A 137,359-nucleotide genomic window follows, 5' to 3' on the forward strand; every position below is an offset into this window, starting at 1 on the left:
AAACATATGCAAGATTGTAGCTGGTGTATTCATAATAATTCACATCAAAGGAAGCACCGCGTGAGTGCAGCTGAGCAGTGTGAGAGACAGCGCCCCACTGTGAGGTGACAGTAGTTTGGAGCCTTCTTTCTCAGGGTTAGCAGTGCTCCAGTTGGTATCGGAAGGGTTCCTCATTGTTACTGCTTGTTCCTGCCTCCAAGACAGCCCCTTCCACAGTCCCCCACTGTGGGGCCCTCCATCCTGCAATGAGTCATCTGCAGAGGAAAGGCTGGCCCCAGCTCCCTCTGGAAGTTGTTAGCTCTGTCCCACAGTTGGATCCCAGGGTCTCCAGGGACTTGACCTCTTCACAGGCTTTCTTCCCACGTCAGGAAGCTGATTGTAGCCTTTTCACTACACTGTCAGCTTCTACCGGTTCTCTAAATTACAGGACAAATCTCTAAAGCAGACACGGGCTTCCCATAGGAAAGGCGGGCTGCTACCCCAAGATTCCATCTTAACAAGCATGAGGACCTTGTGGTTTAATTTAAGGGGGAAAAAAATCCTACCTTGTTTCCTTTGTGTAGCTTTTAAAAATAATTTAAAATATAAAATACACAGAGAATGAATAATAGAATAAGACAAATAAATCTTTCAGTAAAGTAGCCTATGACCATGAGCTTGGGAGTTGGAAAGACTCATGTGTCCCATCATTGACTAGCTATGTGATCGCAGGCAAGTTACCTAACCTTGCTGCTCCTCAGCTTTTTCATCTGTAAAAGGTGTGTTTCTGTGTGTCTGTGTGATACTGACTCAAAACGAGGTTGACATAAGGGAAGCCATATTGTAGGAAAGAAAATGTATTGCAACTTTGAATGCTCTGTAGATTGTATGGCCCCTCCCAGCTGCCATAAGTCAATAGATTAATTCTTTTGAATTCCTTAGGAATGTGATTACCACAGGGCAGTGAGTCTATGTTGATAGCCATCACCAATGACAACTGAAAGATCAGGGTATAGGGCGTTGCTCCCGTCTCTGATGCATACCCAGTAAAACAAAAGACTATCAGGAATTAAGACCAGACCTCTGCCCCGACCTGGAGATCAGATGGAGGGCCCCTGGGATTAGGTCTATTTTTCAGGGACTGTTAAAATTTGGGTTATCTATACTTCCTATCCTTCTGGTTGGATACTTGATAATAAAATGTGCCTTTAGATGTTGTTCCAAAACTGTTGAGCAAGGTACAAAATTCTAATAATGAAAAATATCAACCTGAAGCCAGGAACAAGAGAATATTTCAAATGAGTGCTAAACAGTTTCATTCCTCTAACCCAGACCTATGCCCAATTCAGTAGGAAGTAGCCAGATCCGTCATCGCCCTGAATCCCTCAAGAATGAGGAATGACCAAAGAATAAGGTGATTGAAAGTGGCAAACAGTTAGCCATTGCTGATTAAGTAGCTAGAAACTAAAGGTTTTTTTCCTTTTTGCCACTACTGATTATAGCTTTCAACTGTTTACCCCACCCATCGTTAACTGTGCTGCTTAGGCAATATGCTATCTGACTCCCACTGGGCTCCTAAAGATAACATCTCCCTGGAGCCTGGGTCACCATGGTAATGGATGTTTGAGTTGTTTTTCAGGAATTAGAACCCTTTCTCCGCTTCAGGCTGGTTGAGACCACTGACTCATCAACTGGGCCCACACAGGTGTCCGATAGGTGACATTTTGACATCAAGAGGCTAAAACTCCATCCTCAGATGGTGCTAATGTTGCCATTTTGTGAACATGCGTCCTGTGAAGAGGCGTGGAGTCTGACTGTGCTTGAGCAGATCATCATTACCTCACCTCTCCTCACCTCCATTCATCCGTCTCCAGATTTCAGACCATCTTGCCCCCTGCCCCATAAATATCCCTGAGTACCCGTTTTTGGGGAAACAGATTTGAGACTCATTCTCTCACTTCCTCACCTGGCTGCCTTGTGATTAAACCCTGTCTCTCCTGCAATCTCATTGTCTCAGTATTTGGCTTTCTGGACAGCAGGCAAAAATGAACGTGGTGCAGTAACATGTGTGTATTAAAAGAGTCACAGAAGCCACTTAGCATACAGAACTGTTAACCATTAGTGTAAAGATGAAAGGCATCAGAGAACTATTGGTGCTCCTCTACCACACCATTCATAAAAAGAACTCATTTAATGTCCCTACTAGGCTGTAAGACCCTGTATTAAGTCCCAAGAAGCCAAGCCAAACAAAAACCCTTTCTTCATCTCAAAGAAATTCTTCCTACAGGAGTGGTGTGAGGCCAGGCAGTCCTAAGGCAGGTTTTAACAGCAATCTTTCTCATCACTGAACTCAGATCTGTAAAGTCGCATAAATGACCATCTGGTCCAACCCCTTACACTATGCTTAGATTCCCTCTCTTACTGTCCTTACCAAAAAAAAAACAAAAAGCACAACTCCTCCATAATAAGACAGCTCTATATGACAGTCCTTAGAGAAATTCCAAGCTTCAACAAAATAACAGCAGCTTAATGTCTTCCTGGTTACGAGGCCCTTTTCAAATGTATGTTATCAACATGGTTTGCAAGCAGCCTTTTTCAAGGTTACTCACTCAAGATCCACCTTCCCCCCACAGCTTAGTATCGTGAAGTCTCCTCTCCTGTCCCTGAGTGTCGTGACATCGCTCCTCCCCTGTGACCAGCAAACAATGGGGAAGGTGATCTTAAGTAGCACTTGTATAAAAGAAAACCTACAATTTTGATGTATCTGGGAACTAAGGTGTAATGGGCCCCACTCTCCTTGTTTCCTGAAATGCAATTCTTTTAAAAGACAAAGTTCAATTCTAAATTCTGAGCCCATGCTCTTTTATTTCCTACAGCACTAACAAGTGATCACATAACCTGCCTGAGCCTGTGAAAACCTCCATGAAGGCCCATTCCATCTTTAGATGAGGCAGCCCACGGGAAGCATTTTTCTTACACTGAGTTCAAGGTTGTTGGCGTACCTTTCTTGTCACATATCCTGCCCTCCCTGCTTTGACCTTGAGCTCCCACCGAGACAAACTACTTGATGCTCCTCACAGCACACTCCACTGTCCTCTGCCCTGAGTCTCTGCACTTGCTCTCCTCTCCCTGAGTTATTCCTCCTTTCTCCCTTTCCTTTCTTTATTTTAGGATTGAACTCAGGTGCACCATTCTCCAGAAAGCTAACTGTGACCACCCCAATCCCACACATACCCCTTCACCCACGTTTGTCCAACACTGTGCAAACTTCCTGTGTCTGTCGCTAGCGTGGTGTCCATTTCATTATCTTGTGATTATCTCTGTGCCTGATACCCTGGTTCTAAACCGTGAACCTCTTAAAAGCTTAGCTGCGTCTTATTCTACTTGATAATCCTAGTATCTGCTGCAAAGTAGTCTCTCAAAAATACTTGTTGAAAGAACAAACTGGGTTTTTTTCCTTCCTGCAACAGTCACTCATTTGTTCTACTTCGATCACGTAGAACTGAATACACGCCTAATTCCTCTTTGGCACAAGGGTCATTCGTCCATTTGAGGAGAGACATCATCTCATGTCGTATCATTCACATATCCATTAATTTGTTCATTTGGTCAGCAATTATTTAGTTAATAGTTTTCTACATGACAAGTATTATTGATGATACCATGGAAAAGAACAGATCAATGAAGTGTAAACCCTATCATTACGAAAAAGAGAATTTTGGATACTGTCCCTGGATTTTATCTTCTCCACTGTAAATTTCAACCACCCACCTCACCAGCCTCATTTTAAAAAATATTTTTTAATTTGGAAATACAGGCACATGGCCAAAATAAAATTAAATTTTAAAGGCTACATTGAGAAACTCAATTCCTACCTCATCCCTGGCTACTCCATTCCCACTCTGCCTGCTATGAGTGACTACATTTGGTAATTTCTATTTTGTTGTTTTATAATTTATTTATGAAAATGAAAACGAATATGACTATATATTATTTCCTCCGTTTCGTAGATAAAATGTAGCATACTATATATACTATGGTGCACCTTTACTTTTTGCTTAATAATATATCCTGAAAATCCTTCCCAGTTAGTACACAGAGAGCTTCCTTATTCTTTTTCATAACTACAGAGTATTCCATTGTGAGAGTCTATCATAGTTTATTTAATTATTGCCCCAATTATGGCTGTTCCTTTTGTCCCAATTTTAGACATCTCACATATCAAATTCTAGACTCTCCTGAGCGGGACCCTAGAGTCTCCCAATTTATTAAACCTAGGTTTGCATTAGCTTTAAAGCACTCGTGTTACTCTTCTGGCGTCATTAATATGTAAGCTTTTTAGCAAGTAAAATGTTCATCTTTTCCACATGAAATAGTATTAAATCATTTCTCCTCCATTTTGTACTTTAAATGATTTATTTTGGTATAAAGGGAAATTTTTGCATTTATCACCACTAAATTTCATTTGTTTGTTTCAATTCATCATTCCCACATTCCAATATGCCTTCCTGAATCTCAACTCTATTATCAATCATATTAGCTACTCCTCATAGATTGGTAGCATGCACAAATTTGATGTGTTTTCTATCTTTATCCAAATAATTGATCTTCTCAGTCCCCCACAATAAATCTCTTTCCCAGAGGATGGGATCTCCTTCCCCATTCCCACAACTTGCCCTTCTTCCTGGGCCCTTGGCTTCATCTCTTCCAAGAGCCTTGGTTCCATGTCCCTCAGTTACTCCCGCTCTCCACAGCACCTTCACTGCACCCTCTCCAGTCACATTATTTGTGTCCTATCCTTAGAATCCTTCCCTTCCCTCTTAGATCCACTTTAAAGAAAATCCACCGGACCTTGCTAACATCCTAATTTATGTGAAACTTCAGAGGTAAACAACTCAGATGCACTATCTGTACTCAGAGTCTCTACTTCTTCCCCTTTTGTTCTGGCCAGCAAGTGACTGAAACATGACCACCAATGGTACCAGTCACCCCCAAGTCACCAGACTCCCCTGCATAGTCCACAGACGTTGAAAGCAACACAGGGCTCAGGTGCCTCCCTGGCATCTGGCCATTGCTAAGTAGCAGCTAGCTGCCTGTTCTTGACAGAACCTTCTTAAACTCACCACACTTTCTGTTGTCTTATTTCCAACTCGAGTCGCTAAATGAGTGTGGGATCCCCGCTTTGAGGTAACAAGACTGAGTTCTAAACAAATACACCAAAACCACTCCACGTGACCCCTTCAGAGCAGAAGTCTTTACCTAATATGCATTTATTCCAGTGATATGGCCATTGCTTAAAATATTTAGCAACCTGTCTATAGTACATTCTTCTATGTAATCTTAGTGGCAACAAATCTTTTTTCTTGAAGGGTATGTGTAAATTCACCTTTCAGTCAAAAGTTATTTGAAAAGGTGAAATTTTAATTTGGCTAGCCAAATGTTTAGTCAAAAACAAAGAGCAACTAATTTGCATTGCAGAAAACTTTCCTGTGAAATCGTTTTACAAGGCGATTCTGAAAGAGTAATAAAAAATATTACTTGAATAATGGCAGTATTTTTATTACAATAAGCGTAGTTTTTTAAGGAAACTACCTTAAAGATCAACAACCTTCTCAATGTATATGGTTTGGTTTGTTTAAAAATGAAGTCTCTTTACTTACCCAACTGAAATTATGAAACTACCATCTCCAGCTTCCCTAATGCCACCACTAATGGGGACTGAGGAGAAAGAGGCCTCTGGTCTAAGAATTTACTAGTCCTAAGAAGCCTTGGTATGGTTTTTGTGTCGCTAAGGGAATATTCACTAACAAGTATATGGCCAGGTAACGGGGTAATTCTTGTTGCCTGAAAGCCCTAGAAGGATCTAGAAAGATCACTAAAGGGGAGAGAGGGATGAAGAAAAGGCAGTAATACTACTATACATATTAATTTGAAATCATATCTTCATTGTGAGATACAATGAACTTTGAAAATTATGTAGCAGCTAGGAAAATGTTTATCTGTTCTCTTATGAATTTAATATAAAGTATGAAATGATGGCACTGGCCTTCAGGTATGTCATGAAGGACCACATGCCATTGTTTTGTTTTATTTTTTTTTTGAAACAGAACCAATAGGAGATACATAGATATATAATTGGCTGCTCACACAATTATGGAGACAAGCCAGAGACCCAGGAGAGCCAATGGGGTAGTTCCAGTTCAAGTTTAGAGGCCCGAGAACCAGGAGAACTGATGAAGTAAGTTCCAGTCTGAAAGCCAGCAGGCTTAAGACCCAAGAAGAGCCAATTTTTAAGTTTGAATCCAAAGGTTTGAGAAGATGAATTTCCCAGCTCAACCAGTCAGGCAGGAAAAATTCCCTCTTACTCAGTATTTTTGTTCTCTTTTGGTCTTTAATTGATTGAATACGGCCCACCCACCTTAGGGAGGGCAATCTCCTGTACTCAGTCTACTGACTCAAATGTCTATTTCAGTCAAAAACACCCTCACCGATACACCCAGAATGATGTTTGATCAAATATCCGGGAACCCGTGGCTCAGTCGAATTGTCACATAACGCTAACCATCACAATACTCAAAATTCATTTGTTTTCTTCTTAAAAATACGGATTTCTGGCTCCTCTTGACATAATTCAAATTGTACGGCAACACTGGAGACTCGTGCCCATGTAGTAACAAAAATATGGAGAGAAGTAGAGGTTATCACAGTCCCCATCTCTCCCCATGACACTATGCTCCCCTTTTCACTTAATTTTCTTGGCTGGCCTCAGCACGCACTTGAGACCCACTAGCTGTATTGTCTATAAGAGAATATGATATTGGTCTGAGTGTGTGTGTGTGTGTGTGTGTATGTGCGTGTGTGGATGTAGCTATTATTTTAGACAATAGGAAAAACTAAGAGGCATATACACAACTTACATAAATGGGGAGACCTCAAAGAAGAACTGAAATTGGGATGCACAGGGCCACCCCAACACGTTCTAAAGGATTTGAAATATCAAGATCCCTTCTCCCATCCACTGACTAGCCTGAGGTGCAGAGAGTGGCAAAACCCACTACAGACTGTCTTACTGGAACTCCTGGGGCATTATTCCAGAGGGAATTATGCAGACTCAAGAAAATGTCATGTTGGGGACAAAAGACTAGATCTTGAGGCAGGACAATAAATCCTAGAGCTTTGCATTGATTGAAATAGAAGTGATTTTGAAAGTGAGTAAACACACTAGGAGATTGGTTACCAAGCACTTTTTTAAAACATTGATTTCTCAATCCTTAATTTCAGACAAATATTGGCTGTTTCTTAATGCCAAGAGGCATAAGCGAAGATGAAGCACTGAGCCAGAGAGCAGCTTTGGGCTAAAGGGAAAGAAAATCAAACTCCATTACAAAGTGCTGAATCCAAGTACTGAATCAATTAATGAGTGGTTGTTACCTACCTAGGTACCTGGGTCCCTCTGACATCTCCTTGCAGTCTCCACCAGGAACTCCTCAGGTGAATTTACATCAGCTACATGTACGTAGAGTCTGGAGGACTCTACGTTCCTTTAGGGAAAAAACACTCTATTCTATATTCTATATGAAAATTATTGTAGATAATAAAACACACACACACACACAAACAGTTAAAACACCTTAGCTTGTTGTTATTTAGTTAGCAAGGTGGATGTAGAAAGAGAGAGTCAATTCTCATATTTATAAATGTGTTCTCAGTCACATTTGCATAAGCCCTTTGTAATACATATTAATTGAATCTTCCAAATATTAATAGATTCCTATTTTGGCATGTTTCCCCTACCACTAACATGTACAGCTAGTTTATACTTGAAGACAATGGTAGACATGGAATTTCTGATCCCTCCATATGCAAAAATAGTAGAAAAATCAGAAAATCAGGTACAGAAGACTCATGTTGAAAAAACAGATTAAGGAAACAGAGCTAGATTGCAAAGCACTCTAATGATGTGCCCTTTTTGTTCAAATTGTGAGGACATCAGTGGCTTTTGAGAAGGGGACTAACATGATGTGTTGGTTTTCTAGGAAGAAATAATCTGGCAGGTTCTTCAGATACTCCCCTTCTGAGGTAGGGGGACAATCAGAGGATGCTGCGGTAATCCAGTGATCCAGGTGGGAGGAAATGGGTTTGCATCGGGGCATTGCTGATGAGAACAGAAAGATAGTGACATATATCAGACATGTTTTGAAGGGACAATTGACAAGGATCATGCCCGATAAAGAAAGCAAGAGAGAAGAAAAATAATCAAGTGCAATATCAAAGTTTCTTCCCTTTAGGATTGAGATAATGAGAATTCCATTGATATAAATAAGATTGATAGAATTAGAAATAACTAAATTGGTCCCGGATCTGCCAAGTCTGAGATGACAATAGGACATACCGCCTCTGTGCCACAGCTTCCTCCTCTACAAACTGAAGAAAGCAGCATCTGTTTTTAAGATTTTAATGAAGTTTAAATGAGATATTATAAAGCACTTAGAACAGTATCTGACACATGGCAAATGTGATCTAAGTCTTTGGTCAATATGTAAATATGTATCTATAAGCAGTTTCAGATGTAAAAGAGAATTTAAATATGAGGTCTTCTACTCAGATGTAGATTTAAATACCACCAACCTCTTTCCTGCCTCAGGTCCTTTATATTCGCTGATTTTTTTCTCCTGTCCTTCAGATGGCTAGCTTATTTCTAATCATTCATGTCTTATCTCACTTGTTACCCTCACAGGAACATATTTCCATGTCTAAATTAGCTCAGCCTCCAAGCCCCCACATCTGTCTGTCTTCTAGACCACCCTATTGCTATCATAAGTCTTAGTAACTGTTTTTGTTGGCTATGCCCACACACTAAGAAATAAGCTTCACAGAGACAAGAATGTCACCTGTTTTGTTCACCACTGAATCTCTAGCACTGAACAACATCCTTGGTTCCCAATGAGAAGTTGCGTCTGTAGGGATCAGAAGTTTGGGCAGGATTAAGGGACTCAAAAGAGATAGAGAGCCACACAAACTAGCAAGAAAAGGAAGCTGCCCTTAACTCCAGATCCAAATGGAGCAAGAGGAGGAAGTGGTGTTACCTGAGTCCAATGAGAGCTGCGGGGTAGAGAAGGGGCCAAGCAGAGCTGAAGCCAAAATTGTAGTTCAGCAGTGAAGAGGGAAAAGAAATAATTACCCCAACTCACTTTCCTCCCATCCTTCCACTGTCTAAATCCAACCATAGGCCAGGGCAAGGAGCCAGGATGATGCAATCTACGGAAATCCACCTCCCACAGCACAAGGCAGAGCAGAGAAAAACCTGAGGGCAAGCAGAGAGTCACCAGTCCAGCGATCAGTGACACAAACACTTGTAGTTGTTAAATCTACATAGAGATGACAGTTAAAGCCAAAGGAGTGGACCAGAACTCTAGCAGAAGTGTATTTAGAGATGCACAGAAAATCCAGGAACAGATCTTAAGGAATGCCCACATTTAGAGAATGAGAAAAGAAAGGGAAGTTTAAAAGAAGGAGCATGACTTTTGCTGAGGTCACTCCATTTTATTATTTGCCTTTTTTCATGTACTGATTCCACGATTTCACTAGTGAATGTTTTCAATAACCAATCTTCCTATCTCACATTTCAGTTGAGACAAGTTTCTCATCCATTTTGAGACTTATGATGTTCATTTGACTTTACTGGAACATAGAGTTCTACCTTTGAGTCCATTGGTAAGAAAAATAATGATAAATATAATAAAAAGAGGGAGAAATCAACTGATTGCAATCACTATATCTCTAAGCAAATTACTCTCTCTTTTTTTTTTTTTTTTGGTAAGGAAGACATCCCTGAGCTAACACCTGTGCCAGTCTTCCTCTATTTTGTATGCAGGATGCCATCACAGTATGGCTTGATGAGCAGTGCGTAGGTCTTCACCCAGGATCTGAACCCACAAACTGCAGGCCACCAAAGTGGAATGCACAAATGTAACCACTACACCACCAGGCTGGCCCCCAAATTACTCTATCTTTAAAGGAAAACTTGGAAAAGGCGAAGTAAGTAGGTATCAAATGTCCTGCTTTAACAGAGAACTCAGAAAAACCGAGGAGTGAAAAGTCATGAAAAACATAACAGACAAAAGAGGGAGGTCAATTTCAAACCTGAAGATTTAAGGAGATACTTCCTACTTGGAAATGGAGTAGACCATACACTAAGTCATTCTAGGGGATCACACCTATGGAGCACAATTGCTATCCAGACTACAGCACCTACACAGACTTCATTAGAACGTTCACAAAGTTTGGGAGATCCACAGTCCAAAATAGGATCAAAGTTTCTTGGCAACGAGGGTCTCCTAAGGCCCTTCTCTGCTTTGGTCTATTGATCAATGTTTAAAAGAGCACTGAGATTTCGTTGTTGTTGTTGTTACAGCAACAGAAACACTGCAGTCCACGAACCTCAGCTAGATCCTCACAGCAGAACTGAGTGAAATGCCTGTCCAGGCATCAACAGGATTTGTATTTTCAGTTTCTCTTTAAAAAGGCTATAATTGCTGCCAGTGTCCTTTTGTAGATCCCCAATGTGAACTACGATAACCTAAGCTTTAAAACATTAGATTTTTTTGCAAAAATATTTAAGCAAAGACTCTTAGATCATTTCATATTTAGTTCTATTTAAAATGTCTCTAGAAATTTTCAAAGACACAAAGAAAATTCTGGGGGCCGGTCCCATGGCCGAGTGGTTAAGTTCGCGCGCTCCGCTGCAGGCGGCCCAGTGTTTCGTCAGTTCGAATCCTGGGCGCGGACATGGCACTGCTCATCAGACCACGCTGAGGAAGCGTCCCACATGCCACAACTAGAAGAACCCACAACGAAGAATGCACAACTATGTACCGGGGGGCTTTGGGAAGAAAAAGGAAAAAAATAAAAAAAAAAATCTTTAATAAAAAAAAAAAAGGAAAAGAAAAGTCTAGTAATCTTTATTTAACCAAGAGGTAGGATTGTCAATTCTCTGTTTTTCAGGCATAGGGAAGTTGAGAATAATTTTAAATAATCATCAAGGTGTTGGAATTTGGTTTGAGAAGATGCTCAACTACATGGCAGTGCTGGTTGATTATTACAGTCTTTTAGAACTTGGGAGATTAACTACACAATTAGAAGCATTTTAGCTCCATCTCACCTTTCTATGCCTATAATACTGCCCTTCCAGTTAAGGAAACTGCAAGATTCAGGCAGGAATACTGGGTCAGAGTAAGGTTAAGGGTTAAATCACCCTTAGAAGATGGGGCAGAGACTGTGGACTATTTTGTTTGCCCAGTTATCTCCAGGGCCCAGAAAATACCTTGCACATCAGAGGCATTCAATAAATAATTCCTGATTGGAAATGAATGAATGAATGATCATTTCAACCTGATCTAAAACATCCATCTCCAAAATGGAGAAAAGCACTAATAGTGAATCATCCTGGGACTTAGCCTGAGTGTTGCTGAGTTAGATTGTAATGATAAATCTGTTTGACCTGGAAATTTCCTTTATGATTCTGGAAGCTGTTCTGGTAGAACCAGCCCATAGTGTGTCAACTTCTCAGTCTAAGATTTGACAGAGTGTTTCTTATCCTGACATTCAAGTCTCCTCATGTTATTGTCACAAGCCTGACAAACTGATATCAACTATAGCAGGCTTCATGGATACTTAATTTTTGTCTTAGCATGGATGAAAATGGAGACAACAAAAGTTCTTTTATCTAATTGATAAAAGTGAAATGATCCATCTTCACTAAATTCTGTCTCTATTGATCCCAACTAAGGTAACTTCTTTGATTTCACATTGGGAGAAGGGAATGGAGATAAAGAATCTTCATAATATTCAGCCCCGAAGGAAAATTAAACTTAATCCATTTGTTTTTATTTATCCTGGAAGCAGGTATTCTAATGAGTGAATCAGGAACCCTATCCTGTCGTTCCCTATGGAAAGCTTTCAGGAAAAGATTCAACACCACCTGATTTTTTGTAGAAAGAGTTGTAAGTAGACGACTAGTGGAGGATGTCTTTTGATTTGGCTTTCAGGCTACATTCTTCACATTTACTCTATGGTACCAACTGCAGGATGTCTTAATTAACTCGAGGCAGAAAGTTACATCACTTGGCCACCGGACACCAGCTGACCTGGATATATGCAAACCACACCATCTTCAGTATGCCCTTAGGGCAATGTTTAACTTGTTACCTGCTGAGAAGCTTGAAGCCGTGATTTTAGTTGTGGAGGTTTTGGCTGTCTCACACTTTCATTGATTCATGCAAATACCATGTATTGGTTGCCTACTATGCACCACACCGGCACTACAGTAAGAGTTGTCACTTGTGGTGTGAGGCCAGGTCTCTCTAGAACAAGGAATTCATTGTAATCTGCAAGGGCGTTCTGTTCATGAGCATGAACTACTTTCAAGGTAGATTGTTCAGGACCTTCTGTGCGCTGGTCACTTCCATATTCACTATTCCATGTGATACCCCTATTTTAGGAAGTTTTGAAAGTGAGACTTAGAGTGATTAATCAGTCAGCTCCAGGTCACAGAGTCAGGGAACAGGCCTCCTTATCCACACACTAAGTTCCCTCTACCAAACCTCATTCTGAGCTGCATCTACTACCCTGGAGCCAGCTCCCCTAAATCAGCACTTTCTCTTCCATAATATATGCCAGACATGAAGGAAAATGTGAGGCAAATAAACATATTGTATGAGGGTCAATAAATTCTAACATTCTCTAAAGAAAGAGATTAGTGTTTTTTAAATAGGGATAAAATGAAAAGAATAATTATAGTAACTTGAGAAATAAGGCTAATGAAGGTAAATAAAAATAGATTAAACACAAAACTAATTTTTTAAATGTTGATAAGATAAAAGGATCCCTAAGAATTAAACTGAATCTTTGATGAACTAAAAGGGTCAAAAGCTAAAGATGTAAAACTAAGTTCTTTCACGTCTTAAGAGAGGGGTCACAAGTTGAAAATCCTAATTAGAATTTCTTGGACAAAGATCTCCTGAGCTTAAAACTCAGGCTAGAAGCCTATACATTGTCTACCAATATTTTTTCAGACTAGAATATAGGCCCTTGGCTTAGCATGCAATTCCCTTCAAAACCTGGTGTTGGTATCCTCTTCCAACTTGGTCCAACCCTCCAGTCTGACCTCAGCGTATCTCCTGAGCCCTCATAATGGCCCATGCATGTCTGGGTAAGAGCACATACTACACTATGTTACAATGATTGGTTACTTATCCGTACTCCTCATTCATGACCATCTTGGAGGACAGAGACTGGATCTTCACAGCTAACATGGATTTAGTGCATAGCCATGCGCCAGATACTGTCCAAAGTGCTTTTATCATCTAATTCTCAAAGCAAGTCTGGTAATATCCCCATTTTACAGATAAGAAAACAGGTCAAAGAGGTTAAGTAACGTGCTCAAAGCTAACAACTAGTAACCTATATAGAGAATTCAAATCCAATAAGTCTAGCTCCAAAGCCTGACCACATAAGCACGCCGGGCTTCCTCTATTATTCGTATTTTCATTCTCAGACCCTAACCCAGTGCCTGGCACAGAGCAAATGCTCCATAACTGTTGATGGATGACCGAACGAAAGCCAAAAGCAGTTCCTCCTCCACCATTCCCCACCTCCTTCTAGCTCAACCTCCATAGCAGGAGATTTACTGCAGAGACTAAAATTAAATTAGATTGCTTTCCCTAACTACACACTGACTAACTTGTGAAGGGAGACAGCTCAGAAATATATTACGTGGCAAGAAGATATCAGCCCAGAACTAAGTTCTCCACATAACCCACTAAGTAGTATTTGAGAGTTGGCTGTATTTGATAACACACACTTGGATCCAAATAGCTCAAGATCTTCATGAAATATTCATGGCTCTATGTTTATGAAACCCTCATTGCAATTCATAAATATTAACAATAATATTTTACCAAGAGCAAAAAAAGAAGGCTGATAGAATTAAGTGATTTGATTTGGCAAAGATCTATCAGTAAATCTCTGGCCAAGACGGAAATAGATACTATAAATCTGACTATGTAGTCTCAAGAGCGAAGAACTAGTTTTCTCCCACTAGCTCAGCATCTTGCTGTTTAACTACATTTTTTGCTTCTTCTTAGTTCCCTTTTTTCTCCTTTACCTCTTATCTCATTCCCACCCTCTGCCAAACCTAGGGAGTATGAAGTAGGAAAAGTACATCAACCCTGTGTGGAATGTGTAAGGAAGAAATTTCCTAAATTCCTCGGAGAAAGATCCACTCTTTCATTTTCTGCTGCCCTTCTCTTTTCCTGAAACTGCTTACTAGTTATAACAGGATTACTGAAAGCTGGCTGTGTAGGTAAATCAAGTGTTCTCTTAAGTGGGCCCAAAGGCAAAATTTTCTCTTAGCACAGCAGTCTATCAGAACCATACTGAAATTCTAACATTCTGTATTTTCTCATCCATCTTACCCAAGAAACAGTAAGATCAACAAGATGTGAAGTCAACCCTCCACTGGCATTTTTCCAGCATGAACCAAGTAGTGTTTTCTTTCCTTAAAACCCTCTATGTAAGACACTGCCAGAATTTAACCAAATCATGTCAAAAATGAAAAAGAAAATATAATTGTATCACTTATGCAGGAAAAGTGCATGAATCTTTCTAAGTCTTCTTCACAATATTCGAAATCTGATTATCGTAGTAGAATGAACCTGAAGGACATAATTCTTCTTTAGTCAACAAATTATCTTAAAATCATAATATTGAGCAGATAATAAAGTACAGATAGATCAACTGGTTTTCAGATCCACCAAGAAGCATCCATGTGATTTAGGTAACATTAAAATGTTAACATAAAATCAATATTTGACATATTAATATATTTCAATTTTATGCTGAAAATGCATTAAATATTTAATGGAAGAAAATGAAAATATTCTGAAGTTCCAAATTAGGTAGAGTTAATACCACAAACAACATATCATTTTCACTGTTCCCTGAACTAAAAGTTCTAAAGCACAGTGGGGAAAAAATTGTGTAATTTTTCACTGGTATGGTAATAATTTAACTCTCCTGTGATTGAAAAAATGAATTATGGTTAGTAGTTAGTTTTGTGAGTTAGTATTGAAAATGTTTTACTTTTTGTATTAATAACAATCCAAACACCTGTAATTTTTAAAAATTAATTTCACAGAAGTCTGTTCATACTTCTTTGTTAAAAAAGTCAATAAGCAAAGAAAGCAAGCAGAGATATATAAAAGTATTTCAATGCTTTTGAAATATAATTGGGCATGTGGAAAGATATTCAGTGGCAACATAAAAATACATACAAAAATAAGAGCTGAAATATTAGAATCTACATTTCAAAACAGGAACATTCGTGAGGGCTTTATGCCATTAACTCTACTTTGGTGAGAAGCACTCAAAGTCACTTGGATAATTAAGGTTTGGTGAGAAGTGAACGATGTGATTTTGCATTTCTCTGAAACTGTAGGCACCGTGTTGTAATCTGTAATCAATGTCTTCACTGCGGGTCTGAGCATAGGTACTTACGACCAAGTGAGCTTCCTTTTAGTATTTTTTTTAACATGAACTGAATATTATATGAGAATTTCAGGTTATTTTTAAGGTTCTTTTCTTTTTTTCTTGTAATCATAAGCCCTTTGGCAGCAATCTGGGACCCATCTGCTGGTTAGCTTGAGAACTCATGAAATTAATTTACCCTGTTGCTTTGATTTTGCTGTTACCCAATGTTGGCACCCATTCTCATTTGCACAACATTGCACATCTTGCACGATTTAAAATATTTTTAATGTACAGAGACAAAATCACATCTTTGATTTTATCTTTGTTTTTCTCCAAACTGAGTGCCATAAGTTTCTCTAAAATACAGGGAAAAGACAATTAACTTGAGACAATCTTATTTATGCCAAGTCTTTTCTTGAAGATTTGCAAATAATTCTGCAAGGATTTAAAGAGTTTATGAAGCAGTTTCATTTGAAGGAAAATATCTCTCAAATAACTAAATATCCCTTGCTTTTTATTATTTTTGCTTCTGAGTTTTCATTGCAAAAGAAGGGGAAGAGCTCCTGAGAAATCAACTAGGAGAGGATCTCCAGGGTTCCTACCAGCTCTAAAATTCTGTGGTTCTGTGAAAATAGATTGATGAAGATAATGCCCAAGAAAGATTTTATTGTAAAATCACTTCTGTCTGACTCAGGTCCTAAAAATTTGAACTAAGGATACTTTAAAGCCAAATAAGAAAGTTTCTGCATTATTCATAAGCCGATTAACCAGATAAAGGAAGAAACATTTCTGCTAAGACTTTGATAATATGTTTTCTTAAAATAGCTTTGTCTTTGTTTTCACTTTTCTTTCTTTTTCCCTTTTATTCTTTTTTACTGCTATATTCTTTGGGGATGGTTCAGATGTCTTCCCCTGAAATATTAAAACTCAAGCTTCTTATCACCTCCTTGACACTTTTTTAACATGCTTTTAAATGGATTTCATAATTCATCTGCAATGAGCCATATTGTTTCATTTTGAACAATTAGACCTGACATCCATATTCAGGGAAAATGAACAGATATTTTACTTGGAATGCTTGAATTTTTTTCTTTCTTTTTTTTTTTTTTACTGTTTCTCTAGTCCAGGTTAAACTTATATTTCTAAAGAAAAGCTACCTATCAACTCACAGAATATTAGCAAACTAGATCAATCTTAGGGAAACAGGTAAGAAAATTCCACCATGAAGTTTTCACTAAAACAAGGTAAATGGTCCTGGAATAAGAGTGTATCAGTTCAAAATATGTTTTTACTGCATTCCAGGCTTTGGTTCCCCTAATAGACACAAATTCAATGAGCAAGATAGCAGTTATTCTTTCAAATTTGAGTCACAAAATGTTCCTACGCTACATATTCCGGCTGAAATAACTTGCAACAGCCATCCTAACAGCACTCAAACAAAATCTAGTCTCTCTGATTTTTAGAAACACACACACACCCCTCTGCGTGCCACATTCACTGTTACCTGTTGCCTGTCCTCTTACACTCACAACCACATGTGGGGAAAAGCTGCCAGGCCGTGGATGTTGTCCCCATTCACCTCTTGCTCGTGCCTCACACTACTACAGTCTCACTTTTCATCCCACTTTGGTGAAAATGCACTCTTAAGGACCACTATGTTGCTAAAAGTAATGGAAAACTTTCACTTTCCAAGGTCTTTGCCCTCTCATTAACAAGCAATACAATTGGAGGCTCCTTAATTCTTAGCTTCCATGATAACACTCTCCTGATTTCCCACCCACTTCCCTGGCTGCTTCTTCTCTGCCCCAATTTAAGCGCTCCATGTCCTCAGGGACTAATGCTGGGCCCTCTTTGTTTCTCATTCTCCACTCTCTTTCAGCAGTCCCCTTTCCTCATGTGGTTCCCTTATGCCAATTTCTCCTAAACTTTCAGTTGGTTTCATACTTCTCTTCCGAGCTCCAGGTACAGATATTCAACTGCTTAATTAACATCTCAAGTTGGATCTTTCATAACTGATTAGCTAAATGACACCTATGATCATCATTCCCCTTACCTGCTTCTTTTCCGTTGTTCCATATCTAGTTGCTCCTAGAGGACACATGAGGTCATCCTTGATACTTAATTATTCCTCATCCACATAACCAAACACTTATTGAGTGCTGCTGATTCTACCTCCAGATGTCTCACATGTGTTCATTGTTTTCTATATCTCCAGCCGGCCACTCATCTGACCCATCTCATCTCTCCCCCAGACAAGTGGTCCTCCTAAATTGTCTTCTCATATCCTTCTCCATACATTAGTAAAAATAATATTTTAAAAATTCAAATTAAATCATGCTACCAATTTTTAAACTTTCAATGTCTTCCCATAAGGATTAAGAATAAGATTACTAACCTAGACTACACAGCCCTCATGATTGGGACAGGACTTGGCTGGCCAACGCTAACTTGTGCCTTTCCCCCTTATTCCGCACACTCTAGGTGACACTCTAGATCGAGTGGATCTCTTTCAGGTCTTCATCTGTGCCATTCTCTTTGTCTTTGCAGACTCTTTATCTTTGTCGTGCCTCCTTCACCCTGGAGTTAGTGAACATCTTCTCATCCTTCAGACCACACTTAAACATCACTTTCTCCATTTCTCCCCAACTCCTGGACCTGGTTACGGGTACTTGTTATTCACTGCCACAGCACCACACATTTCTACTCCATAATACTCAGTGCAACCGTAGTTATGTAATTATTTGGTAATTTTTGTGGAATTTCCATGTGTGGTATGATACTATTTTAAGATGTTCATCGATGTTTTTCTCAGGTATTTTCTATTACACTTTGGTCCTTCCACATCAGGCTAGTAGTCAATGAGGCTTTTATTATCTAAAGGAAGGATTATTACAGTAGAAAATAGGAAAACAAGAGTCAAATTCTTGTTTTTTAAAATTCAAGGCTTTTGAAATGTAGTCATCAGTCTTCTGGTCTACCCTGTTCAACCCTACCATCCTAAAAGATGTAATATTCCAATGACAGGGGCAGAATGGAGCCAAAGGGATACATAAGAGGTCAATAGGGCCTTATTCTGAAATGTGAGGAGGAAGAATGTAAGGATTTCCAGATGGTTTGGAGAAACTGAGGGCAGTATTCCCAAGTAGAGTCTGAAAAGGAGGAACTCTTCAGGGTCCTTCCTGACACGTGGTCTGGTGCGGTGTACAGCAGCTCCTGGCCATGGAAGCATTTAGGCAGAGGGGTCAAATGCTTCTTTTGGACCCAAGAAGAATGAGGAAATAGATGATAAAGAGCTAAGACCCATAAGTCACTTCGGATGGAACAGAAGATATCTCAGTGATGGCCACAGGGACAGCTAATAAACTGATATCAGCACTAGACAATTCCAACTCCTACAAAACCTTAACATAAAGTAAGCACTGGGTACTTAGGAAAAACTCCTAGAAATAACTGAGTCTTATTTTCCAACACCTGGTGGAATGGAAGTTTCAAGTAGACAATGAGCCATTCAGAAATTGAGTGTTCTGAGCCAGCCCTGGTAGTCTAGGGGTTCAGATTTGGCTCTCTCACTGCCACGGCCCAGGTTCGTTTCCTGGTTGTGGAGCCACACCACCTGTCTGTCAGTTGTCATACTGTGACAGTGGCTCACAGAGAGAACTAAAACTAACAACTAGGATACACAATGCTGTACCGAAGCTTCAAAAAAAGAAAAAAGAAATTGCTCCAATCTCTATTGCTAGAGATCGGAAATAACAGTTGCTTAAATAGCACAATGTTTCTCTCCTGTAGCAGAATTTCTGAGGTCAGCAGTCCAAGGCAGGTGTGGCAGCTTTCCTGTCATCAAGGACCCAGACCCTCCTGAGAAGTGACTTCCATCTATAAGATTTCTTCACTATCTAAGATGGCCACTGAGTTCCAGAACTAAAACATAACAAAAGGGGAGAAGACAAGAAAAGGTCCATGCCAGTTCTCTGTCCACCTCTTATGGAACAGTCCTAGAAGTGCTGCCAAACAACTTTTTCTTACATCTCTTTGGTAACCCCTAGCTGCAAAAGAGGCTAAGAACTGTGATCTTTTAGCTGGGCTCCAATAAAATAGGTTCTATTATTAAGGAGCAAGAAGAAAATGGGTACTGGATAGCAGCTGGCACACAGTAAATTAATTCTTAGCAAGAAAACAAGAAGGTAAAATTGGACTCTTAGGTTTATGAGCTAAGATTCATATACTCCAAACTGCCTCCCCTGATAGACGGTAAACTTACAGAAAGCAGGGTCTGTTTCTCTCTTGTTCACAATTTTATCCAAGCATCTCGCCCAATGTCTGCTACTCATAGGCAATCAATTATATTTGCTTAATGAATGGATAAAATAACTAAGTAAAAGGAATGGATAAATAAGGATACAGGGCTTCCATCACTCAGCATCACTTAAAATTTACTTGACACTATAATGTGCTGTGATAGTGTTAGTGCTGCTTACTGGATATTTCTGGCGCCCTACCTCTGGGTGCATAGTTGGCCTGCACTTCCCACACTCCTTGTGTCTGGGTAAGGCTATGTGATTGTGGCCATAGAGTTGTAAGTTGAAGGGACACGTCTATCTTCTGGGCCGGAGGACTTAATTGCCAACATAGACCCACTGAGCTCTCATTCCCACTGCCAGAGTAACTGTCAACGTAAGAGCTGGTGGTTTCTCCATCAGCTTGGGTCTCTGAGAAAGGCGACAAGAAGCAGCCGACCTGCAGTGAGTATGTGGCACAGGCAAGATCATATTCCCTGGACTCACAGACTTACCTTCTCCAACATACAAATGCAACCTCTTTAATTTAGTCAACTGAGGAAACATTTTACTTGTTATGAAACACATTAAACTCATGATGTGGGTCTGCAAACAACTTGACCTCCAAAAGAGTGACGTCAACTTTTAAAAGTCAAGTTAAAAATAACCAGTTTGAAATAACTAGCATAATGAATAAATCCAGTGTGAATAAAGATAGAACACTTTGGGTAAAATATATTTTCAAGAAAAGGCTTTGCCTTAGTATTTTAAAGAACACAGAAAGAGAAACTTTTAAAAAAATTAAATAGTTGCATTTGAGCCAAGGTAAGTAATTACATTACAATAAGTGGTACAATTAAAAGAGGTTTTTTTGAAATCCTTTTAGCTACATATATAAATTAATCATGTGTAATATACATCCACATGCAATTGTGCAATATAAATATTATTAAAAGGTATAATATAGAAATATACATTTTTTAGAGACAAAAATCTCACCGTGGTACCTTTAAAGTATACTAATCTGGCTAATCAGCTTTGTTTCCCACTTTCTGAATCTACAATTAAATGTCTATTTTGAAAAATGATTAAAAGCTGTGATATCTTTTACCCTGAAATTATGTGGACCATAAAAATTAAACGGAATTTGGTTATTATCAAGCAACTTTATCTTTCACAAATAGTTCAACCAAAGCCTTTATTCTAAAATCTCCGGAAATTATTACTAGACAATGTTTAGCTTCTTCCAAATCAAGCAATTTTAATTGCTTTTAACCATTTTTCCCTAACATATGATTTCATGGTTGTTATGTTATATGCCTTGAACCCCCTGCACAGCAATAGACATAATGAGATACTTAGTCATGTTTCAGATTTGCTGCCCTTTTCTGGAGGGACTGATTATTTTCCATGAGGGTGAAAAAGATGTTACATTGAAGTCTGTTGCTTTAGATGACTAATGGATAAACTAACCACCCAGGCAAGAAGACTAAATGGAAATAATTAAGGGTCTCTTTCCTTATAACTTAATCTTCTCACTCCTATGTAGACAGTGTCATGTGAGTGCAGACGGAAGTTAAACTTGTTAAGGGTTCTGAATTCAGGGTCTGCATACAACTTTTATTCTCCAGTTTATTTCTAAATGTAATAAACAATTTAAGAGATTTACCATCACTTCCTTAACATAAAAAGAGAAAAATCCGAAGGAGTTTAATGGTGCAATGTAGGCTGTGAAAATTAAAATATTACTGGGGTCATGGATTTAAAAGATTTGTAAGTGTTCTCTACCAAAATTTCCAGCTTTTTTTTAAATCTTATGACACTGAATTTTTGGATCATGTTGAAGATTACAGACCAAAACTTCTCTATAATGATACAACAAAAGACAATACATTTCCAGATGAGCCCACTGGCAATTCAAATGCCCATCCATACAAACCTCATTTACTTATCTTTTAAAGCAGCCTTTCTCAAAGGGAGAACACAACGGCACAATTTGAATAAGTACACAAATTATTACCATTCTAGTTCACATAATGTGTCTTTGCAAAGAGTCCTGGAAAGTCACCACAGACACACTACTAGCCAGGGCATTTGGTCCAGAAACCACATACTCAACGACACCATGAAAGACGTTATTGCAGGTAGGGCATATTCTTGGCAAAGCCATGGATCACCAGCTGAGCCCACTTTCTCCAGGAAGCTCCAGCTGCATGACAGTCGGCATCCTTCCAAGGGCCATGGTTTCTTTTGGGCCATCAGAGAATCAAAAGAGTTTGGGCCCCTTATGGTTCAGTCAATCCGTGCAGTCACCATGCAGACACAAGCTGGAGTAGAATGAGTGAATGAAGGGGCCCAGTGTGCTATTTCCCCATGGCTCGTTCTTTGTCGTCCTTTAAGATTACCCACTCTCACAGTCCACTTTGCAGATGGCTGGTCACCTTGACTTTATCTTTGTTTTTGATGACACAATATTCAGGTTCCACAACTATCAGGAGCACATTCTCTTTCTCTTTTGACCATAGGTAATGTAGACCTATTTCCTTCCTAACCTTCTTAAAAGAGGCTTAATGGAATTTTGAATTTTTCCTACTGTAAAAATTCTTAGGCTTTTGTCAAAAGAGATTTGAAATACCACATGAAATGATCTACTCCCATCCCTCACCACCGCCTCCAAATAACTGAATTACATAAATAAAACATTACATAGAAAGTGCTTTGCTACAATTTATGGGAGGTAAATTTAACAAGAGCTGACTCATTGTAAGAAAATTCAACTTATCTTTTCCTGATCCTTTTATTCTATACAGGGAAAGAAATTTATGTCAGTTTAAAAAAAATCTATTACTGCTTCTCATAACTGAATCCATTATTTTTCTCCATGATTCATCAGGTAAAAACAAGAATAATAGATTGCTTTGACAGAATCTTGAACATAAATGTCTCCAAGAATCAAACATAGTAAGTTAAATGGGTTTCAGGTGATATTCAAACAAGAAAGGATAACCTTCCTTTTACATTTCAAAATCAAATCTTACTAAAAAATTTATTATTATTAGCTACCACAAAAAGACAATTATAGTAGTTGAATTTTCACAACAAAATAGCAATATTTCAATTCATTTCTATATACGTTCAAGCATGATTGAACTCCAAGCAGTGAACTTGTAGAAAATGAGCTATTTTCTTTGAATTTTTAATAACTGGTTATTTATAATTTGCTCCTTGATTGCATTAGACTCGATGACTTTAAATAAATAATTGAAGTTGTCCTATACATGGTCAACTAATTAAAAAGATTAGTGTTGACCTTATCTTACAAATATTTGCTGTTTATAAATGAATCAAGGGACTTTATAATCATTAGCTCCACATGACCCATTTTAGTTTCAGGACAGTTTGAGTGATGTATACACACCTACCTACTATATATATATATAATAGGGGATTTTCTCCTTAATAGACACCATCCAGCATCTAATCTTCTCTAATTTTATTCAGATAAGGCTACCTCCCAACTTGTCTCCAAGAAAGGTGAGCACATTCTCAGCTTCAGTGGCAAAATTTACTTTAAGCCAATCAGCACCTAACATTCACATTGTCTATAATTAGGACTGGGCATTTGACCCAATTTACCTGAACAGAAAAAGAATGATTTTTATGCAAGCTGAAAATGCAGAGAGAGAGGTTTCCCATTTTCTCCCATTAGATAAAGAGAAGAGGGTGTCCCAGTTGCTACTGATGGCCATCTGCAACCACGGGAATGAGGACAATGCTGATGGCAGAGGGGAGGGGAGGAAAGGACTGGGGTGTTGGTTAACATCATCCAACTGCTAATGGATTGTGCCTGGAGCCCGCTCTACCTCCTGTCTTCCAGTTAGAGAGTTTACAAATTTACTTAGTGCTTAATCCACGTTGAATTAGGGTTTTTATAACTGTTTAGATATGCTCTTCTTCCCCTTTAAAGAAAGATGACAGAATATACTCAAAATCTTGTTTTCTTCTGACTTGTTTCATTCATCTTGCTGAGCTTCAGAAGATCTTTGAACCACCTTTGAGAACTTTGTCTAATCATCTAATGAGACACAGAATTTGATACACCCTTTGCTTAAGAGGGCAGTCACATTCTTACAAAGTTTAATGCAAACTTAAGATGAGTAAAAATCCTCTTGTCCTACCAGACAAAAAATACAGTTTCATAACCAAAGTTAGACACTTTTCCTCCTCTCTAGATGGAAAGAGAGCTTGACCTGTTTTGTAATCAACTTAAAACTCTTGCTTTTATGCCAAAGGTACATTGTTTTAATTATTCAGAAATCCTAGGCCGTAACATCCTACTGCTCTCCTCTCATTTTCCGAAACTATTTTGATACCTATTTCTCAGATCCTGTGGGCTATTATATGTTTCTTGCATATTTCCATAGATAATAACTCATCAGCTTTACAATCTGATTCTTAACATTAAGAGATTAAAACGAATTTAGATGATTCTCAGATGACACATACTGAGGTACAGAAAAATTCCATCATTTCCTTCTACAAAATGAAAGAGATTTTAATTCTTTTTCTCAACAGCTGCTTCATTTGTTTCTGCATAGGAGAAAAAATATGTGCAATTACTCCAAGTACAATCAAGTCATTTAACATGGCTTTACCATCATTGTAGTTACAGGATATTTTAAAAGAGAAAAAAAATCTCAAAGCACAGGTCCTGCTGTGCAGCAAAGCAATCAAATTCCTTCATAATAACAGGCTGATGGGATTCAGCAATCCGAGGAATAATGAATAACCACTTTAATCAGTAAACAGGAAAATGCTACAACAGTCACTGAGTAAAAATTGACTATCATCTGTTGATCCTCTTGATCGGCATTTCAAACAATAAATAGAATTGTAAGTATCTTTTAAAAAGAAAAATAACTTTGTTTAGTGCCTTTCATCTTGTCAGGCAGTGAGGAGATGATGTATCATCTTAGATAGCCTGTCGTGTTGCCCAGTTAATAAAATGTACATATAATCTTTTTTATAATTCATGGCCAAATTACCCCATCACTTGAATATGTCAAGATAAACTCATTTTACAATTGGTTAACAGGGTCGTATTTCTGGACTGATTATTGAACTTTATTGCTACTTCATTATTTGATGTTCTTCTTCCGTGTTCATCTTACGAAGTTTTCCGTATCTGAATATGAAGACGAGTCTGTTTCAAAATAATCCTCAAGTTTCCAATGCAGTGTCTCAAATGTTGGCCGCTCCTTGGGCTCTGCATTCCAACACTCCAACATGATGTTGTAGAATTGCAGTGGGCAGTTAGATGGTTGAGGGAGTCTGTAGTTTTGACCCAACATCTGGATGACCTGAGCACCTGTCATACCTGAAAAATATCAGGTGAAACCAACAAGAAACAAGTTAGAGCTCAGAGTCTTGAATTCATAGACACTTATGCTCTAGATTACAAAGCAAACTGATCTCTTTGGCTGACCTATTAGGTCTACCACCCCCTTCCCAGGCTGCAGAGATTAAACTAAATCCAGAGGCAAGTCATGTCTATAAGACTGTGATTCAGGAGCAAAGGAGAAGGAGGCAATAAAACACCTAATTAATGCAAATTATCATCATCAAATTTTATCTATTATGCTCCCACAGGCACACGGTGTGGTCAGCCTCATAACTCTGCCCTCCAAGTCTGGGCAAAGCAGTTAAAGTCACACCTAAGTAAGTGACCTGCAGCAGAAAGGCCCACTCCAGAATTAATTACTCACCACTATAAGGCATTTTGCCATAAGTAATGATTTCATAAAGAAGGATTCCGAACGACCACACATCGGACTTAATGCTGAATTTATTAGAACGAATGGCTTCAGGCGCGGTCCACTTCACCGGCAGCTTTATTTCGTGTTTAGATTCATAGATGTCTTCATTATCAACCTGTTAATGCATTAAGGAATCAGGCCAAGCTAAAGAGATTTTTTTTTTTTTACCACCCTCGTTCATCTGTAACCTGTTTCACATTAAAATTTAGAGGGAAAAGTTTCAAAATGAGCTTAGTTCAATTGATAATTACAGTAGGAAATTCCAAGTCTGGCACACAAGACTGAAAAATCCATGGGAAGTCATTAATAAAATATTATTTGAGAGGCTACTATGTGCTAAAAATAGCACTGGAAGGAGCATTCTACTAGATATGGGAGAATTCATGTGTGATGATATTGGCTTTACATCTGGTCTTTAGCAAATAAAATACTGAAAGTAAAGTCTGTTTTCTGATTTACTGCTGGTATTGAAGAGCCACTGACTTTGATAATTACTGTGTAACCACTTTCTAATATTGAAAAGTAGGACCGTATGATTTAAATTAATATATCGACTCACTGTTGTTCTAATTGATTTACAAAAAGAAAAGATGATGAATTCATGGAGATCAAAAGAGAATCATTTATTTGTTGTGTTTCATGTCCCAATCTTTATTTTTAGGGTACAATGTAGAAATAAAAAATTAAATTAGAGAAAAATACCTAATATTATATCTTCTATATCAGTTTCTTTTGGCCTGATGCCAAAAAGGCGGGAGAGGGGTGCAGGCAAGAATTAAAAAGCCAATGATTGCTGAAGAATTGCAACAGTATGCATATGAGCCTGGCATAAAGTGAGCAGAGGTGGGTAGGGTAACTGTAGAAAGTGTGCTGTTTTTTATAAGGGAAATAGCCGGACAAACCAAAGCTCCTGGTGCTGAAAAACAGATCAATAATTCAACTACAAACTTAGTTATATACTTTCCCACCTGGTTGGTCATCATTTTCTCTGTTTGTTTCTCTTTGGTGAAGAAATAGAAACAGCTGGTAGTTTGTCTATAAGGCCTTGGGCTCCTGAAGAGGTCTATGGACCACAGAACTTGGAGAAAGATTGTTTTGAAAAATAACAGTAAATCTCTTAGTCTACTGTCTGTTAGGCTTTTGACCCATTACAAACCAATTAAAACGAAACCAAATCTACCTTAAAAACTCTTGCAAGTCCAAAATCTGCCACTTTGTAGATATTATGTTCACCAACAAGGACATTTCTGGCAGCCAGATCTCTATGGATGTAGTTCTGGGACTCCAGATAGGCCATTCCAGAGGCAACCTGTGCCGCCATGTCTACCTGCTGAGGCAGATGGATTTTTGATCCAGCATCATCTAGGGAAAAAGAGAAAATAAGAGATTTACTTTGGAGAACATTCAAACTATTGAAGTGAATTCTGAGAATTTTGATAACAAGCTATCAATGAGATTAAGCACCATAGCACTGATCTGTTTAGCAAAGAAATATAACCAATGTAAACCATTTCATTTCTTGTGAAGGGTTAAGGAGGTGACAATTTTCAGAGTCTAAACACATTCCAAGGCTGTGGCCTTCTCTTCTCTGAATGAGTATCAAACAGAGAAAGAAGCAATAGTGTCACATGATCCAAACACAGCTATAAATATCTGAAAGAGTCCAGCCACTGCCCTTTTCAATACCACATATTATTGACTCATCGCTTCATGGAAATTGTTACTTGGTTGCCTCTGGATTTCTTTCAAACACTGCATAGTTTGTTTTAGTCTTTGAATCTATAAAATAATGCTAATTTGCATGGCTGAGTCAATGAAAAGTTCTCATTCTTCCATCATATTGGTCTTAAAAACTAGCTCACTAACAAAATGAAAGGTCTATCAGTAGTTATAAAATGTGTATATTACATTTGTACTCCATTAAGCTTGATAACATTTTTTTAAATTTCTCTTTCTGTCTGAATAAGCCAAATATTATGAAAAGTGCATTGGACTCATGTTCAAGAGTCTTAGACACAACTACTGACTTGAGAGGCAGCCATATACAGTTCAGGGGTTAGGAAGACTGGTTTGAAGCTAGAGTGCCAGAATGTGGACCAGGGCTCTTCCTCACATTTCTTCCTGACCTTGGGCAAGTTGCTTAACACTTCTGTGCCTCATTTTCCTCATCTATATAGTGATAATTGCAATTATCTTATGGTAGTAGTTGTTAAAATGAGAATTAATCAAATGGACATTAAAATGAGTCAATACATGTCAAGCACTTAACACAGTGCCTGGCTCCAAGGAGAACTCAGTAAACTCTACCTGTTACGATTACCATTGCTGCTGTTTAGTTAGAATTAAACAGTTTAGGATTTGTTAAACTAGAGATACATATGGATTACGCAAATAGAAATGCTGAAAAGAAGACAAGCTTACGGGTCTGGAGCTCATGGGAAAGACGCAGCTACAGATATGGATTTGACAGTCATAGTTTATGAATGGGAGTTAAAGTGGCAGAGACTACTAAAAAGTGACAGAATCATGAGAAACACCAATATTTAGGGTGGGCAGAGGAAGATAAACCTGCAAGAAAACTGAGAAGAATCAGCCAGAAGAAAAACATGAGAACCAGGAAAAAATATCATAACAGTTAAAGGTTTTGAGAAGAGAAAGGGCTGAATGGGAGTTGAGGACCTGAAGACAGCAAGAGGGGAGACATGAATTTTCAAAAACCTAGTCAAGAAGAGAAGACAACAGTGAGCTGATAGAGGAAAATGTAAGTCAAGGGAAAGCAATTATCACGAAATTCACAAAAGAAAGGAGTTGTCATTGACAATGTGACTCAGGGGGTTTCCGGTGCTGGCTGGTGCTGGCCATGTTCTCATTTTTAATTTGTGCAGTGGCTGCACAGTTGTTTACTTGCTCACTTTATAATTACTGTACTATATGATTTATGTACTTTCTACATGTATGCTTTTTTAATTAAAAAATGAAATAAATAAATAGAGTCAAGGGAAGTTTTTAAATGAGAAAGACCTAAGCACAGCGCACAGTGTGTATGTGTACATACATATATATATTTTAATCAAGCTGAATATTTAAATAGGATGTGAGGCAAAACTAACAGCTGAATGATCCGTTTGTCGTTTTCTTCCTGGGCATACACAGAAGACTATATTCCCCATTTTCCCTTGCGGTTAAGTTGGGCCACATCAGTAGTTTTGTGCACTGCAATGTGCGCAGAGATGTTCATCACTCCAGGCCTGATCCTTATATTATATCCCACATCTTTGTAGTTAGAAAGGATGAATTTTGAATCAGCAGAGTCACATGATGAAAGGAGCCTAAATCCCTGTGTCAGTGTTTAAAGAAAGCCACCTAGAAGACCAGTCTGACACATGTCAAAAATGCGTATTTTTAGTTACGTCACTGAGATTTTTGAAGTGTATGTTATAGCAGCTAACATTAATTATTCAGGCTAAAATGAGATATAAGCAAAAAGACAAAATATAATTTAGTGTGCAGCATAACGGCAAAGCATCGCTGCTGTGATGACCAAAACAGCTATGCCTTTTGATATCAAATTCACTCAATAAGAAAAGAAACGGGGGCCGCCAAGCGGCACAGTGGTTAAGTGTGTGCACTCTACTTTAGTGGCCCGGGGTTCACAGGTTTGGATCTGAAAATGAACCTACGCACTGTTCATCAAGCAATGCTGTGGCAGCATCCCATATACAAAATAGAGGAAGATTGGCACAAATGCTGGCTCACAGACAATCTTCCTCAAGCAAAAAGAAGATGATTGGCAACAGATGTTAGCTTATGGCCAATCTTCCTCACAAAAAAAAAGAAAGAAAGAAAAGAAATGTAAAAAAGTTATGATAAACTGGTGACTTGTCCTGGGCTGTGTGGTAAGCACTTTCTAAAATGGTTCCCAATGATCTCCGCCTCCTGGTATTCATGCCGCATGAAATCCCCTTCCATTAAGTGTGATCTGGACCTACTGACTCTCTCTTTTTTTTAAACTTTTTATTAAGGTTATGATAGTTTACAACCTTGTGAAATTTCAGTTGTACATTATTGTTAGCTACTGACTCACTTTTAACAAATAGAATAAGGCAAAAGTGATGGGGTATCACTTCCAAGATAAGTTATCAAAGATTGTGACCTTGTCTTGTTGGAACTGTCCACTGTCTTGCTCTCTCATTTGCTCACTCTCATGAAGCCAGCCGCCATGCTGCAAGTTGCTCTGCAGAGACGTCCAGGTAACAAGGAACATAGGGCAGCTTCTGGCCAACAACGAGCAAGGAACTGACTTCCTCAATCAACAGCCCCAAGGGGCCAACTTCTGCCAACAATCACATGAGGGAGCTTGGAAGTAGGTCAACCTCCCCTAGAGCCTTCAGATGAGTGGAGCACCTGCCAACACGATGGTTGCAGCCTTGTGGGAAACCCCGAGCTGGAAGATCCAGCTCAGCCACACCCGGATTCCTGACTACAAACGCCGTGAGATAATAAATGCTTGCCACTTCTAGCCACTAAGCTTGGGGGTAATTTGTTGTGCTGTGACAGATAATAGATACAGGTTGATGTTAGGAAAATAACATCCGTGCTATGCATATGGTTAAAAGCATAGCACTGTGGAGCCAGATTTCCTGGGTTTGAATTCCTGTCAACCACCCTGGATGAGTTCCATAACTTCTTCATACCTCAGTTTCTTCAACTGTAAAATGAGGACCATAATCACAATACTTACTTCATGGAGTTGTTAGAAGAATGAACTAAGTTAATATTTGTACAGGATATCTCAGTGAAAACATTAAGTGAACTGTCCCTGAGAATGATGAACAACATGCTAGGACTTGATTTAGTAAGAAAACGAAAATACGCTGACATATATTAGATATTCTATAAGTATTTATTGGAAAGAAAACAAGCCCAACTAAACTAAAAAAAAAAAAAAAAAAAAAAAATGCAGATATTTATCCTCTTTAAATTTCCATAAGAAATACCAGTCATCAGTTAACCTCAATGCTAAAGTTGTTTGACAAGCTTCTTCCATTTTGGAGAAATTTCCTACAAAAAAATATTCAGCCAAGCTTAGGGACTACACAGATGGTTCTATAGAAAAATATGTGTATTATTTCACCTATCAAATACAACATCTAATCTTATTATAGTGGCTATAAAAAGGTTTTCACTGACAGGCACAATGGTGAAGGAAATTGAATAACACATTTCCTACCCTGAAAGAATACAGTGGCCTAGGAACTGCCTAAATAAACCTCAGAGCAGACTTCTAATACAACGGCCAGATGTCAAAACTGATAGAAAGGTTCACAGACCTGTGACAACTTACATCCGCAGCAAGAAAATATTTTCAATTATGTTCCATTACTCAAGAGTCTTTCAGCTTAATAATATTTATCATGATGGGCTGTTTAAGAGTGGCAGATTCAGTTAATGATAACTGCATTGAATTTAAACCCTCTTGATTGGGAAGGGATTGTCTGTAATGAGCATATCTTCATTACTCCTCCTGGCTACTAAGGATCCTGGCTAATGAAGGCCTTGGTAAACTTCACCCTGATGACCCAATCCAGAAGATGACAGGATTCATGCTCGGCCCTGAGTAAAACACATCAACAAGCCATGGAAATCCTCAGCACCAAAGGAGTTTGCAATGTGATAAGTGGATCTTTTCAAGCTGATACCAAGAGTCTCAAAACAAGCTCAACCCCAAGGCCCAACTGTATTAGGTTCAGGATGGCCCCAACTTAATCTCTCCATTAATATATTCATTCAGTCAACACATAATTAGTGCACACTTTCTATGTGACAGACGCTGTTTTAGTACTAAAACAAAGAAAAATCTCTGTCCTCATGGAGTTGTATTTTTCTTCTTGTTGTTAGTACCTTCAATTCAGACTCCTGGTGACCCTGTGTACAGCAGAGCAGAACCCTGCCCAGTCTTTTTGCACCATCCTCTCACTTTGCAGGGATATATTAGACAATAATCTGCTGTTATTCATAGGGTTTTCACAACCAATTTTTTCAGAAGTGGGTGGCCAGGTCCTTGTTCCTAGTCTGTCTTAGTCTGGAAGCTCTGTTGAAACCTGCCCACCATGGGTGACCCTGCTGGTAATTAAAATACCAGTGGCATAGCTTTCAGCAACACACAGCCACCACAGTATGACAACTGACAGATGGGTGGTATGGTCCCCTGAGCATGAAACAAACCCAGGCCATGGCAGTGAGAGCACTGAATCTCAATCACTAGAACACCAGGGCTGGCTAATTGTATTTTAGAAAATACTAAAAAGAAGCTAAATAAATAAGTCATGCAGTATAAGATGATTAACAGCTAAGAAAAGAAAACAAAAGGTAGGAAAGAATAATATAATGAGTCAGCGAACGGAGATTAAATTTTAGAATTTAGAAGTGACCAGTGAAGGACTCACCATGAGAGGGACACCTGAATAAAGACTTTTGGGAAGTGAGGAAGTGAGCTATGTGGATAAGTAACAGGAAAAACTTCAGATAGAGGAAACAGCAACTGCAAAGGGCCTGAAGCAAAGTCCATCTGGCAAATACAGAGAGCAGCAAAAAGCAGTGTAGCTGACAGAGAATGAACAAGGGGAAAGCTGTGGGAGATGTGGTCAGAGAGGCAACGGAGAGCCAGGTCATGCAGGACTTTATGGGTGCTATAGAGAGAACCAATGGAAGGCATTGAAGCTTTTGAGCTGACGAGGGACATGATCTGATGTACACATTTTTGTGTGTGTGTCTGTGAGGAAGATTGCCCTGAGCTAACATCTGTGGCAATCTTCCTCTATTTCATGTGGGATGCTGCCACAGCATGGATAACAAGTGGTGCTATGTCCTCACCCAGGATCTGGAACTGTGAACCCCAGGCTGCCAAAGCAGAGAGCATGAACCCAACGACTATGCCACTGGGCTAGCCCCCTTGATTTACATTTTAACAGGACTTCTCCAGCTACTGTGTTGAGAAGAGACTGAAGAATCAAAAGAGAGAGACCAATTAGGAGGCTATTCAGAATCCAGGAGTTTATGGCAGCTTGGACCAAGATGAGAGTGTTGAGAAGTGGTAAAATCTTGGATATATTTGGAAAACAAGCCAAGGAGATTTGCTTGTTGGTCAGATATAGGACGTGAGAAGAAGGAGAGAGGACTCCAAGATATTAGGCTTGTGCGGTGATGTTATCAAAGATGGGAAGACCACAAGAGTAGCAGATTACTGGGGATAAGAGACCAGGTTTTGGACATGTTGCTTTGAGAGGTCTAATAGACATATGTGATATAAATCAGGGCGGTTCATAAACATTTATTTTTTCCTCCCTTCAAGCACGTTAGAGGATTGTACTCCCCTACTCCCTTTGACTTGGTTTGGCCAAATGAAAAGGGCACAGAAGTTACCTCTGTCACCCTGGTCAGAAGCTGTAAGAGCCAGAATGAGATTAGTCACATCTGCTCCTGCCAAGGTGATCACAAGACCTGAGCCACCAGCCAATCTATTTTGCATATGTAGCAGGAGCAAGAAATAGACACTAGTGCTAAGCCTCTAGGATTTAGAGAGGTTTGTTACTGCATCATAGCTACATTACCCAGACTGATACAGTGTTCAAGTGGAGAAGTAAAGAAGGCAGTTGGATATATGACCAAAGAAATGGAGGTATATAATTTGGGGAATTGCTAATACATAAATGTTATTAAACAATAAGACTGGTTGAGATTGGCAAGGGAACTAGTGATGTTGTAAAAGAGACCTGGAAAATTCCAAGATATTGAGAGATTTGGAGATGAGGGAAATCACGTAGATCGAGAAAAACCCACAGGAAAGACAGGAGGAAAAGCTGCGGACTGAAGCATCCTGGAAGCCAAATGGAGAAAATGTTTCCAGAAGGAAAGAGTGTCTATTGAACTAAATACTGCTGACAGATCTAAGGATTGAGAATTGACTATTCGATTTAACAGTGTGAATGTTATAAGTGACCTTGACAAAGCATTTTTGTTAGAGATGACCATGATGGCTTCTGTACTTTTCTCCCTGGGAATAAAGCAAAAGGGGTCAATGGCTGAGGTTGGTCTTGCTATGGTGGGTGAAATATTCAGATGCTGTTAAATGTGATGTCTTTATGCAAGGGAGCTAGGCATACTTTTGTCTTTAACAGCATTTAACAGGCCTTATGTTTTTTGCTCTTCTTATCTAGTTTTGCAATTCAATATCACCAGCTTCACAAGCCACCCTGAAATCAGAGAATACTTTTATCTTTCTGATATCTTTGTTTATTATTCTCACCTCTCTTTACCTATATACATTCTATCGATCCCACTTTCAAATTTCAAGAAAATTTAGAAAAAGTCTCTTTTTTAAGCACGAATTATTCTCTCAGTACTTGATCTCCACTACTTTGAACATCTCATTTTAATGCTTATTACGTTGTTGCTTATTAAATTATTCATTTGTAATAAACATCAAAATTTCACAATGCCCTTAAGTCTTCTCTGGCTATATGAAACAGATGTAGAAATAAAGCAGTAGTTTATCTCTGCTTTTTAGTCTGAAAATTCTAATGTAACCTAGCAGTGGAAGTATTTTAAACACTAACAAGTACACTGTTGCCAAACACTAGCAAAGACATTCTCCTAAAGTATTCCACGCCTCCCAATTCTGGGCCATCAAAAATATTGGTCCATGACTGATAATGTTCAATTAGTTATTGTAGGAAACACAGCACCATGCAAAACCTCTATTCTTCAATTTTCCACATTACACTTAAATACTCCAATGTGCCTTCTGTGAACAATTTGTTCTTCCACTACATAAATATTTCCCCCCTTTGAGTACGTAGTGTATATTCTATTAAAGAGTAGTTGAGCAATTCAATGTTAAGACACTCATTCTCACAGATATCCACATAGTAAATATCTTTTGGGTTACAGAAGGCCTGCTAAACTGGCATTTATAGGAGTAGCTAGACCAAATTCCTCTTTTTTTTTTCCTTTTATTAAGTCTTTAGCTTACTTTGGAGATATTCTTGCAGACTTCCATGTCTCATCAACTCTGTAATAATATAAATTGGATCTTCTAAAGTGCAAACGGCATAAAGCTGGATAAGCTTTGGATGTCTCAGGTTCTTCATTATCTGTGCCTCCCTCAGGAAGTCATTTGGATCCATTGAACCTGAAACAAAAAGAGGGAGAAATCACTTTCTGTTATTGAAGCATTTCTATCCTCACAGCAGCCTGGTGGGAATCACCAAGATTGCTTCCTGCCTCTCAGTGAAGTAAGAGCATCAGTGTCACAAATCTCCAGATTTATCAAAGAAGAGAATCAGTTCAGCCAGGACAACCTAATTACTGACATGTTGGTGCATTGGGGGTGTGCAGCTTATGTGTTATGACCTGTAGGTGAAAAGAGGTTGATTCAGGTCCATACGAAAAATGAAGAAAAAGGAGAGACTGACATTCTAATTGATAAAGCAAGGCAGGCATCTTAAGAACACACAGAGAAGACATTCTATTAACATGAACACGGGAAGACACTGGGTGTTTAATTACTGCAGCCAGAGCTTTTTGGTCGAGGATCAAAGGAAGGCTGATAGCTGCCCTGCCCTTGGTACCCACTGTGGAAAGAGCTGGATGACAATCCTAAAGCAATGAAATTCTCCCATATTTGCATCCTTAATTCTGTAGGGACATACAGTATAGGCCAAGCAGAAAACGTTCAAGGGCCAACCCTCAAACTTAGTGTTTTTCTCACCAGTCTTATATGTCTAACTTGAAGCTAATATTCAACATATTCTCCTGTATTAATACTTCTGCAGTCAGAGTCCTAATAACTTGACCAAACGATAAGGGAGACAACTTTGAAGCCTATTTTAAAGGCTCATCTATAATTGAATTGTATGTAAATGGCTAAACTCTGACTCACCATGCAAAGTGCCAGGTAGTTAACATCAAATAAAACTAACAGGAGGAAGGATACCTGGACTTTACATTTCATCAGTAATTTTAAAATCTTTCACTTCTTTTAGGATATGATGTTTCAGAGGCATTACTGTAATTGAAGAAATACTCTCAGTTCACAGGTCAGTATTCACTATGGATAATGCAAATACCATTTCCACTGATGCTCAGAGACATTTGCATTCATCACCCTCTCGTTTTGAAGACTTCACAAATAATATTTGAACCCAGGCATGGATAAGCTTTGACATTCCAAGCTAATACTCTGATTTGTTTATTAACATGCAGTTAAGACAAGTTACATGTGACCTGTAGATCATTTCATGTAAAGCATTTAGGCAGTTTAGCCTTTGGTAAGCCCTTCAAGAGTCTAGAAGTTCAGAATCCAGGCTTGATCAAATAGTGGATTCTGGACAAATCCTAGCTCGTTGTGTGATCTTGAACAAGTTAGCAAATGTTTCTGAACTTCAGTTTCTTCATCTGTAAAACATGGCTAATAATCCTACTGACATCACAAAATCATTATCAAGATAATAGCATCACCTGGCACATAAATATTCAATGACTTAACCATGATTTGTACTATTATTCATATGCATACTCTTAGGAAAACCAAACAGAGCAACAATAAGTATTTTTTCGCGGGCTGAGGGGAAGGGGCAAGGACTTAAAGAGAGAGAGTAGAGGGAAATGGTCCATTCTCTTCTCCATCACTTTATGCTGAGCTCCTTCAACTCCATCTCAACCACTGGTTCGCTCTACATAATCAAATAGGATTAAAATCTTGGATCATAGTGGCAAAATGGAGCTGAGAATAAAAGAGGCCCAGAAACCATAATAAAGGACTGTTCTTGGCTGTTACAATTAGTTTGGCTTATGGTCAAACGTGGATATAATGAGATTCTCTCCACTCCTAAAAAAAATTATAATTCATGAAGCTTCCAGTCATAGCATCAATTATGATCATCATTCAGACAATTTATATGTACAATATGTTTCCGTGTTGATGCTTTGGGTGGCCATCAAACTCGTGGGATGCAGGACACTCAAATCATTGCCAAATCAGACTATCCATAAGAGCTGAAGCCACGGTACAGCAGGAGCCTCTGCAGGTAAAGGCTGCTCAGAGCGCTCTGCGGCCACACAGGTTGCAGCTGACCAGCTGCACAGCGAAGGAGACCATCTCAACTTGGCCAGTAATGCAACATTAAATATTAATTTTTGCCTGTCAAAGCTACTGTGGGAGTTGATTTCAGGTTTGTCTTTATTGCATGGTAGTCTGCTAAGCAATAAATAGCTGCTAAGATTGATTAATGGCCCCAGTGAAGTGAAGACATTTAACCAATCACCGAGGCTGTTTGCTGCTATTACACTGTAAATCAATAACAATTATTCCTGTTGGAGAGAAAACTATCATGGCACTTTTTTTTTAATATAAGAAATCTAATTTTTTGTTTTCTTTTAACCTCCAGAAGGCTTTCCTTAGAGAGCAATGTTAGGATGGATAGCTAGCTCCTTCTTTTTTGGAAAAGAATGATTAGATTGGACAATAAAGTTTAGTCTCAATTGTCAACAAGCTTCAGATTTAAAATCATGCAGATGCAGTGACTGTGCAAATCTCAGGTGCTGGAATAGATTGTCCCCCCCAGAGAACTCATGTGGCCTCTGGCCACTTAAAAGTGTTTCTCCATTGTTTCATGTGGCAGGAGTAAATGCCAAGACTGGACTCCTGAACTATCAAATATGCACTTCAGTAGACATATGTCAGCAGCCTGTTGAAGCTAACATTTATTAAAAACTCACTGCAGATGTTCTTGATTCAATTTGTCCTTATAAAACCCCATGAAGTAAGAACTAATATAATTCCCACTTCCAGAGGAGGAGATCCAAAAAGGTTAATACATTGTCTGAAGTCATAGAAGGCAGAACCAAATTTGGACTCAAGTTTATTTCACACCAAGCTTTGTGCTCTTACCTATTACACCAGAGAGTCTCAAACCTTCTCAGTTCACGGCACCCTCACTGTCTCGGTAACATTTTTCACGATGCCCCTAAGGCAAAATGAATACCTAACAATTCTACTGATTACTTGGTTAAATCCAAACAATTTAAGAAGAATTCCTGTCCTAACAACGCATCCATTTAAAAAAGTAATGCAGATAGATTGAAAGCAAAAATAATATTTTATTTCATTCTTAACCACAATTACTTACTAAAGAGATGTAAGCATCTGCTGGGCACTGCACAATTTCTCAAGTCTTGGAAGCAGACAGAACACTGCGACCTATACTTCCTGCTCCACGTTGATTTTTGTGTGGACCTTGCATGTGATCACAGCAGCCACGAAAAACCCAGCTCCACAAAGATACAGTGTCAGCAAAAGGAATGTAACATGATCTAATCCTGAAACTGCGAACTACCTTACTGTGTAGCAGTTTGTGAGCTATTTAAGATGTTTACCTCAAAACGTTTAAATATCCTGCAGCATCCCTGTGAATTCACTGTGGTGCCCCAAGGCACCCTGGCACACAGTTTGGGAATTGTGATGCTACATTCTAAGACCAGCCAGTAGCATCCAGGTGCTCAAGTTCTGCCACCAGGAGACTTTCTAAATCTCTAAGACTTCGGGACTAGGTAGATAATGGAGGTCCCCCAGAGAACTATATTCTAGCCTCTGGTTATTATTCTTATCTATGTTATTAGAAGTAGATATGAGGCTACTACCATAACATTGCACTTTCATAGAATGTCACTTCGCTGGCATGTGATGCAACAGTAATAGATGTGAGTTCAAATTCTAGCTCTGCCATTTACTGACTTTGTAATAATAATAATAGTCATACTTTTTATTGGTGACTTACTATGAACCAGATATTATTCAAAGCATTTCCACTAAGGACCTTATTTAATCTTCATAATAACTCTGCTTGTTTGGCCTTATTAGTATCTCTATTTTGCAAATGACAAAACTGAGGCATAGAGTAGTTTAAAAATTTACTCAAGATCATATGATTACAAAGCCTTAGGAAAGTTACTTAATCTCTCTAAATTCTCTTATCCCACCTTTGAAATGGAGGGAATAATGCCTGGCTGAATAAATATGGATTTTAGCATACTTTTAATTTCTACTACAGGAAAAAGGAAGACGGAAGAAAAAATAGTTCCTACATTTTCAAATATGAAGTCTTTTCGATGGGCCATTTTACCTTTAACCATACACAGTTAGTATTTAATAAAATAGTCATTCCCTGAATAGCTCCAAGGTTCTACTGATTTCTTTTTAAGTTTTTTCAGTAAAGACAGTATTTTTTGCCTAAGGCTAGAGGAAAAGAAGAGGAGAGGAACATTGAAGAATTGAATTCTAACTCTAGAGAAGAGATGCCTTTTTGAAAACTTGCATTGGAGACATTTTAAGACCTACCTGAGTCCAGGAGCATACTCTTGCCTTACATTCTGAAGCCATGGCCACAGGTTATGGTTACCTGGGCCAGGGAGAGTGATTACAATACTTGCTTGCTGCCTCTTGGCTGTCCCATGACCTCTTGGACAGTGGCAAGTTGAGCGTATAAAAACCAACATGTACCATTTAGTCTTCGACATTCTCATTCTCATACCTGGTTTCAATGTTTTTACTGCTACTGGAGTGGTATTGTTCCACAGGCCTTCCCACACTTCGCCAAACTGACCGGATCCTAATCGCTTCAGAAGCTGTACAGAGTTGCGGTCTATCTCCCACTGGTCCACAGTTTTATATGACAAATCAAAGGGAGCTGGGACTTCTACCTGTTTCACAGAATAATGAGAATACTTGTAAGAAAAAAGTTAGATTTAACAAATTTAGAAGTGGAAAATAATAGTCTGGGTACTTTTAAAGAGAGACATCGTTTTTAAAAACAAAATACTATAAATTTTATTCTAATTACTTTAAAATGTAAAGCAATTGTGGCAGAATCTGTGTCATTACCTTTCCAACCTGATCTCCTCCCAAATCCTGATAAGTCCGGCACTGTGCTGTCCATCTGTCCCATGTCACACCCAATGCCTCCCTTACACAGGTCTGGTACGGTTTCTCCCTGCCTCTTAGCCTAGCTAAGTCCTCCCAATTTCAAGGCCCAGTTGAAGTTGTACTTCATCCACAATTATTTCCCAAACTCTTGGACCTATAGCATCTACTATATGTATCATATATTTTCACATAGTTAAAATTTTCATCATTTTTCAAATTCATTTATTTGTTCATTCATTCATTTGGTAAATAAATATTTTTCAAGCACCAACTCTGTGCCATTCTGTAAACAAAACAGGCAATGCTTCTGCCCTCCTAGAGCTTATAGTCTAGTTTACCGTCTACTATTGGAAATTTATCTTATCTCCTCCAGAAAGTCATCAACATCTTGAGTGCACAGAACGTTGCCTAAACTTCTTTATAAACCCTTTTCACCACCAGAATTCAACAATATTGGTTAACCTGAGTATTTTTAAGTGATATATTTGTATCAGGCAAGCTACTTCCAATCATCCGGGTATAAAACATAGGACTGGTGGTCCCATTGACAGTATGTGAGACCTGAACCCTGACCAGGAGCTGAGGGCTTGTCCCACTGCACTGTATGACAACTACATAATTTTAAATACATTTAGGTAAAACATGCACACAAGTGAATAACAATAGATGTCGATAAATTCTATTAATGTTATTTCCTCCCACCAAATAGGCCAGGTGAAGCAATCCAACTATTAGAACAGTTAGTTAAATGATATCTAGATGCAGACAAGTTAACCAGATAATGAACCTGGTAATTTAATACCATATTCTTGAACACAGATCTAAGTAAGAATTATATTCTGGCACTTTTTTTTCCTTCTGCCATATCATTAAGTGCACCCCAGGCAAGATACCAAATCAATGTCTTAGTGCAAAGGATGAATATTATCTGTCTTCAGCGACTGCCTTAGGTCAGAGTTTGGCAAATTTTTTCTGAAAAGAATGAGATAGTAAATATTTTAAGCTTTGTGAGCCATATAGTTTCTGTTGTAACTACTAAGCTCTGTTATTACAGTGCAAAAGCAACCCAAGACAATTTGTAAACGAATGAGCATGTCTATGTTCAAATAAAATTTACTTATAAAAACAAGGGTGAGACAGTATTGGCCCATGGGCCGTAGTTTTCCTATCCATGACTTAGGTAATCAAATGATGTTTTTTCTGAACTGATATGTCGCATACAAATACTCCAATATCTGAAAGAAAAAAGTTAACTTCAAAAATAAATGAACACAGTTTGAAAGCAGTTCACCTTTAAGCATGGTTTTCCCAGTTGCACGCATAGGCCATCGCTTGTTTTCATGTAATGACTCACGAATTCATTCAGTGTTGAGAAGGTCTGTCTTCGGGTAAGGAAAAAGCCCCCTTCATCCAGCCTTCTGATTCTGTAGTGTTTCACAACCCTGCCATGTAAAACTGGAACCCAGAATAAGTCCAGTTAATAAACTTCTTGCCAAAGCCAAGCAGATTTATTTATTTTGTGGTGATAGTTTCAATCCATGGAATAAAATTTTAACAAAGTCTACTTATTTCTCAACATTGTTTCAGAAAAGACTTCAGGAAGTTTACAGAGGACATATAACAAAATAAAAAAAAAAGAACTGGGAAATCACGCTAAAGAAATGATAAAAATAAAGGAGTGAGGTTAGCACTAAAAAAACCTGTGCTTTGAGGCCTTAGTATACTTGATTAACACAAGACATAAAATTGACTCCATCTAGCACTGCAAAGAATGAAACAGTATCAGTTTCAGAAATCACAGCATCCATGTGATAAAATCACAAGAGGTGTTTAGAAACAGTTCAACTCTTCCTGGTACAGAAACCAGGGACAATTTTCTCCCATGAAATCCTATAATGTGGACACTGAAATAGAATAAATAGTGTCCTCAGTACTTCCCTACAATAATATAAAGAATTTTAGAAGGCCATTCATGATACTGTCTCTCACGGCAGGCTGATAACAGAATGTCCTAGAGTAGTCCAATAAAAGCAATTCCACAGGGCATAAAACCAGGCAGTCCATGTATACAGCTTTCCAGCAGAATTGCTTAATCCAAGGGTAAGTCCTGTAGCATCTAGAGGAATAAATGGACTGCATACCTTTTTTCAAATTGTCTGACTTGTAGTAGATATTTTGTTGCTTTTGCCTGCCACTATAACCATTGTCCCTTCTTCTGTTAATGGCACCCAAATTTTCCTCAGAAAATTGTCGTTACTCTAAGAGTAGGTGGCCCAGAGGAACCTGGTGCCAATGCTAGGCCAAGGAAGGCAGAGTCAGAGCCAAGAAGACTTAATTCCATGGCTTGTTTTAGATATTCTGAATTCCTTGCTAAATACAGAAACTTATGCTTCGATGATCAGTCAAGTTGGAGCAATGCTCTCATGAAAAGAAAGGAGATGGAGTAGAAGACATCTCAATCCCAGCGTGGAGGTTAACTGAAGGCATGCCAATGGCTAAGACAACATTTTCCTCAAAAAATAATTGGCACACACCAGAATAGCTAAAAAGAAAAAAGACAGTATCAAGTGTTGACAGGAAATGGAATAATTGGAACTCTCATACACAGCTGATGGAAGTATAATTTTTAAAACCTCTTTGGAAAACTATTTGTCATAATCTACTACAGTTGAACACAGTCATACATAGAATATAGTAATTCGACTCCAAAGTTCATAATCAACAGACATGCACAATACATTCACCAAAACACATGTATAAGAATGCTTTTAGCAGCATTATTTGTAACAGCCTAAACATGGAAACAATCCAAATCTCCCTCACTATAGAAAGGACTGAAAGTGTTGTGTAATTGTCCAGTGGAACACTACACAGATTCATAAATAAACTGTAAATACACTCATCAACAGGAATGAATCTCACAAACACAGAAATACAGTTTCATTATTCAAAAGTTTAAATAAAACTATTGATATTAGGGATCAGATTAGGGTGTTGGTAATATTCCATTTCTTGACTGGGTGTGGGTTACATGAGTGTATTTCCTTTGTGAATGTTCATCAAACGAAACTCTTATGAAATGTGCACTTTCACTATGTGTGTCATACATCGATTTAAAAGAATATCAAAAAAAGGTTATTTGCTCCACTTCATGGACAAATGGAAATTCAAGTCCCCCAAATACTACATCATGGTGCATGATGAATTATTTCAGTCTGGAAGTTTTTAATGGAAGTGCTACCCAATTCTCCCTTGGATACTAAAATTTCTCAGTACTCATACAGTATTAAACTTTAAGCAAAGTAATTTTCTGATAAGCATTGTGAAAAATCTGGTTAGAAAACGTCCTCTAAAATAACTGAGTGAGTTGATCGCTGGTTTAGGGGTATTTATTATAAGCCAGAAAAATCCAGTGGAATATCAAGCAAAAATGAAGACTTTGAATGTGCGATACAAATTTAAAGGTAAGCCTTTCTATAACAGCATCAACAAATGTAATGTAACCAATAAACCAGACAAGCACAATAATGCAATAACACCTTTCCCCTTCTTCCCAATGCTCTTTGAATTTTACTCAGTGAGGATAACACACTCCTGCCCGTAGATGAAAGCTCCAGCAAAGCTTTTCTTCTCACTTTTTGCTATCAGATAGCCCTACTTTTGCTTAAAATCACAAACATAATCTCAACTCAAACTTAGAATGTCCAGCCCAAGATATTGATCAAACACTCTACTACCTGATTTAATCTCAGATTTTCTCCCCTTCCACAGCTCAGGCCTGCTTCAGACTGAAAGGCAGCAGAGGGAAATGTGGGTGTGGGTGGCTTCCTCTGTTTCTCTGCCTAGGGTTCTTCCCTCCCCATCCCTTTGCCAGCCAGGTTTTGAGCATCCAGGTAAGAGCAGGGAGAGGAGGGGATAAAGGACGGGGAAGGCCTTACTTGGACCGGCAGCAACCTAGATCAGCTTCAGACTCCCAGCCTGGAAGATGTTCAAGCTGGCTCTTCTCTCAAGGAGACTCATGCAGGCAGCTTGGAGCTTTCCCATCTCTGCAGGACCTCCCCCTGCACTTCCCAAGATGCAGGTGTTTCCTAGGCTGCCTACACCCAATTACCTCTCAGCTTCTGTTTCTGTGGCAGTTCACCCACCACTCTCTCCCCTATAGGTCTCTCTTGATTCTCTGGCAGAATCCCTCTTAGGCAGAACCCCAAACTCCTCCAGACCATTTATTTCTGGCCCCTTGGCACTTTTGCTCATGTAGGAGCTCCACTTATGGTCCTGAGATAATACTCACACCTCCCTTGTCCTAATCATTGCTGGGAAGACAGGTGGATGCCACAAAGAGCCTCTATCCTACTGTTGCAGGCTGTGTTAGCCTTCTCTCACCCTGAGTCAGGCTCCAGGGTTCTATCTTCCCAAGTGCAGAGAGCAGAGAGCAGACTCTCAGCGTGGCCTTCCTGAAACTCCCTTCATTAAATTTAGAGTCCCACTCCTCCCGCTCAGAAGAAAGGAGAGATTCATAATGTGCCAATAGCTGTCTCTAAAAGCAAAACACCCTCCCAAATCCTTCCTCCTTTCTACTGCTAGCACCTTTGTAAAATCATTAACAAGTGAGGGATCCAAGAGCTGCAGTACCTGTCTTTGTAAGCTCTAGGTATGGGGACTTGGCTTTGGAATTTTACGTCTATAATATCTTGATAGCCTCAGTCAAAAATTCCATTTAAGATTCTGTTATACTCACTTTTCTTGAACCAAACACTATGCTAAGCACTATATTACATTATCTCTTTTTATCCTCATAATAGTCACATAAGGTAAGTATTAATAAGCCCATTTTATAACTTGTAAAAGCAAGTAGGTGGTACTGCCAGGATTCAAGCTTGAGGATTTGTGAATCTAAGATTCCCTATAACCAGAGGGTTTCAGACAGTAGATCCAGTTGTCTAATAAGACATCTCCAGTTCACGACAATAAAATCATGTCATCTGTTGATATTATACATAGAAGACCCAAAAGACTCCACCAAAAAACTGTTAGAACTAGTAAACAAATTCAGTAAATTTGCAGGATAAAAAGTTAATATACAAAAATTAAGTGCATTTCCAAACACCAACAACAAACTATCAGAAAGAGAAATTAAGAAAATAATCCCATTTACAACATCATCAAAAAGAATAAAATGCTTAGGAATAAATTTAACCAAGAGGTGAAAGATCTGTACACTGAAAACTATAAAACATTGATGAAAGAATTTGAAGAAGACACACATAAATGGAAAGACATTCCATGATCAAGGGTTGGAAGAATTAATATTATTAAAGTTCCCAAACTACCCAAAGTGACCTATAAATTCAATGCAATCCTTATCAGAATTCCAATGGCATTTTTCACAGAAGTAGAACAAACAATCCTAAAACTCCCATGGAACCACAAAAGACCCTGAATAGCCAAAGCAATATTGAGAAAGAAGAGAGCTTGAGGCATCACACTCCCTGATTTCAAACTATACTACAAAACTATAGCAATCAAACCAGTATGGTACTTGCATAACAACAAACACAAAGATCAACGGAACAGAATAGAGAGCACAGAAATAAACCCAAATATATATGACCAATTAATTTATGACAAAGGATCCAAAAATATACAATAGGAAAGGAAAGGCTCTTCAATAAATGATGTTGGGAAAATGATGTTGCATGTGATGTTCAGCCACATGCAAAAGAATGAAACTAGATACTATCTTGCACCACTAACAAAAATTAACTCAAAATGGATTGAAAACTTGAACATAAAACCATAATACTGGGAGAAAACATATGGGGGAAGCTCCTTGACATCAGTCTTGGCAATGATTTTTGGATTTGACACCGAAAGCAAAGGTGACAAAAGTAAAAATAAACAAGTGGGACTATATCAAACTAAAAAGCTTCTGCATAGCAAAGAAAACCGTCAACAAAATTAAAAAGCAGCCTATGAAATGGGAGAAAATATTTGCAAACTACATATCCAATAAGGGGTTAATATCCAAAATATACAAGGAACTCATACAACTTAATAGCAAACAACACAATTAGAAAATGGGCAAAGGATCTGAATAGACATTTTTCAAAAAAGGCATACAAGTCCAACAAGCACATGAAAAGGTGCTCAACATCACTAATCATCAGGGTAATGCAAATCAGAACCACAATGAGCTAGCACCTCACACCTGTTAGGGTAGCTGTCATCAAAACAACAAGAGACAACAAATGCTGGCAAGATTGTGGAGAAAGGGGAACCCTTGCACACTGTTGGCAGGAATGCAAACTAGTACAGCCACTATGGAAAACAGCATGGAGACTCCTAAAGAAATATAAAATAGAACTACCATATAATCTACAATGCCACTTCTGGGTATACATCCAAAGGGAATAAAATCACCATCTCAAAGAGATATCTGCGCTTCCATATTCATTTCAGCATTATTCACAATAGTCAAGGTATGGAAACATCCTAAGTGCCCACTGACAGACAACTGGATAAAGAAAACATGATACAGTGGAATATTACTCAGCCTTAAAAAAGAAGGAAATCCTGTAATTTGCAACTACATGGATGAACCTGGAGGGTATTATGCTAAGTGAAATAAGCCAGACAGAGAAAGACAAATACTATATGGTACCCCTTATACATAGAATCTACTTTTTAAAAAAATGAATTCATAGAAACAGAGAGTAGAAAAGTGGTTGCCGGGGCTGGTGGGGACTGGGGTGGGGAGGACGTTGGTGAGCAAAATAGGGAAAGGTTAGTAAAAGGGTACAAATTTTCAATTACAAGATGATTAAGGTCTGATGATCTAATGTATAACACATGACTACAGTTGATAACACTTTTTATTCTCAGCAAGAAAAAAAGGTAAATATGTGAGGTGATAGAAGTTTTAATTAATTCAGTGGGAAATCCTTTCACAATGTATACAAATATGAAATCACAACATTGTACACTTTAAATGTCTTACAATTTTGTCAATTATTCCTCAAGAAAACCAAAAAAAAAAAAAAATCATGTCACCTGCATACAGGAAAATATTTCACTTTCAGTTTTTGATATTAAAATACAAAGGACAGGAGCACATTTAACTCCTCCAAAATCAATATAACTTTCTTAAACTATAATATTTAAAGTATCTGGAACACATTCTTGTCATCTCTGATCTGTCAAGTTACAATTCCCACTGACTATGACTCTTGGGGCAATGTTAACTGCCCTCTATAATCATCACCAAATAGAGGGGTTTTATTAGAATATATAACTAAGCTCATAACAGATCCCTGTATGTGGATCAAAAGGCTAACAAAAAATCAAAGAGAGCTATAAACAATATTTGCCCCAATTCATTTCTCCATTAAGTAATAAAAATATTACAAGGAGGGGCTGGACCTGTGGCATAGTGGTTAAGTTTGGAGTGCTCCTCTTTGGCAGCCCAGGTTTGCAGGTTCGGACCCCAGGCACAGACCCACACCACTTGTCAGCCATGCTGTAGTGGCAACCCACATATAAAGTGGAGGAAGATTGGCACAGATGTTAGCTCAGGGCTAACTTTGCTCAAGCAAAAAAAGAGGAAGATTGGCAACAAATGTTAGCTCAGGGCTAATCTTCCTCAGCAAAAATATATATATATGTATTCTTCTATATATATATTAGAAGTATATACATATATTAGAAGTATAAAGTTAGCTACATATAAAGTACACTTACAATTTATCTAAATTATTGGCCTGAAAATTCAAGCCTTGCCATTTATCAAAAAGAAAATTGCCTAAATTATAGCTGAGTTGTCTAGCAAATTGATAGGTCTATAATTGGAAATGATGGGAAGCAATAAAAAAATTCCCCTTTTTTGACAAGATTGACCATATCAGTTCCAAATTGAAGTGGACTACATGGAAATTAAACAGCCTTAGGAACGCCTTTTTTTTTTTTAAAGATTTTATTTTTTTCTTTTTCTCCCCAAAGCCCCCCGTACATAGTTGTATATTCTTCGCTGTGGGTCCCTCCAGTGCGGCATGTGGGACGCTGCCCCAGCATGGCCCGATGAGCAGTGCCATGTCCGCGCCCAGGACTCAAACCAACGAAACACTGGGCCGCCTGCAGCGGAGCACGCGAACTCAACCACTCGGCCATGGGGCCAGGCCCAGGAATTCCTTTTTAATGCATCACAAAAGATCGAATGATTTCTAAGCTAGAGACTAAAGTCAATAGATGACTGAAGAGTTAAAGAACTCCCTGTGATTTTCTTAATAAGGGATGCAAATCACAATGATTGATATGGCTTTGGCAGTCACTATTGATTACAAAGAAAGCCTAAACAAATGTTTGCCAAGTATTTGTAGATAAAGGCTTAAACTCTCAACTGTAAAAACCAGTACTTTGCAATATATCTAGAGTTGTCAAGCACAATAAAAGTGATTTTGTTTAATAGAAAAAGCTATAGACTAGGGTATGAGAGACCCAGGTTACAACTTCACTAGTATATGACCAAAAACATGTCAATCTCACTGGGCCTCAGTTTCTTCATCATGAAAACAAGAGAGCAGGCATTAAGAAATCTCCAAATTTCCAAATGTTTCCACCTTAGTGGTCAAACATTTCTCATGGCTGTTGCTTTCTCTCCCTGAAGTTCCATTTCTTTTGTAGTCTTCACAAAAGTTAAGTAACTCTTATCGCAGGGCCTTGAGTATCACTTCAGTGTGTTTCCTATGAATCTTCTACTAGCTAGAACTTTCCTTCAGGTCTCAGTTTAGATCCTCAGACCCAGCCTTCCCCAACTACCGTTTTGAATGTACCCCCTCCCCAGCTTCTTTCTTGATCAATACCTAGTCAGAGCTTGGCATAGAGTAACAACTAATAAACATCTGCTAACTGAGTGAATGATGTCACTAATTCTTGGATTTGCAGTGAAATATAAGCTTGCAAAATGTCTGCTGCAAAATTAAATAGGTAATTATACAAATACTTTCCAGACAAGACTTCCCTGGAATTTTGTTTTTAAAGAGAGGAAAACAAACTTAGCCACAGGATATAAATACTATTAGAGGACAATCATTCATGTTTATATTTGATTTTGTTATTTTTGCAACATAACACAAAAATAACTACTCCCTCTCTAACTGGCATCATGATTATTTACATGTAGTTCACGCAAGTTTTCAATCTAAACAAGACTGAAAGATATATCTAATTGAAAAACTAGACCACAGAAGCTACATCAAGGAAATTCAAGACATTACAGTCATGATGAAGGCACTTTCAGTATTGTAAACCTGAGTAATCAAATCCAAAATACATGATTGTTTTTTAAAAGTGGTTTTAATTTGTTAGTGGTGAGTCCACACATTTGAAAATTGTCATTCCTAATAAAGATTGAATTCAGGGGGTCTCAGAACTAGGGAGAAATGAATTTTCTATTTCTTTTCTGGTTCACTGTGATCTCAATTATTGAACCAAACCTATTCCAAATTCTACAGACTAGAAGTGAGTGATAATGCTTGCGTTATTCTTATTGTGAATTACTCTAAATTCAGATTAGTTAAGCCTTTTTGTAGTTGAACTACAAGAAATATAAGGCTAACTATAAAATATAATGGAATCATCCATCAACAAACTCAGTAGCATCATGATTGAATGAATTGAGCTAAAAGGCCAGGCATCCTCAGTGTCCACCTTGACTCTCATTTCTGCTGTTTGACCTAGGGGAAAATGCTTCACCCGTCAGCTGATTAATCTGCCAGAACATGTCCGAGAATTAAATGCTTCACCTGTCAGCTGATTAATCTGCCAGAACATGTCCGAGAATTAGGATATGATGCAGAGATGTAGGTAAGCCTGTGTGAGGAGTAAAGGCTCGTTGAATGTTGAAAGAATCCAACTATTTCTGCCCATCAACTTCTATAACGACCGTCTCATGGATCACCTGATTTTTTGGCCATCTTCACATCCAGAGTAACTGATTCTGGGGGAATCCATGTGATATCAATTGAGTCTCATGATTCCAGTCCTATTAGCCAGGCCCAAGTGCTTTTTAAAGGAGTTGATGGCAGATGTAGAAGCACAGCTTCTCCCCATGGCGAGATCTTATTCCACATCATCTCTGATGGTAGAAAAGAGTTTGTCTGCTCTGCACAAAGGAGTGCTGGGAGATTTTATCAAAAGGCTCTTTCAGAGAGTTTTGTCCCCATCTACCACACTGGTAACATGATACTCAGAACATAGTAAATAATTATGAAACCCAGGATATTCTAAAATTAGGTTTTAAAAAGACAGAACCTCCAGAAATTAGCTTTAGAATACAATATAAACATAAAGTTAGAGGCTGTCTGTGAGACACAAAGACAAGCTAGTAGGCTCAGTGAAAAACATCCGTATAATGAGCAGTTTGGCATTTTATAGGTAAATAAATGGTTGATTGAGCAGATTTTCATTTTTCAGCTGGTCTTCCAGCATCATCTGGGCATAGCCTTACTCCTACTGACTGATAATAATCTGTCCCCGTACTGAGTAAAACAATATGACTTAGATGATTGAGCAAAGGATGGAAAATCAAGAACTCCGTGCCCTAATCTTATTCTGCCAGTGATTTGTTCTTTGACCTTAGGCAAGGAATTTCATTTCAGTTTCCTTATCTAGAAAATGAGAATAATGATCTTATCTATATACCCCCGCAGGGATAGTTATTCATAAAGGATGATAGATATTTCTAAATGTGCAATGTGTGAGTACTATATTAGAATATCAGTATTATCAAATAGCATTGTCAACAAAAGAGAGCCACTTGCAAAGTAAGATTTTCCACTCTTTACACAATAATGGCTACATAACATAGTAGCTGCCAAACATATTGAGTGAAGAAATTTCTATTAATTTTGTGTGAGAGAACTCTTGCACTCGTAAACTCCTGTTTATTTGGTTTCTCTTTGGAAAGTTTATTTGTATTTTCAAATATTCAATATTTTCAAAACTATTACAAAGATAATCATGATAACTCCTCCTATACCATTGCCTCAGAAATCATGCTAAGATAGGTCTACACCCATAAGTAAATAACATTTAACGGAGTTATTGTATTGTATCCCCCATTAAAACAGAATTCAAGACAACACTCACTGTATTTTGTTCTACAAAAAATAGTGTAAGATTCTAGTATGAGTAGTTTTGACCGGAGAAGGTACAACTGTCATAAAATATTAAAGTGGTATCATGTTGAAGAGTTGTTCTCTCCTTTCCTTGGAAAAAAAAAGTCCACTACACCAAAGGGAACAAACTGAACTGACTCTTTTTATACATGCAACTTACCTAGTGGGTCCCCAAGGGCACCCGCCTCCCAGCCCAGCATATTCAGTGTGCGGTGGACACCGTCAGTAAGTTTGACTATTAAAACGTTAGGCTGAGGGGCCGGCTCCGTGGCCAAGTGGTTAAGTTTGCGTGCTCCGCTGCGGCGGCCCAGGGTTCAGATCCTGGGCGCGGACATGGCACCGCTGGTCAGGCCACGTTGAAGCGGCGTCCCACATCCCACAACTAGAAGGACATGCAACTAAGATATACAACTGTGTACAGGTGGGGTTTGGGGAGATAAAGCAGGAAAAAAAAAAAAGACTGGCAACAGTTGTCAGCCCAGGTGCCAATCCTTAAAAAAAAAAAAAAAGTTAGGCTAAGTGAAGAGCCACAAAGAGGATGCCTATTTCACGTGACTTAAAAAAACTTATTAAAAACGCTATTTGAGGATACATCTGAGAGCTCTCATGGCCTGAGGTCTTTTGGGATTGTTCCTGGTCCAGGGGACCAGCTGAGGTAACTTTATAGTCAAAGATGACATAATCGGTTACCCTTACACACAAAACTCAACCATCTCTTCCATATTATATAGCACAGAAATCATGAGCCTGAACCATATATCTGTTCAAATATCTCGGATACTTTTGAGAGAAATATTGATCTTATCCTCAAGACCCTTATGGTCTAACTCATAAAAATAGGCCAACCCCTTATCAAAGCTGGCTTTCAAATTTTCAGAACAGATAACAGTTTTATTTTTTATACATATGATATCTTAAGAAGATGAGTATCACTTTAATCAACATTACTTAATTGTAACATTCAATATTTCGTCAGATAATTTAATTGAAAAGCATACCATAATTTCACATGAAAATAGCTTTTGCAGCATCTGATGTTACAAAGTCTCTGGGAAACAATTTCACTCTTTATTCCTCTTGGGACTTGAACTTCTCATTCAAGATTATATTTGCAATAAATCACCAGGAATTTACATACTTGGATTATATTATCTCAGTTTCCTACAGAAAATCCTTCCCTGGGTTAATATTTAATGTGACTTGAGAGCCAGTGCTTCTACTTTTCAAAACTTACCCTAAGGAAATAATCCAAATATTTACATGCATTTATTGAGTTATATTCCCACTTTATTCCAGAAAGATCCAAAGGTTTGCATAAATTATCAAAATAAAATAAAATTTAAAATAAATGGATGAAAGAAATAGGACTAAAAGGAAAGGAAAGGAAGATGCCTCCAGGAACAAGACTGAGATGCTTTATGGAAGGTAGTCTTTAGATTGTAATCCATGTTTGCTAGATGTGGGCCAAAGATTTGGCTCTCTGCATTTCTGGCAGCCCATAGCCATGAGGGAAATACATTCAGTTACCTGATTGCCTGAAGAAAATATTAATAAACTGTTACTGAAAAAAAAAAAAAAAAAAGAACCTACAATGAGAGAGAAATTTCTCACATAGGTCCTCGTAAAGAAATCACACCAAACGTAATGAGCAATATCATCATCAACATTCTTAATAGTAAATACACCAACACACTGCAAAGGGCTGGATCTTATAATATCCATTAATGTGGGCCCATTTCCAACACGAAATTCAATAAAAGCATTTGTATCGGATCCTAACCACGGTTCATCATCCAAAATAGGAAAAGCAATATGTATAAGGATGTTCGCTGCAGCATTTTTACGGCACTAAAAGTCTGTTAAATTGCAGTAAATCTGAAAATTGAGAGTTAAAAATATAATCATAAAAATTATGTTGTAAAAAGAAAAAACATAAAATGTGTTAAGTGAAACAAGAGGGGTGCAAAATTAAGAAAATACTATAATTGCAAACATGAGGATATGTCTGGCAGCTCACATGCCCTGGAGCCCTTTACTGCGAAAGGAACCCAGCTGAGGTTCCTTGTGAAAACCTTAATTGCATAAGGGCAAAGATGATTAAATTTGCCAACATGAAAAGAGTTGCATTCGACTGGCAGATTTGTGAGTATTTTACTCCCTCTGTTTTCCAAACCAACTGTTATAAAGGTAGAGTGACTTTAAAATAAGAACATATACACAAAGCTTTCAGCGTTTTTAGAGGCAATATAAGAATTAACCACCTAAAACAATGTCTCCACATATTGCTCAAGACATTGTCTATTATGATACTTGATAGTCTTATATAAAGACACCCATGAAGTTATTTCTCTTTGAACTTAATGCTTAAAAGCATAATGCATCTCTTCTTACATAAACCAGTGAGAGAAGCACAGTGTGTCTCCCTTTTTGCCTTATCTGCCAGAGAACCCCTGGCTAAACTGATTTCTAAACTGCGATAATTATCTCCCATTAGAGGCTCAGCAAGATCTATTTCTCTGTTCTTTTTCATTGATTTTGTCTTTTTTTATGTTTAGCTTTATTTTATCCTCTGTTTCAGCAATGTAAGCCAACCTAAAACCTTTGTGGAAGTCAATAAACACATGCACAAATGAAATGATAAATAATCAAATAAAATGGCACATCCACCAAACATAAAAAAGATTTTTTTATTGAAATGGACGGCCCAACAAAGGAATAGGCTGGTTCACTGGGGTTTCTGTTTATGGGAGTTTTGATGTTCCTCTTAGGAGCTTCAAATTATAAAAGATCCCTCAGAAAGAACAATGTTAGACTAGACATTCTTTGCAAAGTCTACTATTCTATCAACAAAAAATGAATATGACATGTAAACGACACGAAATTTTAAAGATGAGTTAGTCCAAATCTCTCTTTTACTGATGAAGTCTGAAATAAACTGCTAGTTGTTTGCAGGGCTGGAATCCAAGTCTAGCTATCTAGGATGTCATATGAATGACAGTACGAACAGTAAACTCCTTTAACTATTTACTTCCTGTTTCCTGTTTTATAAAAACAGAAAGTAATAATTTACTAATTTTCCAGTACAATGTTTCAGGTCTCAGAGCTTTCTGAATGCCACATTTCCCCTCCCTCTCAACACTCTCCCACAACTCTCAGGAAGCCTTCTCCACAATGAAGGAGAACCTGGGGCCTGAATCCTCTCCTTCCTCCAGCCAATTTCAGTAATTACCTGACATGCTAAACAGAGTGAACATGAAAGTCACTGAGAAATGTAATGCATGATAATTTAAATACCTTGAAATTCATTTTTATCTCCTTGTGAAAATACAAAGGACATTCTCATGTATTAGCTAAATTATTTCCACAGCAGAATATTGTCTCCTCTCATCTTTTTTTCATTGTTTTTACCTATGCAAGACAACTATTGGCAATTTGCTAATTATTCATTCACACTCCCAAAAGCAGATAGCTCTCCTTTTTGAAAATTTCTTCATATTAAGTGAGGACCCATGATATAAGATATGTTCCTGCTGTTTATTTCAGACATGTATTACATGAAGCTTACACAAGGCGGGGTCTGTTTATTTGGATTTAATTTCATTTGTCATAGCTCACTGCAAACATAGTTCAGGTCACGTTCAGGTAAACACTCCACATAAAGACAAACCATCTCCTAGTCACAGCTGGCACTTCAAAGGCTGGCCAATCATCTTCCTAATGACTCTGACTAGTTCAAGGGTGAACCAGGAGAACTGGGAATACTCAGCATGACTCATCACTACCCCCAGAAAAACAGTTCAAAGTACATGTTCCAATGCAAGGTGGGCCAACGTCTCCATCTTTCCGTGCAAAAGGTAGCACTCCTTGTACATCATAATAAAAGCTACTGGATTTTCACTGAGCACCTGCCTTAAAGTAAGCACTGTGCTAAATGCTTTGTGATGTAATATTTCACTTAATTTTCATAACCACCCTCTGGGATATGGATATTATTTTCACCATTTTACAGAGGAGAACCTAAATTGTATAGAGAGATTAAGTAATTTGCCCCTAGATACAAAGCGGGTAAACTTTGATTCAAAACCAGGCACTGAGACGGATTCCCCTACACCTACCATCTCCCTCCATCGCCAACCAGCAAGTGTTTTCAGGCAGCTCTCACAAGGCCCCGCTCACAGATCTGGAAGTAAACTTATCGCTACTATTTAATAATGACCTGATGATAAGGCCATGGATAAGGTCTGTTTCTGCAACTGCAACCTTTTCAAGGGAAAAATAGGTTGAACATTCCCTCCTGGAAATATTTTACTCCATCTAATACCACGATTCCTCTTAGGCTTGCTCCTTCTCAGCTTCTCCCCCTCCATCTGCTCCTCAATGTCAGTTCTGACCTGGGACATCATGTAATTCTCACAACCTGTTCTTGGTATGCTTGCAGAGCTTCAGCTTTAATGACTGTAAGGAACACGTGCTGACTGCCCAGCCTCTCTCTGCAATGCTGCCTTCCTCTTGCCTTCTAGATCCCTGCAAGCACCTCAAATGTACCAGGTCAAAATTTTAATTCACACTATCTTATTCCCCAAGTTTCCTCCCCAGCTTAAATTCTTTATCTCAGTGAATGGCAATGCCGTCCTGAAACTCAGAGAGTAAAACCAGAGAACTGGAGGGAGGTGGGGGTCACCCTCAATTCGGCTGTCTTCTGGACTTTTCATCTCTGACTGGGCATTATGTTCCATTGATCTGTCATCCTCATTGCCACTATCTTGTGGAGTGCCCCCTCAGTTTCTCTTTCCTGGAATATTGTGGTAAACTTGTATGCTTCTTTCCCTGTCTCCAGTGTCACTGTCCTTCTTCCGCAGTCACTGGAGTAGTCTTCAAAAGCACAAATTTGAACTCGTTATTTCCTAATTAAAGCTCTTTAAGTGTTTCCCATTGCCTAAAGTTCAGATGCCTTAACAGCGTTCTCTGCTGCATCCTATCCTCAAAGTTTAAATGCTTACCTGTAGTTCCCTGATTTCTGCGCACTTGTACAAATGCTCTTCCCTCTTTCTGTGCATTTGAAAAAACTATTAAATCCAACTACAATGCCATTTTATTTACATATTATAGACAAATTCTTTTTTCAAGGTCCAGCTCAGGCATCTTCTCCTCTATGTAGCCTCCTGGCTTAAGCAAGCAAAGAAGCTCTCTTGCTCCTTTGTATCCCACATACATGACTTCTGCTATCAAATTCATTCCACAGTATTGCTCCTACATATTTACACTGTATCTCTCCTACTGGACTTCAAGCCCTTTGATTGCATTTATTTATATAAGACATGAGGTCAATGAACCCTTCTCTCTTGGCCTTTGCCATGGCTTCCAATAGGTGGAAAATCCTTTCTCATCCCACTCAGGATATGGCCATGTGACTTGCTTTGGAGTGGGGGCAAACATTAAATATGGCACATCCTAGCAGAAGCTTTAAATAGTCTTAATAGTTTACTCCACCCACACGCCATCTTCTGCTCTCCACCATGAGAGCACAATACGCCAGACAGCAGCTGCTCCTTTGACCTGAGTCCCAGAAGGAAAGACACATGGAGATGAGCCTAGGCCTGCCTACCCCAGGCAGAGCCAGCTGAGCACAACTAACCAACAGCCCTCATGTCACGTGAGTAAACTGCTGAGATCTAGGGGCAAAAGCTTACTAATAAAATTCTTTTTAAAGAAAGCAGTGTGACTTCTGAGTAACATTTAAAAGAGCTAGCTGTGCTCACATCTCATGGTGTTACCTCAGGTGAGTAACTTATCCTATCAGGCCTCCAATTCCCCCGGTTACAAAATGAGTATTTTGACTGGATGATCTAAAAGTCTTTTCCAGTTCAAATTCCCTAATTCTACTAGTGAGCAAGGAACTTTACAGAAATAAATATAGGCATCATAACATTCGAATGTGGTAGAGAAAAATTATGATTTCTACTCTCCGAAAGATAAAGCTAAGACAAATTTAAGTATTTATAGATGAAACCTGAAAATCCTGGAGACTCATCATTAAGGCAGAGGCACATCCAGGGAAACCTGGTGGGTTAAACGTGGAGTGAGGTGCCTGACATTGGGATTCTGCTCTGTCCACTGGGCAGTCCTCCCACCCATAACAGCAGCTCCATTAATGTACCTAATCCTGTTGTTTACAACCTAAATTACCAAAACAAACCCAAAAAATGAAGCTATACCACAATTTTCAAATAGCAAAGAACAAAACCAGTGTCTTCTTCCTTCTACCCCACACAGCAATTATCATAGTTCCACAGTCCCTTCATTATGCCGTGACACCAAGCTAGGATCCTGAGACGAGCTCTTTAAAGGCTCATTATTGCTCAGGTTTGCATCCGAATGACAATAGCAAATATTCTTATTGCTTGTTTTGTGCCAGACAGTGCTGTAAGCACTTTTCATGTATTAACTCATCTAATCCAAACAACATCACTGAGGGGTAAACACTATTTTGAATCTCCACCTCGCTGGAGAGGCTAAGTGATTTGCCCGAACTCACACTGCTAGCAAAGGGAAGAACCCAAACCTAAGCAACCAGGCTGCAGGGTCCCCTATCTTAAACTTCAATACTGTTCACAGAAGCATCCAGCTGAAGCTCTGAGGACCTCATCTTCACAACCAGCATAATCTTAGCATAAAATTCTGCTTCCAGATTTCTTTCGAACTCCCAATGTAAGAAAGCTCTCCTCATTGCTACTCCAATGTATCATCATTCTGCATAGACAAAATGTTTTCCTTGATTTCAATTATTTGCTCACTCTTATAAAAACCAGAGTAACACAACAAATAAATAGGTATCTTGCCTATATAGTGTGTCTTTTCTATTTAATTGGCATCTCCCCTCCACTGCCAACTAGAATGTACACCTCATGAGGGCACAGACTGTCTTGTTGGCCATTGCAGCCCAGTTCTCTGAATATTAACTGTGCATAATAGACATTAAATAAATATTTGATGAATGAATGAATGAATCACAAGTTCTTTAAGCCCTGGATCATCACTTTGTTCAGGATTATGCACATACAAGATACATAAAAAATGATGCTCACTATAATTACATGGAAGCAGGAATATAATTTTTTGCTTTCTTCTTTTATGCTTTTCCTCCCTCCATATTTTCTCACAAAACCTTTTAAAAAGCACCTATAGGTGATAAGGAGATAGCTTTGCAGGGAGAGGAGATTTAAAGAAAGTCCTTGCCCTGATGAAACAAATAGGAAAATAAATTTAGTCCCTGCCAGGCATACACTTTTAAGACAACAGAATACCTTCTCAAATTGTAGTTCCCGTGCCAAAGTTTCTAACAACTTAATGCAAAGCACGTTGTGAAAATGCATGAGAAATGACTTCATGATTGATGCGATGCTGATAAATAGTTATAAAGTAGCTAATATGCATATATCATTTTAAATACATAGTTTAAAATTAGAGCTACTAATTTATTAAATTGGATTGTATTCATTTCATTCACTTTTTACATCGTGAACGCGTTTTGTGTAACTATCACCACCACATAGAAACTAGATGCCTGAATCATTAAGAAAATTTAAATCTTGATCAATTTTTTGATATTAACAAAGTAAAACTACTGCCAGTTTGATGTGTTTTCATTTATACACAAGCTGCTTGAGATATTTTTAAACTGTACACTTATGTTCAACTAAAATCACATATCCTTTTGCTTCCTATAAATTAATGAGTCATGAAAACTAAAAACAAAACAAACAAAAACCTGTATTTTGTTTTCATATGGCATGTTATTTCCTGACATGCCACACGGGGGAGCAAGTGCCTGATTGGAAGCCCTCCAAAGGCTCCCAGTTGTAAAGAAAGAATGGGGAGCAGAAAGTAGAAGCCAGCTTGGTGTTTTGGTTTTAAAACAGAGGTATACATATAGCATTCAGAATGAAGACACCGTCCCTGTTTGTGTAAATACCATATGAAATATGCTAGTTAGCCTGAATTTTACAGTATTTTTTCAATAATACATTTTTGCCACTTAGAGTAGCAAAAGAAATTGCTTAGATACCTTATTTGATCTAAGAATCAGGCAGCCTTGAGATGCAAATGTTTATTTAGTTATTATTTCCCCAAAGTATAAACTGACTAAATTGCTCACAACCAGTGGGAAGGGGGAACTGGAATATCTGTAGGGTCACTGACTTTCACTTCCAGAGATAAGATGTCTTAATTTCTTGTTCAATCCAAAACTCAGCACCACGCCTTCTCAAATGTTCCCCCCTTCTTTTTTTTGCCTCCCTCTGTCTTCCACTGTTCAATTCTTCCTCTAATCCTTCCCCTTTTTCCGAGTTTGAGATCATGAACTTTATACATTATCTTGGCCCAAGATCCAGAGAGACCCATGTTCAAATCTCAGTTCTGGCACTGTCTTGCTATCCAAAAATATAACCCATATTGAATTTATCATGATCACATTTATAATATATACAACTGAGTATCTTTGTTAGTTGTTTGAGCATATAGGTGGGAATGGATGAACAATATACAGATCTCCGTTTTACTTCTTAAAAGGTTCAAAAGTTCATAACAGAAAATAATTCCCCATTTTTAATCTAAACAGCAACATCTAATTTTTCAAAGAAATGTTCTTAAGAAGGGACATTATCTGAACAAAATAAAAAGGATTTTGTTCACACTATTTTCCATTTACTTTCATTCACTCTTAGGTACAGTGTTGATCCTTGTCTCATTTCCCTGTAATGACCTCCCTTATTAATCCCTTCCAGAAAATTAATTGTTCTCTTTCCGGGGTTCTTAAAGCACTTTGCATATATTGTCATAGTATGAGCTAGCTAGTTACTCACACAATTATGCCACATAGCAAACACAAATGAAAGTTCTATCATGAACGGTGGAATGAATGTATCTATGAATAAATGATTGTTAAAAAATAGTTCAAAATATTCCCCCCAATATTTTTGAAAATTGCCTTTGTATATAAAGACAAGGTGAGGCAAGATAAAAAATCAGAAGTGTTCTATTAAAACAATTCAAGTTTCAGTAAACAAACATTCATCAAACAAAATTTCTACATGCAAGACACTATGTTAAGTCCTGAGTAACTCACTCAAAGAAAGTAAAAACGAAGGTACTGAAGAGCGGCAGTGCAAGGCGTGATCATGTAAGAGCTGATGTTCATCTTGCAGGAAGCTTCGTTTGACTTAAGGGAGTAGAAAAGATTAGCTTGGAAAATGGGTTTTGGCAAGACTATGAAGGGCTGAAATGTCCACGTTGATAGGAATTTACGTGGTTAGCAAGGGAGAGTTATTAAAAGTTTTTGACCCTTGAAAATAAAAGAAATTAATGAGAAATAATAACCAAATGCAATGCATAATCCTTTATTGAATCAAAAATAAACAAAGAGCTAGAAAAGACGTTTGGAGAGATTTGAGCATGAACTCTATTTCTTGGGTTTAATAATGGTATTGTGGTAATGTAGGAGAATGTTTTATTCGCAGGATTTATATACTAATGCTAAAGTTTTTACAGGTGAAGTGACATGTTATCTGCAACTTACATATTGATGTCTCTAGAGAGACCTATATAGATGCATGAATGATGGAGAGAAAGAGAAAGAGAAAGTAAATGTCACAAAGTGCTAACAATTGGTGAATTTAGGTGAAGGTATACAGTTATCTTTTCAACTGTATCTACAAGTTAGGGGAAAAAAGAAGAACACCACCCTATATGTTTATATTGAGTTTGGGTATTTCATGGTATGGAGAAGAATTCTGAGACCAACTCAATTTTCATTCTTTTGGAATTAATTTTTTTTCTGGATGCTCACAGAATTGTTTCACTTATCCTTGATACTGAAAAGATACCATAGGTATCAATCCTTTCATTTATTTTGTTTGGAACATTGTGAATCATTTCAATCTGAAACACTGATTTTCTTTCTAAGCTCAGGAAAGTTTTCTCCTACTATATATTTAACTATTGCTTGCATTTAATTATTCCAATAAATTTCAAATAAATGTTTTTCTCTCTCTCCAGAGAGCATCTCAAGATTGCTCTTTATATCCCCGAAGTAGCAATTTTATTGTGTGCTGTCTCCCATCTATTATCTTTTCACGTTGCTTTTACTAACTAATTTCACAGAATTTACGTTTCCTGATATTTTATCATTTCAAATCAAATGCTTTTAAAATTTTTCATCTGTTCCTTTTAGGGAATAGGTCTCAAAAGTATGAGATTTCTCTACATTTTCAGATTATTGTCTATCATCTCATGCTATTATTTTTTCCAAAACCATGTTTTCTAGGAAAAGAAATGGTTCTATGATCAAGTAGCTTGTGTTGAAAAGGTTAAATTTCTTTGCTGTAGGATCTCAGAGATTTTAATGTACTTTATCAAGTCAGGGCAGAGAGAAGAAATATGAGGTGTTCTTAAAATGCATTCAACTCCTGAACCCTCTGTTCTATGGAACACTTTTGGCTTATCAAAGGAGTTCTGTTCTAGAACATAAGTTGGGAAATTCTTTTACTGCATTTCCAGAATCTCCTGACATCTTCTTTTCATTATACTGATCCTTAAATGAAAAGCAATTTAGTGTTTAGGAAAAAACCATATGCACCTGTCCTCCTATCAATCTACTTGGATGAATGTGCATCTCCCTCTCTTAGCTCATACACAGCAGGGCTGCTAACACACCAAGCCTCTAAACACACTGCCAATGTCTAGCAAATGTTTGGCCCCCGTGGCTTTGCTGGAGGAGTGGTGGATCTTCTCATGCTCCTCTGGTACACCTGCTGACAGCGAGAAACAGAATTCAGTCCCTTGTAACTGCTATGGGCTGGACATTTGTGTCTCCCCCAAATTCTTATGTTGAAGCTCTAATCCCCAATGTGATGGTATTTGGACATGGGACACTGGAGGTAAGTAGATTTAGATGAGGTCATGAGGGTGGAGGCCCCAAGATAGGACCAGTGCCCTTCTAAGAAGAAGAAGAGACCAGAGTTTTCTCTCTCTGCCATATGAGGATATTGCAAGAAGGCAGCCATCTGCAAACCAGGTAGAGAGTCCTCACCAGACATGGAATCTGCTGGCACCTTCTTCTTGGACTTCCTAGCCCCTAGAACTGTGAGAAATGTTTGTTGTTTTAAGCCACCCAGTCTATGGTATTTATTATAGCAGCCAGAACAAAGACAGTAATGCTGTGTTGTTAAACAGAAGAATGTGTGAAAAACACAATCATAAGAGAGCAGTGCTCTTATTTCCTCCTTTCTATATGGTCAGCTTCACCCAGTTTACAACATAGTATCATTGCCTGTCATCTTCCACCCTCATAACGGTTGCTGTGCTGGTAGTTGCTGTTCCACTTGGATGTAAAAAAGAAGGGGCAACACCCAGATGCCTAGGGAAGGCCTGGATCACTGTGTCAGTTCCACACAGGAGGGCAGGGGCTGCTTGGTTTCCTGGTAGCTGCACCTCCCACCTCTGTAAGATAGGCGTACACACTGAACACAGGCCAAAGCATCCTCCCACCTTCTTCATGACTAGGACAAAGGTCAAAATCTGTTCCAGCCATTTATATGTCAGTTCACCTACATTCACACTGAAGTTAGGCCGAGTCTAACAAATCACCGACAGATAGACTCAGTTCACAGGGCCACTCTGATTCTGTAACTCTGATGTATGTTCTTGAATAGAAAATAGGAGGATGCTAAGTCAAGTGATTGTTAGCTAGCCACTATCTTCATCTAGAAATACAACATGGGACAAAAATGTACATAAAGGATCAATTTAATTTGGCAAGTAATAAAATGAAAAGAAATAGATGGAATATGCCATGAATTACAAAAAGGTAGCAATTTCACCAACCTCCACATGACTTATCAACTTCCCACTTATTTGTTTCATATCCGGAATTGATTATTAAAAAGTTACATTCAAAGGGCATTTATATGCATCATTTCTTTGTTGTACTTTCCTCAGAGTAGCTCAGAATATTCATACAAAAAAGATTTTTTTAAATAAAACAAAGCAAGCAAAACCAGAAGAGAAAATTTAGATAAGGCAATGTATGGTGTTCACAGACAAGCGAAAGAAGAAAAAAAACAGAATGCAAACTCCCTATAGGTTACTGTGGGTTCCAGAGATGCTAGTCACGGATTTTCGATAAGATGGTAGATTTCTCCATGAGCCAGTGCCCTAGAGAAAAAAGGTTCTTTGCCTGTGCATCTGTGTGTGTACGTGTGTATGCAGACACAAACACAGATATATGTATTACATAATAAAATGTTAATTTAACTTTATAGAGTATTTAAAACATTTGAAATATAATTTGTCAGTAGTAATGCTAAGAAAAGGCGGCATATACCATAACTCATGAAAAAGTCACTTACTATTATAGGCAATGATATTTGCAATTAAGCTGAACACAACTAAATTATGACTTTAATTAAAAGGCATTTTCTAAGATGGTACCAACATGTTTAAAATTTAATACATTTTATATGAGATACTGGAGTTATTAACATAAAAATTTCTTTCTGCAGCATGTGCACTTTTTAAAAAGCAAAACATCTTTAACCAATATCAAAATGCTCCCAGAATCCGTAGAAGTTTCACTGCATAATAAATTCAAGGAGCAATTTTTTCCAGCCATTAAATACTTGCCCTTACTTGGGATGTACAATTGTATTTACATTCATGGTTAATGGTAATAGAATTACTGACACACTCCTGTGGCCACTATGTCCACATGAATTTTAAATGAAGAATGAATGGTTCGCTCAGGGGACTGATAATGAAACACACAGCCTTTTGCCATTGGGCCAGCATCAGATTAGAATGAGTCAGCAGAGCTTGAAAAGTGTGGAGCAATAATGGTATCTCAGCGGTCGGTGGAAAGTGAGTTTGGGTGTGAACCCCACGCCAAGCAGAGACAGAGGGCCACACTGCAAATGTTACCCTTTTCCAATTTTGTCTCCTCTACAAAAGTCTTATTATCTGGAAACAACTAACCTGTCAAGGTAAGAAGTTGTCTTTCTAAAATAAATCTGAAACACAGCAAATAGGAGGATTATTTGTGATCTTACATGGTCCAGACTTCAGAGGTTTAAGAGACAGTGGGCTTGTTTATCTTTCCTCCTGGTAGACTCCAGGGTAAAGAGACGTGTGCTTGAGCATCTATTGTTTTTCCAAAACTATACTGGAAACAATGGAGGTAGAGAAGAAGCATGAAACAAAAGCAACAAAATTATGTTTCTTCTGCTCAAGGAGTTAATAATCTAGTTTGAGGAGCACATTTTTACCTACAGTGAAAGAGCTACTTGTAAATATAAATGAAACTTTGAATATGTAAGTTCAACATGACGGATACTCACAAGGTCAACATGAAAGGGTGCACACCTTCCCTAATGAAGCTGCTGTTATTTGCATTACTTTCTGAATTGCCTTCAGAATTAATTTACAAGGCATGCAGAAATATTTACAAAGCTGTAAGTCTGAGGTATCACTCAGGTTAATCATCCATATTATTCAGAAGGTTGCTTCAGATAATTCTGGCCACTTTCAAGTATCAAAGCGGCCCTTAATGAACACGTAAGTGCCCCAGCTAAGGGCCTTTAACAGAAAGTGATATCCTTTCTTTAAAGACACTTCTACCACTTGTGCAATACTGAGCAATGGCAATCTCTTAACTTTGAAGTGTAAACCATTTATTTGGTTCTAAAAATGCTAGTATATTTTAAAATTAAATTATGTGGCTATAGAGTCATATCTTATATTCTCAAAAAGGAACTTCATAGCAATCCCAAAGAATTATTACAAAAGTTGTGCCCATTCCATGGGATCTACATTTTCACTGTGATGGAAATTTGTCATAGTAAGTACTCTGCCCCAAATCAGCACAAACCAGTCAAAAAAGAGGTAATGACTACCTGTATGTCCGCCCACAATTGCCTCAAACAAGTCTGAGCTTACTTCCTTTGGTCCTCTCCCCTCTCTCCCTGTGAATCATCTCCTCCTATACCTCATCTTGGCTAAAGTCACCACTGCCCCGCCATCGCTCAAGTCAGAGGTCTGAGAGTCATTCTAGATTCTGCATTCTCTCTTATTTTACCCCATTTCTGATCAGCCACAAATTCTTGTTGGTTCTATCTTCTAAGTGTTTCTTATCTCCATTCCCTACTCTATTTGCCATGCCTCTGCCCCGATTCAGGCCATCATCTGTGGAGATGAGAGGGCTGTCTAGTAAGGAACCCCAGGAGCTCTTTCTGGACTGCATGGCAAAGGGCCCACTGAGCTTGCTCCAACATCATCCCCTAAGTCCAGCAAGAAGGGCTTCCCTGAACTCAACTTCCCTCAGGTTCCATGGGTTTCCTCTTCCACAAAAGAGAAGCTACAATTTCCCACAGTGCCCAAAGTGCATAGGTGCTGGGCTTTCCAAACAACTCTGCAAATAGTTGATATCCAGACTCAGACTGCTTAGCACCAAAGCAAAGATTGCTATCCTTCTCCCAAGATCACTACCACACCTTCCCCATAAAAGAAAGAGCAACGCAGGGGACTGTGGCTTTCTGGGGACAACCTGTGCTGGAGCAGAGCCTCAGCGCAGCCAGTTGAGCATGGGTCCCGTAGCCCATCTCTGCAGAATGCCGACCAACTTGCCTCCTTGCACCTGTGATTTCAGACAGCAGTGAGTGATGCCACTGTGTCTGTCCCTGTCACCCCTCCCCAGACTATTCTCTATAAATCTCTCATCAGTTCTCCATACTGCTGTCAAAGCTCAGACCAGGTCACTTTCTGCTTAAACTTTCCTTTGTAGAATAAGGTCCAAATTCCTCAGGATGATATGCAAGGCCCTGAAAAGTCTAGCTCCGACTTTCCTTTCCAGACTCATTTTCTGCCATTCTTCCCTTCCTCCATCCCTGATCCCCATGGACATACACACATACACACACCCCACACACACACCCCCTGTGCTATCTTTCATCTTTCCCACCCTCCACTCCACAAAACACTAGAAACTCACAACTCTGTGCACTTGTCTTACCAAGAATAATCCCTCCCATGTTCCCACGTTGCTACCTTGTAACACAAACTGGTACAGAACACAAATGCTCCCTCCTCTGTGGAACCTTCCTGACTCCCCCTCGGAGACGTGGCCCTGCCCTCTATTGTCTCCCAACAAGACAGCTGCATTATAATTCTCCTGCAAACCCAGCTCAGGAACAGTGCCTTGTTGCCTTTTCTAGTCTTCACCTAGCAAAGGCCTGGCACAACGTAGGCACTTTGAATGTTGAAGAAATAAACAAACATGTAAATAAATGATATCAATTCTAGATACATCATCCCGAATATTGTTGTTGAGTTTTTTTGCCTCATGTCCTCAATGTAGGCATTTTTCAACTATCTTCAATATGTCATCATTTGCTCTTGAAAGGGTTTCACTGAAGATGAGTCTGGAATTCTCTCTACTGCTCTGGAGGTTTTTATATGGAATTGCCTACAGTTAAATTACCATGTGCAGTGCAGGATCTCTTCTGAAAAACTCACCGGCAGCTCAATTTTAGTCCCCAAAGGGCATTTTCCTTAAAGTGTGGTTTAAACGATAATAAAAGTGCTTATGGGACACCGAGCATCAAACTAACATCAAAGGCAAAAACAATAATAATTTCCTTTAAAGTAATTGATTGAAGTCAAGAAATAGCCAAACAAGTTGACATGCAGTCAGAATTTTATAGTTTCCATCAGAAAAACAATTCACTACCAATGACAAATAACAGTAGGGCCACTAAAACTACCTGTCATGCATCTAATGAAGACAGATTCTCTGGCTCCCACATATAATATGTAATATCCAAAAGCGCTCCTGTAATTCACAGCTAATTAGTGTCTTGCCGTTATGAGAGGTGTCACAGCCCTAACTCTCTTTCCAGATCTACTCAGACCTCACAAGAGCCGACAGCCGTGCAAGGATCACAACAAGCCAATTAGCACCACCCAAACCTTGGGCTGCTGCTTCTCGAAGCCCATCCCAGCATCAATAAATCATGCTCCCTCATGAAGCTCTTCTGACAGCTGCAAGCCATTGCCACCCAAGGAATAAAGACAATACTTCTAAGGAAAACTCACGTGGGAAAGACAGAGACAGAAAAGGGATATTATTTGCCTTCCTCTGGCAGCACAGCATTCAGCACAATTGAAGACCATCAATTCTGACTGATTAAGGAGACAACTACTCTAAGAAATAAATCTGTGAGTGGTGTATCTAAGGATCCTTAGTGGTAATCAACGGTCAGCAATTGGGTTGTTTGTTTGTTTTAATGTAGATATATTGAAAACCTCTTCCTTTCCATTTTCCTCCTGTATAGCCAGCCCTCCTTCTGGCTAATAAGCAAATTTTCCTTTCAGTTGAACATAACGGTCTGTGTTTACTTTGTCCCCCAGTGAATACACAGCAATCAGATAATTTGTTCGAAAGACTCTAAATTGTTTGACTTCATTGAAAAAGAATCTATAATGATATGCTGCTTTCCAAGTAAGGCCTACAAATCTTCCTAAATCCACAAGCAAGCAGTAGAGTATTCTCAGTACTTAACAGCCAATATCCTTAGAATTTTGTTCCAAGCTTGAAAAGCTATTTTGTTCCATAATATTCTTCTTAGAGAAGGTTCAGAATAGTCACTGTAGCCTGGACGTTATTGAAAGATGTGACTCAGGTAATTCTACTTTCAGTTTGTTTTCCTTATGGAAATATTCTCCTTCCATATTTTTAACGCTAATCTAAAACATTTAATCTAGTTTTTGGCTAAATAATGACTACTAAATTTGATATGTAAATATTGGCAAAGTGAAACAAACATGGATTTATTTAATCAAGGAATTCTCTTACATCTCTTCTTATCATTAAGCATAGAGATTTCCAAAAGATTCATTTTTCTTCCTGAATATAATATTCTTATGGAAATCTTCAAATATTTATCTACAAGAATGTCCACTGCATTATATTGTATATCAGCAAAATTACTAAAGATAATGAAAATATATAGAATATGAAACAGGTTAAATAAATGATGACACACCCATACAATGGAAAGTTATGTGGCTTTTAAAAATAATGATATAGAAGAATATTAAAGGACATGCAAATGTTCACAGGTTGTAAGAGACAGAAATAAAAATGGAGCCTAGATCCATATAATACATACATATATATTTATATTTATTTTTTATTTACAAGATGATCTCAGTTTTGTTTTTCGTTTATGGGGGGGTGTGTGTGTTTGTTTAAATAAATGTACTTATAGGTTAAGCAAAGAAAAAAGCTTGCCAGGAAAGGTACTTCAATATTAAAAATGCATCTTCAGAAGGTAATATTCTAGATTACTCTTCTTTGAGCTTTTCTGTTTATATAAAAATATTCATATTACTTTGACAGTCAGAAAAAAGCTAATGTACATAATACAATATTCACTTATGTCACCTAGGTGTATTCAGGTGTGAAGGCACAGCCTGCTGGGGCATCAATTCTGAGTGGCTAGCACTCATCCTATATCAAATCATTAAATATTTTGGTTATCACCCTGAGTATAAACAAGATTAGAAAGGTCAGTGGCACATAATACTCAAGCACATTTCAAGAATGGCAATCAGAACAGCCTTTTCTAACTAGGTAGAGGTGGCGTTGAAGCCAAACAATTCTAGAATACCATACTTACTTGGTGCCAGAATAGGCTGAAGGAAGAACCCTCTGAAAAACCTGCCTCAACACCACTGCCCTTGATTCTCTCCAGCTCCAATCCATCTGCCCTGATATTTGGGACCACCAGGTATGAGGAAGGAAAATGGGCACCAGATACACACTGTCTGGGTAGTTCAGGTCAGGTCAGAGTCCCCAGTACATGTGGGCTCAGGGTCTGCTTCAATATCACACTCTGGAGGCTGTCCTGACTGCTAGCAAGTGAGCCAGGAAGACACAATGAGGCTCAGGGGCATCGTGTATAACAGACATTATTGCAGGACAACAGGGATAAAGGGAGGCAAAACCTCTTCCTCCAAAGTGTTTACATCTAGTTGGAGAAACAGAGTACGTGTGTTTAAGGACATAACACACATGATGGGCCTGGACGACACAGAAAGCAGAACAGGGCAAGGAGAGAGCAGGTCTGACATGAGAGATGGACTGGAGCAGAGACTTTCTAAAGGACATTCTGCAGCACTGCAACACACCCCGAGAAACATCGATTCCCGAAAGCAGAGACATGCATATAAGTACCTGTAATTCAAAGATAATCTCAGGTCCCCTGTGCAGCTTCTTTCCTAGGACAGTGTAAACACCTACCTGCCTCTTAGCTGGAAAGCTACATTCAACCAAATTTTACGTGTCATGGCATTAATTAAATGCATTTGCATGCAGCAGTTCAATTCACTTATCAGGCAAAAACAAACAAAATGCAAAAAAAGATATTGTATTGTGGCAAGATCAATTTTGACCACAATGTAGTTTTTGCTTCTTGCTTATCGTTTCCCTAGAAGCCAGGCTCCTAGGTAATGCAAAAGTGAGAAATCGCAGCCAATCCATGTGTTTTTCATTTCATATCTAGAGTGCATGTATTTGTTTATAAAGACTTCTAGCTATAGATAGAAATGTTTTGCTAATTTCTGTATTACTCTTGGGTAGTTCATTAGATTTAATTTGGGTACTATTTTGAAGATAAGAAATAAGACAAATTTAAATTAACATGTCCATGTTCACACAGCAGGTTCATGACTATAGACTCTCAAACCCACACTTAGATCATACAAAATAATGCCCATACCTGAGAGGGAGAATTCTCCTTTCTGGCTTTCGCTTTCTCTGATTAGAAAAGCACCCGTCTGATTTTCTGAATATAATAGCTGTTTTTCTGCATCTGCTCTCTTGATTGCTCCAAAGAACCACCTAAAAAGAGAGAGATGTAAACTCTAATTAACCAATCAACACTCATTTCTTAAGGAGCAGGAAATTTGGCGAGAACGTGTTCTAACATCAGAAATGTTTGATATTCTTTAGGGAAACTGTTACTGCTATAAATGGTACTTTTGATAATCGAGATGATTTTTCTGGATGTCTGTAACCCTTACCAGGAGTCTTTAAAAATGAAAAAATAGGAATTTGGCTGATGCCTGCTGCCACATCCTTTCTGAGCCCTGCATTCTGTCTGAGAGGTCCTTTGTCCTCCTTCTGTCAAATCCAAAGCCTCCGTGGTGGGCCTGCCACATAAGCCTGCCATGTTCCATGCTCTAAAATTGCTCATCATCACCATCCAACTGCCCACTGCCTCACCCACACCTCCTAGGTGTTAGGAGGCAAATGTTCCAATCAAAGCATTCATATATTTCACATTAAAGTAAAAATATAGTTCTCTCAATACTAATTCCCTTCTTTCCCCACCTCCATCACTGGCCAACCCCACCATAATATGAGATGATCTTTCATGTTTAGGAAGAACTTATCAATATAAAGAACATTTTCATCAGTGGAGAGATTATGTGAAAAAGATACTTCTTCCTGGGAAGCATCTTCTTAGTGCCACCTCCACTTCTTACCTTTACCTCCTTATCCTTAACAGTCCAGAAATATAAGAGTCAGATACCAAACATGCAAGTTCGTGAATGTAATTAACCCAAACAAGAATTATGGATTTTAGTATCAGAACCAGTCTGAAATGGGTATCAAGTTGGTAGACAACAATGTGATAAGAAGAGGAAGCTGAGAAAGCCTGCTCTTCACTAAGGACCCCTCATGACAGGGTCATAAAGTTGATCTTTATCATTAAAGATGTTAGGTAAAACATTTATCTTTTCAGGTATTATCTCTTAAAACGTAGATACTCAAAGAGAGGAAATGTCGGCTTGAGGGAAGAAATACAGGCTGAGGGAGCAAATGCAGGCTGGGAGAGGAAATACAGGCCATCAAAAATTGTCTCCAGGGGCTAGCCTGGTGGCTTAGTGGTTAAGTTCAGGGTGCTCTGCATCAACAGCTGGGGTCCACAGGTTCACCATTCATCAGCCATGCTGTGGTGGCAACCCACATATAAAGTGGAGGAAGACTGGCACAGGTGTTAGCTCAGGGCTAATCTTCCTCAGCAAAAAAAAAAAAAAAAAAAAAGGCTTCAATTGGTTTGACAGGTCATGGGTATTAGGGAATACGAATCTCACTAAAGGTGACACAATTGGAAGGAAGAGGGGGAAGGAATTGAAAAGAAAGAAAGACATTAAAATGTAAATATTACCTTCTAACAAATGCAAGGTGTTTGTTTACCATTTTCCCAATCATCAAACTGTAAATTACATGATATTAACTATGTTACTTGGGATATGCTAGGTTATGTTGGAGTAATGAACAACTCCAAATATCTCAGTGGTTTAAGACAACATAGATTTGTTTTTCACTCAGCTGCATGTCCTTTGAAGGTCATCTGGGAGTCTGCTCTATGTCTATCTCTGTGTCTACCAGGGACTTCCCATCTCCATGCTTACATGATTGCCAAAGCAGGATTGGAAAATGTGGCAAATCACAGGATGATTTCTGGAGCTTCTATTCAAAACTTCTACTCAAGAATGAACCCATTGGCAAATAAGTCATATGTTTGTGCCTAAATGCAAAGAGAGAAGAAAATGCAATCCCACTATTGCCCAGAAGGTAGATAACTGGAAACATTTGGTAGACTACACTAATGACTACCAAGTTGATTCAATATCAGGGGCCAAACTGATGTCCATAGATTATTGTTTGTCCAGCTGAAATTGTGGAAGACATGGAGACATTCCAAAGTGGCCATGTAATGAATTCACAGAAAAATAGAAATGCATGTTTTCTACTACTGTAGAAATAAGTCAGTAGAATAATGGAACATAATGAAAAACTCAGACAGACCCAAACATGCAAATTAGCGATGAAAGGATGGATTATTCAATAAATGATGCTGGTACCCCATTATAATACATATGAAAAAAATTAATTGATGCTACCTACAGCATACACAATAACTCTACATAGATTAGAGACCCAATGTAAAACACAAACTTTAAAACTTTCTGATATTGGACAAAGGAAGATTTCTTCGAGAAGACAAAAAAAAAAAAAAGAAAAGACATGCAAACCATAAACGAAAAGATTGATAACCACAATTAAAAGCTTCTGAAATAGCAAGATTGCCATAAAATAAAATTAAAATACAAGCCACAGACCTGGAAAAAATATTTCCAAAGTATGTAACTCACAATAGAATTAGTATTCAGATTATATAGAAACCTATAATCAATTAAAAAAAGAACACAACACACTAGGAAACTTGGCATAGTATTTAATTGGACAGTTTACAGAAAAGGAAAACTCAATAACTAAAAAAAATAAGGAAAGAAGCACAGCCTCTATCTGTGCCAGTAATTAGGAATATTAAATATAAAAACAATCAAATACAATTTCACACTTTTCAGGCAGGACAAAATTTTAAACTCTCACTTTCAGATATTGGGCCAAATGTGAAAAAAGAACCTTTATATATTACTAATGGCAATATAACTTGGTACAACTAATTCAGAGAGAAATTTGGCAATATCTGGTAAAGCTGAATATTTGTGTATGACTCAATTTCACTTCTAGATTATACACTATATGTGCTCAAGGAAACATACCACAAGAACACTCACTGAAGAATTCTAGCATTGGAAAATTGGAAACAACCTAAATGCCCATCACAGGGGAATAGATAAACCAATTTAGCTATGAATATAAAATGGAATACTATACAGGAGTTAAAACAAATAAATTGTTGACAGACAAGGAAGTTGAAGAATGATACATACCATTGTAAAGCCATTTATATGACGTTTAAGCAAATACATAAAAAATACTATACATTTTTTAGGGGCTGGCCTGGTGGCGCAGTGGTTAAGCACGCACGTTCCACTTTGGCGGCCCAGGGTTCACTGGTTCGGATCCCAGGTGCAGATATGGACTGCTTGGCAAGCCATACTGTGGTAGGTGTCCCACATATAAAGTAGAGGAACATGGGCACGGATGTTAGCTCAGGGCCGGTCTTCCTCAGCAAAAAGAGGAGGATTGGCATCAGATATTAGCCCAGGGCTGATCTTCCTCAAAAAAAAATACTATATATTTTTTAGATACATGCATGCTTAGTGAAAGCTAACAGTTAAAATACTCGGGAATTTTTTTTTTAGACTTCATTTCTAGAAGTGGCAAAATTTCTTCACACAAATATTTCAAGTAAAGAAGCAACATGGACCAAATATCCTGATCAACCTCACGCATTTTCCTGATTCTGAGTACATTGAGTATGCATCACCACTAAAACGTTTGATCAAAATGTAAATATGTAAACCATTACAAGACTTACAATTTACCTAGAAGACTAAATTCTTAGTAATATGATTACATCTCCCATATCATTATTCTCAAGAACAAATACTCCATTATATAAGTTTTATGTATATACACTATATTTGTATTTTGGATAATCAAGCCTATAAATGATGTATTTTCTCTGCCCAATATATATATAAGCAAGCAGTTTTTATAAATCGAAATTACTATATGTCTAATAAATGAATAGTAATTTTGCTACATTTGTAGAGAGAAGCACTGTGACAATTTTTTTAATCCTTTTCTGTCTTACCAATTCTGGATACTTGTACAAAGGATTGGTACAATCACTTTACAAGGCAAATCACGTGAGTAATGAATCCACACTAATGATGAAATGGATGTAAATATTTGACTGGATGCATCAGCTCACTTAATACCTGGAATTTTGCTTGGCTGAGCTCCCACTAGGGAGTGAAGAATATAAATAAAAAATGTTTTCTGGATGCAGTGGCATTATAATGCCCTCTTTCATACTCAAAGATGACGCAACTGCTATAGACGGCCATCGCTAGCGCATGTGCTGCTGTAGAGACTAACGGCAAATGATAGTTCTTTCCACCCTCGGTACATGTGAAAATTGTTCCCTAATGTGTGGCTGAGCCTCTGGTAGAACTGTCATTCTCTTCAGTTCTGCCTTTTCGAGCAACCCCTGCTGGCCGCATTCTGGAAGGACAGGCACACCCCAGGCCTGGTTGTCCACCACAGCCACTTTCAATGCTCTCTATGAGCTGTGATTCTGGTGTGCAGCACACAGTGAGTGCTGTGAAGGGAGCAGGAATTCCTAGGAGGGATGAAGCATCAGGGGAGAGTCACAAACACCAGTGATCCTCAAAGTGTGGTCCCTAGGCCAGAAGCATCAGCAGCACATGGAAATTTGTTAAAAATGGAAATTTGCAGGCTTCACTCCGTAAACACTGAATCAGAAAACCTGGGGGCTGGGCCCAGCAACCTGGGTTTTAATAAGCTCCAGGGTGAGTCTGGTGTATGCTAAAATTTGAGAACTACTGAGGTAGAAAAATAGTAAAGAAATGAGAAATTTATATAAGACAGCTGAGAATAAGTTAGAGTTTGGCACTTAATATGTGAAAAATTATCCAACAAAATGATACCACACACAGACACACACACACATACACATTTTATTGATATTTAATGGAAAAAAATCTTTATTGCTATTCCATACTTGCCGTGAAAAGGATCTAGATTAAGAATAACCAAAAAAGAGAGAAGACCCATAAAAACCTGCAGTCTGCGAGAAGGAAATGCTTCAATTAGATGAAAATGGAGCAAAAAGTATAGTGTCTGTTTTGGATGAAAGGAGTATGTGATTGAAGTCGAAGACTTATTTTGCAAACATTTGAGTGTCTACTGTGTGTAAATTCTGTGGAACTGACTTAGAAAGATCTGCAAGACAATGTTGGATCAAAAAGGGTAAATTTCAGGAATATTATAGTTTCATTTATATTTTTAAAAAACAAAAATTGTATGTTCTTACTTCTCCGGAGATTAGTGAGAGATGACAAACATGATGACAAAGGATTTTCACTTTTCACTCTGCATTCTTCTCTATAATTCAGATGTTTACAATAAGATGTAGTTTTCTATCATTTTACAGTTTAAACATAAAAAAATAGAAAGAAGTCAATCAGGAATATGTTACAAAAACCTACATGTTGTAAAGATCTGGACTAGAAACTTTGGCAGTTAGAATTGAGAGATACAAGAAAAATCTTTAAGAAATGTGAGACACGTGATTATGAATGAGCGAGGAAACAGACGGAAGATCAAACACGCCATCGGGGTTTCAAATCTGGACGACTGAAGGACAACATACCCGGCAACACATTAGAAGGCAGAGAATAACCACGGTTATTCAGCATCTCATTGGGAAAGTGATTTATTCTCCCTGTGCCTGGATTTCCTCATTTGTTTACCGGGATAATAATAATTGCCCTGTAGACTTGTTCTGAGATCAAGAAAAATAAAACATGGGAAGTGTTTGATACCTGGCCACATTCATGCTCAATAAATAGCACCTATTTAAGAGAACTAATTTAAGGAATAAATTACATATTTGCTTTTAAACATGTTGGACTTGAAGTCAATGACGGAACATGAGTGAATATGTGAATATGATCTCATTTCTCTGTGTTTATATTCAAAGTTTCCTCCTGAGCGACTTTTCTGTCCTGTATGCCCATTCTTGACTAGGACATGCTGCCACCAGGTGGCAGTAGGCCATTTTACTAACTTAAAAAAGGCTAACGAAAGCTATACTGTGATTAACTGGAAGTTCTTTCTTTTACAAAAAAGACAAAATGAGTCTTTTAAAAAATGACAGAATTTATGCAATGTTACTGAATAGGAACATTTAAATAATGCATATGATGAGAACTTTTAGGCTGGTTACTTTTAAAACTACAGATGAGAAGCAGGCTCCGAGGACTGGAATTTTGCTTGCCCTTTTGAGACATTTGCGTTTGTGAAGGAAGGGGGGGATGAGATTGTAGGGACCTGAAATTGGCCACCCCAAGATATGACTCTTTGGCATCGGGATTGTTTTGGGCTGATAGCTTTTGATAAACTGGGACAGGGAAGGAGGCCCTGGGGAATGGAACTTGCCCTTGTTGGGACACTTACGTTTGTAAGGTAAATCTCTATCTGTAAAAGGTGCCTCCCTCTCTGTACCAGGAAGAAGAAGAGAGATGACCTTATCCCTAGAAACTCTTAATGGGGAAGGCAAGAACTTAAGTTGGTTGCTGTCTGGCAATCTCATGTAACTGATGTAGGGTGATGGCTTCTGACCTTTACTTAATCCGATTTGATTCTTGTCTAAAAGTCATGGGATCACCCAATGACCAGACCGCACCTGCACTGATACCATTTTAACTTTTTTTCATGTTCTTTCCTTTGTCTTCATAAAGAGATGAGTCACATACCTATGCCTTAAATTTAGCCCTAACCCTCAACTCGGGGCAGCAGCAGGAGCTCTGACTGCCCGTGGGTCCTGTCCCCACACACCAGCTCTGCCTGCCCATGGGTCCTGACCCCATGCCAGCGGGGGCAGCAGCAGCGGCTCGGCCTGCCCATGGGCTCTGTCCCCATGCCAGCGGGGCAGCAGAAGCGGCGGCAGCAGAAGCTCTGACTGCCCATGGGTCCTGTCCCCATGCTATTCCACACTATTCTCTAAATAAAAGAGCACTACTGCCAGATCTTGAGAGTCTAAGAAATCTTTCTTTCTACTCCTCGGCTCACCGACCCCGCATCACATATATCGATCAAAATTTAGAGAAATCAACTTGTAAATAGATGTGGTATCTCTGTTACTGTTTCCTCATTTTATCTAATAGAGTTTGACTCTGTCCACTCTGCTACCTCAGTGACATGCACACCGCAAGTGCCTAAGACATTCATAATTCCAGTCCGATGTAGGTAATTCCCTCATACATTTTTTCAAAGAGAAAATCCATCCCCAGTATCTGAGGGGTTAAGGTTTACAAAATTTAACATATAATTTCTTTTCCCAGTGTCTCCTTTAAAACCAAGACATTTGGCCTTAAACCCCAGTAAACAGACTCTGACAAGATAAGCTCCTAAAATCAGTCTCAGAAAAACACTTGGATTCTCCCAGAAACTGCAGAAAGGAAAGTGGGTAGATCAACTTCCATAACTACCCACAGGGAAAGTACCTGGGATGACTCCCACGGGGGGAACTCAGGGTTAGGGATGTGTTTATTGCTGTCATCACAGTTACACAGGATATAATGGGAAAAACCACCTATCAACCTCACCAGTGTGGCTTGGGAGGCATCAAGGGCACTAACATTTGCAAAACCCCCTCAGTCTGTAGGGGACACTCAGCATCACATTTAGCCATTTATCGTACCTGATTGAGGCTTGGAATTCTGGACCTTGAGCTATGGTGATTCGATATGACTCACCTGTGTCAGCAACACTGCCGGGAAAGCCTCTGTGAAGTTCCTTCCCATTCAGGTAATCCCATCCCTCCCCTTCCACAATCTCCTTGGGCTCAGCATCCCCCTCAGCCAGCAGTCAATGATCGCTGCCACTCTTTTCCCACTCACACAGCATGATAAGAACAAAGAAAAGAATAATAATAACGTCCATATGTATTTTGCTATTCATTCCTTCCTTTCCATTTCCTCCACTACAATCTTCATCCAATTCATCATCAGCACTTGGATGACGGCAATATTTTACCATCTGTTCTCCTGAGTATTAATAGCTTCTGTTTATACCACGAACAAGGAGTCAGACACCGTTGCTCAAGTTTAACAAAGAATATCTCAGTCTCTCCCTTGCTCACACCACTACCTCTGGATTGATCATCTGAAAGTACGACCTGGTACATCTCTCCAATACATACTGTGGGGACCTGAAATGGCCACCCCAAGATATGTCTCTTTGGCATCAGGATTATTTGAGGCTGATTGCTTTTGATAAACTGGGACAGAGAAGGAGGCTCTGAGGAATGCAACTTGCCCTTTGTTAGGACATATTTACATTTGTAAGGTAAATCTCTATCTGTAAAAGGTGCCTCCCTCTCTGTACCAGGAAGAAGAAAGTAGATGACCTTCTCTCTAGAAACTCTTAATCAATACCAAAGGCAAAGACTTAAATCTGCATTTTATTGCGCCTGTTTCTGGTAAACTCCTGTAGCTGACTTCCCTCCCCCTCCCAACGTTGGCATTTCTTTAAGGATTAAGCATCTTTGCTTAGGCTAGGAACTGATTGCTGCTGCCTCACCTGTGACCCCCCAGCTCCAGACAAGCGACTTGCCTCCTGCTACGCCCATCGAGATAGCAGACCCACTACCTGCTGTGTCCATCAAGCACTGTGCCGACAGGGCAAACTTGTGACTACTATGGGAGGGACATTTCAATCACATGTGAAACACCCTGTTTGGGGGTATATAACCACTATGTGCACCCCACTTCTTCGGTGCCCTTTCTTCCTTCGGGAAGAAAGGCCCCGGGCCATGGTTCCTCATAAAGCTTTGTTTAATTTTCTCTTGCTATTCTGTCTCATGTGAATTTAATTCGTTCTCCGGCCAGATGAGCCCCCATTTGGGAAGAGGAAATGTCTTCCTCCCCTACAATACATAAATAATAAGTAAGTTTTAAGGGTTCCCTTTGCTTATGGAATAAAACCCTTGTTAACCTGGAATTTCAGGCCCTCCTCCATTTGGACACTAGCCATTTCTTCAACGTAATCTTCCCCACATCAACTCTCTGCTCTGGCTAAACTCACTCTTACCACTACTAAGTTAGTGGCACTACTTAAACTTGTCTACCCAGAATTCCTACAGAACTCAGTGACTACCTTTCTGGTTTGGCATGTAGCATACAAAAGCTAGTGCTGTGTTTTTTTAATTTCTTATTTTTAGATTATTCCCTGTGTTCGCTCAAGGCTGCAACCTCAAAGACTGAGTCTGTTAATAAGACATATGCCTTTGGGAGCAGTTAAATAAACACTTGTTGATGAAACAATACATTATACCTCAATGTGGGCGTTTTACATAGTCTTTTGGTTTATACTGGATGTTGAACTCTAGATAAGGCCTGCGTTCTCATATAATCTTTTATTTGTGCTTGCCACATAGCTCAGAGGGCAAAGCGCTTAAGGGAGAAGCTTTATCTGCTCCAGGCCAGTTGCAGCAAAGGTTCAAATGTGAATTGGTCTCAGACCACAGATTCCAATCTGATCACTCTCTTCTCCCAAAAATAACACTTACCTCTGAACACAAAGATCACAAATGAAGCTGTCTTTTCTGTCCTCCAGAACACAAGCATATCATGGCTGCACACATGTCAAGAATGTGTGATAAAGCGACAGTTGCACATCTAGTATCTGAGGTACGACACGAAGTCACATAGAAACCAGGAAGCTCCTTGCTTGGGTCATTTCATAAGGCCTTTTTGTTGCCCTTGTTCACCTCTATAGTCATCAGAGAAGGGGAATTTTGAAGGAATTTCCTTAGAGAGGAAGTAAGGTGAATTAATTGGTACTTTTCCCCTGGGGAAGGTGTGGTGCTGCCTGTGAAAGAATCTGATTACTACCTGAACCCACTTCCCTGAGTCTAGTAATCAAAAGGAGGCAATGCCTCACAAAATGTTTATGAAGAATACTACAGCGTTCGGATAGGCATTCGATCTCAGGGCAGTGTTTTTGCTTTACAACCATCCCCTATGTGTGTAAAAGGAAATGGGAGTGAATATTGATCTCTCTTTTAAAATAAAAAACAAAGTGTGTACGTATATAATGGCATTTCCAATCATTAAGCCTGAAAAAAAACTGTAAATTTTAACCTATCTACTTTGCTTTTGCACATTTGTGATAATGTTTGTCCTAGAAGCTAGAGGAGTGTGGGCGAGAGTTGAAAGCATTAATCATTAAATAGTTTCTATCTTTGTTACATCTAAAGAAAATAAACGCAATCAATCTTATAACTCCTGGGGAAAAGCCTTATTGTGCAAAACACCACAAATGTTCATTCTGATTCTTTATATGACTAAGTGTTTGAGTCATAGTATTTCTTTTTACTAGTTATATGGTGCACTAATTTCAGAGGTGACAGTCCCACCTAGTTTCCTACCAAAAGAAAATAGTTATCTCCTTTTATGAATCATTTCCTTTCTCACCCCAAGAAGGAAAAATAAAAGGAATTTTTTAATTTACTTAATTTTAAAGAATTTTAATTTCCAGTGTCATTAATGGTATTATCTCACCCCACTTTAAAGCACTGAGTATTCTTTAAAAATCTACAAAACAACTTGTTCTTTGGGAATTACTTTCATGCAATAAGTAAGTTCAAACATTGAGTCTAGTCGGCTGGTGGTCTGTGTGTGCACCCTGATCCACATGGGTTAATAATGTCATACTTTAGATGTGACAGCCCACTCTGCATTTCCTGGATCCAGGTTTTTCTTACCAAAAGAAAAAAGGGGAGCATCTGTCTTCTTTTTGCCTATACCAGAGGTCATATTCAAAATATTTTATGGCTGATACAGCACATGCGCCCACCATCAGAATAGACACCAGCAAAACCAGGGGCTTATGTGTAAGTTTCAGCCACGGTACTATCACTTTAACACTAAATGATGCCCTATGCCATCACTTACCTTCATTAAATCCTTTATCCCAAATAAAAGATAATGATCATCTTAAAGGTATCTTAACTTCTCATTACCCTACAGGGTAATATTGTTATAGCTTTCTACGTGCTTTATATGCAGAAATATGTCCATAACACTTATTTCATACTAATTACATGGAGAAAAGATGGAAAAGCAAAAGAGCAAAAGAAGGGTATATTTATTTTCCTTTGAGAATCTTAGAGTATCAAGAGAGGAATGAAAGACCATTTTAATGGAGTAATAAACCAAAAAGAAAGGGATAAAACAAAGACAAAAAGAACATTCAATTGCCAAGGGTGTGCAGTCAGAGATATAAACAACAAACAGTGTGTCAGCGATGGACGACTACTTAAAGAAAATACACAATGAATAAGGATTGAAAGAGATGAGAAACTCCCAAAAATGAAGGACAAGGGCACGTGCACAGGTGAAGAACTAACAAGGCGTCTGTGAGCAGATTGTTTTGGTGGGCAATGGTGGGGGCAAGAGGGTCCATTAAAGCAAGAAGCAAGAAAACTAGTTCTTTGATGTTTACAGGTAATTCCATGTGGAAACTGCTAACACTATGGAAGAAATAGATTTTCAGCAAAATTTCAAAAGCCCATTGGGAAGATGTTGGATATTCCGTTTAAGATTTAACACAGAAGAGAATTTTAAGTTCTAGGCACACCAGCAAAAATGACAGAAAATTTTGCCTTGTTCTTTAAAAATTATTTAATGAACAAATTCAAGAGGTGAAGCTGTGGAGAACAAGGAAGAATTTTCCTATGGCAACAACACAGAAGAGTTTATCAGAATTTTAAAGCTGGAAAGAAATTTTTATGAGGGTCCATAGTAAACCTCTGAAACATTGTAAATGTGTTTAATGAGTACACGCATTTTTCTGGGAAGGGAATCCGTTGTTTCATTAAATTCTTAATGATTCCTGAACAGAAACTAGCCATCTCCTTCAATAAGGTAAGTGGTTCTTCCAGGATCACACAGAGCTGGTGACAAAGCATAACCACAGCTAACCACCATAAGAGTCCTTCACTCATTCATTTTTCTTTCAACAACACCTAATACGCACAGGTACAGGCACAGTTGTAGAATACAGCAGCGAATGCAACACACAAAAAGTCCTGCCTTGGGGCTGGCCCCGTGGCCGAGTGGTTAAGTTCGCGCGCTCCGCTGCAGGCAGCCCAGTGTTTCGTTGGTTCGAATCCTGGGCGCGGACATGGCACTGCTCATCAGACCACGCTGAGGCAGCGTCCCACATGCCATAACTAGAAGAACCCACAACGAAGAATATACAACTATGTACCGGGGGGCTTTGGGGAGAAAAAGGAAATAATAAAAATCTTTAAAAAAAAAAAGTCCTGCCTTTATGGAGCTCACATACTAATGGGGAAAGGCAGACCATAAACAGAATAAACAGTAATACAGTGTGTTTGAGGATGATAAGTGCAAAGGAGGAAAAAAAAGAAACAAAGTAAGGAAGAGGGACAATGCATTTTTAAAATCACTCAGTGGGTAGCAGTATGCAGCAGGTGAAATTCCAGAGTTTTCCTGTGTGTTCCTAAAATCAAAGTAATCAGGAGAATAAATAGAGCTGTGGATAAAACCTGGATAGATTCTTTGAGAGGAGTAGATGAGTGAGGACCATAATCCACTCTAGGATGGAAGCCAATATCCAGATTTCTCAACTGTGGCTTGGCAAAGATCTACTAGGATTTTTTTCTAATTAAGAAATAAACAATGTCCATCAACTTCACTGGTTTCTATTGCAGATGTTTATGGAAATGCAAAACATTGGAAGCTACAAGGATCTCCTCGGGGGATAGGGCTCTTTAGCCAAAGAAAAGTGAGCAATCTATTTAACGGGAAGAATATTGTTTTATGGAAAATAATTACACAGAATAGAAATAACATTTCCAATTATAATGGAATAAAGTAGGATTTCTTCATAGATGTCTCTTAAATTCATATAAAAATCAATATGTTTAAATGAAATCGTCTTTCACTTTTGGCAAACATACAATGAAAAACAAAATCTCTATTGTCTAAAACTACTCCATACATGGCACAGAGACACACAAATACATGGATGTGGACATATGGATGTGTGTGTGTGTGTGGCCACAGCTACCATCACAGATAGGCACTAGTTTCACTGTCTTTTTGGGGGTCAAAATGAAACAGGTGTTCCCAAGCAGACAAGGTGTGAGACAGACAGTCCACGGAAGGTCCGAATGGGCACATATTCTCTTTTTTTCTTCTCATTTCTTTTTTTTAACAATTTGGCCCTGTGCACCCAGCTACACACTAAACATTGCTGTCATTAATAATTACCTAAAAAAATGCCAGCATTAATAACTGAAGGTTATTTATAATCCATGTAAATGCCACCCACTGGACTTTGAAATGGTAGAAGCTGAACATGTCCACAAAGCAGCTTGTTCTTGTCAAAAGGAAAGCCAGAAACAGTGCCAGAAAATACACCTTTTGTTTCAGTGTCAACAAGCTATTTGTCAGGAAACAAAAGGAAGGTTCTGCCAGCAGTGGTGGATTTTTCTGAAACCTGAAAATTAGTTTTCCATTTGTTTTTGGTTAGAATTAGAGAAAAAGGCAGTGGCACAAGTATATTATACCTCACTCCTCAGGACTGTCACGGAGAAAGGCTGTCTGAGAGAAGGAAAGGTGTCCCTCCCCATGCACCCCACCACACGCAAACCCGTGCTACTCAACTTCCCCCAGGGCCTCAGTTCTCCACCGCCACTTTGCCTAAGCACGCCCAGGGAGAGTGTGTACACGACAAATGCCACCGGGTGGGTCTGAGGGGGAGCTCTGGATGCTGCAAGTTCCCAAGGGCAGCAGAGAATTTTGAGGCAGGGAACCCAATGCTGCATTTCGACAAGCACAGCCCTGTTTTGTGAGGGAAGAACTTTCTCTGACATCTGCTGTCACCCACCCCAAAATTTTGTTCTCTCTGGTTTGCTCTGCCCTGCCCTGGACGCCACAGTCTTATTTTCAACTCATCCAAAACATCTTAAATTCAGTCCAAATTTTAGGCAAAATTTAGGAAGAGCAAAGACTTATGTACAATCTAGAGTAGAAAACAAGTTCAAACACATATGAGAAATCTCTCTTCATAGAAATTTAACATCCTTTCCCCTGAAGAGGGAATTTCCCAAAACTTTCTCTTCCTTCAGGGCCCCCTGCCAGACTGCTAAGGCCCCTCTCCTCTTCCTCTCTCCTCCAGACCCGGCTTTTATAACAAAATATCTCCTGCTTTTGTATGCAAAGCAATTTGATTCTCTAACCTACCCTCATTCCAAACTAGATTCTGGGCCTCGGGAATACTCCCACAGACAAAACCAAACCAAAACCGTGTGGAGAAACTTTGGTAAGAAGGGGAATATTTATTTAGAAAAGAAGATATCACTACAAATTATTTAAAGATGCTTACAAATATAGTAAAATATTAATGAACTGCCTTCTCTATAAAATTTTCCCATTTTTGACTTCATTTTCTTTGATTCTTCATGTGACAATGATTTTGTAATACAATTTTCTATAGAAAGAATAAATGATAATTTGGTTTTGTGAAACATTTGATCAAATATTTTTTGTTTCTAGTTTAGAAAAGCTTCTTTAAGCTTCAGAATTCATTATTTGTAATGTCATCTATAATTTAAAAAATTAATAATGTTTTAAATAATATGTATTAATAATATATAATTTTAAATACTTATTTAAATATTTATTTTAATCTTATTTTGTGTTACTTTTTCAGAATTTTGATCCTCATGTAACCAAGACTACTGCTAAAGAACAAATAGAACTTAGACAAGTAAAGAACAAGGATTTTGTCTACGCTTCCCACAGTATTCATGCCCATTGTTTATAATTAATTGAAATTAAATTTACAGCAATGATCATGTCATTTAAAAAAAAATCTTTTGGGGCCAGCCCAGTGGTGTAGTGGTTAAGTTCACACCCTCCGCTTCGTTGGCCCAGCGTTCACACATTTGGATCCTGAGTACAGATCTACACACTGATTATCAACCCATGCTGTGGTGGCATCCCACACACAAAATAGAGGAAGCTTGGCACAGATGTTAGCTCAGGGAGAATCTTCCTCACCAAAAAAAAATAATAATAATAATCAATATCTGCAATTAAAGGGGACCATCACAGATTCCCACAGACATTAAAACAACAAAAAAGGACGATTGCTAACAACTATATGCAAATAAATCTGACAATTTGGATGAAACAGATATGTCCCATGATAAATACATCTTACCCAAACTAACCCGGAGAGGGAAAGAAAATCTTAATAACTTTACATTTGTTGAAGAAATTGTATTCATAATTTAAAAGCTTCCCACAAGGAAAACTCCATATCCCCAGGGCTTGTACCAAAACTCAAGGAAGAAATAACATTAATCTTACACACAAACTCTTTCACAAAATAGAGAAGAAATATTTTCTAATTTATGAGGCCAGAATTACCCTGACATCAAAACTAAAGCTATTTCAAGTAAAGAAAGCTAAAGATGAATGTCTCTCATGAGCACAGATGCGAAAATCCTTAAAATATATAAGTAAATCAAATCCAAGAATATACAAAATGAAAAATATATAAAAACTAAGTAGAGTTTATCCCAGGAAGAAAGTTTATTTAGATTTAAAAATCAATGTAATTGATCCTGTTAACAGACTAAAAATAAAAACTACATAATCAGCTCAATAAATGCAGAAAAAGCTTTTGAAAAATTCAACGTCTATTAGTGATTAAAAGCAAAAATACTTAGCAAACTTGAAATAGAAGCAAGTTTCCTCAATCTGAAAAAGGACAACAATGAAAAAGCTTCACCTAACATCATACTTAATGGTGAAATAAAGACAGAATAGAGATACAAGCAGTTAGTTACACAGCTTGAAGGAGACAAAGTTTGCTGTTAGATTCCAGGCAACCTAACAATCTACTAAAACAGAAGGCCAAGACTTCTCAGAAGAATGTGACGGGATCTAGATGCACTACCACAATGTCCTGTATTCAACCCAAAATTAGCAGTATTGCAAAGAAACAGGAAAGTGTGTTCCACACTTGGTGAAAAATGCAGTCAATAGAAACTAACTCCAAGTAGGCCCAGATGTTGGCTTTAAAGACGGGCAAAATCTTGAACAGACACTTCACAAAAGGAGATATAAGATTGGCCACTACACACAGGAAAAGGTGCTAACATCATTAGTCATTAAGGAAATGTAAATTAAAACCACAGTGAAATATTTCATACCCAGGAGAATGGCTAAAATGAAAAAGACTAAGAATATCAAACATTGGCAAGATATGAAGCATGTCTCATATGTTCTTGTAAGAGTGTAAAATAGGACAAACCCTTTGGAGAACTATTTGGCAATATTTTACAATGTTAAACATACATCTACCCTATGAGACAGCAATTCCACTCTTGGGTATTTACTTAAGAAAAATGAAAACATATGTCCACAAATAGACTTGCACAAAAATGTGAATAGTAGTTTTACTTGTAATGAGAAAAAATGGGAAACAGCCCAAATGTCAATCAACAGGAGAATGAAAAAACAAATTGTGGTACAGTCATACAATGTGGTAGAGTCTACTACCTGAACTAGTACTCAGCACTAAAAAACTGATACAAGCAACAACATGGTTGAGCCACAAAAGCGTTACGTTGAGCAAAAGAAGTGAGACACAAAAAGGTAAATGTTGGGGCTGGCCTGGTGGTGTAGTAGTTAAGGTGGCACACTCCTCTTCAGTTGCCCGGTGTTTGCGGGTTCATATCCTGGGCATGGACTTACACACCACTCGTCAAGCCATGCTGTGGCGGCACGCCACATACAAAATAGAGCAAGACTGCCCCGGAAGTTATCTCAGGGACAATCTTCCTCAAGCAAAAAGAGGGAGTTTGGCAACAGATATTTAGATACTTAGGACGAATCTTCCTCACACACAAAAAAAGTAAATGCTGTATGATTGCATTTATATGAAGTGCCAGAATAGGCAAAACTAAGCTATGGTGATGGAAATTACAGCAGTGCTTGTTCAGAGGCAGGGGAAGAGGTGTGTCTGGGGAGGCACTATGAGGGAACTTTCTGAGGTGATGGCAATATTCTACATCTTAATTGTTGTGTTGTTTATATGGGTGAATACATTGATCAAACATCAAAATGTAAGCTTAAGATCTGTACATTTTACCGTATGTAAACTGTACTTCATAAAATTAATTTTACAAAACTATACTATGTAGTTTTTATAACACTAATATTTCCTTAGTCAGACTTGAAAACAACTAAGATGGCATTTGAGAAAACGATTCAATTGGCCAGTTTGACCTCAGAAATCTCCACTTCATAAAGTTTGTGTCCACGCTGCCATGGACACCTGAGAATGCCCTGCCGCCCCTCCTCCACTTATTAGACCTCCCCTTGTGAATAGAACTCTTGGCTTCCTTAGGTCCTATTCTCATTTAAGGGGTGTGTAAAGAAATGTGAGTCACTTGAGGATATTAATATCTGCTCTCCTGGTAGGATATCCACCTTTTTAAAAAAGACCTTCCAGAGAGAGGCTTTAACCCAGAGGACAGCAAAAATGTCAGGCTCCATGAAAAGGAGAAACTGGGATTAGTGAGGCCCCAGAACATCTGTCAGATGATACCACATAGACTGCCACTGCTTCTTTGTTTATAAAGGTATAGACATATTCACAATTTTCAGGAACTAGCTGAGGCTCAAAGCCTGGAGTCAAGAAAGCAAATATCTAATCTGCAATATGTTATGCAACATTATGCTTCTGGTTAGCTAGTTTTTTTAGAAAGGAAATATTAAGACTGAGAAGTAAACAAAAAGTATTGTTTGCTTTCACTTTTATTTAAAAAAAGACTATAAACTTCATCTTAAAATCTATATCTGAAATCTATGCTGTATTTAACTGTAAAGAAATTATTTTAAACTTCAGTTCCAAAAGGAAACTCCTACCACTACTGGTGAGGTCATCATGAACATATGCCTGGACCATAAGCATATTTTCAAAGTAAGCCAGCCCTTTCCAGAAATAATAAAGCTTGAAGCCACACCTTTATAATTTTGACCTTTTAAAAAGACTTATTTGAAGATCCAAATACCAAAGTATGTGGTTATATCTTTCTTTGTTATCGTCTATTTCTCAACAATGTTCTTACCTATTACTACTCTTCCGTGTGTTATAATCCTTTAATAATATGAGTCATCCACCGTTGGTTCCGTAATCCAGGATAGTAAACACTCTTAGGAGAACAAGCTATTGTTCTCTGTTTATGCTTGACTCCAAAGTCTGCCATTTACTCACGGTACATGAGTGTGTTTCACAAGTTGCATGGCCTCTGGCCTCAGCTTCCTCCTTGACATTTCTATTGGATGCCCCTTATTCCAGTAATCTACCCATAACTCTAGAAGCCGCAGAAAACTGGGGTCCTATCTTTCCACGCTCTTCCTTCCTTCATTACAGTACCTGCAGAAGAGGCACTTTATGTTTCTTTATAATGCTAGAGCCATCAAGAATATTTTTTAAAGACTCCAGCTATATAGACTATGACTAATTCATCCATATATTCATTTACACAGTTTTTAACTTTGGAATCAAGATTACTGATTTCAGTTGAGAAGAGTGCAGTAAGCAATTTTCTACTTAAAACGCACTGATGTAAAAAACAAGGAGAAAATCTTCAGGATCAAGGGCTAGGCAAAGAGATCTTTTCACCAAAAGTATGATTCCTAATAGGAAAACATGATAAATTGAACCTCAGCAAAGTTAAAAACTTTTGCTCTGTGAAAGATTCTGTTAATAGGATAAAAAGATAGTCTACAGACTGAGAGAAAATATGCAAAGTATTTGCAAACCACATATTTGACAAAGGACTTATATTTAGAATATATAAAGAACTCTTAAAACTCAACAGAAGAAAAAAAAAACCCACTAAGAAAATGGACAAAAGACATAAAGGGACATTTCATAGGAGAGGATATACAGGGGGTAAATAAACACATGAAAAGACGTTCAACATCATTAGCCATTAGGGAAATGCAAATTTAAATCATAAGATATCATTGCCACTTATCAGAATGGCTAAAATAAAACATAATGACAATATTAAATGCTGATGAAGATGCAGAAAAGCTGGATCACTCATACATTGCTGGAATATAAAATGGTGCAGCCACTCTAGATAACAGTTTGGCAGATTTTTATAAAACTAAACATGCAACTACATATACTCAGCAATGGCACTCATTCATCCCAGAGAAATGAAAATTTAAGGTCACACAAGAACCTGTATAAGAATGTGAATAGAAGCTTTATTTGTAATAGTCGAAAAATGGAAATAATGCAGATGCCCTTCAGTGGGTGAATGGTTAAACAAACTGTATATCCATACCATGGAATACTATTCAGCAATAAAAAGGAACAAACTATTGATACACTGAACAACCTGAATGAATTGCCATGGAATCATATTGAAAGGGGGGAAAAAGCCCATCTCAAAATGAATGATTCCATTTATATAACATTTTTGAAATAAAATTAAAGAAATGGAGATTAGTAGTTGTCAAGAGTCAGGGACTGGGGCTGGGAGGGCTGAGGGTAGGGTGGTGAGAAGCAGGACCGTGGTTGGCCATAAAAGAACAGAAAAGAGCTCTTTGTGGTGATGGAACTGTCTGTATCTTTTTTTTTTTTTACTGAGCTAATATTGGTTTAAGACATTACATAAATTTCAGGTGTGCATCATTATATTTCGATTTCTGTGTAGATAACATCATACTCACCACCCAAAGACTAACTACTGCCTGTCACCATACACATGTGCCCAATCACTCCTTTCACCCTCTTCCTTCCCCTCTGCCCCTCTGGTAACCACTAATCTAATCTCTGTGTCTATATGTTTGTTTGTTGTTGTTGTTATTTTTATTTTCTACTTATGAGTAAAATCATACAGTATTTGACTTTCTCCGCCTGACTTACTTTGTTTAGCATAATACCCTCAAGGTCCAATCATGTTATTGAAAATGGTAAGATTTTTTCTTTTTTTATAGCTGAGTAGTATTCCATTGTGTATTTTTATCACATCTTTATCCATTCATCTGTTGATGGGCACTTGGGTTGTTTCCAAGTCTTGGCTATTGCAAATAATGCTGCAGTGAACATAGGAGTGCAAACATCTTTACACATTCATGTTTTTGTGTTCTTTGGATAGCTATCCAGAAGTGGAATAGTTGGTTCATATGGTAGTTCTACTCTTAATTTCTTGAAGAATCTCTATACTGTATCTTGTCTGTATCAATATTAATATCCTGGTTCTGATATTGCAGTATAGTTTTGAAAGATGTTACCATTAGGGGAAAAAGGGGTAATACCAAATCTCTCCATATTATCTATATCAACTGCATGTGAGCCTACCATTATCTCAAAATAAGAAGTTTAATTAAAAGCTTTTTAAAGTTTTTAAAGACTGATGTCTACAAACTGCTCACTTTCTTAAAACTCAGAATGTAATCAGTTGTCCCACTTGTTTATATTTTAACGTGCATTCTTGTTTGAGAATAAAAGAGCTAGAAAGAAGAAATAGAGGTTTATTTTATTGATGCTGCAGGCATTAATGGTTGTGGCAATTACAAATTACTATGGCATGAGATGTCAAAATGACAGTTGTGTCAGGTACTGAAAAGTATTAAAATTACTAGTTGTAACTGAGTTCCTACTATCCTTAAGGAACAGAATCTGAATAGCAAGCAAAATAACATATATAGATAGGGGCTGGCCCTGTGGCCGAGTGGTTAAGTTCGCGCGCTCCGCTGCTGGCGGCCCAGTGTTTCGTTAGTTCGAATCCTGGGCGCGGACATGGCACTGCTCATCAGACCACGCTGAGGCAGCGTCCCACATGCCACAACTAGAAGAACCCACAACGAAGAATACACAACTATGTACCGGGGGGCGTTGGGGAGAAAAAGGAAAAAATAAAATCTTTAAAAAAAAAAAAATAACATATATAGATAAAGGAAAAAATGAGAAAGAAGGACAAAGAGGAAATAAACATCCACTTCTAGAAAGACGGGAGAGAAAAAGCCACAGGGCACCAATCCTTGTACCCCAGTTTTCCAGTAAAAAGTCTAAAATCAGTGAGATGATGAACAAGACACACTGATAAGTAAGGAAATTCTAAGTGACTGAAGAAGAGATGAGCCTAGAGTAATTCTTGAGTTACGGTGCCCAGAAACTTGATGCTGTTGTTTTTTTTTAAGTAATCCGCACATCCATGGCCAAAGCATAATAGGAACAACTAGAGGAGCCAAAGTAGATCAAACATCAGCTACTATAAGAACATGATAGATAGATACACAGGTACATAGATGCATAGATACAGATTTAAAAGATAGATGACAGACTGTTAGGTTTGTTTTCACTGATGAAAAAGTGTCAAGAATGTGGATAAGGCAACCTTCAAGAAGCCAAGATCTTTGGGATTCAAGTTGGAGAGAGCTGGTTGCCTTCCCACAAGAGCAATCAGGAAAGAAAAAGTTTTGAGAAGCCAAAAGGTGAATTATTAGAGAAATAATTCTCACAAATTATTTACCAGAAGAAAGGAAATGCAGCATTCAAGTGAATGATGCCATAACTTGGCACCTGAAGAGATGGAGAAAGATGTGTGAATATGGGGCAAGAAACAAAGAGATGGAGTAGGGACATTATAAGGAGTTCATAGTAAATCTCCAGTAGTATTGGATACTGGCCATCATGTTTGCTTTATGTTGAGTGATGTGCTCCTGAAGGGCTAGGATCAGACCTTAAAGAGTTGACCATGGACCATCCTAAACTGTTAGATGTGTTGAAGAGAATAGTTACTAACTACTTCACATGGCGATTGCAAGGACTAATGAGAGAACATGTTTAAATCATCCAACAGTATTCAAACACTCCACTCTTTAAGATGAAATAACTTCCTTCCACCATACAAAAACAGTCTCGAATAAAGCCCCTCAACAGAAAAAAGACAAGGAGGTATAATTTTTAAAGTGTCAAATAGGATGCTGGATGATAATACTTAGAATAATGAATATCATTTAAGCAAATGAATATTATATAATGAATAATGAATATAAGCAGCCTAAATGGCCCATCAAGTCATAAAATTTAAGATTGGTTTAAAAAAACAAATCTAACTAGATGTATATTATTTGACACCAAAGGTAGAAAGATACAGAAATAATAAAAGTAAAATGTTAGATAAATACTTATCAATTTATTTTTTAATCTAGAAAAAAACATTAATTTAGAAAAAGAATTGAGAGACTTTTTAAAAGGGTCAAAATAAAGAGGTCATTATAATCGATATCAGTTATAATCGAAAATTAAAATATGCTAATATATGTTAAATAGAAAAAATCAAAATAACATAAAACAAGAACTATTTGAAATTAAAAGGGAAAACTGTAGATTTTTAATTCAGTATTATAGGTCTACAACAGATCCAATAAACAAAAATTGTTTAATGGCTTAAAGAAGGAAAAAAGAATATGATGAAAAGATTAAGATAGAAGACATCAGAAGAACAATTCAAAATAAAATAAAAACTTTGTTTTTTTAAAAAATGCTAATGTACAGGAGTGAGGTGGAATAGGTAGAGCCACCGATCAAAATGAAGTGTTCAGAGATAGGATCAGGGCTCAAGAGAGAAGCCAGCCAGTATCTAAAGGAAAGGAAAACTGAAAACCATTATAATATTCATAAAAAGTGTCCAAGGCAGGGACCGTGCAACATAAGGTCATGAGAAGATGGTGGGTTAAGGCACAAAGTCATTCCAGTCACAAGTGGCTGGAATGAAAATTAATGGTACAGATATTATGAATGAGTAGAATCCACAAACAGCACTACCTAGGGAATTCTTTTGGCTAAGTTCTTGAATTCATTGGAAGCAAGTTAGCAATACCATAGAGTGGCTAGGCGTCCACACCAAAAGAAATAGCATTTTGTGGGACACCTGAGGCATCATTCTCTCTCCCTTTCCCTCTCCCCCACCTTGAAACAAGAGAAATTCTTTGAGAGGGGCTGAGCTATGGAGTGGCTGGCTCATTATCATCTCACACTCTGTCCGCACTATTATGAAGCAGGGAAACCAACTCTATACCACACAAATCTGAATTATACCTTCTTACAAAGGTTCTGTGGTTCATAAATAAAAACTGATCATGGGAGGCCACTAAGAGATTCAATAAGTTTAAGAGTAAGAGTTTACATAGTGCTTTTTGAGATGGTCAGAAAATAAGACCCGGAATTAATAAAGTTAAACTAAAACAGACAACAAAAATACGAAATAATTGGAAAATAAAAAGTTTTCCTAAGAAAAATTAGGTTAAAGGAGACATTAAGAATATAATAGCAGAGTATTTTATTTCTAGGAGAATGATGCCAAGCAGAAGAATCCCCAGAGAACAAAAGGGGTGACTAACACATCTGGATTTGCATTCTAGCCCTGAGACTGGCTACTTCTCAGTTTCTTTGTCTACAAAGTGAAGATAAGAGTGCTTACCTCACATGGTTGTTCTGCAAAATAGATAAATAATCAATGTAAATAACTTGCAGAGTTCCTGACTCTTCTCTTATGCAATAAAACATTAGATCCCTTCCCAGACCCCAAAAGCAATACTCAGAGGTAAATTCACAACTTAGGAGGCTTTTAGTCTTAAAAGAGAAAGAGAATAAAAAACAAAGAATTGAACTAAGTGTGAGTCATGATTACACATGCAGTACCTAAATAGGTGCTCAATAAATATTTATAAGATAAAGGAATATTGAACTTAAAACCTTAACAATGACAATATCATTTACATTGGTACAACCAAAAATATAATACTTAGGCATAAATCTAACAAAATATATACAAGATCTACATGATGAAAACTATAAAACTCTGACGAATAAAATCAAAGAACTAAATAAATGGAGAAATAGTCCAGCTTCATAGATAGGAAGATTCAACATTGCCAAGATGTCAGTTCTTCCCAACTCAACCTATAGATTCAATGCAATCCTAATCAAAATCCCAGCAAGGTTTTTTTTGGGACAGCAACAAACCAATTCTAAAGTTTCTATGGAGAGGTAAAAGACTAAGAGGAGCTGACATAAGCTGACTAAGAGGAGCTCAGAGGATTTTTAGGGCAGTGAAAATACTCTGTATGATACCATAATGATGGATACATGTTGTTATACATTTATTCAAACCCATTAAATGTACAACACCAGGAGAGAACATCAACTTAAACTGTGAACTTTGGGTGATTATAAAGTGTCAGTGTAGGTTCATCAATTGTAACAAATGGACCACTTTAGTTGGGGATGTTGATAATGGGGGAGGCTATGCTTGTGTGGGGACATGGGGTATGTGGGAAATTTCTGTACCTTCCCCTTAATTTTGCTGTGAATCTAAAACTGCTTTAAAAAATTGTCTTAATAATAATTAAAATAATAATAATAAAACCTTAACATTGTAGTATCTCATAGCACTCATTGCATCATAATTCTGTCTTCATTCATTCATTGCATATTGATTGAGCATGGTTTTCAGCTCTGGGGATACAATAGTGAATAAAACAGACAATAATCCCTGTCATTAAGTAGTTTGTATTCTAGTGGAAAGGCAGACAACAGCAAAATAAGTAAATTATAAACTATATTAGAAAATGATAAGAAATTTTGAGAAGGTTAAAGCAGAAAAGAGATGGTAGAAAGCAGATGCAAGATGGGTAGTGACACCACTTTAAATACGACAGTCAGAGAAGGCTTCACAGAGTTGAGCACATTTGAACAAAGAATTGAAGGGAAGAAGAAAGCCTCACAGACATCTATTGGAAGAACATTCTAGGCAGAGGAAAGAGAAAGTGCAAAGTCCCAAAGGAAGGAGTGTGCCTACTGTGCCCAGAACATGGAGACCAGTGCAGCTGGGGCAGGGTGAGAGAAACAGAGAGCAGTAGGGTCCACATCTAAACTTCCAGCTCCATAAGGCAGGAATTATATCTTTCATCTCTACTTCCAATGATTAGCACAAGGCTTAACATTGTAGGAATCACTACATAAATGTTCATTGCCTAAATATTATCCAAAAATATTATCAATAATATTTTGATATATTGATCATAAATTGATTGGTATATTGATGCTAAATTGATAATATATTGATAAGTTACTGAATGGTATGAGTTGAATTATGTCCCCCTAAAGTTCATATGTTGAAGTCCTAACTGCCTGTACCTCAGAATGTGACCTTATTTACAAATAGGGTCATTTCAGATATAATTAGTTAAGATGAGGTCATACTGGAGTAGGATGGGCCCTGAATCCAACATGACTAGTGTCCTTATAAAAAGTGGAAATTTGGAGACTCAGACACACACACAGGGAGAATGCCATGTGAACATAAAGGTATAGATCAGGGTGATGTGTCTGCAAGCTAAACCAAAGATTGCCAGCAAACCCCCAGAAGCTAGGAGAGAGGCATAGAACGTAGATTCTCCCTCATAACCCTCAGAAGGAATCAACCTGCCCACATCTTGATCTCAGACTTCTAGGCTTGAGAACCGAGAGAATGAATTTCTGTGGTTTAAGCCACCTGGTTTGCGGTCCTTTGTTACAGCAATCCTAGCAAACTAATAGACGGAATGAATGTTTCCTCTTGACAGAGCCCATACACAATGTTAAGGAAAAAAATAAGATCCAATTCTTAAATGGTCAAAAGACTGAAAATTCATTAGAGGAAAATATAGTTAGTAAATGAGCATATGGGAAAAGTTCAGATGTGTTAGTATTGAAAACATTTCTAAAAAACCAATTGTAATTTCGTGTTGATGAAAGAATTATGATACTGAGTAGTGACAATGGTTTTGTGAGAATATAACCATTCTACACGGTATCAGTGGAATCCTTTTAAAGAAATTTGTTAATAAGCATTAAGAGCCTTAAAATTGTTCATTACCTTTGGCTCAGTAATTCAGATTCTGGGAATCTATCCTAAAGAAATTATACAAAATATGTAAAAATCTTTATGTAGAAAGGTATTTGTTGCTATGCTATTCAAAACACTATAAAAATTAAAAATAGAAGAAAACCTAAATGCTAACCATTAAGAGAAGAGTTAAATAAATTATGGTACATTCACAGACAGGAATATTATGGAAATTAGAAAAATTAATATAAAGAATGTGTAGTACCATAAAATGCATAGAAGTAAAAAAACAGAATATGTACACTGATTACTTTCATGCAGAAGACATATGCAAAGGAAACTAAGAAGATATTTGTATATTTTTATATTTGTTATATATGCATATCACTTGGGAAATGTATTTAATAATATTCAAGAATATCAACATAAGACAACATATAATTAAGCACCAAAAATACTTAAAAGAATTTCAGAGAAGAGGAAAACCACATCTAGTTAAGGGGAGATGTAATGTAGCAAGTGGATTTAAACCCAAACACTTAACTTAAAGTCAGAGAAACAAGAAAAGGACATTCAGAACAAAACTCTTAACTTCTGTTCCAACCTCCACATCAGCTTCATTTGGAGAAGTAAGGAATCTGCTCAATGGCTCTATGTACATCTAAGCCAATCAGACTTAGGGTCCAAAGATTCCCATAAAGTCATGTGACCTCCAACTCCATCATCTAAATAACATTAAGATCAGCTAGTAGTAGATTCAGTTCAGGTTTCTTTCAATCCAATCCTTGGAAAATGAAACTGTCACAAAAACACATAATGATTATCTTTAACCAATTTATGTACAATTTCTGATACAATGGATAGGGAATAAAATTCATTTTAAGAAATGTCATGGCGGCTGGCCCAGTGGCATAGCAGTTAAGTTTGTGCACTCCACTTCAGGCCCAGGATTCGACAGTTCAGATCCTGGGTGCAGACCTACGTACCACTTAGCAAGCCATGTTGCGGCAGGCATCCCACATATAAAGTAGAGGAAGATGGGCACAGATGTTACCTCAGGGCCAATCTTCCTTGAAAAAAAACAAACACAATGAAAAAAATGTTTTTTAAATAAAAAAGAAATGTCATGATCATTCACATGAAAAATTTCCCAAAATCTCAGATACAAATTTCTAAAAGATGATCACTGTGGCTTTTGATAGACTATTTAGTAAAAGATGTCAGTCTAACAAAGTAGTCAGTTGAACACTAAAATTTACCAATCTTCCCATTCCTTCCAGATTTGCAAATAGTGATTTCTTCACTACTCTATTCTAATAGAGCTTCACTATAATTCTGAAATTATAACTAAATTGAGATGCAATAAGATATACACAAGAGAAGGTAATAGAGAAATTCCCAAAGTAAGTTTCCTTCCTTAGGGAGGAAGAATAAAAAGAATCTTGAGGGAAGAGGATTGAAAGGAATCCTTTATTGAATTCTATGGTCTACGGGGTCAGGGACCACGTCTCATTCCTCAGACTCACTAATGATGTTGAGCAATGGTAGACAGTAAAGTTTTTTCTGAAAAAATCAACACAGTTAAAAATCATAAAGTTAAAGACTGATAAATAATATTTTGGTAAAAATTTTAAACTTTGTATTGCAAAAAAATACCACAAAGTCAAAAGGCAAGCCACAAACTAAAAACATTCTTTGCAACATATGTCAGAAGAAAAGTGTTGCTTTCCTTCTAATGTTCTCTTACCTATGAATAAGAAAAGATTAACATCCAAGAAAAAAAATGGCAAAACTTGAATTTCAATTCATAAAAGGAATATTTGAAATAACCAATTGGCATTCTAAATATGTTCAATTCTACTAATTTTAAAAATTGCAAATTAATATGATAATACTACTTTTCACCTAACAGAAAGGCAGAGATGAAAAGGAAAAATAACACGAAGTCCCATTGCAGGTATGTGGTGAAGTGGTGAAGGATCACACAATATATATAATAGATTTTGTTTTTCTTTTAAAAAATTTTATACAAACACACACATATACATATACAAATAATTCCATGATATATATAATTCCTACATAATATATATGCAATTCATATATGCATGTATATGTATATGCATGTATGCATATACATATATATAGAGAGAGAGAATTCCTAAAAGACTGATATGGAAAAAAAAAAGAATTTCTAAAAGAAGATATACATCAAAAATGTGGACAGTACTATCTCTAGACGTTCAGAAGAAGGAATTTTTCTTCTCATTTTTCAGTGTTGTCTGAAACATTTTGTAGTGAGCATTTAATAGTTCTCATAATCAGAAAAAAGTAAACCTAGGTCCATTTCGAAAAAATAAAATACTAACAGCCAAAATTTTTAAAAAGGAAGCTCTGCTTCTCCAAGAACCACACCTCCAATCAATCTCTCACCCTGGGGTGGTACCTCTCTCAACCCTGCTGACTCAGACCATGGAGCCTGTCCCCAACAACACTATATCCATATTTATAGAACAAGTATAGTAGAAAACTCAAGATTCATGTGGTGGGCATAATAAACTTGTTCAATAATGCAGCATTCAAAAAGAATCTTTTATAGGCAACGAAGTGTATTGATGAATGTGCTTAAACTATTCAGCACTGTTCTTACATTCCATGTTTAAGGCACTTTACATTGTTAATTAATGTTGGTTAATATTAGAAATCCTGTTAATTACTACTAAAATGTCAAGTAGCATTACAGCAAACACATATTCATTTATATTTCATGTCTGTGTTTACTTTCTTAGGAAAGGGACAAACATATTTGAGATGCAGAAGGTAATTTTACATGATGACAATACAGAATTGACTCATGTCACTTTTTGTGTTAGAGCTATTTTTAGATGTGCATATATTGCAATGAATTCATTAAGAAAAATTCCTCTTTGAAGATTTAAACAAAAGAAAAACAATGCAATGTCAAAGATTTTGAAATGCCTACGGCTGAAATCCAGACACCTGTTAATTATTGTATTATTAATAATACAGCCTTTTGTTGATATTATTAGAAGTACAAGAGACTATTTTGTTCAACTCCCAGATTTTCCCTTCTTGCACTCATCATTCTTGAGCAAGAAAGTCTGTGTTCTCAAGACTGTACAATGGAACATAAGCTGCCACTTACTAATGAGACTCAGTTTGAAATGCCAAACACGGATGAAACATCAGCACAAGTTAATTAAAAGGCCACTCTTCAATTCCAAAATCTAAGTGAAAATCTCTTTCCCACACTATCAATAGACCTGAAACTGGCTATGTTCTCCAATATTCTTGGGATGAATGTACATCTATGTGGACCAAAAATGACATTTTCCCCTTTAACATCAAAATAAATAATTTAGGGGTAATTTGGCCACATCTTATAGATAAATGGTTCAGGACAGAGCAAGGTACTACATCTGTGAGACTACCTGCAAAATCCTTGGACTTTTAAATTCTATTTGAGTGAGTTGTTATTCTCCTTATTTCTTAACATGCTTATTGAGCAATAGTAATTCAAATTCCAGATGCTAAAAAAATTTTACAAAATTATTTTCAGTTAGACCTACATTCATCCCCCCCACCAAAAAAACATCTTGTGGCAAATGTAGAAGAAGCCAAGAGGAGAGAAATGAGAATGAAGTCAGAGACGTAGTGATGGAAATGGGATAACTGAAGGAGATTTGGGAGTTAACTCTGAGTGAGATAGGAAGCTGCTGGAGAATTCTGAGCAGAGAAGTAATTTTAATTTTTTGACATTTTAAGAGTCACTTTGCCTGCCCGGTTGAGCAGACTATATTTAGGGCAACAGTCGAATCAGAGAGGCCAGTTAGAAGAGTATCACACTAAGTCAGATTGAAAGACTAAGGTGGGTTGGATCATATGGTGGCACAGCCTGTTGAGAGATGGTTGATTTGTGGTTATATGTTGAAGTAGGAGGCAAAGCGATGTGATTGACTAGAAGCGAGGTATGAAAGGAAAATGGGAGTCAGCGTTTGGCCTGAGCCAATGGAGGCATAGTTGCTATTGACAAAGCTGTGGAAGACTCTGTGGGACTGGTTCATGGGAAGAATGTAAGAGCTCAGTTTTGGAAGTGTTGGAAATGTCTGGAATTTGGAAACTTCCATTTGGATATAGTGATGTCAAGTAGATCATTGAATATACATGTCTCAAGTTGAATGAGATGACTGAGAAAGTGAAGGCAGACATAGAAGAGGAGCCAGGTTAGAGGACCCAGCACTCCGACATTCAGTGCTCAGGCAGAAAGAATGAGGCAGCAAAAATGTCTCAGACAGTGGTGCAGGAGGAAACCAGGTGAGTGACGTCCTGGAGTTCAATAAAAGAAAGTACATTAAGAATGGTGGCAGTATCGAGTATGTTAAATAGTGTTGATAAGATAACTATAATGAGACTAAGGACTGACCAATGGATTTTGAAATGTGGAATTTCCCTGCAGACTTTTGATAAAAGCAGCTTCCTGGAGTGGCAAGAGTAAAAGTCTAATTGTGGGGGGTTCAAGAGAGAATTAGTCAGCAAAATCCAGATTGTGGGAAACTCTACAGGCAAAAAATAAATAAATTTCAAGGAAATAAACATAGAGGAGGGATCCATGTTAAATGAGATTAAAAGAGATTGATCAACCAATTGTAATGTGTGGACTTTATTTGGATTCACAAAGAAACCACAAAGTAAATCCACAAAACTTTTGATTCAAACAGATCAAGCAAAAAAAGAAAACATGTATAAGACTTTGGGAAGTTTCACACTGCCTGGATATTTGATGATATTAGGGTTACTTTATTTTTCAGGAGTAATCATCTTATTATAATTATGTTTCTTTATTGTTTGTTAAGAGTATTTCATGTCTTTTAGAGATGCCTACAAAAGAATTTACATATAGAATTATATGATGCCTAGGATTTGCTTCAAAATCACCCAGTGGTTGGGTGGGGGTAAAAGAAGTTTAATGATGAGATAAGATTGCCTTATGTTGGTAATTGTTGAAGCTGAGTGATGGTACATGGGGTACTGTTTTCTACACTTCTGTAAATGTTTGAAAATTTCCATAGTAAAAACATTACAAAAGAGAGAGAGGGAGAGAGAAGAAATATGACCCTGAGTATAAGCAACTTTTTCAAAGGTTTGTTCTAGGGGCTGGCCCCATGGCCAAGAGGTTAAGTTTGCGCACTCCACTTCAGCGGCCAGGATTCACAGGTTTGGATCCTGGGTGCAGACCTACACACCAATCATCAAGCCATGCTGTGGAGGCATCCCTCATAGAAGAACTGGAATGACTTACAACTAGGCTATACAACTATGTACTGGGGCTTTGGGGAGGAAAAAAACAAGAGGAAGATTGGCAACAGACGTTAACTCAGGGCCAATCTACCTCACCAAAAAGCACACCTTTAAATTTGAAAAAAAAAAAAAAACAGGTTTGCTGTACAGAAGAGGAGATTAACATGCAATAGCCAGAGGAGAAGAGGAGTTGAGTAGTTTTGAGTCAAGAATCTCGATTTTATTTGTTTGTTGCTGCATGGCTTTCCTAGAAGAAATTACTTATGAAAAATCATTTAACTTTTTACTAATTAAAATTTAAATTACAGTGGTGAACTTAAGAATTTTTATAAGAAATCAATATCCATATATTCAATTTCAGTTGAACCCACAGAATGTTTAAGAATCAGGCACATTCTGGGGCTGGCCCCGTGGCCGAGTGGTTAAGTTCTCGCGCTCCGCTGCAGGCGGACCAGTGTTTCGTCAGTTCGAATCCTGGGCGCGGACATGGCACTGCTCATCAAACCACGCTGAGGCAGCTTCCCACATACCACAACTAGAAGGACCCACAACGAAGAATGTACAACTATGTGCCGAGGGGCTTTGGGGAGAAAAAGGAAAAAAATAAAATCTTTAAAAAAAAAAAAAAAAAGAATCAGGCACATTCTAAACTTGCTAATGTTCTTATTCTTTTCCAATATGACCATGACCATTACTCACTCCTACCCATCCACAGAAAACATACCTTCAGAAACCTTCTACCTAATAGCATTGATTGAAAATTCTGCTAACATATTTGATTAGCAAAGTATTGTGCATGATAGTCAATACATTTGGATTAAATGTAAGAAATGCCTGAATCAACAAACGAAGAAGCAAGGAAAACTGTCATTAATTCATGTAGCTATTCCTTACAATCAAATTTTCCAAGTCATTGACCTCATTACAGAGTTACTACTAAATGTTTTCCTTAATTCTCCACTGTACTGTTTCTTTTTTTTTTCAATATTGGTGGCTAAGCTAATAGGGACTGAATTTTTGTGTTGCAACAACTATTCCCAAATACATAGTGAGCAGGTGAATGTCTGTTTCTATGGTTTCTGCTTATAGTAGAGAAGACCATTCACAGAAATTGTTTGACACTTGTTACTTTCCTTTGTAACAGAAATTTAAGTATTGCCTTCTCCCCCCATTCCTCTCCTCATTCTCAGCCATCTTGCCCTCATTCCCTCTATTTCTCTTCATCTGGCTCTCTTTTTTCATGACGATTACCTCTCAAGTTCCATTAAACATGACTTCATTTCAGTTTTCCACTCTAGGAAATGTGTCTGAACAGAAAAAGAGCACACAGTAGGAGATCTGTCTGCTCTATTCGAATAAGTTTGTCTTACCAAATACTTTCTTTCTGAAAATCGATCAGCAATTTAAGAAGAAATGACAAAGTTTCCTTCTTTGCTTGAACAAAGCCTCTTTCCATGACAAATCCTCCAGTAATAGGGATAGTGTGCTCCCCTCTTTCAGCAGGGTCTAGATCCATCAGATAAGGTAAGCTCCAGGAATGCAGCGAACTTTGCCAATGACTTGGGTTGCCCTCAGAAAATACTCTTACTTTCTGTTGGATCAAACTAAACCATTCATTATTTATACTCCTATTTCTTTACAACGGCCCAAAATTATAGCAACCAAAAGTTGCTAACATATGTCAAGTGGATAAAGACATGGGGTTGAAAACCAACTTAGGGTCATTTTTCTCATAATACCCCCTGGACAAAACTAAATCACTAAGCGTGTTCAATGATCTCTGTCAGTTGCAACAAGGCAGTTTGAAGGTTAAAATAAAATGCTTTTTGAAATATTATGTCTTCCCAGAACTGCTGAGCAAAGATTCCTGGGAGATGTTCTTCCTTTGCATTTGAAGATTAGCTTCTGTTAAGTTATTTTCAAAGTCAAGTAAACTGAACATATTCCTTTGTAAAGGAAAACAATATTATTTTGTCCATTAAATAAATAAAATAGCTTTACAGATAAATATCAGTCTACTTAGCTGCAAATGGAAACGTAGAGATAAGATGAGTGAAATAAGTGAGCTCTGTGCTAGGAAAAGGCACCACTGGGTCTATGAGAAGATTATGTAAACCTTCCCCCATATACGTTCAGCTATTTATTCTTTTAACTCCTGAAAAAACAGTTTTATATTACACGTGAGCATGTTGTCAGAATAAAAGTTGTTTTTATTAACATATTATATTAACATAATATCTCTTTGACTATTACATTCTTCAGGTTTGCCCTAATGGAGAATGTCAGACACACCCAAATGTGTCAGTTCTTTCTTTGTGAGACTTTCTGAATCACTTGAGCCAAGCAAGCCTATTAACTTCCTCTAATTCCCTACAGAAGTCTTTTGTTTTACCACCTTGCCTACACAGCCAATGTCCATCAGCAAATGTAAAAGACTTCTTATATCACTATTAAGTTGCTTTAACCCAATTCACCCTCAGTAGAGGAAGTCAATTCATTTTTAGGTCCCTGAAGTCCCTTCCTTGGTCTCACTGTCTGTACGATAGGTATGTATAGTTTTCTGGGTTCTGAAGGAGAGAAAAATTCACCACCCCAAAATATGCCACTTTGGCAAGAAAGACGCTCTGATCCTCCTTTGACCCCGTGAAAGCAAGAAATAAATCTCTCATGTAAAAGGTACCCTCCCTGTACCAGGAGAGTAGAAGGCATTCTTATCATCAGAGATAGAGAATTTAGGGCCAGCAAGGCTATATAAACAAACCATGTTACTTCCACATGAATTTACCACCCCAAGCCCAACTTCTCTGTCTTGTCAATTCTTTACAAATTTATTGTTTCTTTGGTTAAGAGGTATAAAAGTTGTCTGCTCTGGTCACTTCTTTGAGTTTCATATTTTTATGAGCTCCCATACATACAAAATTTATTTGTTTTTCTCCTGTTAATCTGTCTTATGCCAATTTAATCAGACCAGTCAAAGAACCTAGAAGGGAAGAAGGAAAAAGTTTTCCTCTCCTACAGTTTTCTTTTCACACTGTAAAAGATAAGCAACCCTAAAGTGTAATACATCATTTGGATGTATAAATGAAGGTAGAATGAGGGAAGAAAAGAGTTTAAGTTATTTTCAGTGACAAGGATTATCATTTTATTTTCTTCACTATGGACCCAACAGTAAAGCCTGAGTTGAAAAGTTGTATCTAGTTACAGTTACCTTAGTATAAACGCTTATGTCACACAAATGCAAAAGCTCCAGGGATATTTTTTTTAAACACAGTTAAAATAATATAAGCCAAGAATCATGAACTTCTCTACATGCCTAGATTTCTCTGACTTATTTTCATACTTAACACAGTACCCTTATCTGGTCTTCCCTCAACCACAAACCAAGCCATACTATCATCTGTCTGCTTATCAGTCCCATTTCTTATTCTCTTTAGTTTCTCACACATTCTCACTTGACGTGTTTTCCTTAAGCATTAGCTACATTTTCTTTTATTTTTGCTTATAGAATCTTCTGTAGGCTCCTTACATCTTCTTCTCTGATGTTTATTAAAAATTTATCTGCTCTTTTTACCCACATGTTAAACCACTGTCCCCTCCTCCCCTGCGTCTCTCTTGTTTTCTCAGCTCCTTGTCTTTCTCCTCCAATGCACATGGATCTCACGCAAGGTTGAGGCCCCTACTGAGGGCACTTTCCCGCCTCGCTCTGCAGGTCAAGAGATAACCAGAATGAATCCTACAGGTGTACACCAACTCACACTGACTGTGATCCTGGAAACAAGGAGAAAGGGCAGGGGCAGTGTCAATTCTCCAGCAGACAAAGATGTGTGCCTTGTTGCAATTGAAAAGAAATGAAACAAACAACGTAAGAGGCAGAGGAGACAGCACCAACCATTGGCAGAGCCAGGAAAGCAAAGTAGGAGCGAGGGAAAGGAGTGCCTAGGTAGGTTTTTAGCCAATAGTCATTAATTATATTCGATCAAACAAACTGTCACATTTGGCTTAGAATTAGTCTTTCAATCAAGCTCAAAAAGACAATTTAAAAAAACGTATTCTTTAATTAGTACATAGATGAAGATATAATGTTTTTATAATTTAAATTTCTAAAGCATAAAACACGTTTAGACTAAAAATTATTATTTATTTATTAAAGTAGGTTATAAGAACAGACCCCTACAAAATTCAATATATGTTCTACAGAATAAGAATAAAAAGGAATCCAAAAAACGAAAGAGAGGGGGCCGGCCTAGTGCATAGGGGTTAAGTTCTCATGCTCTGCTCCAGCGGCCCAGAGTTTGTGGGTTTGGATCCTGGACATGGACCTACACACCACTCATCAAGCCATGCTGTGGCAGGGACCTACATACAACATAGAGGAAGATTGGCACAGATGTTAGCTCAGCGACAATCTTCCTCAAGCATAAAGAGGAAGATTGACAATAGATGTTAGCTCAGGGACAATCTTCCTCACCAAAAAAAAAAGGAGAGAGAGAGAAAAGGAAGAAAATAAGCCAGACTTCAGGTCAAATATGGTTACTGTGAACAAGCATTTAACTGGACTCTGAGCTTCCTGGTAGCAAAGAGTAAAGAAAAATGTCACGTGTAACACATTCTTATTACCTGCTATAAAGAAATAAATCAGTTTTTCAAGAGAAACAAACTTTGCTTGTACTAATTTTATAACACAGGTTCTTATACTTTTTTAGCATGATTCCTCTAGAATATCTTAAAACCTATAACCCCTTGTCCTAAAAAGTTGCACAAATATACATCACACAAATTTTATATGTAATTTCAGAGAGTTCATGGACTATCTCAGGTCTCCCCCTGGAACCTCTGTGAGTCCATGATCATCAGGTTAAGGATCTTTGTCATTGGAATTTGGTGGAAGGGTACCTTAAAAGTCATCGTGGATAATGACAACATAAATTGCAAAAGCTATATGTTTTTCTGTCTTTCTTGTTTATGTTAGGAGGATAATATAAAAGGATAATTCAGTGAAAATCATTTTGTGAGGAAGGTAGAGTCAGGAACTATGTATGTTCAATCACACTATCTTCTTTTGACCTTTTGGCCAGCATATTTGCTACCCTTTATTTTTTGTGAGATAAGCAACTTCTAATCATTTCTTTAAATGTTTTACAGAAGTATGCCACCTACAATACTCAGATGAGTAAATCAAATAGCTGTTTATCATTTGCTTACTTTATTTTATAGTTTACTAACATACATGCCCAAACAATGTATTATTTAATTTTCCTTATTTGTAGACTTTATAAAAATAGAATCATATTATATACAATCGCTTGAAGTTTTCTTTTCACTCAACATTATGCTTCCAAAATTCATCCATGCTGTTGCATGCCACTCACCTCATTATTTTCACTATTGTACATTTCATAGAATAAATAAACCACAATTTATCCCTCTCCTATTAATGAACATTTGGATTGATTCTAGTCTTTTGCTATTAGAAATTGAGTTGCTATCAACATTTTCTAGGAAAAAAAGTTTTACTCTGGGGATGGAGCAGAGAAAGCACTCATAGGCCCATTATTAGTAATAGTCTAGGTCATGGGCTAGCTGGTTATATGGATGTTCATTAACCATTATGCTTTAAAACTTCCTTTAAAGTTGCACATATTCTTTTGGATTTATCAAATATGTTTTTAAAAGAATGAAATTTTCAAAGCCTTTGATAAACTAGAATATTTTTTAACATTAAATTTTTAGGAAATGGACAATTGTGCTTTAAAACATATCAGAAGTTTCATTAAGTACCAAAAGAATCATAAGTGAAAAATCATCTGTTGGGATTCTTTGCTCTCCACTAATTATCATGTAACTATTTTGCTTTCTACCATTTTACCAAGACCTACTAAATCAACAGTATGACTTTCCATTTTCCTAAACTAGTGCTTCTGTAAGCTAAGCTTTTGATAAGAGCAGAGTTCAAAGTGATTCAGCATCAAAACCAGTATCTGCCTGTTTTCCTATAAACTATTGCATAACACAGATACAAGATACCGAGTCACTTTTGTATTGTTTTTATCTGAAACATCATTGTATTCGCTGTATTATAACAGCCTGAAGCTAAGCAGAGGAATATCCTGTAAGTGTAGGATACAATAGAAGACAATCAGGGCTTACTTTACCCACTCCCCATCTGTCTTCTAGGAAAATGCAGAGGACCGTGTATTTCCCGTTGTATCTAAAACCTTACTGGAATAGGTGGATCTGTGTGCACTCTTTCCATTTTGTAAAACAACACTAGCACTATACCATAGGAAAGGAGTATACCATAGAAAAGCAGATGCAAGGTATATAATTAGGTCTTGAAGTATTTTGAAGGAGCTGTTAACATGACTTAGTATTTCCCAGTAAGTTCTGATGGTGATGCCTCTTTAGTATACTGTGCTCTCTCTCTCCTTTCCTTCACAGACAAACTTCTTTAAAAGTTACATGTATTTGCTGCCTCTACTTTCAGACCCAGAACTGAGCTCAATCTTCCCACATGACCCCAAAATTTGGGAGTACAGCACCCAAGAGAAAAACTCATTAACTTTTCTGAGTATGGGAAGGCCAAACTGAGCTAACAATGAACCCTTAACCTATTCTCACTCTGCCCCAACTTCCAAACGCCAAACCTCCAAACACACCAGAGAATGTTGAAAAGCTACCAACTTTGATGCCACAGAGAGGGTGAAACCCTTTGGAAATCTCAACCAGACAGACATAGTCCTTAGGACCCTGCAGACTCTGTTCAGAGATGGAGGCAACTGGGTTCCACTGCTTCTTTTGCTTTGCTTTCTCTCAGTTCTGATTCTCAGGTTGGACCCAAGTCCCATGTTTAAAGCCTTATCATACAGTACTTTTTCTACAGCTCAATCAGCCTAAGCCACCCAGTGCAGAGTCCCAGATAGAGAATGAAGCTCCCCATTATAACTCTCCCTCTTTACTGCCTGCCATGACCTATAATTCCTTTATCATATTGCTTTTTAGTATCACCAGTCATCTTCCAGCATATCTAATGGCCTTTACCTCTTCCTCATTACTTTGACCTTTCTTTAGCATTTGACCCCAAACCTCCTTCTTGACATTCTATCTTCTTATTTTGAAAAAGATGCTCTTTGTTTTTCTTCTACTTCTATGAATTCTTCTTTATTATCTCCTTCAGTGGCTCTTCTTCCTCCCTGTATTAGTTAAGTTTTGCTTCTTAACAACTGTTTAGTTAACTCACAAATCTAAAGGTGGGCAATTTAGGATGGGCTTTGCTGATCTTAGCAGGGCTTGATCATGAGTCTCTGGTCAGCTGATGAGTCAGGTGGGACAAATAGGACCTCTCTTCACACAGTCTTGCATCCTCCAGAAGGTTAGCTTGGGTTTTTTCATGGTAGTTGCAGAACTCTGGGAGCAGTAAGAAAGGAAGCCCCAGTGTGCATACACTTTTCAATCTCTGCTTTTGTCACATTTGCTCCTGTCCTATTGGCTGAAGCAAGTCTTGGCCAAACAGAGTTAGTGTCAGAGGAGACTACCCAAGAGTGTGGAGGCAAGAAGGTGTGAACACACAGGCCCTTACTACAATCTACACGCTGCACTTACTCACCTACATTATGGGCATTTCTAAAGATTTGATCTTTGGTCCCCTTCCATTTCTTAGGGTCTCTCTCTATGGTTCTTATAACCCTTGTGAAGTCTACAATACTCTGTGGTTCTTATACTTCTGTGACATCTATAATACCTCTGCACAAATGCCTTCAAAAATCCATCTTTACAAAATGGACTTGTCTCTTTACCTCGATTTTGTATTTCTAAATTTCTCCTGGATATTTCCATTGAGATAACTTACTAATACTTCAATTTAACACACCTAAAAGGGAATGTGTTGTCTTCCTTCCTGTTTCAACCATGCCCTTTCAATAAAAATTACTTTACTATGAATCATATGTTTCTCTTAATATTTCACCTGGTCCCAAATCACATATTTTTTTAATTCTCTCTCTTCCTCTTCTCCTACTTTTAATTTGTAGTTTTGCTTCTACTATTTACCAAATAAGAATGTTCTTGGATTTATTTAAACTTTAGGTTCAATTTTCTCATCCTAAAAACAGTGATAAGAAAATTTGCCTTGCAGGGCTTATTATAAAGACTAAGTTAGCTTGTATACACAGTTTTGCGTGCTTAGCACATCAAAGATACTTGAAAGTGTTGATTATGTCCCTTACTCTAAGTCTTCTTGATTTTTCATTCATGAAATATTCCTACTCTTCTTTTTTTAATGGTGCCACAAATTGAAATTAAGCCCTGTTAACCTCACATTGAGGACCTTTGGAACAATTTCCCTCTTGCTGCCCACCTTCTCTCTTCTCCAAACCATTCCTACATCATCACAGTCTTTTCAATGCTCGGCTTTCCATTTATTTCCTGTCAGATAAAACTCAAACTCTTTAAACCAGTACACACGGTCTTTTCCAAAAGCTCATCCTAACCTCTCTTTCCAGATTTATTTCTCATTGCTCTCTCCATGAATGCTTCAACTAAACTATACAATTTATTATTCCCTGGACATACTTTTACTTCCTTTTTTCCATGTTCAACAACTTGTACTGAACTGTCTCATCAACAAGCATTGAGTGAATAAGACGATGCTTCCATTACAGGGAATTTACAATTTCAGGAGGAAATAGATAGTCTCACCTCCAGAAATTATAAATTCTCTGGAGCAGAAGCACTGTGTTAAATAGTTTTCCAGGCATGATACAGGAAACACAAGTATCTTACCCTCAAAGACTTCACAGTTTCATATGAAAGATGCAACTTTTACAACTAGCCATTATATGACCAAAGCACTCTGGAGGCAGGCTGGAAGCAGGCAAATCTCAGTTTTATCATTTATAATCTGTACAGCCTTGAGCAGTTTACTTAACCTCTTGTAGCTTCATTTGTAAAGCTTCCTCCTCATCTGTAAATGGAGATAATAAAAGCATCTACCTCCTAAAGCTGAATATATAAGGTGATGCAAGCAAAGTTATGTGGCAAGTAACACAATAGTAAGCCCTCAGTAAGTGTCAGTTATTATTAACTATCGCTCTACTAACAAGAAATACAAAATCATAGAAAAAACAAATTATGAATTCTTCCTATGAAGGTTAGGAAAAGCTTCTTGGAATAGGGTCATATGAGTTGAACTCTGAAAGTAAGGCATGATTTTCCCCAGACCAGGACTGATTTCTACTTCTGCACACCTTCATCCATGTATTTGTTTCTTCATTCATCCATTGAACAGTGATTTTTTTAAGTGCAAGCTACATGATAGATAGTTGTGTTACTCTTATGGCATTTATCAACATCTGTCTTATTCCTGCTGAGAATGAGAGAAGCAGCCCCGGACATCCAGAAGCAGGCCTGGCACTTATGACTAGGCCTTGGTGTTCTCCTGTTGAACATAAATAATCTGACAGGACATCAACATCAGACAAGGTCACTCTGTGACCATGATGGATCACGACAAAAACAAGGTCAGATTACTCTTAATCATGTCTGAACACCCAGAAAAACAGGGACATTGTCCAACCACAAAAATGCCCCAACACCCACCTATTTTGGCTAATACAAGTGACTGTTGTTTCTTTACCAATTACAGCTTTAATCTCAAACTAGTCTTCCCTCCTTCTCAACAAGATTTCCTAAGATTTACAATCATACAGTTACCCCTGCTTCTGGACAGCAATCAATCCAGAGCAAAGCCCCGCTTCCTTAAACCCTCCGCAAAATCACACCCCCAAATCCTATAATGCATCCTTTCTACCATCTTCTTACTGAGATGCTCCACTGTTGTCCTTGGTGTGTGTTCTCCTTCACTGCAACGAGTAATAAACAACTACAGGTGTGATCCTGGTGGGTTTGACTAAAGGGCACAGACATACATTCTTGGTTTATCTCCAGAGATTATAAAATTTTCTGGAGAAGAAGCATTGTCTTATGCATTTTGCTATCTCGCACTGTACAAAAACAGTGCCTTTAATAAAGTAAATATGTACAAAAAGTTTATTGAATGGATACATGAATCCCATAGACTCTATCTTCTTCAATGACTAGAAATGCTGGAAAGATTCTGGAGAAAGTATCCTGAGTTCCACTTCACAGAAATGACACAGGCACCCTCAAGAGATGATTTCCTGACAGTGACTTTGCAAGGAGCACAATTTTCCAGCTTACAGGATGATGTCCCTCCTGTAATGGGAATCTTGGTTTGTCATTACTAAATAATATTCAGAAATGGCAAAAAAGATATACGTGAGGTCAGAAGAGAATTACAGTAAATTTAAATCCATCAATAATACTGGCCTTTAATAGGAATCATATGGAATTCTTCTGAATTGTCAAATCATACAGCCAATGTTGTATGCAACATTTGTATTTATTTTGATATGATTCTAAATGTCTTTAAAATCAGATACTTAAAGTTCAAAAGTTCTTAGTAATGGCATTTCTTGAATTGCATTCTCATTTTACCCTTAAAAAGGCACAGAATTCATGAAAAACATCACTAATTGAGAAATTTAGTCAGAAGTTAAAGGCACTATAAAATTTGCCATAGAAAAAAAAAAGAAGACATACAGAAAAACATTGAAGAATCTAATGTTAAAATTAATTCAATTTTTAAACAGGAAAAAATATAACTGAAAAACTTTGTAGAAAAAATGACATCATGACAAAAAAGATCTTACACAAGGGCTAGTCTATTCCAGCACGTGAAATTAGCCGTATAAGCAAGAAAGTGGGTAATCCAGCTCTACATTCGCATCTATGCATTTTAGCAAAATTCTTTGGTTACGTTAATCTTCAAAGAAACATCCACATAAACTAATACTAAAGTTGCAGGCTTCAGGAAAATAGCCATAAGGAGGTATGAAATACCATCCACACTGTTATTAATCTGCATAACGACCTTCCCCAGAGAAACTGGCATGATCCTCCCACTGCCTGGAAGTTCTAAGAGCCCCCATTAAAAATGGGAGTCAGAGAATGCTACAGAGAAATTAGCAAGTCATTAGTAAGAAAAGCAGTAAAAAGAACATATAATTATTTTGTTTGTTAATGTTTTAGAACATAGCGAAAATTATTAATATTCAGCGACGGAGTCAAACTTTCAGCATGCACAAACGGACAAATATTTTATACATGTAGTAATTTGAAATGATGTATGTTGGGCATAAAAACTGAAATTACAAATCCGGCCCCACAACATTAACTTTATAAATTGAGTTTTGGCTCTCTGTCCAATGAAAAGCTCACGTCAGTAATTCTTTTACTCTAAGTATCACCACAGTGGAGTTTAATATGTATATACGTGATTTTTAGATATCACTTCAACGAGATTCACAATCTGTTCCTGGCTTGATATTCATTCTACATTACAAAGAATATTCGAATCAGTCTGTGACCCCCTAAATATTTTTTCCCCAGGGGTAGATTGGAGCGACTAATTTCTGGGAGCCTGAATTATGCTATTATGACTGTAAGTCTAAGCAAAAATTAAGGCTGGAACATCGCATTGAGAAAAGAGTGCAAAATATTCTGTGCCTTTAATGAGAAAACTCAGCAGATTTTCCTGGTGGGTAAAAAAGCACTCAGGGTGGAACAGCTGAAGAAAAGAGGTGGCTCTGTCAGCTCCTCTTTAAAGGATCTAAGATTTGTAGATCAGGAATCATTCATTTCATTATTCATTCACCCAATCAATATTTATGAGTACTTAATATGCATAGGCACCACACTAAGCTCTGGGGCCCAAGGCAATGGCCCCCCTTCCCACCTCCCACATCCAGAGCTTATAGTCTCACATAAAATAAATAAGCAATAAAGACAAAGGATGCTAAAGGCTCTACGCAGAGACTCATAACGTGGTCTAGAATGTCAGGAAAGACTTTAGAGAGAGGAACAAACCAGGAGCGACCTGCAGGAGGAGTGAGAGTTAATCAGGAAAGGAGGAGGGAGAGGGCTGCAGGCAGAGAGAACAGTCCACTCACATGAAGCCCAAGACAGCAGGTGAAGGAGGGTATGGAACAAAGACTGAAAGATGCGCAGCGTGTGACAGACCTGTCACAGGAAAAGAATGTTGTGAGCTGAGGCTAGAGTGGGGTGTACAGTATACGATCCATTTAGGCAGAAGTAAAGGAGGAGCTGGCCAGCTACATAACAGGTAACGTTTCCTAGGCTTTTACTATACGTCAGGTTCTCCACAGTGCATGCCTGCCGCACCCATAATCTCATTTATGTCACATAACGATCCTTTGAGATAGGTGTCATTATTATTCTCATTTTACAGATGAGAAACTGAGGCAGAGGGATCAAATAATTTGCTCAAGATCACATAGCTAAGTCATGACAAAGCCAGATTCAAATCCGAATCATCTGGGCTCATAGCCTGTGTTCTTAAACACACCACAGGCCAGATCAAAAAGGGTGACCAGTATTACATTTCAATTAAAACTCTATACCACTAATGCTTGGACCTAGTTGAAATATCTACCAGAAGAACCCAAAGATTGCCCTGATTTTTATTTATCATATAGATTCTTACTGTGGTATCGGTTTTTGGAACATCCAAAGAGAATTTTCTGAGCTGATAACCACACAGAATTAATTGAAGCAAAGTCTTGTTTGTTTGTTTATCTCTCGGGAACCTTAAGACCTAGTGCAAAGGACATAGAAGTTGCTCAACAAAAGTTAGTCCTAATTTACTGTATAAAAAAGGTTGTGTCTACTTTGACAATGTCAGTTTTGTGAGATGCTTGATTTTTATTCATTAAAAAGTAACATGAGGGGGCTGGCCTGGTGGCGCAGCAGTTAAATTAGCACATTCTGCTTTCCGTGGCCCAGGGTTCACCGGTTCAGATCCCAGGTGTGGACCGATAAACCACTTGTCAAGCCACGCTGTAGCAGGCGTCCCACATATAACGCATAGGAAGATGGGCACAGATATTAGCTCAGGGCCAGTCTTCCTCAGCAAAAAGAGGAAGATCAGTGGCAGGGGTTAGCTCAGGGCTAATCTTCCTCAAAAAAAAAAAGTAACACAAGGATGTATGTACAGAGACAAACCAAGAATTTAAGTGAATTCACTTAAAAGCAAACCAAATTGAAAAAAACAAACCAATAAAACATTTTTTCTTTTGTCAAAGAATGAATTTGGGGGGCCAGCCCCGTGGCCGAATGGTTAAGCTTGCATGCTCTGCTTTGGTGGCCCAGGGTTTTGCTGATTCAGATTCTGGGCACGGACCTAGCACCACTCATCAAGCCATGCTGAGGCGGCGTCCCACGTAACACAACCAGAAGGACTACAACTAGAATATACAGCTATGTACTGGGAGGTTTTGGGGAGAAGAAGGAAAAAAAAAAGAATGAACTAATCAAGTTAAAATTTCAGTTCTAATCTTTAGGACTGAAGCACCGTAGTTTATGAGCTATTTCACTCACAAAATTTTTTCCCTCATTAGTAATTTGTTGAAAACCTGAAAGAAAAAAATAATCAATACCTTTAGTAGAAAGAGAGTGGTCCTGAATGGCATAGTGCAGTTGAAACTTTTAAAGTATGATCAATTTTATCAATTTTCCTAGAAAAGGTTAAGAATGACTCCTGACTCGTTTTAATGACTCCATACTATGTCACTTCATTGCTTCTCAAAGGTATTTCGAGATGCATGTAATCAAATTTTATTGATATGAATCAACTATTTAAACTTTTATCAATTATACTTCTACTTCAACTGTGATTTTAACTCAGTTCAGTTGATTCCTCTTTTCCTCACTTCTATGAATTTGCCATTATTCTTATAAAGTTTATTTTAATTTAGCAGTTAATTATCATTTTATGTAAAATACAACAATTTATATAAAAATTCATTATATAACAAATTAAGGAAACACATATTAATATAAACATAGTACAGTTATATTTACATGAAAAAATCACATAATATTATACCTGAGATATAAAGGTTTTGATTAATTATTTTAGCAATATATTTGTCATATTGTTATTTTACATCATATGATAGAGAGAAGAGAATACACCATAATTCTATACGTAATACAGTCGTTTAATTATAGACTTTCCTAATTAACTCAAAACACCTAAATGTGCTTTTGTTGATTGAAATTATTTGTCCTAAAACTCTTATCTTGGATTTATCCACAACATTTAATTTGATAAACAGCAATATATATACTTATAATGTACTTTCCTTATATATGTAAGCCTCTTTTTTACTTAGTTTCTAAAACTATGGTATTTAAGTATACTTTGTCTTAGAGGAGAGAAACTGGAAATGCGTTATTTTCATTTTCCACACGTATGCATTTAGTCTTCCTTGGAAACTAGCACAAGGGGAAAGAAATTAATGATCCGAATAAAGAATAAGTGGGGGACTGCTTGCCCATAGGTGATTTTCTAGTGACATAAACTACTGAAAGTAGACAAAATCTGTTATGTCAGATAGGTTTGTGTGTATCCTGATGCCTTTTTCTTTCTTTCTTTCTTAACAGCAATTTTAGTTTTAAACCACATTCTTCCTCTACCTTTAATTAAGATTCAAAAGCTGGCTTCACATCCCAGCTAAGAAAGAAATCTACTGACATCTAGGTTGAAAGTAAGTGGGAACACTGTGTACAACTTGCATTGGAGAGTTATTCAACTCAGCAGGATTCAATCACCAAATTGTCAAGTGCAATTCTATTCTAAAAAGGTGGGGAATCTTTCTGAGAATACACCACTTTATTTCTCCATGCTACTTTCTTCAAGCCAGACAATGGCCATGACCTTAAATTAGATAAAATCTTGCCAGAACTCTAGCCTGACACAGTAAAGAGGAGCATGAGTAGGGAAACATGCCCAAAACAGATGGAGAGAAATCCCACTCCTTTTATACTTCACAAAAGTTCTAACGCTTTTATCCCATAAGCATAAACTACCAACAAAACTACAAGTTACACCTATTTATTCTTGCTTTCTTTTTCTGGGTAACCCCTAAAATGGTGAATATGAGAAGAATCGAAAATAATCTACCTTTACGTGGTAATGAAGAGGAGAAAAAGCTTTCCACAAAATACTTCTGATCCTAGTCCAGTTTAGCATAAAAGTGAGTGGACACCACCTAAAGCACACTTAAACAATCAGGCACACAACTTTTAACTCTTTGTAGACAAATGATGCTAGGGCATAAATCATACTATTGCTGATCATTTTGCTTTTCATCAATATATTGCATTACTTGAACTTTTTTATAATAAAAGCAATGGAATTTAATACCATTGCTCTTGGCTAAAATTTCTATGTAATTTCCATACTATTATTTTCTGGGTGAACTTTATATGTCTAAAAACTCTGTGAATAAAAAAGTTAAAGAGGGTCGTCCCAGTGGCATAGTGGTTAAGTTTGCTCACTCCACTTCAGTGGCCCAGGTTTCACAATTTTGGATCCTGGCGGCAGATCTATGCACCACTCATCAAGCCATGCTGTGGCGGCATCCCATATAGAGGAACAAGAAGGACTTACAGCTAGGATACACAACTATGTACTGGGGCTTTGGGAAGAAAAAAAAAAAGAGGAAGATTGGCAACGGATGTTAGCTCAGGGCCACTCTTCCTCACCAAAAAAAAAAAAAAAACTGTAAAGAGAGTTCTGAGTAATCAAACTCTAAGCGTAAGGTTTTTGAGGGATTCCATGTTGAAGATGTGGAGAAAAACACTCATCCTTGAAAGGACCTAGGAATTCAAACTGAAGATAAGATAAACACAATGATTCTTCCTAGAGATAAGATAAATCATTGAGAATATGTTTATTATTTCACTAATGCTAGATATTTAGAAAAGGTAAAGCATTTCTAACTGGAATAATAATCAATTATTAAATTTGTTTATTTTTTTTAGCAATAGTCTGGTTCTTTTTTTAACATGTCTACTTTCTAGTATTAAAAAAACAAACAAACAAATAAACTAACCATATACTAAAACCTTCAACTGATTTGCCCTGGCACTAATAACTCCAGAAGTATTTGTAGTTTTCTTATTAACCCAAATCAAGAATAAAGACATATGGGCGGGCCACCCGGTGGTGTAGCAGTTAAGTTTGTGTGCTCCACTTCGGCGGCCCAGGGTTCACCAGTTTGGATGCCAGGTGTGGACATATGCACTGCTTATCAAGCCATGCTGTGGCACACATTCCACATATGAAATAGAGGAAGAGGGGCACAGATGTTAGCTCAGGGCCAATCTTCCTCATCAAAAAGAGGAGGATTGGTGGCAGATGTTAGCTCAGGGCTACTCTCCCTCAAAAAGAAAATAAATAAATAAAGACATGTGGGTCTGGCCTGGTGGCATAATGGTTAAGTTCACACACTCCACTTCAGCAGCCAGGGTTCAAGGGTTCAGATCCCGGGTGTGGACCTACACGCTATTCATCAAGCCAGGCTGTGGTAGGGTTCCATATACAAAGTAGAGGAAGACTGGCACAGATGTTAGCTCAGGGACCATCTTCCCTAAGTAAAAAGAGGAAGATTGGCAACAGATGTTAGCTCATGGCCAATCTTCCTCACCAAAAATAAAGACAGAAAGAATAAAGACATAAACAGATGAATACTAATATACATTGCACTAAACTGGTCTAATTAGGAACTAGATGACTCAATTTTCATTGGTTTCCCATTGTCTCTCATCTCACACATATGATTATAAACGATAATCTTCACTTGTTATATATGAGCTCATTGTAAAATAAACTACACTAATTTTCACACTAATCCATAAAAAAATGAAGTATAGGTTTGAAAAAACTCACTGAAGAAAGACATTAAAAGAAGTTTTTTGGGGGCGGGCGGCCAGCCCAGTGGCACAGTGGTTAAGTGCGCACATTCCACTTCGGTGGCCCAGGGTTCACCAGTTCGGATCCAGGGTGCGGACATGGCACTGCCTGGTAAGCCATGCTATAGTAGGTGTCCCACATATAAAGTAGAGGAAGATGGGCACAGATGTGAGCTCAGGGCCAGTCTTCCTCAACAAAAAGAGGAGGATTGACAGCAGATGTTAGCTCAGGGCTAACCTTCCTTAAAAAAAAAAAAAAAAAAGAAGAAGTTGTTTTTGTATAATTCCCCGGGTACTATGGCACTGTGTGGGCCACTTGGACACCCTCACTCAAAAGACTAAGTTAAAATCACTTCTATTGAAATGGAGTGGAATTCTAGAGGCTACAGCTACCTGCACTAATAGTATTGAAGCAATTTAACCATTGGTGGCAAGAACCCTCACTAGTAACCTGGGTCACAGGTGAAGGCCATGGCATGTACTTAAAAGGAAACAAGTAGCCCATGCTGACCAGGAGGCAGAACAGTGGCATCTTCTGGGCCTCAGGTTTCTATTCCAGTGGATGTGAAGATCCCAAGAGAAGCCCACTAGACATCTAGGATGGTCGTGACACGAGGGACCACTACTGAGAACCAATTCCAAGAGGAAAGGTCAGGAGTTACGTGCCGAGGGAAAAAAGTATTCTTGGCTACAGATAGCCCCTGAGAATCAAAAAATAGCCACAATACTTTAGTTGCCTTATTTCACATTCGTTAGGGAAAGGGAATCTAAATAAGTAAGGACACTGTGCTTGAGCCTGTTACCCAGAAGGTTATCACTTTTGAATGGCTTGTCTTGTTTCAGTTCATTGCTTTCTTCAGCATTTATAGTTCTGTCAAGTATGAATGCAGCTGAACCACTACATACAAAACATAAGAGCTCATGTTCCCAGACAATCAGGAAATCCAGAGGTCCAGGCGACCCCAGAGATCCTAGAGATGAGGAAACAGGCCCTAAGCAGTTAAATGAATTGAATATATTTAAAACTAGTAGATTATGAATTCAAGACACTAATATTAATATTATGATATTTATTCTAATAATATACCTATGTTACACTGACTATAACACATACATAATACCACATCTTACATGGAAATCACATAGTAGTGAAAACATAAATGCACACAAGAAAGCATTCAACGACTAAGTAAAGATATCTCCTATAGATTATCACAGAAAATAAATGTTCATACAGGTGATTTTCTCACTTGAGAACTGATCAATTTCATTCATCAAAAGCCTAGATTTCAATTCATTTCTATTTAGGCATAAAATAAGACCCTTCTTAATATTTATAGGCTCTTGGTGTTGGAAAGAATCTCAAAAATCACCAGACCTCCCTTTACATTTGGATTTGAGTCTGGAAGGCAGCCATGATGCTCCACGGCTCTTCCTCATCATCGTATTCCCTGGGCTAGTAAGGGATGCTGCAGCTCGCATAGAAAGAAACACTAATACAAGAAAACGAGTGAATCCCCAGTGGTGCCTCGACTAAGGATCCATTCTATAAAATGAATCCATTTCCTGAGAGAGATGCCCAGTTTCGGATTTTATTGAACCAGGCAGCATCAAAGTTAGGGCCAATACAGTCTCCACTTGTTTCTCAACCCACCAGACCCCAAGTATCCACAGTCAAACCATGCTTTACCTACTTCATATTCAACCACCACAGCATAACCTTCCCCTCCGCCTGCCTCACTCCCTCACGCCCACTACTGTGCCTGGCACTTGCGTGGATGGATGGATGGATAAGTGAATAAGTACATAAAATTCTCCTCTTTTGTTCCACTATAATTCATAGGACTTATTCAAATATCAGGGTAAAGTCTTTATCTCCTCCTCTGGGGAAATATTGTCACTCTTTTTATTATTTAAACTTACTAAATATCTGTAGCTGCTCAGTTTCCCATCATAATAAAAACCAAAAGATATCATAATTTAGGTAGCATAATTCCAGATCTAGGGTTCAAAGAAAAACGTCTAGTAATGATTTCACTGGGAAAACATAGTGAAAAATTAGCATCTTCTAAATGTTACCATCTATGTTAGCCTGGTGTCTGCCTATCAGAATGAAAAGGATTTAAGATTAGAGTTAGGGCTGGAGTTGATGCTTCAAAAGTTTAAAAAAAGAAAAAGAGCAGGACTTTAGATTTTAAAATGTGGCTGAAGGAAGATCTGTGATATACCCACAAATGAAGTACAGTTCTGTTAAAATGAGGCTGACTTATTTTACTACCAAAGAAAACTTCGCGTATTAACGGTGCCATTTGTTTATGCTGATGAAAATGCACGCAGGGCCTGTGGGTATACATACTGTACTAGAAGTCAGTTCAACAATAATTACCTGCAAGTTTCACTCTCTCTTAGCAGGAGAGGTGTGTTTCACTTAGAAGGTTCTTGCCAGTACTTCCTCATACTTCCTAGGCAGCTCTTTCAAAATTAGGGGGTGGCAGACAGGTAGAAAGGAAAACTCATCACCCGCCCTCAGAGTAGAGAGAGAAAGTGTGATTTGTACTACTCACGGCTCTGCCTGGAGGCTCCTGTCCTCAGCCACATAGTTCGAAGGAATATAGCCCTGCAGTTGCTGGCCGGAGCCATCTCCCCTTTTCTCCAAGTGCCTGGCGAACCACCAGCCCTCGTGGGAAGCGTCCAGGACTTGGAGCTTGTCACCAGCGCGGAAGCTCAGGTCCTCTGCAGTCCGAGCCTGGTAGTCAAACAAAGCCACAAAATAATGGCCATGGCTTCTCTCAGGCTCCTGACTTGGTGGCTGGGGAGCATCAGGCAGGGAGCGGGCCCCTGGGTTCTCAATCACCACGGGCTTGTCTGCCTCCTGGAACAAGCAGGGGAGACAGGGCTCCAAGTACGCCCGGAGCCTCAGGCAGACGTTGCCCATGGTGCACCTGTGCGGAGGAGGAGAGAGGGGCTTCTCCCTCTCCCCTTGGTCTCCGCTGATCCACTTTCTATTCCTCCACCAGGCAGCTTTGAAATCAGCACCAACTCACCAGGCTGCAGAGAGTGTGCAAAGCCCTGTTTTGCTACAGTCCAACAGACCTGGCTGCGGCAAGCCCTGCTTGGAGGAACTCACCGGCTTGCTTTCTGTGGCCGTAGCTGCTGTCCCAGAGCACAACCGAGTGAGAGCTGGGCAGCTGCTCAGTGGGAAGATGCCTTCTCTTCTTGTCTGCTTGGGAATCCCACAACAAAAATAAAACTCAGCAGGCTTTATTTAGACAAATGTCTGAGAACAGAAAAGAGACATCTTGCCTTTTGTCCCAAAGAAAAGTTAAGAAGAGAAAGATGTTAACTCCAGGTAACATCTCCACGGCCTGCCTTTGCCAGGAGCTCTCTCCCTGCTTCAAGTCCGGCTCTGTAGTTTGACCAGTCCTGACCCCCACTGCTCTTTCCTTTTTGCTAATGAATAACCAACCAGCTGAGGCTATTGCCTTTAACATCCTGAGCTAGGAACAGACTGTGATAATTTCTCCTTACTTCCTGGTTTCTTTTTGTCTGATCTAAACGAGACTGCCGTCCTCTCTACCTCTCCACTCTCCCTCACCCAAGAGAGACCAGCGCCCTCACCAGGGAGCCAAACTCTTAAAAGCAGCTGCCAAAATCCATACTCCTGGACAAACAGGCTAGCCCAGGTAGGTTTTTGTTTTGCCACGCTCCCGACACAGAAATTAAGGGCAGAGATTTTTTTTTTTTTCCTCCCACAAAGATGAGTAGGATTGTTTTGCCACCACTAGGGGAAATAAAAAGGCAAATGCAAGTGTTTAGGTATTTGTCACGGGACAAAGGGAAACTGGGAAGGAACCACTGAGTCCCTACCTTTTTTCCTCACCATGAATAGATTTGAATAGCTTCAAAGTATATTTACAGTCTGAAAAAATACGAGAGCAGCTGACTAAAACGCTGAGAACCCAAAACACTGCTTTTTCCCACAGAGACATTTAATTTCCCATCTCTCATGTACTATTTCTGAAACATACACACACACACACACACACACAGACTAGGTGATCAGAGGACAGAAAGAGCCGACGGGCTGCATGTGGCTGCTGTGAAGGCTCTTTCTGTTCAACTTTGACCTCCAGGTCCACACTAGTTCTTACTAACGTTGTTGGCAGGAGCTCAGGAACTAAAGAGAGCAGGACAGTGATCCCGACCAGCAGTGGGATTTGCTCTATTTCCTCTCGTTCAGGGCAGCTGTCTCACAACTGTGTGCCCTGGATCCCAAGAACACCTGGGCAATGAGTGTGGACAGTAGAACTCACTGCCATTTTCATTAGTAGAGAGCATTGCAAACTTGTTATGATATGTCACTTGTCTTTGTATATGACATTGATTAAAAAGTTTCTCTCTTGAAAACAATCTCTCTAAATGTCGGTAGAGCCTTGAGCCTGGCTACCTGGCCCCAGTACAATCTAAAATTCCTGTTCTTTGTCAAACAACAAGGCATTTTTAGTAATCAGAATAATTAAACTCAACAAAAAGAAAAAGAAAAGAAGGAAGGAAAGAAAACCATAGAACCACGGTCTCAGCCCAATGTGCTATTACCTTGTACTAAAAGCAGGCATTCGTGGTGGACAGATCCACTGGTTAGATCAAGATCTCATGTTATACTCCCAGGTTTCTCCAATCGTAGTCAGAGTAGAAGTACCAATTTGGCAGGGATAGAAAAGCCAAAAGCTGAGCCAGGTTGGTTTGTTTATTTGTGATAAGGGACCTAAAATATAATTCCACATATAAAACAGGAGAAAATAGCAATTATATAATATTGAGAAGCCATAGAATATTTTTTTCTCCCCAAAGCCCCAGTACATGGTTGTATATCCTGGTTGTAAGTCCTTCTAGTTCTCCTATGTGGGACGCCACCACAGCATGGCTTGATGAGTGATGTGTAGGGCCATACCCAGGATCCAAACCCCGTGAACCCAGGGCTGCCGAAGTGGAGCGCACAAACTTAACCACTCAGCCATGAGGCCAACCCCTAAAATATTTTATTATAAACACAATACAAACTGTAAAAGTATAGAATTCTATTAACGCTCCTAAGCAGAGGCATAGATGCTAAGGTCTTTCTAGAGGCATCTACATGATCTAGAAATGAAATAAGATTTGGAAGAAACAAGAGAGATGTATTCAAAACGAATTTGTAAGTGGAGTCTGAGACTTCAAAAATGTGAAGTTTCTAAATTCAAACATGCCTCCGTTATGGTTATGACAAGGCATTCTGGAAAAAGACAAAGTGGGAAAGCACAGTCATGGAGCTAGTGATGAAATTGAAAAAGCGGCCAACCATCCAAAGATGTCAGGCGAGCAACGGCCTGAGAAAGCTGAGCCAAGGAGTGGGGAGAGAAAGGGTTTCCTTATGTCAATTGTTCCGGAATTCTGCAGTCACCCAAGCTTGAAACCTGCAGTCATCTTTTACTCTTTCTCTGGTTTCTTTGAGCTAATCAATCACTAAATTCTGCTCAGTCTTCCTTTTCATTTATTCCACAAATTCTTTTTTATTCCTTTTTAACAACAGCTGGGTACTGGACAAAAAAATAGAAGAATACTCTTCCCTAGATTATTCCAGAGGCCTCCTAACTAGTCTTTCTTCCTCCAGTTTATCCTCCTATGACTGAGTCATCTTGCACATCGCTCCTAGAACGGTTTTTATAGTAGTCACAATGCCAGAGGTGACATGAGTACTAGAAAGAAAAGCTACCAGTTTTGGCGGCTGTCTATGTGCCAGGCACTGTGCTAAGAATGTCATAAATGGTACATCCCTTTGTTCTCAGAAAAGAAAAGCCATAGTACTTATGAGGAAGGAAGTACTTTGGGTTTTTTAGAGAAGAAGAAACCGAGGCTTAGAGAGGTTAGGTAACTTGCCCAAGGTCACACAGCCACCAAGTGGCTGAGCCATGAGTAACACCCTGATCTCAGTCTGACTCCAGAGCCTGAGACTGTAACTGCTCAGTATTGATAACTCTAAGAAAAGCTAATGTCGATCTTCTGTGTAAAATCCTTCAAGGACCTGCACACGATTGGAATAAAACCTCAACTCTTCAGCAGGACACACGGCCCTGCTAACTCTCTAACCTCGTGGCCCTTCACTCCTGCGCACGCACCCTGTGCTCAGGTCCACCGAGCCCTCTTTCCTGCTGCACCTTTGCTTCCTTCTCTCCCTGCTCCCCCGGGGACTTCCTTGTGATTTTTTCAGGCTGGGTTCAAGTGGCACCTTCTTGAAGTGACTAGAGGCCCCTACTCTGTGCACCCTGAAAATCTGGCACACACTCCTACTTGGTTACCTATGGAATTCCACTTGATTCCTTTACTTGTTTGCTTTCCCCCAGAGAATAAAATTTCCTTCTCTGAATCTCTGGTGCCTTGTACCACAGACAGTATGTAAGTAGTAAATAGCCAAGAAGTATTTGTAGGAAGGAAGGAAGAGTGTGGGACAGAGGGAGGGGAGGAAGGAAAGAAGAAAAAAAAACAAGGAAGGAAGGGAGGAGGGACAGAATGAGGAGAAAGAAGGAAACCATCGAGGCGAGATAAACACTTACGCCAGTATTCACAATTGACAGCAAAGGCTGTATAGTGTGAAAAGTGCGGGGAGCGCAGAGGAGTGACTTTCTGTCTATTGCCTCTCAGTTCCCTTCTTTCCTCTCTTATTGCTTCCTGAAAGTTGGATTCCCTTGCCAGCCTCCTAATCCGGTTTTTCTGCCTGCAGCTCCTCTCTCTCCCATCCTTATAGCAAACTGCCACCAAATGAATGTTCTGAAATCACTCTCCTGCACAGTAACCTTCAACAGATCCTCATTGCCTGGAAGATATGGCTTGGAATTCAAAGCTAAAGAATTTGTACTTCACCCGATCTTTATCAGATGTACCTTTTCAACATCCTCCTTCCATTACTGCCTTGTATTACCCCTTACACTCAGCCAAACTGGTGTACTGTGTCTCCCAATATATCTTGTCCATTCCCACCTCTGATCCTGCCTCCTTTGCCATTCTTTTGCTTGGCATTCCTTTCCCTCCCAACAGACTCCAGCCTGCATTTTGAGGGCTGTATAAAAATCCCACATCTCCTTTAGGCCTTCCTTGTCCATTTCTGCCACAATAATTTTTCTCTTGCTTGAGTTTTTCTAACTCCTGCAACCCCCACACCCAATACACACACCAGGTTAAGTGAATTTAATCATGCTCCTGCATCTGATTTGCTGAGCACTGCAAGAGAAAAATCCCACAGTTATTCAGTTTTACAACAAATTATTGGTCTCCAACTCCTGCTAAGCTCTTTTCACTGTTCCACTTTCTTTTACTTGCCAGTCCTAACAGCTGCCTTCTCTTCATTTTTTCATAGCACTATTCCAAATCGCCCACCATTCTTCTCAGGGTCTCTGTTGATACCCTCTTTCTCTGATGATGACCTTGTCAAAGAAATTCCAAATGTACTTGACGTAAGGTATAATTACTTTGACTTTTGTTATATGTACCTAAGACTAATCCTAACTGATATGCTTTTAATGACGGAAAAGGTAAATCTCATGTCTGTGTTCTTGATATTATTCCATGTGGAATCTGATTCCATGACTCAGCTCTCGTCTTGCTTTTCTTGGTAAATGCCTTCCTCAAAGCCTATAGTCAAGCTGAAGTCTCTTAAGCATTAAAAAGAAGATAAAAAGAAAAGAAAGGAAAAGGATAATAAAAGAAGAAAAATATTAAATCCTTTATCCTACTGTAGGTATCACCCTGTCTCTCTCCTTTCTTCAGCCACATTTCTCAGAGAAATAGTGAATGTCTCCTTTTTCCCGTTTTTCTCTTCCTTTTCCACTGATAGACTACAGTCTGGCCTTGTCTAATGCCACGTCACTGAAGTTGGCCCACTTGATGTCACCAATACTTTACATTTGCCAAATCAAATCACTTCTTTTCTATATTCATTACACTTGACCATTCTTCACTCTCTGACAAAGATAGTTGTCTAAACCTCCCACAGTGCTGTCCTCTTGATGTTCTCCTTTATCTGACAACCCCTCTCACCACCTTGCAGGTTGATCTTCCTCTATCTATCCCTCAGAGTTGATGTTAACTGGGAATCTTGGTGGAACCCTTGGCTGGGTTCTTTTCTTCCTCTATACACGCTAGTGGGTGGTCATGCCCTCTGCATCTATGTCTTCAACTGCTGATAACTCTCAAACCTCCACCTCCACCCTAGACTGATCTGCTGAGATCCCAACCTATATAGTTAAAGCCTGTGTACAACGTCCCACAGGCACCTTAATCTAAATGCAACAGATACAAAATAACATTCATTATGATTCTCTCAAAAATACAGTTCCATGTATTTTTTGCCTCAGTCAAAATCATGTCAAATTAGAACCTTAACAAGCACCCTAAACCCCTCTCTTTTCCTTACTGCCTATAGCTGATCAGTGAACAAATCCGATGAATTCAAGCTGTTTAATATCTGCTTCCTCTCCACCCTGATGTTGCCTTAACTCAAAACATCTTTGGCTCTTTCCGACTCTTTAACAATCTCCAATCTTCCTTTCACCAGTTCCCTTCTCCCCCAGTCACCCTCCTCTGTAGGCAGAGATCTTACTAGAGGATAAACCTGCTAATACTGCACTCTTAAAAGTGCTTTAATGAAAAGAAGAATGAAGTGGGAGTGATCAGTCTACCTGACAGCCAACACATTACACAGCCGCAGTAATCAAGACTATGTGGTATCATCAGAGAAAAAGACACATAGATCAATAGAAAAGGACAGAGAACCCAGAAAAAGACCTACACAAATATGCCCAAATGATTCTGCACAAAGGTGGAAAAGCAATTTAATTGAGGAAAGAAAGCCTTTTCAACAAATGGTGCTGGAGCGATTGGACAGCCACAAACAGAAAATGAAACTTGACCTAAGTCTCATACCTTATACAAAAATTAACTCACAAGGAATGATCGACTTGAACGTAAAATGCACAACTATAAAACTTTTAGGAAAAAAACGTAAGAGAAAATCTTCAGGATCTAAAGCTAAACAAAGAGTTCTTAGACTTAATACCCAAAGCACCATCCATAAAACGAAAATTCATAAACTGGACTTTATCAAAATTAAAAATTTTGCTCTGCAAAAGACCCTGTTAAGAGGATGAAAATATAAGCTACATACTGGGAGAAAATATATAAAGTATTTGCAAATCACATATCTGACAAAGGACTAATATATAGAATATCAAAGAACTCTTCAAAGTCAACAGTAATAAAACAAAATATCCAGTTTGAAAATGGCCAAAATATATGAATAGACATTTCACTAAAGAAGATATACAGATGGAAAAATAAGCACAAGAAAAGATGTTCCACATCATTAGCCATCAAGAAAGGCAAAGTAAAACTCTAATGAGATATTACTACACACCTATCAGAATGGCTAAAATAAAAAATAATACAACACCAAATGAGGATGGTAAGGATATGGAGAAACCAGACCACTTATACATTGTTAACAGGAATGTAAAATGGCACCGTCTCTCTGCATAACAATTTGGCAGTTTCTTATGAAAGTAAACCTGAGACTACCATACAAAGCATTTATCCCTGAGAAATGAAAACTTATATTCACACAAACTTATACACAATTGTTTACAGCAACTTTATTCATAGTAGTTCAAAATGGAAACAACCAGATGTCCTTCAAAGGGTGAATGGTTAAACAAACTGTGGTACATACATATCATGGAATACTATTCATCAATTAAATGCACAAACTAATGATATACACAACAATCTGGATAATCTCCAGGAAATCACGTTCATTTAAAAAAGCTGATCCCAATAGATTACTTATTCTATGATTCCATTTACGTAACAACATAACACATCTCGAAATGACAAAATTATAGAAATGGAGATTCCATTAGTGGTTGCCAGAGATTAAGGCAGAAGGAGAGGAGGTGAGAAGGAAGTGGCTGTGACTATAAAAGGACAACATGAGGAATTCCTGTGATGATGGAAATGTTCTGTGTCTAGGCTGTATCTGTGTCAATATCTTGGTTGTATTATACTGTAGTTTTGCAAGATGTCATTATTGAGGGAGGCAGGGTAAACGGTCCATGAGATCTCTCTGTATTATTTCTATCAAATACAAATCTACAATTTTCTCAGAATTAAAAGCTTAATTTTAAAAAATTACCATTCAATGGCTATCATTGCCTTGAGATAAAGGCCATATTTAAGATGGCATGCAATGCCCTTCATCATCTCACTCCTACCTAATTCCAGTCTATTCCACTCTATACCAGTCAGAGTTCTTGCGCAAACTAAGAAACCAACTTTGGCTAACTTTAGCTGAAAAAGAATATATTAAAATAATTCAAGTGGTTCTCAGAATCAACAGGAGAACTAAAGGACAAAACCAGGAAAGCCAGCAAGAATAAAGGGAAGTTGGGTGGCCAGAACCATGAACAGAGTCTTGCCACAAGGACAACAGACTAGTGAGGGACTACCACCATCAAGGGACATTGGGCACTGCCACCGGCTCCACCACTGGCTCTATCACCAGCTCCACCACCACTGGATTCTAGACGACACTGTCCCCTCCCTAGGGTCTCATCCCAACTACAGCTGCCAGGGTTCAGAGAGAGCTTTTGTAATGGAAGATGGGACTCTGCCTCCCCAGTTCACACAGTTGCAGATTCCCCACACACAGAAAAGAAACACCCTAGGAAGCCCTCTGAAATAAAAATAAAAATCTCAACCACATCTAGTTTTCCTCCAAACTCTTGCTCTGGACCCATATAAGTCTTAAGGTCCCCCAATGTGCCTAGCTTCTTCACACATGTTGGCCTTTGATCAAGCCTCTCCTTTTGCCTGGTATGGCTTCCCCCATTTCCTCTCTCTTTTCCTTCCCCTTAGTGTCCTCCAACTTATTTGGCAGTTAAATATAGGGATTCATCTTTTAAGAGTCAGAAAAAGTGTCTCCCTCTTTATTAATTCTTGCCTGACCACTTTACTAAATAGAATTGATGACTTATTCATTCATACCCCCCACCATACCTTACTCCCATTTGTAGCCTTTATCTCATATCTCTCTCACCCAATTGATTTTAACCTCTTTAAACACTTATTGCAGCCTTCTTTTGTTTCCAATACGGACACAAGGCCTAACGTCTAATAAATTCTCAAGAAATACATGTTGAGAGAAAACAAATGGACATGATTCATCTAAGACATGGTTTGTAATATCTTAAATAATTTAATGTGTTTATGCATAATTGTGTTGTTTTCCTCCAGCACATTGCTCTGTCCTTGAAGCTAAGTCTATGTCTCATATTTCTTTGTATCTGAAGGAGAATCTAGAGTGCCGTCCTGTGCATAGGAGATCTCCCTGCTTTCACTCTTGCTCCACCACGATCTATTCTCCAAATGGCAGCCAAAATAACCTTTAAAAATATAAACCGGATCTGTGTTTTTCACTAGCTTCCCACTCACTTAAAATAAATTCCAAACTCCTTATCTTTAGGTACAAAGCTCTGCCAGCCTGTCTCCAGCCTCCCCATTCCCCTTCATCTCACATTTCTCCCCATCTGGCTCTCCATGGTCCAGCCACACTGGCCACATTTCTGTTCACTGAGACAACAGCCAAGGCCTTTTTCTGACCAGTGACTTTTTACTTACCCGTCTTCCAGCCAAGAACATTCTTGTTCAGACCCTTCATGCAGATGGATCCTTCTGTTCTCAGCCTAGATAACATACCTTTAAAGAGGTTATCCCTAACCACTCTGTCAGAGAAACTACGCAAACAAGCTTCTCTCTTTGCATGTGTTGTGGGTTGAACTGTGCCCCCCGAAAAAAGATTTACCCTAGAATATGACCTTATTTGGAAATAGGATCTTCTTGACAAAATTCAGAGTCTTCCTTTGGCTCTAGTATAGCCTGGTACCTTGGGATCCTTTATCCGTTTCATCCTAGCCTTCATCAATCCCTCATTTAGTTATCTCCAGTGGAACCAAACACTGGCCTGACATTAGAAGAAATGACAAGAATCTGTTAGGTGAACTAAAGGATATGAAATATATTATGGAGAGTTTAAATTATATACAGGGGAAAATGATGATGATAATGGTGATGGTGATGATAGTGAAGTGATAGCCTTAATATTGAAGCAGATGGTAACAACTTAATTCTACATTTGTTCCATTTTTCTTAGCCAGAGAGTATAATGTTTGGAATAGAAAAGAAGACCAGACATATCTGATTGAAACTCAAAATTTAAGGAAAAGCTATGATTATTAGAAGCCAACATGGACTCGAAAAGAAAAAAAACCAAGATGTCAAATTAACCTCAATTTCTCTTTTCACATAGAATTGCTACAATTTTATGGGAAATTAAGGGAAATTTTTTCACTTACAGCAGCACTTAGGAGATATCAAAGCAAATGCTGAGTTTCACCACAACTCACTGTGACTAGCTAAAACTTTGACAGACATGAACTTTGAGAAGCCCTCGCATGCCAGATCCTGGCTGTCCATAACTGAAGCATCTTTCCTGACCAATGACAATGGACTACTTTAAACAGTCAACACTGAACACTGGACTCATTCTGTCCTATCCAGAAGGTGTATTTTCAATACTTAAAGGGAAGAACCAGGAAACGCTATTTGTCACACTTCAGAAACCATGACTTTTCCCTTCCATGAATACTCAGTGAATTTCTTTACTGATACGAGTTCCTTTGTTTGCAAGTAAATCAATTCAGTTTTGGAAAAGAAAACACTCTTTAAAGCTCTTTGTTTCATTGTTTGGCATTATCAAAGACATGAAATAGGCATAATATATCTAGATTTCAGCAAGATACTGAAAAATTATTCTAGAGATATCTGCAAAGGAGATTAGATTAAAAAAATTGCTTTCCAAAAGGGAAATAGGGATCCATGGTTCACCCAGGTGGTTTTTCCTTGCCTGTTAAACAGATACTTTACTAATCAAGGTTTTCATCTATCTAGCAGCAAAATTATTTTAGTTATCCTGAGGAGCTTCTCTAGTCTGTCAGAGACCATCACAATTCCCCAAAATAATAGAAAACCAAAGCATCTAGACATCTCTGTTTGTTTTGGGGTTTTTTTCTTAAACCCTCCTTTTTTGATATTTTGACAAGCTTGAGAGAGAAAATTTGTGGCTGGGTAGAATGAGCATGAGCATGTATATTATTAAAGTATGCTTCTTACTGTTAATCTTGTAAGTATTTTGACTAATTCCAAACTCCATGTGCAAAGTAAGATTAGCAGAGCCACGACCCTGTTGGGATTTAACTCCTGTCAAAAGATTAATTCTTACTCAATATTGCCATGGCAAAGATTTTTCAAGTGTACTTTAGATAACAGTAAAGTTAGGTGGCATCACAACTAGCTGAAGAAATGGACCTGAATAGCATTGCTTGTTCATTGGCGTCCTCTGGATAGGGGTCTCTCGTGTACTGCCACAGAAAGGCAACATGGCTTGTGGGTGAGAATTCCTGTTCCACTGGCACTCTTTGGGTCTGTGATCTTGGATAAATTATTGACTGCTTAGCCTCAGCTTCTTTGTCTGTAAAATGCTGACAATTCCTTGATAGTAACATGTACCTCATAAAGATGTTATGAGAATTAAATGAAAAAATGCATTAAAAGATCTATCTCACTGTCCAGGATATAGTAGATGGCCAATAAATATTAGTCGTTATTGTGAAAAGATCTAACTGAGCCACACTGGGTTACCCATGTCTTCTCCGTATACCACTGAGAACAGCTGTAGGAAATTATAACATTCTCAGCTCACTTCCCTCCTCCAAACAAAAGCAAAATGCACACCACATATCCAACTCTAGAAGCATTGCCACACATATGGCTAAAACTATGGTTCTGTGAGCATGTGAAGGAGACAGTTACATTGCACTCTGCACAGGGAAATATCCTTAAAAATCTCTTTTAAACATTCTTGCTTTTCCCTAGAATCTTCCTCCCCATGTGATTACTATCCCATCCATCATTTCTTAGTCCTTAGTTTCCCCAGCTGTAACTCTCTCCCCATCTCTCCTCATTCCTTTATTTGCATATTCCTTTTAGGAAATATCAATTTATTAGTTTGTATGAACTAAAATAGAAATTATACCTGCACTGCCCCCAGTAGATCAATTAAGTATTTTTCAATCCCATATTTTTTTTTTATTAAGATTTCGTGTCAAGGGGCTGACCCAGTGGCATAGTGGTTAAGTTCACGTGCTCCACTTCAGTGGCCCAGGATTTGCAGGTTCAGATCCTGGGTGTGGACATAGCACCTCTCATCAAGCCACACTGTGGCAGCACCTCACAGAAAAAAAGAGGAAGACTGGCATACATGTTAGCTCAGCGGCAATCTTCCTCAAGCAAAAAGAGGAAGATCGGCAACAGATATTAGTTCAGGGACAATCTTCCTCACACACACACACACACAAAAGATTTGGTGTCAAAAGATTCCAAAATACCAAAATGCATTATATAATTTTAAAGGATAAAATAATTTTATAGAACACTAGAATGCTTTTGTTCATATCTACTAGAATGCCAAAGTATTCAGATGCTGTCTCTGCCTTTTAAGAGTATTACAAGCTCTGGCAGCTCAGGCATTATGCAACTTTCCCTTTTCCTGGAACCCTTTTGGTTCCAAAGCAGTAGATGTGCCCTAGCCCCATGGGGTGGGTGGAGAAGTCTCTTTCTTGTTCTTGCTTTCAATATGGAAGGGCCTCTGAAACATCTGAGAATAGGTCTGTATGAGCCATGTGGGTTGACAACATCATTAGCAAACAGACTGTGGGTGGGATTCACAACATCTCAGTTAATGAGAGAGGTTAGAACATATAGAACAGAAACCTTCTTCCCCACATAGGCATGTAGGAAAAGGGGGTAGTTAGAACAAAGAAGTGACATACAAATTGAGTCTTGAAGAAATAATGTTACACAAGTGAAAAAGGGAGTGAAAGATAGAAAGTGTCCCAGGTAGAAGGAAGGTGAGTGTAAAGACTCAAAGGCAACTGAAATGCTGATATGTTTTAAGAACGAAAGGCCAACCTCATTTGGTATTCCAAGAAGGTCTTATCCAGGTACAAAGCAGGCTCAACTCTGCTTAATTTCTCACACCAAACAAGAAAAGATTCAGGCTGGGAGACCTGCAGATGGTCAGGGAAACTCACTAGGGCTTTGGGCTACTTTCTGTCCCTCTCACCTTTAACACAAAGCATAGCTGAGTGGCATCGATATCCACAAACCCGATCTAGCCCAGTTGCTTCTCAAACTTTAATGTGCATATTGTTAAAAAACAAAATTCAACCAAATGAATTTGAAGATCTAATTGGCTCCGTTAAATGATTCATGAATTGGGCAACACGCCATGTAGTAACTAACAGGGCACTGGAAAGGTTTTTATAGGCAGAAGGAGGGTGGGAAAAAACGTATTAGCACAAGAAAAGAAATGATTGTTTCAAGCCAGAACATCATCTTTTGGGGAGAAGAGGTTTTATTATGCAAATTACCTCACTAGTACTAGTCAGGAAATTTCAGACTAACTGTTTGAAGGTCATATACCAAGGAGTGGCTGAAACTGTAATCAAGTCTTTGTTTTGCTCTCCTGGGGGCAAAATGACTCCATTTGGTGCCTATTATTTCCTTTTCCCTTTTTTTTTTTTTTGGAAGATTAGCCCTAAGCTAACATCTGCTGCCAATCCTCCCCTTTTTGCTGAGGAAGACTGGCCCTGAGTTAACATCCGTGCCCATCTTCCTCTACTTTATAGGTGGGATACCTGCCACAGGATGGCTTGACAAGCAGCGCATACATCCATACCCAGGATCCACACCAGCAAACCCTAGGCCACCAAAGCAGAACATGCAAACTTAACTGCTGTGCCACTGGCTGGCCCCTCTCTTTTCCTTTTTTTTTTTTTTTTTTTAACAATTATCCCTTCTGATCAAATTCTCAGCCTAACTGAGAGATGTGATGAAAAATCAAGGCCTTAGTGCCACTCAGCACTATAGCTTTGTAGTTCTCCCAGCTTTCATTGCTCTTCTGTGTGGTATTCACAAGCCAGGACTTCAAGTTCAGAAATTTTTAGTTGGTTTTTCTCTTCATTCCTTTTCTGATGTTCCAGTCTTAGGGAGATCATTTGCTGGGCAATTTAGTGGCTGCAAACATGCATTTAAAGCTTTTGAGAGAATACAAGGTAACAAGGGGATTTTTATTATAACTATAAGCAGAATAATTCCTAATGTTTGGAGTGCACTTCAGAGCCATGGTCCCCAAGACCCAAACCCATGAAAATCAAATAAGTCAAAGAAAGACCCCATTAAAGGAGTCACCCCCTTAAGCCAAATGGCTTGCTCTGTGATCTTACAGAACTGAGTTTCAACCTACCCAGAAGTGTTAATCCAGGTGCAGGAGCTGGTATTGGCCACAGCACAGATACCTCCTGGTCAGCTAAACGATAATCAAGTGATATCCTATAATCAAGAACAACCTTGACCAAAATGTCTAAAGATTTTTGCTGGGTGGCTAATGTCTTAGCAACAGAATCTGCAATATCTTCAAGAGTTAAGGAGAGGTTTCTTGATTATAGCCTTATTTACATTTACTCCTAACCAGGGAAGTAAGGCCCTGCCAAAGGAAGAAAACCCTGAATCATGAAAATCCTCTGGTACGTCCTTTCTAGAACAGTTAGGAGCGCAGTTAGAAAACCTAAGAGGCATTGCTCAGCTGTGAACCAGCCATCTAGGCATTCATAGACCCAAGAAGAACAATAACCTCCACAGATAAAGATAAATCCTTTGGGACACAAACGATTTCCACAAAGGTGGCACTATTAAAGGATTCATTCACAAGAATTGTTGCATTTACCCCTTCAAGCCAAGGGTCAGTTACATTTTCTCCTAACCTGAAATAAAAGGTTGCCCTAAATTCCAGAGGTTACCTCCCTTAGCAATGGCCTAGGAGATTTGGATGATGGTATTATCTTTGCAGGTCAATGCCAGAGAAAAGGAAAGAAAGAGGGGATAAAAAAGGGTTTCTTGTTTAGTTAAAGCATGAAGTCATGATCCATCGTCCTGAGCAGAAACAGTCTATTTGATTCGGAGGTCTCCAGTCTTTGTACAGGACCAGATGTCAGTTGGGGCCTTCTTCAGTCGTGAAATATATATCCAAGGTTCAAGTCCATGAAGCTTGACTGCCATCTGGGTAGTGAGGAGGACGTGACATAGTCCCTTCCAAGAAACTTAGAGATTCCAAGGCAGAATCTAGTTTTTACATTAGTTCTCTCAACCTTGCCTGATGATTGAGAGTATTAGGGACAGTGGTAATTCCAAGAAGTTTGCAAGATTTTCATTAAGGCTTGTATGAACTGCCCAGTGAAATGGGTGCCTGAGAACCAGGAAGAACCAAGTAGCCATCTTGGATTTCCCATAGCCCCAATTGTTTGTTTAATTTACAGTAGTATGAAGAGGTATATTAACACTCCAGACCAGAAGGAAAATGACAAGCATCTAGAAATCAATCCTGAAGGCACAGAAATTCACAATCTTAATAACAAAGAATTCAAAATAGTTATCATAAAAAAATTCAATGAGTTATAAGAAAACTCAGGAAGACAGTTCAATGAAATCAGAAATAAAATTAATGAACAGGGGGACTTCCTCACAAAAGAGATTGAAACTATAAAGAAAAATCAATCAGAAATGTTGGAGATGAAAAACAAGTGAATGAGATAAAGAAAAGCTTAGAGTCCTTAAATAACAGAGCTAATTTATGGAGGACAGAATTAGCAATTTAGAGGACAAAAATATAGAAATGCTTTGGATGGAGGAGGAGAGAGAACTAAGGCTAAAAAGAAATGAAGAAATTCTCTAAGAAATAACTGACTCAATTACAAAATGCAACATAAGGATTATAGGTATTCCAGAGGGAGAAGAGAAGGAGAATGGAGCAGAGCACTTGTTCAAAGAAATAACAGCTGAGAACTTCCCATACTTGGGAAAAGAGCTGGAATTACATGCAAAAGAAGCTACTATAACTCCTAACTACATCAATATAAAAAGACCTTCTCCAAACCATATATTAGTAAAACCAGCAAAAGTCAACAACAAAGAAAAAATATTAAGGGAAGCAAGGCAGAAGAAAATAACCTACAAAGGAACCACTATCAGGCTGTCAGCAGATTTCTCAGCAGAACCTTACAGGTTGAGAGAGAGTGGAATAATATGTTAAAAATTCTGAAAGACAAAAAGTTTCAGCCAAGAATACTCTATCCAGCAAAACTACCCTTCAGATATAATGGAGAAATAAAGACCTTCCCAGATAAACAAAAGCTGAGGGAGCTCATCACCACAAGATCCCCCTACAAGAAATTATCAAGAAGTCCCTCATACCTGAGAGAAAAAAGGGGCTACAAAAACTGGAGCAAGGAGACAAATAGACAAAATTAGAAAATTTCAGCTCTCTATCAGAACAGGCTAGCAAACATTTAATTATAACATTAAAGATAAAGGGAAGGAAAACATCAAAAATAACTATAATCACTTCATTTTAATCACAAATTCACAACACAAAATGGAATAAGTTGTGACAACAATAAATTAGATGGAGAAGAGGAAAGAGATGGAAACCGCTTAGACTAAGGAAATAAGAGGCTATCAGAAAACGGACTATCTCATCCATGCGGTCTTTTATACAAACCTCACAATAACCACTAAATGAAAAATCAGAACAGAGACACGAATGATAAACAAAGAGAAAACCATCACAGAGAACCAGCAAACTGAATTGGCAGCCAGAAATACATGGGACGAGAAACAAGGGAAATACCAAACAACTGGAAAACAAGTGATCAAATGGCAATATTTAATGCTTATATATCAATAATCACTCTAAATGTAAATGGATTGAATTCTCCATTCAAAAGACACAGAGTGGCTGGGTGGATTAAAAATCAAGACCCAACAATATGCTGCCTCCAGGAAACACATCTCAGCTCTAAAGACAAACATAGGCTCAAAGAGAATGGATGGAGGATGATACTCCAAGATAATGGTAAACAAAAGAAAGCAGGTGTTTCCAAACTTACATCAAACAAAGTAGACTTCAAGATAAAAAGGCCACGAGAGGCAAAGAGGGGCAGTATATAATGATAAAAGGGACACTCCACAAAAAGGACATAACACATAAATATATATGCACCCAACACAGGAACAGCAAAGTACATAAAGCAACTATTAACAGATCTAAAAGGAGAAATTAACAGTGACTCAATAATAGTAGGGGACCTTAATACCCCACTTACATCAATGAATAGATTATCCAAACAGAAAGCCAACAAGGAAACAATGGAATTGAATGAAAAACTAGAAAAGATGCACTTAATAAATATATATATAACACTCTACCCAAAAATAGCAGAATATCCATTCCTCTCAAGTGCACATGGGAAATTCTCAAAGATAGACCATACATGGGGAAACAAAGCAAGCCTCAATAAATTTAAGAAGATTGAATCATATCAAGCATCTTTTCTGACCATAATGCTATGAAACTAGAAATCAACTACAAGAAAAAAGCTAAGAAAGTGACAAATATGTGGAAACTAAACAACATGCTACTGAACAACCAATGGATCAATCATGAAATTAAAGGAGAAATCAACAGATATCTTGAGACAAATGAAAATGAAAATACACCATATCAACTCATATGAGATGCAGAAAAGTGGTCATAAAAGGGAAATTCACAGCAATACAAGCCCACCTTGACAAACAAGAAAAATCT

At 38.2% G+C, this 137,359-nt stretch overlaps 1 protein-coding gene across 1 annotated transcript; it reads right to left on the bottom strand.

Annotated features, from left to right (window-relative positions):
- Window positions 1–20,968: 20,968 nt before the first annotated feature.
- Window positions 20,969–120,598, bottom strand: FRK (fyn related Src family tyrosine kinase). The gene is made up of 8 exons (XM_001504096.6): window positions 120,081–120,598; window positions 69,580–69,701; window positions 40,873–41,036; window positions 39,190–39,358; window positions 34,632–34,790; window positions 26,781–26,962; window positions 25,550–25,715; window positions 20,969–25,161 (listed from the first exon to the last, which is right to left on the bottom strand). Exons 1-8 carry the CDS (start codon window positions 120,449–120,451, stop codon window positions 24,947–24,949), a joined length of 1,548 nt encoding a protein of 515 aa, XP_001504146.2. The 5' UTR covers window positions 120,452–120,598; the 3' UTR covers window positions 20,969–24,946.
- Window positions 120,599–137,359: the final 16,761 nt, after the last annotated feature.

Source organism: Equus caballus, chromosome 10, assembly GCF_041296265.1.
Source record: "Equus caballus isolate H_3958 breed thoroughbred chromosome 10, TB-T2T, whole genome shotgun sequence".
NCBI classification, from domain to species: Eukaryota; Metazoa; Chordata; class Mammalia; order Perissodactyla; family Equidae; genus Equus; species Equus caballus.

Coding starts and splice junctions, on each gene's coding strand:
- FRK (XM_001504096.6), bottom strand. CDS start 120,451: ATGGGCAACGTCTGCCTGAGGCTCCGGGCGTACTTGGAGCCCTGTCTC. Junction 69,702..120,080: donor AGGAGCCTCCAGGCAGAGCC/GTGAGTAGTACA, acceptor CTCTCTTTTTAG/GTGGTTCTTTGGAGCAATCA. Junction 25,716..26,780: donor GACTTGCAAGAGTTTTTAAG/GTAGATTTGGTT, acceptor ATGCATTAACAG/GTTGATAATGAAGACATCTA.